Source organism: Centroberyx gerrardi, chromosome 23 (assembly GCF_048128805.1).
Source record: "Centroberyx gerrardi isolate f3 chromosome 23, fCenGer3.hap1.cur.20231027, whole genome shotgun sequence".
Lineage (NCBI taxonomy): Eukaryota > Metazoa > Chordata > Actinopteri > Beryciformes > Berycidae > Centroberyx > Centroberyx gerrardi.
In genome coordinates, this window is record NC_136019.1 from 10,497,313 (window position 1) to 10,624,501 (window position 127,189).

The 127,189-nt window shown below is 42.8% G+C and overlaps 2 protein-coding genes across 4 annotated transcripts; both read left to right on the plus strand.

Moving 5' to 3' along the window:
• The first annotated feature begins 53,224 nt into the window (after positions 1-53,224).
• On the plus strand, positions 53,225-91,785 carry nwd2 (NACHT and WD repeat domain containing 2). Of its 3 annotated transcripts, XM_071919833.2 has the most exons (10): positions 53,225-53,300; positions 53,482-53,618; position 54,412; positions 54,534-54,705; positions 62,145-62,233; positions 71,536-71,652; positions 80,654-80,857; positions 82,425-82,575; positions 84,688-85,277; positions 87,889-91,785. In XM_071919833.2, the coding sequence occupies exons 4-10, from the start codon at positions 54,555-54,557 to the stop codon at positions 91,783-91,785; spliced, it is 5,199 nt and encodes a 1,732-aa protein (XP_071775934.1). In that variant the 5' UTR covers positions 53,225-53,300; positions 53,482-53,618; position 54,412; positions 54,534-54,554. The 3 variants fall into 3 exon arrangements, with proteins under 3 accessions (XP_071775934.1, XP_071775935.1, XP_071775936.2); XM_071919834.2 differs by lacking the exons at positions 53,482-53,618; position 54,412 and having other exon boundaries at positions 53,286-53,300; XM_071919835.2 differs by lacking the exons at positions 53,225-53,300; positions 53,482-53,618; position 54,412 and adding an exon at positions 53,898-53,933.
• A 7,715-nt stretch (positions 91,786-99,500) lies between these two features.
• Positions 99,501-120,355, plus strand: LOC139927633 (uncharacterized). Its single transcript, XM_071919832.2, has 3 exons — positions 99,501-99,745; positions 111,950-112,002; positions 117,657-120,355. The coding sequence occupies exons 2-3, from the start codon at positions 111,971-111,973 to the stop codon at positions 118,465-118,467; spliced, it is 843 nt and encodes a 280-aa protein (XP_071775933.2). The 5' UTR covers positions 99,501-99,745; positions 111,950-111,970; the 3' UTR covers positions 118,468-120,355.
• Positions 120,356-127,189: the final 6,834 nt, after the last annotated feature.

The following is a 127,189-nucleotide window of genomic DNA, read 5'->3' on the forward strand; positions in this document are numbered from 1 at the left end:
ATGCTGTTTTATTAGTCCACATGGATGCATCTCAATGAGATTTCACTCACTGTAGGAGAAACATATTTATTTCATATGTTTGATGGGTTTTCTGTGCAACACAAATGAAAGCAGTGCAACACAAATGAAAATCATTATACGCCTATAACACCTCAACATCAAAGGGCCCTGAGGCAAAGAATGACTTAAAATGGTTGCAACATGCTCACACAGACACAAACAAACACACACACACACTCCACAGTGTCTTCCTATCTTCAGCCTCTCCCTGAACACTAGGGTAGTAGGCACGCATTAAAGTCAAATATTAAAACCACTGGTAGAGGCAGCACGAGAGAGACAGAGCAAGAGAGAGACCTCAAGCTTTCCCCATTTACGCAAGCAAATAAATCTCTGTATTGTTACTATTAATCCCGTGTCAAACAGCAAAGCTCCAGCGTCATCCGGAGAGGCAAATAGGCGCTTTCCATCGCAGCTTTGCATCTCAATGCTGACGATCCCCACTCACAGCCCCTCAGATTAGCGCCTCATTTAGGATTTTTTAATGACATCCTAAGGCGCTGCCATACTTCTTTTTATGACGACTAGGCACACAATATTTTGTTTCTTGCCACCTTGAGTGGGTCCACATGAAAAACACTAACACCTTAAATGTCATTTCCCATGGCACTGTAAATATAAAGTAAACATATATACCAGGAACAATGGAGTGGGGAATATGTATTAATGTACATCAGCTTTGTACATAGTAAACATTACATTAGCATATCAAGGTTGTACAGTGTTTGCTTGGGAGGCATCCTGGTGGCTCAGTTGGTCAAGGCACATACCATGTACCCATAATGTCCTGGGTTGGCCTTGGACACATGCCATCCCTCCTATCTATCCTGTCTCTCTCCACTGTAAACTGTCAAATAAAGCAAAAAAAGTAAAAAAAAATAAATAAAAAACCACTGATGTTCAGTGTGAATCCAGGCGGATCAGCTAAAGAGAAATTAAAGCAAGCAAAAGCTCATTTTGGAACCATTAAAGCACAGTCTTCTTTGATCAGACAGTGGAAAGGAGTGTCTGTCAGGCGCTCTTTTGCTAGTGATTCATTCATTTTTTAATCTCTCCTCCTCCAGGACTCGTGTGGACTGTTATTGCTTTTATAGGAATAATGGAAAAAAATCAGCATTATCAGCATTAAGTTATTGTTTCCCATTCTTGGGCTAATTTAGCCTATAGCCACGAGCGTGAATAGCCCAGCATGCTAATTAATGTTGTGGGTGAAAAGGCCCAGTTGGAACCCTGAAAAAAACAAGCTTGCAGACATTTGTGGAGCTTATTCTCTGACTTAATTCCTCCAATTCAACAAATTACTCGTCCAGTGGCTTTTCATATTAGCAGATTAGCAAACTGTCAATGAGGCATTGCACTATTAGCCACGACGATGAGCCGCGTGTTGCGTGATTGGAGAACATTAAGTTGGCTGGAAAGCAGTTCCAAACAAGTAATTAACACAACTATTGGACAGCAATACATTCCTGAATTAGCTGAATTGAAATAGAGTTCGCTAGACTTAACACTCTGTTAAAGTGAAATATTGCAGCCTGACAAAATTACTATCTTGACCTTCACTCTAGCATTGCCACATAATAATCCTGGTTCCTAAATGGCCAATTCACTCCTCCTGCCTCCACTTTAAAGGATCACACATTACCCAACTTGATGCTACATACAGTGCTATCAGTTGATGAGGTGGGCTATCTAACACAGTATGAGCACATGGAAAAACAGACACATTCAAAACACCATTATGATTATGCAAATAGCTCTTTATTATACCATTCAAAATGCTTAAGCAATGATGCACCATTACCTTACCCTACTGGGTTGTGAATGACATTTCACATGACCATCATTTGGGGAAAATAATGTGAGTTTAACTGAACCCAGGGGCCTCGTCAAATTATATTTGTAATGACAGCTGGGCCTAGAGGCTCACAGTGGAAGTATTTCCCCTGAGGATGCTAGCAAACAGGAATGCTAACAAGCCAGCCCAGCATTAAGTGATGGATTTTCCCCAAAACGTATTGCTGTTTCACTGTTTCACGGATTTTGGATTCTCACTCAATATAATTCATTTTAATGAGAAATATCTGATGGATGAATACTGTCACGGGCGTGATGGAGTAAAGAAATACCATAATTTGACCATTATTCATCAATATTATTTTTAGCGAATGTCATTGAGCCATTTTTTGGCCTTGAGTTGTCATGTCAGGAATGCACGGCCAGTTCAGCAGCCCGCGTCTCTAACATGCAAGCCTGCGGTTTAGGGGCAGAGGGACATTGCTCGAATTCACAAACAGACATAATTAGTGAGCTCTGCAGTGCTTTGTTCTCTCTCTGAACTGTGTTTTCTCCAGCACAAACAAAGACCGTCTAATCATAGTCTCCTGTTGCCACGATGAGCAAATTGCAGCCAGAGGAAATGCCTTTAAGCAATTAACAAGTATAAACAGGTCAGATTGGCACATGTCAGAGGTAGCACCCTGTAGTGTTGAGGCTGCCATGTTTTTGTCTGGGGACTGAAATTAACCATCTCTGGTTCAGTGAGGGTGCATAGAAACAGTTGTGCACTATCAGAACAGTGCTTGTGTATGCATGTGAGTGTATGTGTGTATATATGTGCATGTGTACATGTGCATGTATGTGTGTGAGACTTTGAGGATGCTGGTACATACATAGGTGACTGATTCTACTCTTACCAAATGATTGAGAGCAAAAAATTAAAGCATAGTGAAAAGGATAGAAAAAAAAAAGGACAGTGGGTATTGCCAGTCTTCCATTGACAAAATGGTTACAAATGTTTACAAAATGGTTACACAATGGTTTATAATATGGATTCTCTATGATTTAGAGGTATGGGATAATGAACTTCTGTTAATTAACTTCTTTCCCAAAATAGACATGGAGCAATTTGCAACTCTTCATGCATACTCATACGGCATTTGAGAGTTTTACCTCATCTGTCATCTACTGTGCTTTTGATGATTCAGCCTTTGGTAAGTGCATCGCATTTTGAAAAGACTCCAACAGAGTGTTTAAGACCAATGGCACAACACTCAGATATAGACTGCTAAAAAAAAATGAAGGGGAAGGGATATGGATTTGGGCAATGAAAAGAGACACGCACTTGGCATTCCTACCAGTCGTAGCATTCATTATAAACATGATGAGCCTTCACAGAAATCTACTGTACCAAAGGGAATAATTAGGCTTCCACATGGGTGTGAAATCATAATTATTTCACAACAAAGATGCAACGTGGTATTTTCTCATGAATATATTGCTGTGAAAATGGTTGCGATGACACACTCCAATGCTAGGAAAATGTGGCAAATGTTATAAATCATAGTCTTCTGAGCTTTCATTTGGAGTGAGTTTGGAGTTGTCAGGATCAGTTTGCCATAGAAAATGAGAGAGCTCCTCTGATAGACTGCATCACTGCACTGTCATCAAAAAGCAGCAGTGAAGCTAAATAATGAAATAGGCTGAAGCAGCGTAGATAAAAACACAGCGGTCATTATCACAATTAATTTGACAATGGTGCATTAAGAAAAAATCTGACACGGCTAACCTTTACCACTAGTCATGAGATGGGGTCTAAATGAAATGTGTGTTGGAATAACTAACCATGCTGACACACTGGCTGCCTCACTCTGTCAAGACTCCAGGTTCTCTCATTTCCTCTATTTTGTTTCCCCCTCACACTGCACCTTTTCATCACTCTTCCATCACCGCACATGCGATATTTGAGCAACGGGATTCCTATTAAAACTCTGTCTCACTTTCCATCCCGACAGAATGAATCTGTCAAGATGGCTGCCGTAGTATCCCCCCGGGAGCCATTAGGGGCTCCTGTTCAAAGTGGAAGTGATTAAAGGATGCTTTGTTGGACACATAAAAGGAAAAGAGAGAGAGAGAGAGACAGAGAGAGAGAGAGAGAGAGAGAGAGAGAAAGAGATCTTCTCCTTATGTCCTTCCCATCAACAACATGCTGTCTTCTGAGCCCCCTGTCTCCCTCATTTGGCAGTAGGCTGTTTAGATTCTCTTTTGAAGCTCCACTGTCAGCTAACTGCTGATTGATTCATTACAGTCATCAGTGATGCATCAGATGGATGTTAAAACATCAGGATCAGAATGGTTGTTCCTGTCTACCGTGGTACACTATGATGCTTTATGAGTTTCCCTGTCTGTCTCTCTTTCTCTGTGGTAGGTTATCTGAAGAGCCAGTAATATGTGCATGAATATATGTATGTATGTATTTCTGTCTGTCTGTCTGTCTGTCTATCTATCTATCTATCTATCTATCTATCTATCAGCAAAGACTCAAACTGACATAGTTTTTCCATTTTAATACAGCAAAGAACAATTCTCTATGTGTCATTGAATGAAGAAAGGCATCATTATGCCAATCAAAGTTGCTGTCAGTCAACTGATGGAGCTAGCATGACAAGGGGGTCGGGGTTTATGGGTTTATTGGAAACGAAGACAGGAGCAGAACTGAGACAGTGGGGAAATTCGATTGCATGCCAGTTGGTGTGACATATTGCGCAAAATGAAAGCTGTACACTTTGAGAAGAATGCTCAGTAAGCAGAGATGGAGTGTATAGAGTTCTGCTGGGCTAATTTAGAGCCCAGTAGGGTCCCGCACCCACACACACACTCCATATCCCCCGGTTGATAATCTCACTGCCCTGAGTTCAAGGGGAAACCATGCAATCTTCCGTGTGTGTGTGTGTGTGTGTGTGTGGGTGGGTGTGTACTAGTGCATGTGTGAATATCTGTTTCGGTTTAATGTGTGTGTGTGCGTGCGTGTGTATGCGCGAGTGTACGTAAGTGTCACTGTGCGTGAGTGTGTGCGTGCTCGCGCTCTGTATGTGGCGGAAAGTCACAATGCGTATTTCAGCAAGGGTGTGTGCTGATATATTGGCTTTGCCAAAGAATCCCCAGCGATCAAGTTCAATTCAGCAACTCTGCCCTAATAAGCTCTGCACATCAAGGCTTTTCTCCCTCTCTCCCTCTCTCTCTCTCTCTCTCTCTCTCTCTCTCCGCCTCACTCCCTCACTCTTATCCCTCCTCCTGCTTCCCTTTGACTGCCACCCATTAGTCGACCCAGACCACACAATAGGACTCAATCACATCCGGCAATTCAAATTAGCCCTATTTTCTCTGTCTCTCGCACCTCAAAACACCTCTCAACAGAATGGCCCCCCCGCCTCCGCTGCACCCAGATTATTTGGCTCTCATTTATCTGTGTGTGCATGTGTGTGTGTGTACGTGTGTGTGCATGTCATTATTTCTGAATGCTACTCTGAGCATACGGAAGGGAACAAAGAGACCGGAGCCCAGCAATGACAGGGCCACGCTCATTAAGCTCTCTAAAGATATTATAACAAAATTCCAGCACTATACTGTGTAGGGCAATTCGTTTTTTTTGCATATTCACTGGAGATATTCGCTCTGTGCGTTTGGTGATGGTGGTGGTATGCATATACATGAAGACAGAGAGAATTAGACAGCTTGTCAATTAGAAAATCCCTCGCCACCTCTTTCATTGCTCATTCCTTTTGAGTTACTGGCAAAGGAAGCTGGGAACACAAGCACAGGCATGCACACACACACACACACACACACACACACACACACACACACAGGCCTAATTAAGAGATAAATGCGATGTATGTGCGTTTGTGTGTGCATCTGTGCGTGTGCGTACGTCAGGGCATGCTTACGTGTGTGTCATGCCAGTATGTGGCATTAAGTGTCATGCGGGCTACTTTGGTTTGTGTCCCAGCATGCATTTGGGCTGCCTGATGTGGTTTCTCTGGCAGCAGCGTTATGAGATAAACACATTAGTCGTAACAAGCTGCCCGCAAAGACACAGGAGAGAAAAACTGCTTCAATAATAAAGCAAGTCACACTCAAGCTCTTGTCTATGTATTACTGTTCACGCAAGTGTGCCCGCAATGCACACACACACACACACACACACACACACACACACACACACAGTCTACACCTCGGAGCAATGCACTGTATACAAACCTTTACATTTTATCTCTTTCTCTCACTTACACATACACACAGAAGCCCACACACACACACACACACACACTCACAAGGCCTTCCTTAAGAGAAAGCTTGGCAGACAACCGAAAGCCTTGGACCTCAGTGTGACTGATTGGGAGTGTATACGACTCTGAAGGCAGTGACGCCTCCAACCCAGGGACAAATAAATCACTGCGGTGAAGAGAAAGAGAAACAGGGGAATAAGATAAAGGAGTCTTACTGTGAGGAACAACGCGGCGCCGTGTGCCAAGGAAATCAATTAGACTATTGTGCTGTACACATTAAAGACTGGCTCCGCTATCCTTTCAAATAAAAAAAATGCCGTATAATGAGCTTCTGTGTGTCCCCGTGCAGAGTTTATATGCGTGTTATGTATGTATGTCTGCGTTTGTGTGTGTGTGTGCATGGGCAGCACGTGTCTCCTCCCCTCTGCGCTTCTTACCAATGACGCAATGAAATCCAAGTTAACCCTCAACTCAATTTTTATCTGACATTCCTCCATGCAGGACGTAAATATCGATTCAGGAAATGTGACATTTTGGAGACGGGAGAGCGTAAGCACTTGTGTAGCTTTAAAGTAGTTCAGAGTTTACCGAGATCCGGCAGTACTGAGATTCGGCCCTCGATACAGCAGGCTAAAGCGGTTCTCTCTGTCCGTCTCCCCACGCTCCCTCTCACTTTCTCTCTCTTTCTGTTTTCACCTGTATCTCACTCCCACTCGCCTTTTCTTTCTTTCTACTTTTCCATCTCATTTGGTCAAGTCAATCAACGGCGCTGCAATAATTTGTCTCCATTTCCCACTGCCTATTCACATGTCAAAGTAGCAGGCTCTAGTCTGAAACACACTGTCTAAAATAATCCCACCCACCGCCAACTTCGGTAAGTGACTGCTGCTTGGCTAATTAGGTTTTGTGCAAATGCTACTGTAAGGCAACACAGAGCGAGTGTTTGGCTGTACAATAATTCGCTTGTTTTTCAGGAGTTAACATGATTCCCCGTCTCATGGCGTAGTCTGTGGTTTTGCTGTGATGCCACTGGCTTGTGAATTTCCCTGACGTGTTGTTTACGATCTCCGTTACGGCTAACGAGCCTACTGATGGCTAATTACATTTTTGTTTATTTTCGGAAAGACGCAGCGTTGTCTTTCAGCAACTAAACGTCTTTCCCCCCTTTCTCATACGCGCGCATCCTATTGTTGTACCCTCTCCCGTCTCCTTTCGCTTTATTTTGTGACGTCTGCGTTGATTAAGTGGCGTGGTGAGCAGCTGGGGAGCAGCGGCGTTCGGGAGCGATAAAATCCCTTCAGGTGGAACTCTGTCAACACCTGCCATCTCCAGTCTGCGCTCAGCAGGCCCAAGCAGGCACCAGGCCGGGCGGAGAGAGGAAACAGCAAGCACAGCAATGCAGCGCAACAGCACTTCCACCGTCTGGTGCACCCCGGACAGCTGAGTGCCAAGGACAGGTCAAGTGTGTGTGGGCGTTTGTGTGTGAGGGGCGGATGTGCCTCTGCAAAGGAGAGAGTGAGGAAAAAGAGGAAGCGAGGCAGGGCATGCGCACGTTGATGAAGTAGAAACTTCTCTCTGTCTCTCTGAAGAGCAGATCATGTCCACATCTCTCTTGCTCTCTCTATCGGGCCCGTACTCCAGTCTGAATCAGGCGCTTTGATTTCTGGCCCCTGGATGACGCTGTTAACTCCACTTCCATTCCTCAGCATCCCCATTCACAGCTCCCTTCCTCCAGTGTTGTGTTTGGAGAGCAAGTCATTTCCTGTCTTCTCGCTGGGACTCCTTTGTGGTGAAGCCGCCTGCTTTCCCCCCCTTCAATAAATGATGGTCCCTTTCTCTCCGACAGACACTAACAGCTGCATATATATGGATCCAAATGAGGCTAGGCGAGCTTTTTATGGCTCTTTATGATATATTAATATTTATGTCCCTGCCAACCAAGATAACGATAGCGCTTGAATTTAGCACTCGCAATTAACAAGTTCCAGCTGCTGCTCTTGGGGTTCGTGTGGATGTGTTGTGCATTTGTGTGTGTGTGTGTATGAGTGTCTGTGTGGGTGTGTGTGCGCATAAGTGGACAAATGTGTGTGCATGAGTGAGGGAGTTAAATGTTCCATTTAAATGTTATGTCACGAACTAAAGGGCAGATTGAATCAATCTTGTTGAAGCACAATTAGAATTTTCCTACTGACCTCTGCTGTAAACATGATGCTATTTCTCACACACAATAGAGACAACGACCTCACCGAATAGCAAAGATAATGACTCCTTAATATGGCTTAATAATCACCCTCTTAATATTGTGTTATCAGGAAGCAGCAGACTGATGATTGCATTGAGTTAAATGCATATTTAATAATCATTCGTCTTGTGAATTTAATGCATTCACCTTTTTCCATATCCCCTCCCATTTCCACATTCCCTTCTTCCAATAGTAGAATTATGCACAGCAAATTGAGGCTGAAATGCAAAAATAGAAATGGGAAATCAAATAAATGTGCTATTTGTAACCTGCCAAAAGCCAAGAGCATGCACTCTTTGATGTCATGGGGCTTCCCTCCCAGCTTGTGTGTGTGTGTGTGTGTGTGTGTGTGTGTGTGTGTGTGTGTGTGTGTGTGTGTGTGTGTGTGTGTGTGTGGGGTCTGCGTCATAAGCTTGGTGACATCTAAGGAGCTGAATGGTCTTAGTCATCCCTGCCAGACATGGGGGGACAACAAGGACGATGCATGACAGCACCCATGACTCACTCCCACGCATCCACTCAGCGACGACTTGGAACATACAAAGACATGAGCGATGACATTGGTGGTGGCAGCTCAGTGGGGCAGACAAATATGTGTCATTTACCTGTTTGTGTGGGAATGATGGCTTCAATACATCCAAGACAAACAGTCGATGTCTGGACTATGATATTTCTGAAATAGCTATTTTTCTCTGCTTTTATGTGAATACCATTGTTATCCATTTTTTTGTATTTTTACTCCTTCCTTTGTGAGTAAGCATCGGAAATGTGAAATCACGTGTTGCTTTACAGGCCCCTCAAAGTCGCCCACAGACAAAACAGATAGATCGATAGTGACGGGTCAGACAGACAAAAGGGCACGCAGGTAGACACGCCCCTTGGGACAGACAATCAAAGCACAGATGAATGGACACACTGCTATGACTCATCGTAACATTAAAATAATCAATTCCAGCCGCTCTCAAACACACTAAGAGACAAAAACAAAAAGCCAACACAGATACCCAAAACTATAGAATGTTTAAAAATCAATTTCCGTCTGGCATTTCTTCATTTCTCACAGCCAGTAATGAAGCCATCTCTGGTTGCACACAGACAAATTCAGGAAGGGGTCGACGGACGGTGGCATGCCTTGTTAGTCTTACCCAACTTTGCCACCTCCGAATGCTCGCTGAATCCCTGCCTGGCTGACTTTTAGGGCACTAATAAGGTATCCAATGTTCTCTGGAGCCCGAGCTTGACGTGTCTTTGTGATTTCTGGGCTATTCTTATAAATACCTAAGCATAATAAGAGCCCGGGCTGCAGGCGAGTGAAGACATCCAGTCAGCCGGTGGAAGAGATGGATGTAGCTGGCTGAGCCCAGCTGCTCATTAGCGAACAGGTCCAGTCATCCCTCCTGACAAGTCAGTGATGCCTAACCTCACCCCAGCATACCATGATTCCATTTCTCAACCAGTCAGGCACAGCAGAGAGCCATGGGAGCCACTGGAAGCCATAAATATTTCACAAAAACATCCCTATTCCCATTGGGTTTTTATTGCCCCTTGTTTTAGTTGTGCCCCGGTACTTTCATATTCACTCTTTTGGAAATCAGCGACCTAACTGTCAGCTAAGCGCCTCTTGCAAGAATGGGTAGTTCCTTGAAGTTCCATCAGAGCCGTGTGAAACGGAAATGGGTTTGGAGATCGATGCGGGTCACCACAATGATTTGAAGTTTATGCAAAAGACCAACAGAATCGGGAGGGAGAGACATATAGAGAAATATAGAGAGAATAATTCAGAAAATGCCTGTCTCCTCCGTGTCAACAACCGCATGTTGATGTTCCCATCCTCCCACTGCATCACACCTGCGTTCGCTCCCTCTCCCACTTTCTCTCCAGCCGTCACCTCGGATCACTTTGACACACACCGGATGTGGTTGTGTGTGTGAGAGGGCCACCACAACACGAGCAGAAAATTGAATGGCTTGGTATTCAAGTAAACAGTCCTCGCCGTCAACCGACTCCGAGAGGTGACGAATAGATTGTGCGAGATAATGGCGTGACTTTTAAAAACATCTGAATTGGAGGCCAAGCAGGGAGTGAGTTCAGAAGTTAATATAAGGTCAGAATAGCAAATGTTTTGATGTGGTGGTTTATGTGTGTTTATTTTCTGTGGAATACAGAGAGAAGGGCAAACCACCAAACCTTGGAAAGAAGGCTGTGTCTACCACAGCCATCGCACCTTTGAAACTCTCTCTCCAAGCTCAGGAACTGAATTCCTTTGAATGGTCCTTAATTTAAAACTGAATTCCTTTGAATGGTCTCCTAAAACTCTTTAGACGTTGTTGATTTCTAGCAAAAAAACTGCAAGCAGAAACTCAGCATAACTCAACTATCAACTTTAAAAGTTGATTATAAACATATAAGCTCAGCCCTCACCTAAAACTCAATGGAAACCTCAGGTCTAACCTCGGTTTTCAACATTGCAGTGATTTTTGATTTTGATGTTTGGTTAAAAGGGGAGGGGCCTCTTTTGTTTTATGGTATTTTTGATGGTATACAGTGGAGAGTGGCAGAAAAAGAGGCAGACAGGGGGAGGCAATGCTTAACCAAAATCCAGCTATGGTTCCAAACCCACTATGTTTTATGTGCTTGGTGTACATTGTAGCCTGCTGATGTATTAGTAGTACTCAAGCCTATGTTTACTTTTAATATCCAGTGTAGCTTCATTGTCTATTATATTATTCTATTTACAGTTTTGGTTCATTTGTTATGTTTGTTTGGTTTTTTTTTGTGTGTGTGTGCTTTGGACTGTGTCTTTGAATACTCTCGAAAGTGCAAAGCAAAAAACTGCTATAATTAATTCACAATTTCTCTGCATAACTTGTAAGTTTACAAAACTGAATGCCAAAGCTGAGGCTGTAGTGGTTTGTAAGAATTGCTCAGCACTGATGTGAAATTTATTCGACAACACAATATGTGGCAGGAGAAAAGTTGAAGAGAAGAGCCGGGATTTCATTTGGGTGACCATGTTGCAGATATCTGTGACTATCTCTCCCTAAGGAGTGCAAGTCCCCTTCCCTGACATGTTTTTGGGAGAAGTGCTGATGCCTTGGTGGCAGGAGAAGACTTATCGATGGGTGCATTTCCCCTGCTCAGTCAGGATAGGCCTCAACAGACAACTCATTATTTGTTTTTCATTCAGTGGCCAGAGATAAAATGGCTGCCGGTCTGACACTGATGTATGAGCATCCCATAGAGGGCAAATCCACTCTGCTGATCCTCTGAATTTAAACCCAAGCTAATAGGCAAAATCTAATCGAAAATGATTAAAGACAAAATGAATAAAACCAGGGGGAAAAACATACGCCGAACGCTGCATAAGCGCTATCTCAAGGGAGAGATGCCGGGAAAGGATGGGTGATGAGGAGAAGGCAGCATATTTCATTCTCATTTGCTAATTGAGGAGATAATGTAAATCATTCTCAGAGTCAGTGGGATAAACACCCCTTTAAAAATCAATGGGAGTTACATTGCTTCATTTTCTTTGGTTTGAGATGAGTCCTGTAGGAGTGAATCAGCATCTTTGGGAGCTGGATCTCATCTTGGGGCTAGCCTTGCCTCTAGCCTTGTAAGATTGAACACTTGAAGCGTACTAAAGGTTAATGACAATTCCTCAAGGAAGCGGAAGGACTTGGGAACCTGTAGAGCTTCGGTTGATAACCGTATCCCGGCAGTAGCAGACACTAACAGCGTTGTATGACTCACCGTGCCAATTTGTTCATTACAAAAATGGTGAAAAACGTCCAGCCCTCTCAGAGGCATGTCAGCTTTTCTTGAGAATGAAGTAGAATACTAAGCCGAGGACAAAAGAGAGAGATTCAGTGCTCAAGTAGCCTTTTTAAATACCTGGTCCTTATTTAAAAATCTTGCCGAAATCCTCGAAGCGCCAAATTATGGTACAGTCCTTAGAAAATACTGTCTTTGTATCTTTCACTCTTAGTCGCAAGACAATCAATAGAAAATTCCAATTTAATACTCTAGTCAAAAGGTACTTGGTGTGATTGTGCTGGAAAGGGGGAGGGGGGGAAAACTTAATGAGGGAATGGGAGGAAGGCTTCTGAGATCATTTAATCATCGTTCCTTATACATCCGCTTATCATGCCACAGCAAAACTAGTCTTAATGGCTTGGCCGTGCTAGGCAGGATATTATTTCATACATGGGGGAATTAAATGAATGCATGGTAGAGTTCAGTCTCTGGGAGAAAAATAATAGGAATCCGCTCAGCTTAAAATATTGGATTTGCTAATGAAGGGAAGCGGTTAATCTAGTGCTCGACTCTGAGAATTCTGAAAAAAAAAAATACTGAGAAATGACAGATAAAAGGAAGGGGAAGAAAGAGAGAGAGGGGAAAAGAGGTAATAAAACAGAAAGGGAAATACTATGTTTGTGATAAACACTATGATTACCTCCACGTTACAACCGACGTCCATCAGGAGTGGCACAACCATGAAATGCCATGAGTACACACACAACTAGCTTCAATTGTCTGGCTCTCCCAGTGAAGTCTGACTGGCTTAGATGAAGGTCACCCATTGTTTCTGTAGCGCTGTCATTATCTGACATGGAGGGAGAGATAAGAGGTCGCTGACAATAAATGTTCTGCCATGATTGGAAATCATCTTGACAAGAGCCTCTCCAACAGTCCAGAAAAGTCTGTCAGCGAAACAGGATTGAGTATGACATGTTTTTGTCCACGCCAGCCTAATACAATATGGACACGCCGCGGTTTCAAATAAATCTGCGAGGGGTGCGGTCGATGAGGAATGATTTATGCAAGCGCATTAACCGCTAATGCTTCTCACTGGGCATAACACTTGCGTAACCTTTACCTCACTGTGAAGAAAGGGAAAGGGGCGATGTCTGGCTTTTTCACTTCTTACTGTAAGTGTCTTTTGTTTTTTTTTAAGGCAGTCGCCTGGGAGAAACTGTGGCAAATTTCTGGGAACTGACAGAATTGCTGCTGCCTCCTACATTCCGGTCTGGTCCAACAAATGAATTCAAAAGTTGTTACATAAACCAGTGTGAGGTTTGAAAATCTTACGGTTTCAGATAGATCGACTGTTTGTGATTCATGGAAGTGGCTATATGGAAGAAGCCGGGGGAGGGTCATGCCCCTCCCACAGTGCAGTGCGCCCCATGCATTGTCTCCATTTGTCTTGTTAGGTGTGTTTGTATTGTAAATCCAATCTGATGTTTTGTTTTAAAATGAGAGAATTTGGTTACATCGGAACGAGGCCATTATTATTTTCAAGGACTCGCACATTGTAACGAATATGGCATAACAAAGCGGATGAAATAGTGGCAAATTCATTGTCACTCATTTACACTAATACACTCAGGCTTCATACAACTACCATATCATCAGTCATATACCATCCTGTTAATGAGCTTTTGCCAGCAGGCGCTATTGATAGGATACAATGATTCACATGTCATCGGGTTTAGACATTATTTGGTGTGAAATGAGTAAGTGTGTTCCCCGAATATAACCAATCATAATGGTAAAGCACAGTAGGACATCACTTCCACTCTTTGAGTAGCATAGCATGGGAAATGGATTACCGTTTAGATCCATAGATCAGGGAAATGTATGGCTACCATACCTTTACCAACAAAAGCCATTATTTTGTAGTCTGCTTTTATTGACTTGTGTGATAACCCGAGGTTGGAGGCTAAATTGGTGCCGTGCGGTTCATGTCCATCCATTCCATGACAATAAAACAAACCGGTTTGTTCTTATCATAGGAAAATCTGTATGATCTTGCAGTGTAACATGGTGAAAAGGCTTTGGAAACAGTGCTGAGATAGAAAGACATGGTTCTAAGAAAAGCTGAATAAAGCATCAGATGTAACACCAGACTTTGTCAGACTTTGCAGAGCTTGCCGGTAGTTTCTAACTAAAGTGTTTGCAAGAGTTCTTTATCCATCTTATATGAAGTGAAGGTCAACTCTCATCACATTAATTTAACTTTATCTGGAATTTTTTGGTCTGTAAGCCAACTGCAGGAGGGTCATTCATCTGGTTTTTTTTTCCCATCCAAAAGGGAGGATCACAATCAATATATTTAATCTCAGTGTGGCATGGGGAAACGCTGGCAGGGGAAAACACACACAAGGAGCCAGGGGATTGGGGATAACAAAAAAACCCTTGCTGGTGTGCTTTTATTGACAAAACACAAACAAAGGAGAATAAGCAGGTTTGTGGAGCATGAGGAAGGGGCAGGGTGCAGTGGAGGTCCAATGCGTCGGAGAGAGGGTGAGTGTAAGGGCCAAAATCGTTCCTCCGGGGAACGATTCTGCGGAGAAACAAAGGAGGCGTGTGAGCTGGAGCTGTGCTGGCTTCACAGTTGTTCACCTTTGTCCGTCCTCATCGCTCCTTTTGTAGGCTGCCAGGATGAGTGCTGATGGGCAGCAGCTGCGCTCAATGACGCACAGGTGTGGGTCATTAGAGGTGATTATCAAATCCAAGAATTCCTAGTCGACGCTTGTGTCCTTGTGTCTCGGAGAGAACACACTTCTCAACAACGCGAGGACAGAGCATCTTTACAATTTGGGATAAGCTGTGTGCTTGAGGTCAAGCGATCAATTAAGGCACACAGGTTTTTGTTTTCTCAGGTGATTCAACTGGCTCTGTACTACAGATTATAGTGCTGTTTGGGTATGATGCATCGCTCTCGCAATTAATCTTGGGGCTTCCCATTCGTCAGCCAAGTCACCATCCCATGCATCCTCAGTTGGCAAGTAAGCTTTGAGGATGAAATGCGAATAAGGTGTATAGATGATTTGGTCTCTTTTTATGTGAGTATAATACAAGTATGATAATAATATAATTAAAGTAAGAGCAAAATTACACATAGGTCCTGCCTTCATTGTCTTAATCGTATTACATTAGCATTTTTTGTGTGCATGTAAACATGGCCAATGAATCTCGGGGCTTCTGATTGGTTCTCATCAGCCAAGTCACCATCAGTTGGATCCCCGGTTGACAAGTAAACTTCTGGGATATTTATCCGTCCTCTGTCCTCGGTGTTCCTTTGTTTTGGATCTGTACTTCGGTCATTAGGTATTTCGTCAAAGGAGGACACAAGAAGACGCAAGAACGCATAATGAGAGAGACAGTAGGTGTCTCTGCCCCTCTTTCCCTGGTAGTCTAGTGTGGCTGTCGCTGGCCTTGGTGCTGAGACCTCACCAGTGGAAGTGGCAGCCTCTGCTGATCCTCTGCCGGTGCTCAGGAGCGGCGTAGATCCTGTGACCCGATGGCCTGGGGGGGCCCTATCCCCGCCATCACACTCAGACATCAAGTACACTATGTGCACCCCAAGATAAACAACCGCCAATCCCAAAGTAGTATGCTGCCAAACTGTGTGCAAGCCTGAGCAGCACTATGCATGTGATGCAAGTCTAAGTAGGACAGCAGTACGTTCAAGTGGAAGAAAGATTTAATTTCCAGGATGACCAGGCCCATTCTCCTTGGCTTAACAAGGTAATTATCAGCCACTCATAGAGACATCTCTCCCCTGCATCCTGCTCCTGATTCTACCTCAACTTGCACTCTCTCTCACACACACACTGACACATACACAGACACATACACAAACCTATCGACATACACCCCATTAGACAGACAGACAGTGACATGACACGCAACATTTCAGATGTCGTTGTGTACATGAGCAGTGCATAATGTGTGCATGCATTTAAATGTGTGCAAATGTTTTGTTTTAAACATGAGCGCGCATGCTGTTTCATATATTATTTTAAATCCAATTAAAATGTGTGATCCAATAGAAGTCTCCCCAACACACACACACACACATGCGCACACAGACATAACACACTCACACACTTAATGAGGCACTGTGCAACCGCGCCAGAGTTTGTCGCTGCTCTTCTCTGAGCATTAATGTATTTCTCTCTCTCCCTCGCTGTGCGTCAAAGGATTACAGTCTCATTTGGAGTTAGCATTTTCCCTGTGTGCCTGTGTCAGGGGAGCGGGTGCCTAAGCCACACTGCAAAAAAATGTAAATCTTAACAAGTTCTTTATTCTCATTTCGGTCTCAAATGTTTATTTTTCTTATAATACGTGAAGAACTGTGCGACTGGAGTGAGATAATTCCACTTGTTTCAAATTGCAGTTTCAGTTTTTTCAAGCCAAAATAAGGTAAATCACTCCACTAGTATCAAGAAATACTTGAGAAAATTCTTGAGACAATTTAATGTGAATTGGAAGCAATGGAATTAACTCACCGCACTGGTAGATTTTTCCAACTGGTCTAAAAAATATATAATTTTAAGACTTAACACAGTGCAGTGCAGTGCAGTTAGCCACAGCAGTCCTTTGTGCAGCCTACACGCACACACACACACACACACACACACACACAATAGAAAAACTCCTTTCTTCCCTGTCAACTTGAATGCATTAATCTCTCTCCTGCTCTCCACTTCCCTCTCTTTCTCCCCTCTGCCTCTCTTTCTCTCTCTCACACACTTACAGTTATTATAGACTCTTTGATGTCTGACTGTTTGTGCTGCTTTTCAGAAGAAATGGAGCATTTGGTCTAAAAGTGCTGGAAAATGGGGAGAATGAAATACTCCCATCAGGCCACCCTTAAATGTATGTTATTTTAGCAAAACACACACACACGCATACCAGCCCTCCTCTAAACAAGTTGTTTTACTCTGTGAAAGCAAAGCGCTGCACTGATGGAAGCAATGAGCCGAGAGGGGAGAAAGAGAGAGAGTGAGAGAGAGAGAGAGAGAGCCTGAAAGGTGTGAAAGATGAAAGGCGAGGCAGGAGGGTGGGGAGAGACGACAGAGAGAGGGGGTGATGCATTAACAACGATCGAGAGAGAGCGTCCGCTGCATTTTTAGGCTGCCGCTTGTTCTAATTCCCTTTGCTTTCTCCCCTCAGTACTTATGCATCTCTCCCTCTTTCTCCCTATCTCATTCTTTAATTCTCCCTCCACCCCCCACCCCCACCCCTCTCCCCCCTCCCTCCCCTGGCCATGTTGCTGCCTAGTCATTGGGATCCATTCATTTGGCCTGACAGCTTTGGCAGATACAGCACTTAGTCCTTATTGAGGAGGTAATTCATCTTTAATTCACTCCAACCACTGCCGCAAGTTGGTCACCCCCCCGGCGCCCTGCACAATAGCATCACACAGAAACCACCAGTGGACTTTTATCACAGAAATGGTCAGAATTTCATGTGACATCGAAGACAGTTACAGGAAACTGATGTAGAATGTTATCTCCAAATATTCAGTCAGTTGAAATCAGATAAAGACCATTGGCACTACATTTTATAACCCCAGTGAGTTGCTATCTTGACAGATTTCATTTCCCCTCCCTACTGTTCATATTGCATAACTTGTCTACTCAGGTGCTTTTTGCACAGAGTTGAGTCAGAGAGAGGAATTAGAAAAAGCCAATCATCAAGGCTGTTGTTTGTATTGGTGGCAGTGTAGAGGGGGTTACATACTATTCTCTATATACGGTATGATGCTTGCTGTGTTGTGGCATTACTTTTGGGACAGAGGAAGAGAGGGTCTTGGGAGGGGCTCAGTGTAGGTGAAAAAACATGTTTTACACACAATGAAAACAGCTTGTTCACCTCAAGGGGAGAAAGAGATGCTAACTTAATACAATTAGGAATTAAGAAAGGGTTAGATAGGTTTGATAATGTGTTGCATAGACACCAAAAAATGACACAAAATTGCATTGAAAGTGGAAAAATATAGGCTATGTCCTTTAACATATGTCATCGTCAATCAAAAAGGTACAATAAGGAGAAACTCCTTACTGTAACATGGCATCTTTAGAGCAGTGATCTAATGTGTGATATATTCACAGGCTGCTATAGGGTTTAGATTTAGTAAGATTCAGCTTTTCCCTTGCCATGCAATTTATATAATGTAACTCATTATTTTAATAGCAAAATTATTGTAACAGCAAAGACTAGACAGAGCCTACGGATAAACTTTTTCAGCGTAATCAATTTTAAAATTATGTAGTAGGCAACTTTTCCTCCAGTATCCTGCCAGGATGTTGTACTTAAAGTACCTCCACACTTCAGTGAGTAGACATCAGGCCAATGAAACCCAGGAAGGAACCGGGTAAAAAGCTGTCCATGATTTGCAACATCAGAAACCCTAAAATGAAGCAATGGCTAACAAATTGCATCTGGGGTTTGAAGTTATGAGTAATGTAATTAGAATATATGATATATATGATTTACTTATGAATTGCAAATATTTTTTGCTCTCAGTAAATGAAATTATGAATGTATTAGCAGTATTAGCAGGCAGCAGATACTGTTGAATTCAGCATGCTAATTCTGTGACTATAGTTTTCGAACAGAGCCAATAAATGTTGCAAAGACAACACATTATGAATGCAAACACCATTGCTAACAATAAACAATCTATGCTAATGCGCTCAATCCATGGACACCTACTGAGTGTTTTATGCATTGTGCAAACAATGCAGGAACCCACGCTGGTTTATTCACACACACACACACACACACACACACACACACACAAAATCACCATGGAGAGACAGAATTGGCTGAACTGAATCCCCAGGCCGCTTCACCGGAATGGAACCAGACAGAGTCCTCGCCTCACAAACACACATCCAGACTCATACACACACACACACACACACACACACACACACTCCCATTAGCCCCACAGAAAAGAAAGGGATTCCCCAGACACACAGAAAATTGCATGTGCACACACACACACACACACTTACATTCAGTGCATAAAAATAGACATTTACATGTATAATCACACATAACATACAAACACACAACAGACACAACAGACACATAAATACACACGCACGCACGCACACACACGCACACGCACACACACGCACACGCACACACACACACACAAACCAAACAAAACAAACAACCGAGAAGATTCCTTAACAGAAGTGGACAGGAGGGTAGAAATCTGCCTTGCTAAAGGGCCTAATGACCTCATCTCTGGTCAGCAGCCGACATGACTGATAACATCCAAGAACACACACACACATACACACACACACACACACAATGTCCGAGGCCGAGGCCTGTCCTTTCATGCCCTCTCCAACACTGTTCTCAGTAAGTTGTGAGGGTTTAATTTTACACCACGCTACATTGCTCCCTGATTGAAAGTGAGCAGCATACCTTCGCTTAACAAAGTGAGAAGTGCATGCACTCACCACACACACACACACACACATACACACAGGGAGGGGTTTCCTCAGTTTTTTTTTTAGACTGCTACAGCTCTTCTCTGGTGTAGCTGTGCTCTCAACTGTCTCAGTAGTCTGGGATTGGTACCGTAGGGCTCCGCTTTCTTCAAATAACCCCAACACATATTGTAACATTAAAAAGCACAACAACTACTCTCTGTCTCTGCTTCTCTCTCTCATTTCCCCACTCTCACACACACACACACACACACACACACCACAGCATAGCACTAAACAAAACCACCTCAACCTAACAAGAGGAAGAGAAACAGAGAAAGCAAGACAGACAGACAGAGAGAGAGAGAGAGAGAGAGAGAGAGAGAGAGAGAGAGAGATTGGGATGTGACAGAGACATCAAAAGATAGATTGAGATTTCCAATGAGAGAGAAGAAAAACCAAGTGCTAGATTGTATTACAGAAAGCAGGTTCCTCTGTTATTTTGCCATGCAGCGCTCTCTAAAGCTCTATAGCAAGTTGTGAATTCATCTCTGTCTCCACAAATAATGTATTCACGGCCACAAATAATGTATTTTACTCCACACGCCATTACTTTGTTGAACTCCTAACCTCATTCTGGCCTCTCTCCGTCTCTCTCTCCTCCAAGCGGTGTCTGATTTTCACCAGTTCTCTTCCACTCTCTTCTTCTCCAGAGTTACATATAAAGTATATGCATACATACTGGAGGTTTTGTCGTACTTCTTCTGCCCAGTATTGTATGAAAATGTTTGTCTATTCTCTCTCCATTCCTCTTCCTTCATTCACCCAGTTCCCCTCTCTTCTTGTCTTTTCCCTCTTTTCCTTGTTCTCTGCCTCCCGCTCACCCCTTACTCTCCCTGCCATCTCTCCCTTTCTCTTTCACTCTGTTGCATTCATCAGTCGTCTGTCTTTCCATTTATCATCCTATCATCATTCGGGCCTCTCTCTGTCTGTCTCTCTCTCTCCTCCGAGCGGTGTCTAATTTTTTTTTTTTTAACCAGTTCTCCTCCACTCTCTAGATTCGCGTCTCTCTTTTTGCATTGGCAGGCTTGTGCGCTGTGCTGTGCTATGTGTGTGTGTGCGTTTGTGAGCATTTGTTTTGCGTGACATAAACCCTTGTGACAGGTCTGAGCATAGCCAACCGATGATGATACCAGCCCGCCCACCACCACACACACCCCCCTTCCCACAGCCGCCCGCCTCCCCCCCCCCCCCCTCCCTGTCTCTCTCATCTAAGCCTGGGGTTCTCTCTCTCCTTTCTCCTCTCCATTTTCTCCTCTAGTCTGCTGGGGGTGTCCATCCTTCTTCTCTGCTTGTATCAAGGTCTTTCCCGTTTCTCCCCCTCTGTCAGATCAGAACAGTCAGGCCGAGCTAGTTAGCTAGCAGATACAGTAGATACAGTAGACTGTTCTAGTGTGGGGGGGCTTGGGGGTGTGTGTTTCATATCTTGCAACAGCAGTAAATAGGCCAGATAAGCCAGATAGGCCTCCTGTCTCCCTGCCCCCAAGGCTGGTATTGCAAAAAAAGAGGCATCCTAATTGGGAGAGTTTTTAGACTGTGTAAAATGTGGGTGTGAACTTGAGAAAATACAGTTTGTGTCTGTGTGTGTGCATTTGTTCATCCGTGTGTGTGTGTGTCTGCAGAGCTACGCCTCTTTAAGTAGATTTTCAACTAATACTCTACGACTTACTCCTACCCACCCTTTGGCTGTTTTATTTTCTCTCCAATTTCCAATGTTTCAGCCTAACAGCATGCCATCCGGCCCCATGCTGCTGCCTGGATATTCCTCCCCGTTTCTTATTTCCCATTCCTGATTCATTAGCGGCCCTATAGCGTAAGCTCCACCGGCTCAGCTCTCCGGGATTGGCTGGAGGAGATATCCATTTCTAGAAGTAAATAAATCTGTTACTTCCCTGACAGCACAATTCATTAGCTCTCGCAGCAATCTGCCTGTTCACGCAGAGTGCTTTGACGCAGCGGCAAGTGTGTGTGCAGTGAAGGGGGGTGTTAAGAAAATGTGTCAGCCGGCTCTTTGGAGGTTTGGGTGAGATTAGAGGAGGGAATTGCATTCAGGGGACAGAGCAGCATGTGTAGGGGGGTTAACAGTGAGTAATTGCAGTATTGCCCATTCTGCTGAAATACTGTCACCTCACTACTGGCGTTGTTTGTTTATTAGTAATGAAAGTGAAGGCATTTTCCCCACTCAAACTGAATGACTGAAGTGTTGCTATAAGGATGGACGGTATGTAACAGCTAAACATGAAACTTGAATGTATTTACTTTGAAGTGTGCGTCCAATGATCGTCAACTTTGAAGTAAAACAGACCTGTATTCTGAGTTACAATGGGTTCTGAAAGATGAGAAAAGTTGAATTTACTATGTGAATTAACCTTCATGTTTATGGCAAAAAAAAAAAAATCTGACTATGCTATAAGATTGTTTGTTTGCAATTCTGTTGTCCCATAAAGTATTGAGTTTCACATTGCGTGTATCGTGTGGTTATGATGTTATGAGCAACACTTAAAGCAAAACGTTATACAACAGTGTGTTAATGTCACCGAAGCTAATTCCTCCAGTGATCAGCTCTAGTGATCAGTGAGTTGAAGCCACACAGCGGGAGCAACACTTCTACCCCGAGGCACTGATGAAATCCACTTTGTCTCTGTGTTTCCCTCAGAGAATCTAAGCGCCTTATCAATGCCAGCACCTTGCCAGAAATCTACCTGACGTGTTAATGTCCCGATATACAGCAGCAAACAGGTGCTATACTGTATGTCTACAATCTGAAGGGTAAATACAGTGTGTTTGGTGGGGCAGTTGTGAGGTGGCGAGGGAGGGAGTAATATATTTTTAATTCTAATATGATTATTTTTAAAATTTCGGACTGGCACCCACCTGCCATTTGAGAGACAATTTGACACCAATCCACCTGCCATTATGAAGGAAAATGAACAGGGTTTATTGGTTTATTAGGACCCCCTTTAGCTGCAGCTTATGCTCCAGCTAATCTTCCTGGGGTCCAGACCAAGGGAGGGGGGGGAGTCTTACCTAGATATGATCTCAATAAAATGTTAAATGTTTGCCTATAACATATAAGCTTTTTTTTCATGACATCTGAGAATCAGTCCCTCTTGTGGCTACAAGGATAAATTAGTTCATCCTGAACCACTTTTTGGGAACAGACTCTCACTCCATCTCAGTAAAACCTAATGTCACCCCTCCACACAGCCCAGGAGCCGATGTGCCTCACAGTTTCACAGATCCCTTTTTGACTGGTCACTGCATTGCAGTAGAATGGCAAACGTCATTCATAAAAGTTATGCCAACCGCCGTACAGGCATTACCAGTTCTGAAAGCACCAACAGCTACTGTAGCCAACAGCATCTTTTCTAACAAGGTTTGTAGGACACATGGTGAGTGACAGCTAGCTTGCAGACTGTTCTCAGAAATGAGTCCCGAGCTCTCACTGAATAGCCGACGGCAACAGAGAGAAATTATCCTGAGCAGATCATTCCTGAGATACCACTTTTCACTTTCCATAAAGGTTCACAACTTCAGTAGGGGCTCAGAGGTTTTTGTTGCCTCTTTGCAAACAACTTCACAAACAACTAATAGCTTTGCACAGTAACAATGCTATTTGTTTACCCGTGAGCTTGGTTATGTGCCCAGATTCTCTTTCACCATTTTTTTGTGGATAGCATTACAATTAAGGACAAAAGGATGCTCAAATACATTGAGCTTTGTTGCAGATTTTGTACAGTGCTGCATGGCATGATGTCTTCTGTTTTGACTGAGCTGTTGTTTCTGCTTGTAAATAATACCAATACTGTGCAGGTCAGCCAGTGAAGTATATATTAGGGGTCGACTGATATGGGTTATTTAAGGCCGAAATACTGATAGCAGGTCCGTACTTGTGTGAGCTTTAACTCCCTGTCAAACAAGTACTGTGCTCTGTCATATGCTATCCCGCTCAGTTATTCTGCTATGCTACCCTCTGCCCCCATTGCTGCCTTCATTTGCTGCTTAGGCAAATATAGAAAGAGACATGGCTTGTGTGACATGCAAAGCCATGCACCGAAAACCCCTGAGAAGGCGCATCCGCATTTCCCACACACTGTTACATAATAGATAGGCAATGGCAAGGGCGCAAGGCAGCACAAAAGATAGAGGGAGATCGTGTTGGGATATGTGGGTGTCTCTGTTTGTGTGTGTCTGTGTGTGTATGCATACATCAATGAGAGTATTATGTGCATGTGTACAGGATTTGTGCATGTGAGAGAGAGAGAGATTGTGTATGAAAATGTGCCTACATGCAAAGTTGGGTGGGGGGTGTGTGTGTTCAAATGCGTGTACGTCCATTTGTGTGCGTTTGTGTGTGTGTGTGTGTTGGGAGGGAGGGAGGGACAGAGAGAAAACTAATTAGCGCAGCACTTTAAGCATCACGGGCCACAGACTGCTGCGAGTGGGGACTGCCACAGACAATCCCAGTCAATTTTCCCACTCAGCGGAGAGAGCTGAGGCATGCTCTGACATTGTGTTTTATCTCAGCGGGCCTCTTCACTCATGTCAAGAGCTGGAGAGAGGGGGAAGAAGAAAGAGAGAGAGAGAGAGAGAGAGAGGGAGAGACAGGGCTGGGCTGTTGGTCAGAAAGCGAGAAAGATAAAGAATTAAGGAGAGAGAGAGCAGTTAGAGCAAAATAGAATAACAGTGCAAGAGGGAGACAAAACAGAAGCAAAAAACAGGAAGACAAAGAGAGCGAGCAGAGAGGGAGATAACGAAGACACAGACAGAGACAAAGAGCACAAGAACTGCAGCACTTGGGCAGCTGCGTTTGAATAGTTACATTTATATAGGATTTATCTTAGCTTTTAAGTAGGGAGTGAATGGGGAATGGCGTTTTAATTGGCTGTGTCTCAAAAATATTGGCTGTCCACTGATAATACATCATTACATCCAATCAATGAAATTTGCAGAAATGCCAATAGACTATAGATGGCTTATTCATAGAAGATAAATCGGTGATGTGCGACCTGCAAACAAATCATTCGTTTTGGACAAGTCTAGTGAATTGAGAATGATGATTTGCCCTTTGTGAGGATCATTCTTTATTTTGTAAATGCAGCAAGGCACAGTTGTGTGTCAAGATGGGGTTCCTGGATAAATCTGACTCACTGTCCTGGAGCTCCTGCACATTTGCAAAACAACATGTATTCAAAGTATCTAATGAATAAATACAGTATATCTCAAAGTTCTGTAGAGCTACCCAGCATGAACTGAGTATTGTTAGCTAGTTAGCTGTGCCCCGTAAGTGCCCATATGGCCCCTGTGTATGCATACTCTTAGCCAAGCTGAATAAATCATTGTATGAGACAGCCTTTGCACTTGGCCATTATTTTTTAAAGGCACTATTTTTATAGGTTCCCTACCATTAGCATTGGCACACAAAACCCATCTACTCGCTCGCACGCTGCAGCACGCATCAGACCAAACTGTTGCTCCACAGGAAAGCATCATGAGAAGATCTAATGTGAAATGTGATCAAATTGGACTAAAACACACAGTGGTACAGAGAAAGGATAAAAACATGTTTGTATCTACACTGAATGTACAAAATATTAGGGACATCTTCCTGATATTGAGCTGCAGCCCCTTTTGCACAATCCACATCTCAGTTGTCTCAAAGCTAAAAAATCCTTCTCTAACTCATCTGCTTCTCTTTATCTCCTCCTTTGTAATCAGTACAGATTTAGTAAGGGAAATCAATAAGGGATAATGGCTTTTACCTGGATTCACCTTATCGCTGTACTACATGAAAAAAGTAAGTGTCCCTAATACAGTATTTTGTACATTCAGTGTATGTTTTTTTGGTGAAGAACAGATTTTCTGTAGTTTATTAATTCAGCAGTGCAGTTGTTTCGTTTCATTTGAATGTTCATTGCGATGTTCTTTCCTACACTGAAATGACGCCGTTGAACATTAAACACTGAGCAGCGTCCTCCAAGGAGTGTGAAAGTGTTGCAATCCAAATAAAATCCATTCATTGTGTAATGATCTCTGTTTCATGGACTATCTCCCTGTATCCATGCTCCTTGTTCATTCTCTCATTTCCAGACGCTAATCGCCGGGTTCAGCCCTGTGAAATGATCGCTCAGTCATTCCCCGCCATTCTCCATGTGGGGTGAGCACAATAAACGAAAACAGAGAGAGAGAGAGAGAGAGAGAGAGAGAGAGAGAGAGAGAGAGACTTAAGCAAAAGCAACAGTGCTCTCTTTTTCTTTCCCCCACTTTCTTTCTCTCTCTCTCTTTCACACACACACGCAGAATCTGTGGGAATTCATTAGCCGGCTGCTGATTTATGGTGTGCTCTTGTCAGCGCATAATTAGCAGTTGAGGATTGTTTATGATGGCTTTGCAGGGGGAATGGAAAGTGTGTGGTGAGGACTGTGGTCCGAGGCCAACACCACAGGACAGAGCATGGGCAGAAGGAACGAAGGAAAGAAAGAAAGAAAGAAAGAAAGAAAGAAAGAAAGAAAGAAAGAAAGAAAGAAAGAAAGAACAGAGGACTGAAACATTCGGATAATTTACAAGTGGTAAAGCCAGCTTAACTAGTGGATAAAATTTGGTATGCATGATCAAAATTGAGATCCTGAAATGTATACCAACTTTCATAATTATAGCCCAAACCCAATTGACATTACAAACCATTATATTTGTTTGGTCCCTTATTTGTTGAAATGCATTTGAAAATGCCTTTGCAGATGCTGGGTCCTTACCTGTGCACAATATGAGTTTCATGATGATTATACAAACTGTTGGGGAGTCTTGTGACATTTATTTTATATTCCACACCCTTTCTCAAGTTCACTAATTAACGGTGACCATATGATATATCAGACTGGGGCAGTTTATTGATCAGGTAGTCAATGGTCAGCAATGGCCATTGGTCGGTCCAATACTGCTGCACCACGTTTGGTGCAGATAGGTCCAAAATGGAAACAGCCTCAGAGAAGAACGTGTTTTTCTCAATGTCAGACTTTCATTGGTCCAAATGACACATTCATTTAACAAGGTCAGCTGTATATGTGCAAGCTGCATAATTACAGGACCCACAGCACAGGAACTACAGCCTCTAAAACTTTTCACATTTGATTGTTAATTGTTGCGCCCCCATCAAGCCAACTAGGATAATGGATTCATATTTGTTCCCACCGAGCATTGTGTGTGCTTGTGTGGATACATACACACACCCAAATACACACACACACACACACACACACACTCCTGAGACACAGAGCCAACAGCCATCATTATCCCTCTCTGTCCCTTTAACTCATGCACACATCATAATAGACTTGGACATACACACACACATGTGCACATACACACACACACAGAGCACACACACAGAAAATCAAAGGCACGTTCATCTAAGAAGAGGGATGAATCAATGTCTCATCTGATCTTAGGTCAGCCAGCCTTCCTTCACCAAAGCATGGCTCTCAGTATATGTGTGTGTGTGTGTGTGTGTGTGTGTGTGTGTGTGTGTTTGTGTGTGTGTGTTTGTGTATGTGTGTGTCAGATCAATACCCAGTTACAGACAGCTCAGCCCCACCCCGCCTCAGGGTTTGGGCTCAAGGGAATATAAGCACATACACACACACACACACACACACACACACACACACAGACACACAGGTCTGACAATGCCAGAGCTCTTAACTACCTCATATGAGCCTATCTCTGCCTCTGGCACGGAGAGGGCGAATAAAACAGAGAAAAGGAAGCAGGAGGGGGGACGGCTCCCCATGAGAAGCTAGTTAAAGCATGTGACCAAACACACACAAAAGCAGGGAGAGAAAAAAAAGAGGGGGAGTAGAGAGAGAGAGAGAGAGAGAGAGAGAGATTAAAAATGACAGATAAAGCATGAGAGTGACAAGGACAAAGAGAGAGAGAAAGTGGAGAAAAAAAAGAAATATGCAGACTGGGAAAAAAAATAAAGACCCAGCGAAAAATGTGAATTGATGGCATTTGATTTTTTGCTGTCCTTTCTGCTACCTTAGCAGAAATGACAATGTGTCATCAAAGCCACACAAGCTCAACTGTGATTGCCAAATCCCCCGTTCACGTTGTGACAGCGTGGAGGTGCACCTCCTCGTGCTGCTCGGCTGTTTCCTCCGTTTCCTATCGGAGCTCCATCCTAGGAAGTCTCCCGCTTTCTGTACCATTTTTCCTCTCCGCTCTCCTCCCTTTGTACTTTTATGAGGCTCTTTTATTAGTAACTCTCTGAAAGTGGAGTCAGTGCGAGACGCGGATCAAGAGACAGGAGGAGAGCGAGAGGGAGAGAAGGAGAGAGGGAGATTCCTTTAGGCGCCCGCTGTGCGCCACACATTTTGCCAAGGTGTAAATTGAAATGCAAATGTGATGTGACTTTGATTAAAAACTTCCGTATTTCAATATCTCATGTAGCATCAAACCGTCCATCTTCAACCTTCCATTACTCAGCCTCGATGTTTTCCCACTGAGAGTTTGACAAATACATAGGCTGGTAGTTTTTTTTAAAGACTTTTGGTTTTAATATACTGCAAACACCAAAATACACTCAAGCATACTATCGTACGTAATTAGGCTGGAAAATGATGGATACTAATATCTAAGCATGCATCCTGCATAAAATACTGCCTTAACGATTGAAATCAGCCATTTCTGTTGAGGTTCCATTCATTTGAGAGGAAGCAAATGGGGTCTTAAATGATTATCGATCACGCTCCCTTTATTCTCTCTTTCTGGAATTTTCTCCGGCAGAAAAGATGAGAAGGCATCTCGGCAAATTCATCCATCAAGAAATACCTTTGATTTCACCCATGCACCGAACACCCCTGGCTAATGAAAACACAAACCACAGAAGGATGGAGAGAAATGGATTGGAAAGTCAGTTTCTTCAATGCTCTGCTCAGAATGTATTGATTGCCTTCCCTCTCTGTCTCTCTTTCTTGCTTTCTCTCTCTCCTCTACTGAATTTTGTGAAACCGGTATAATCACCGGCAATTTGCAGGGCGCCTCGCAGCTGGACTCATGCCCGCTGCTGACGGTGTGTGTGTGTGTGTGTGTAAGTGTTTGTGTGCATTTGTGTATGTTGACATGCGTTTGTGTGTGTGCATGCATGTGTGTTTACGTGTGCGTGTGTCTCTTGAAAAAGAGTGTATTTTTGGAAAATGGTGTGTTGGGTTTAGGCTGAGGTCCGTTGGAGGGACACAGAGTCTTTTTATAGATTCTTGATTACCTAGGGGGGTCCCTTGGCTTAAATTGAGCTGGGGGCCAGACGTCGACAGGGGGTTAAATGACGGGCGACCTGACAGGCACAAAGACACATGCATATGTTCACGTCACAATAGTAGTTTTCTGTTGAGGTCCTGTTTGGTACAGAGAATATTAACCATTCTAGATCCTGATGTTGTTAGTCTTGTTAGGCTTAATGTAGAGCTATCACACTTTCAGTTTGGAGATGCAAAAATTCAAAATAATGGGCCCCATGCAAGAGTCTTATGCAAAGATCTTAAAATGTACATTTATTTAAAAAAAAGATTGCATTATGTCAAGTTTGTTTGTCACTTTTGCAGGATGCTTTTCAACAAATCTTTTTACCAAGCTTATTAGCTCATTAACATTAAGATTAGCTTTGGAAACATGTTGCTAGAAGCCAAACATGTCAGAGAAATCAAAATAAATATTCATCAACAAGGCCCATTGTACTGCTTGAATAATGCGGGGGACAAAAAAATGCATAAATACTCAATACTGGGGAGGTGAAGGGAGTGAAGTCTGGCTAAACGCTGTTCACCTGCAGGCAAATAAGCGAACACCCAATGCAGCACCCTTAAAAAACGGCAACAGCACACTCCAGGGAGAAGGTGGGTGCTGCTGGTCGATTTCCCTGACCAAAGCTGTCAACGCCGAGACTTTCAAAGCGACTCTGTCCTACAGCAGCTGGAAAATCCGCTGACATTAGTTTGGGAGAGGAAAAGTCCTAACACAGCTCTGAGTAAACTTTATATCAGAATGAGAATATATCGCTGGCTAGAGTAAAAGCCATTTCCTGCCTTGCCGTTTCCATTTGACTTGAACAAATTGGGAATGAAATCAACAAGAAATAGCGTATTGTAGCATGTAATATCATGTAATTATGTAATGATCACTGCGAGGCCGTGGATTATCATGCAGTATTGTCACGGATGTTGTTAGGCCCATCGCCAAGCATGATTGCTTCCCATTAATTTTCAGCTTGGTTCATATAATGCAATAACCACAAATGGAGAGGACGGTTGTTTCCTGCTGAGCCTCTTTACATCACATCAGCTCTGTCCTTCTATTCTCATTTCTATTAAGACCTGTATCAAATCATGTTAGTAATGATAATAATAATAATGTGATGGTCAATTGATTTCAGTTTCATTGATACTTTACTGGTGTTATACCATTAAGCTATTCTGTTTAATTTTCCAAAAAGAACAAAAGAGAACCTTTCAGAGACAAAAAATATATGAAAAATAGGGGGTTGCAATGTGTCATGTTTGATATAATAACAGTTCACAACAGACCTTTGTCTCACATATAGGAATTCACACACACACACACACACACACAGACACAGACCGTAGTATGTTTGTTCACAATATGTGAGAATACACAGCTCTCTTCTCTGGAGACTCAACCCGGCTGGTGTAATGGAAGTCACCTTGAAAGCACACATACCTTATTTCTAGTTAGACCCTGAACCCTTTTTGAGCAAACGACACTGACAATATACACAAAAGTTAATACATACGAACACCCACATGCAGTACGCCCACATACAGTCTGTCTCTTTCTCTCTCACACATGCACACGCACACGTACAATGGAGTATATGAGTGCAATCTATTCTGTGGAAACATCAATAGTTCTGACAGCTGACTGGTGTGGTAATAATACAAGGACAGCTCCCTGCTATTTACAGTAGGCTATGACTATCATAAGGAAACTAGGAGTTATGGTGCAATAGCCCCATGCAGTCTCTTGTCAGCCCAATAGTGGTAAAGAAAATGTGTCTTTAATAACCCGCCCAGGTCAGTAGAGCTAACGCGGATTATGAAGTAAGTTTAAGACACCTTAAAATTTAAAAAGGAGATAAAAAATATATATATATATACAGTATGTCCAGAGTTGTGGGTCACAGTGAGTCTCATTCCAAAATGAGACATCTACTATTTGGCAGAAATGATGCCTACTATTACAATGTGATTGCTGCCATGAAACTGAATCACGTTATGTGTCATTGTAATAGCTATGAGTCATCTTAAGGCCTACGCTTAAGAAGTAGTTATTGTTGACTGGTGAATTTCAGGTAGCAATTTATTTTTCCAAAATAGATGTAGTGCTTTCAAATGTAACCTTTTGCCATTCATTTTCCACAACAATGGATATTACAGTACACGTCTATCCATTTGCCATTGTGTGTGTAGGTGTGTGTGTCCTTTCACCAAGGGTAAGTCACCAGCTACCTTGCTCTATCCCATGACAGTAGGAACTCTGAGTGTATGGGGAGGGTGGGAATGTGAAGGACCGAAATAGCAGCTATTGGAATGAATGTCCCATTCCTAACGCCCATCCACAGCGAGGGACCACACACACACACACACACACACACACACACACACACAAGCACCCCATCCAAACACACACATATGCTCACTCGCACACTCACGCCTCCTTTTCAACTCTTGCACACACTCCCCCGTCCCAAGACGCCATGCGGTCGCCCTCAACCCTGGCTTTTTCACACCTTCTGATGGATTTCCCCCGGAGATGACGAGGACATATGGGCACTCCTCTCCGAAAAGGCAAGCGAGGAAAAGATAATTGCTGGGATGTGTTGGTCATCTAGACAAACCGTAGAACACCCGGGTGAAGTGGAGGACACACTCCACCAAATGTCACCAAAGAGACCCTGCTCTAAAAGCCTCCTCTTGCTTCTGATGTGTATTCGTGTGTGTACGTGACTCGGTGTGTGTGTGTGTGTGCGTGTGTGCGTGTGTATGACTGTGTGGGCGTACGTCTGTGTCTGTCACTGTGGGTGAGCCATCCATCTGTCTGCCTGCCTTTCCCGCTGTCAGTGTGCCTGCATGACTGTCTACAATGCATGTGCATTTTTCATGCATAGCATTTCCAAGCTGCATAATGGAATGGCTGATTATCATATCCCCAAACCTACAGCCCCTGGGTTTGGGCAGACGCACACAAAGCACTCTACTTGGGCCCAACAGGACAGGACTCAACAGGACAGGACGCATGTAGGGTAGCTGGTCCCAGGGTTGGGGTTAATTTGCAATCATTTCACTCAGTTCAAATTGAAACTGCATTTTATAGAATTCTACTTCCTGTTTGATTGAACTGAAAGTGAGGTGACATCAGTCCTGCTTGATACTGAAGCATTGTTTGGATAAAGAGGAGGACAAGCGGCTCACAATCCAAATATTAAACGCATCCTATTGTTTTTGTTGTCACATGTGTGCCATGTGTTTTTCTGTTTGGTTAGTTTTTTGGGGAAGCTATAATGAAAGGTCAAAATTTCAAACTTTGAAAGGCCATAACTGCTACATCACTGGTCAAATTTGATGAAATTTGGATGCATCTTGTTACTGATTGGCCCAAGGGGTGCCTGAATCATTCGTGCGGGACGACATGTTTTTTCTTCTTTTTTTCTGACTGTACTGTCCATGATTGTTTTCCATGAGAGGTAATAACGAACTCTACACCTCTAATTCTACAGCTGCTAATTCTATAATTAAAAACACAATGTAACACTGCCCCACCAGGTGCAAATACACATGCACAAAGAATGAGCACAAGCATGTGCCTGCTCCTACATGCAGACACAGGTTCTCCAACTCTGCAGGTTTGAGCTTTGGATAATGGCCTTTACCAGATACCAGAACCCTGACTGCACACACACACATACACACAAGCACGCACTCACACACGTATACCACACACACACACGCACACATTGATTTATCGCAAAGCTATTTTTAGAGAGCCACAGATCTTCATTTAGGATCAGCCATGGGCTCAGATGGGTCCAACAGTTCTCAAGAAAGTGCCATTTTTTACAGAGATTAATTCTAGACACATACGAACAATTACTATACATCAATTTGGAAACACGAGAAGGATCATTTTCTCACTTTTACTTTTAGCTTACTTCCATGCCTGTAGTATGAGTGAAATGCCCCTTCTAAGTAGATTTATGTAGCGCTCAGTTCAAAAATAGACACAATCATTGCTCATACATCATGATACTAAATGCTTGAGTACAAATATGTCAAAAAACACACACACACACACACACACACACACACACACACACCTTGTAGACCGATGCGAACCACACTCTGTAACCAGCAGAATCTTCTGATAGTCCCATCAATCAGAACAGACAGACTGCTGCTAGTTGAGGCTGTACTTTCACCCTACTCTGTGTGTGTGTGTGCGTGTGTGTGTGCGTGTGTATGTAGCGATGTCTGTGAGAGTGACAGAGTTCTCAACACAGCACAACGTTTAACGGGAAAGTGGGGAGGTTTGATGACAGGTTGCAGCGGCCATGGTTTATTTGACAGGTTGTCCTCCACTCCCCCATCAAACGACTGAGTGGTGGGAACGATGTCTGACATCGGTGCAGAAACTGCTGTGAAGCAACACACCAGCATCGGTACCATTTGTGCCATTTCGAACCAGGAAGGTCAACTGTCCATTTAGCCGATGAATGTTCGCACAATTTAGTTTCTGAACTGTTGAGCGGGCCAAAAAGATCAGCCGTCCTATTAGTCTATTGTTGTCGGTTAGAAGTTATTGTGTGTACTGATGTGAACTAAGGCTATGCTCAGACAGCAGGCGAAGCCAATTTGCTTTTCAAATCTTCTTTAACGATTTTTAAAGCTGACTGTCCACAAAGTAATTTACAAGTGACCAGATCGAATTTGTGTGTTTCGACAGTAGGCTATAATCATTTGCTGTCATCACAACATTGGTTGCCAACACTTCTGGATGCCGGGAACAAGTTAGTAACCTGGAAATTTTGCTGTTAGTTATGCTGACTGTTTTTATGATCGGATTTTGTAGTTGCGGTTCAGAATACAAGCTATTGCTCTCCCACAGTAGCACAACGGATAGTAACATCGGATCGTATGTATTGGTTTTATTCATTAACTTACTTTCAGAGGGCCACAAACAAGGGAGAAGCTTAAGAGACACAAAGTGATTTGTATTAAGTTTGACAAATTCAGGTGGAGGGGAACAGTGTCACTACTGTGAGGCAGCCCAGAATTACCAGCAGCACCCATGGTTCCAGATACTAGTTCATATCCTGGTTAAGGTCACAGGGGAAATTAACTTAAACAGACTACAAAAACCAACAGTAAATGGGATGAAGTGTTTGCATGTCTCAATATCCCTGCTAACATTGGCAAATCTCAGCTATCCTTTATAGCGTTCCCTCCAAGCCAGTGGTGTCCAGTCCTGTTTGGAAGAGTCTGCAGGTTTTCATTCCAGCTAAACACTACAGCAGCTGATTTCACTGATTAGTTCACCTTAAACCAGAGGGGGGGGGGAAACTAATTACTGAAAGCAGCTGTAGTGTTTGGTTGGAATGAAAACCTGCAGACTCTTCCAAAGCACAGGACTGGACACCACTGGCTTAGAGGGAACATTGAAGCATATTTGCATTTCTGATTATCAGAATATGAGTTTATCCAGGCTATTGTAAACAGTATATGGTGTTTTCATGCAGAAACTCACAAATGGAATTGAGTATCCTACTATCAGAGTATTAATGAGTATTAATAAGCATATAAACAATACTTGTCTCTTCTGCTTTTTAACTACACAACAGTTGATAGTGAATTGTGCTATATATAGCTCTATGTTTGTCTCTCATGGTTATGCGTTCGACATTCCATGGATAATCTGATTCTAGACTCAGTTTTGTCTCTCAGAACTGCATTTTTACTGTATCACTTTCAACTGTTTTTGTCATTTTAGGGTTAGGATTGGGAAAATGCTACATATTAAATATGTATTCCATAGTTTCAGAGCACTTGTGCTGAGTAGGGTCAGGCAGAATGATGCTCATTCAATTGTTAAAATGCAGTGAAGTGTCTTATGATCAAATCTGACCATAGAAATGTCTGTAGAAATCTGCATTGATATTATTTATAAACTCTGGACTTGATGTTCCCAGGAACAGTGCAGATATAATCGTATAAAAAGCCCAAATTAATTTGCACACAGCATACCGCATTGCAAAATGTATAGCCTTGACCTATAACAATTAATTTATGATGTGTACAGTGCAAAGGAATGAAGCTGATTTGTTTGTTAACATTTATGTATCATTTGGCAATTTGTTTGATGTGAAGATCATTTGAGCTGAAGATGAATCCCGGTATATTTCATTTTTACAAACGAGTCCCTTGGCTCAAGCCTCCTACACTAAAATGCATGGTAAATGTAGGCTAGTCTGATGTGTTTGCATACACTATGTTGATGTGTGTGTTCCAGTGCTTTCTCATCCTAGGGGAGACAGGCCAGCTGCCTAGTAAAGATGTGTTAAGCAACTTGCTATCCAATTTGAATATTTAACCAGCTTTCATTAAAACACTGATTAATTTTAGCTCAAGACACTCCAAAAGTTACCGGAGCATAAGAGAGAAAAGGAGGAGGGAGGGTGGAAGAGGGAGAGAGAGGGAGAGCGGGAGATAGAGAGAGAGAGAGAGAGAGAGAGAGAGAGAGAGAGAGAGAGAGAGAGAGAGAGAGAGAGAGAGAGAGAGAGAGAGAGTGAGAGTGAGAGAAAGAGAGATATCTGAGAGCTGTGCAAATTGTTAAACTGTGTGTGTGTGTGTGTGTGTGTGTGTGTGTATGTGCATGCACGCCTGTGACTGTACATACATGCTTGTGGGTGCATATTTTTTAAAATGTGGAGGAAAACTACTTGTTGGCACCAATCTGACATGACAATGGCGCAGTAAGCAATCTGAGATGCCTGCTTTTCTCCTTAAATATGTGAAATTGTACATGGCCTATACTGTTGGTTGAGCTCTTCTAAAATCATCTGACTCTTTATTTTCTCTTCCTCCGCTCCATCTCTCTGTCAAACCCCCCCGTCAGCTCCTCTGGTGAAGCTATGGTCCCTCATAACAGAAGGGAGGATGGGCGACAACTAAAGGAGATAAGAGAACCCTAATGGAAGCCATCTTGGAAACCGCAGCCCCGCTAACCAAGAAGAAAAGCTTGATTGTGGGATGTCACTGTGACATCATCCACCCCAAGGTCCATTGGTGTTGTTGCGATGACAATAGAAGCACCCTTGCCAGCACCCATAGACACTATTTTTCATACAAATCTGTGGTAGCAAGGATACCAGTTTGTTTTGGCCTTTAGTTTGCTGTTATTTATTACTGCCAAAATGAAAAATGCTTTTTATAACCTTTGCTCTCTGAGGTTAGGTTGAATACACCTCACCTGGCATTACCCACACTCATAACTATAAGCTGCCCAGTGCAACCACAGTCTACCAGTGTTATCCACTGAGCAGCACCGTATTTTGCATTGCTCAAAGACGCCTTTATAATAGATCGTAAGGAAGGAAGACTGCTTATTCACTTCTCCCCCCACATATTTTTTCATACATATTCTGCGCTGGTAGAATGAGAAACATTCTCGACACAAGCTTCTCTGACCTTTAAGCTTCTGCTGCAGCCATTTAAAAGCAACGCAAGCTTTGAAATGCAAGCTGCGACCTACCCACACCCCACCTGCCAATCATATGGCGCATTACAACAGACAGATGTTCATTCAGCCAATCAGATGTCTACTGGCACGTACAGATGTTACCTATGCCCAGGAGATGCTTTGACTGGCAGGTCCAGATGTCGGTAAACATTCTAAAAGCCAATCCAGTGGGGACGCACACATGCTGCTGCTACTAGTAAAGTGTAAATACGCACATGGGGCTGGGGAGTAATCAGTTACATGTAGTGGAATCATAGTAATTTGAATACAAAACATTAATGCAAGTAATCTGTTACAGTTACTGAAAACATAGAGGAATCAGATCATTTGGAAGAAAGATAATTATTTGAAGGTGACAAAACGTTGTGGATGATCAGTTCACAGCATAATACCGATTTTGGAGGCCAATGTAACTACGAGCAATCAGACTGCAGCATTAAATTCAGTCCTCTAGATTACATTAGTGGTGACAGTTTAATTGTGTAATCAGTAATCATGAACAGCTTATATTTTAAAAGTAACCCACGTAACCCTTCACCCACACAAAGACACACACACACAAACAAACCCATGTACACGCCACAGACACCACACACACACACACACAGACACACTGCTTGCTCTTGGGAGAGATACCTGAGGCGCCAGGACTTTCTCCACAGAAGATACGTTGTCATGGCAACGGGCTGAAGCGGCAGCTAATGGCCTTCTTATCAATTCAATCCAAATGACTCTCAGGCAAAACAACGGCCGACTCCTCAACCTGCCGTACTAGAGGCAAACGTAGCAAAAGCCTCTGCCTTAGTCCTTGAGATTTACGCAAATACGGAATGAAGAATGCCCACACACACACACACACACATACCAAACGCAAAAACCAAATGAATGTATAGAATCCACATTTCCACACATTATTATTCATACTCACGTAAACCTGTTCATAGTATGATATGCCCTCTGCACGCAGACACACACACAAACGCACACACGCACAAACACACACACAAGTGTACATACACCTATACGTACATACTCCATCATATTGACAGGGTCATAAGGAGATTTCACTTTCATCTCCATCTCTACTGGACACACACACATCCCCACACACACATCCACACACACACACACATACACACACACACAAACAAAGCCATGTCCCTGTGGAATCCATCTTCATTTGCTCTCTTTGAGAGCGGCTCTAAGATACAACTCTGCTCTCCTCCATAACTCATGCTTATGACTCCAGATGCTTCTTGCTGTTCCTCTCCTCTGTTTCAGCAGCACAACAACAATCCCTGCAACCAGTGGCAAGGACAGGGTCTTTATTCTCAATTATTGCTTACAGATTGAAGAAAGGAATTGTTTTATGACAAAAATTTTGAAGAAAATCTACTTGCTTAAATGGCTTTTACAGATAGCAGCCAACACACTGCTAATTAGCTATATTATAATATATATACAGTATATATTTCTCTGTGGTAGGTGGGGAAAGTACCAATAAATAAAACCATGAATGTGTAAGATGTTTGTTTGATCAGAACAATTAAAGATGTGATGTGATGTAAACCTGGCAGTTAAATGACCCATTTCAAACACAGTGAGTGGCTAAGGCTGCGCTGCTGGAGGAGTCAAAAGCGGTGAGGACTGATAGCTGGTTTGATGACCCCCAGTGAAGCTTCAGCTGGTGTGTAAATAAGATATTTGTCTGTGTGCACATCTCAGTGTTTCCCACAGGCTGGCAGTTTACTTCAGCAGGGGGAGGTGGAGTGTGAAATGCTCTTTATCCCTCCGTTCAATCCATTCAAATAATGATGGGAGGTTTTTATTAGCTGTGTGTATGTACGTTGTATTTTGACTGCATCTTTATTGACATTTCAGCAAGCTGAGATACTGAGCTCATTTTAGTGAGCTCAATATCGTATCTTTGCACTAAATTATACTCCCATCTGAGTGTCACTGGGTGTTTGGAAGCAATAACATACAGCTAATTACAAATGGGTTATGTCCTCAACATATAATATCATGTCCATAATCTTTGTCTTTTGTAAACTGCGGCTTAGTGCATCACAGCACCCGAAATAAATCCAAAACAAAAATTTACTTGGGCGGCTGTTAATTTACCTGGGCTGTCTGCCCAAACATAATCAATATATGGGAAAACCTGCAACGGTTTGTGTGCGTGTGTATGCATGTGCCTGTGTATGTGTGCATGTTTGAGTGTGTTTGTTTGTTTGCTGTGCACACACGCAGGTGCTGTGCGTGATTAATACTTTGGCAGACAGCAGAGCACAGAAGCAAAATTAGATTAGAAAGAGAAATTAGTTGTGTACCTGGGCAATTTTTTTTCTGCAAGTGGTACCAGGGGCAGAAATAAACATACAATAAAACTGCAGTGACATAAGCACATTAGGCGAGTCTTGAATGTAGTAGGAATATGATGCAATATTTAACATACTGATTTAATATAAAAGGCAATGGGAGCAGAAATGTATTATATAATTCAGCATGCTGGGCTAGGCCAACAGTTCAGAAGGCCTATGATCTGCTGGGGGATTTGACAAACTAAGCTAAGCTAAGCTAGGGCTAGACTGGGCTAGACTAAGCTGGTTGGTGAGAGAGCCGGTAGAGAGTGATCTGTCAACGTGCCAAACCGGCGCTATCCTGAGGGAGCTCATTAGCTTAGCACTCTCTCTCGGTGGTCCTGCCTTGATTGAACGCGAGCACAAACAGAGAAACAAGCGCTTGTCATGCCGCCTCCCACAGATCATCCTTTTGCCCATTTTCCCTCTTTCTACCCTTTCTCTATCTCTCTCTCACTCTCTCTCTCTTTGTGCTCCCCCATCTCCCTCTTCCTCTGTCTGCATCAGATGAGCAGATTAAAGTGACGCTTCTTCAATTGAATAAGCACTCTAAAACAGTTCCAGTCACTCTCACGGATCTCACTTTTGAATTCATCGGATATATTTTTAAAGTGACTGTGCAAAGCGCCCTCCCTGGCTGCCTGTCCATGAGCCAAACAGCCCCTTTAAAAAAAACTCCCCAACCTGGCCCGGCACCAAAGAGATTCCCCCCTGGCTCATGCTACCTCGCCCAACTCGCTCACTTACTTTTCTTTCCACTCAAGTGGTAACTCGAACAGAAAAAAGTTTTGCCTGCCTTAACAGTTTTTTACTTTCTTCATCAAAGCTTTTGTGCACCATCTGCTCTTCCCTTACAATTAGCCCTCGCTGCCTGACAGCCAAGTGAAACGTTTACATCTCCATCGCGCAGCAGAGCTACACCCCCCTCCCTGCTGCAACAGACAGGTGAAGGATTCCCATCTATAAGCGTGCAGAGGGGAAACCTAACTTCCCACTGTAAATGATGCGAGTGTGTCTCGGCAGTGCTCTTTGACAGCAATGAATCAAGCCCACCTGTTGAGTCTGATATATGGACTTTAATTAGAGGTTTTTTAACTGAGATGTCAACTGTGTGACTCAGGTTATTAAGACGGGACCGCCTGCTCCGGCTTAATGATAAGTAATGAGTGTGCACAGGCAACCTCTGCGGAAACCAAGCCTTGCACTAAGGGATCTGGATCCAATCAACTTATCTGTTACAAGATGTGCTCTCTATAACACACAGGCATGGCTGTTTAGGAGGACACCTGCTTCAAAGCATTACTGGTTTTAATCCTTGGATCACGGTTCCTACTAGTCTTGAAAATATTGTGTAGGCTATATGTGTCCCAATTTTCAGGGACTGAAAATTTACTTTGCAACATTCCTACACTACCAGTCAAAAGTTTGGACGCGATGTGCTATGTTTTTCCATTATCTTAAAGCCATTTTGATCTAAAGGCTAATGCTTAAATGCTTGAAATTTGTTTTTTAGACAAATATACAGTAAATAGTGGAGTTAAATTTCTTTCCAAAGCCTTTGCCTTTCCATCAAGGCAAAGGGCGGCTACTTTAAAGAATCTAAAATATGAGATCGTTTTGATTTGTTTAACACTTTTTTGGTCACTGCATAATTCCTTTTGTGTTATTTCATAGTTTTGATGTCTTTACTGTTATTCTAAAATGTCAAAAATAGCAAAAATAAATAAAAATGCATCCAAACTTTTGGCTGGTAGTGTTTATATTCTATTCTATCCTATTCTATTGTGTGCTACATTATGTTTGTATTATTACACGTGCACATGCAGACACATACAGATAGGGCATATACAGTCACATGCACATGCATACAGTGATTATTGATCATTGAGAGGATACCATGGGAAAAGAAAAGACACAAGAGAGAAGTAAAAAACAAAATAGAAGTGTGTCAAAATATGAGTGTTATGAGCTCTGTGAATGTACACCTCCATTATTTAGCAGTTCTTGGAGTGCAGCGTAACCGATCAAAGCCCACACGCCCCCACTGTAGGGAATTTGTAGCGTTCCAGGAAGAAAAGTTGTCACTGCGTTCCCCTCATCAAAAAAATGCTTTTGATCATTTACAATCACAGGATCGCATGCATTATTCCGAGCCACACGCACATCATCCGCATTACAGCAGGCAACTAGATTATTAATCAAGGGATTCGCAATTTGTGAGTCACTTTTACATGCACCACGGGAAAAGGACTGAGCAATTTGTTCACGTGCACACAAATGCGCATTCACTCGCACGCGCACAAACGCACGTACATACGCATCTGCACACACACAAAGACAACACACACAAACACACACACACACGAATAAATACACTGTGCATTTGTTTACTGGAAAGAAACTGTTTTCTAAAGACCAAATCTGAATTATTTTTCTTTTGCTTTTGATCATCACAGTCAATTCGGGATGTTTATTCTTCAAAAAGAAATGTTTTTATTATGTAAGTTTAGTTACTGTAGTTCAAAGTTTGCACCGACTAACAGCGGTCAGTTTCAAACTTACGAATACATACATTATGTAACTGACTGTCATGCCTGAAAGCGCACTTACAGCCCTTCTCTCAGAAAGGTTTTATGTAGAACCTGAGAGAATGTGGTATGAATTACAGAATGGTATAGAGGGGGCTAAATATGAAGAACCGGGCGGCATCAGCGGGGGGCCGGGGATCAGAGCCCAATCCCCTCCGACATACTTCACACGCATTTCTGCCGCTCCTCAGAAGCCGCCTGATGTTACGTTACAGATGTTGAGAGGGAGAAGGAAAACGCGGATTTGCCGTGACTTTACGGGGGGGAAAAAAGAAAGAGGAGAGAACAGGCAGATGCTGGAGAAAGAAGGAGAAGAGTTTCTGTCAGTTTTGAGCCGAGGTACAGTGGAGGGACACGCACCCTAGAGGCCAGGATATCTTTGAAGTGCTGCTACATCAAAGCACACTCCCCTTTCATACTCTTTCTGAATCTCTCTCTCTCTCTGTTTCACTCACTCCCCCTCTTCCCTCCAGCCACTACTCCTTCTGTTTACTGCTCTCCTTCAGCGAATGAAGAGCTGCGAGGCTGACTGACGCACATATTGGAGGGTTCGTCTACCTGTGGGCTACCAGAAAGCGAAGACGACGGCTGGGCCCGGGGCTATAGGCTACTATCACATTGCACCCCAGGGCGCGTGCTGTATTGACGTGCAGTATAAGCCATGGCTGGTGTGGACGCATGTGGTGGGAATTAGGCATAAAGAGAATAAAATAAACAGGCATCTGTCCAAGGATGTGAAGGAATTTTATAGAAATCCCCTCTGGTTCTGCACTAGAAATGTGAGACGCAAGAATTATATAAACTAAAAGATAGCAAATGTCATTTTTGTTTCATATTCAGAAGGGGGATTTAGTGTAAAGCCCTACACTGGGCAGGAACTACAGTGGGATATGATATACACCGCAGTCTTCGATTCCTGTTATTACGACCTTTGACACTCGCTTGAATTTCATATAATTCAGAAGCTCCATACTTGTGGCTGAACCAGTGAATCCTCTTTGCTGGAAGAGAGACGTGAACAGGGATGTTTACAGACGCGTAGAGGGAGATATATGAGACGGAGCATGGAGAGCAACACACACACACACACACACACACACAAAACACAGACCACCTTTATCACCCCCATGTGATTGACCGTGAGTTGAATTCTTATTATCTGGTTGCCTCTTCCAGCCATCTCATAAACCAATTTGATCCCTCTGTACAGCACAGGTTCACACACCACTATCACCACATCTAACATGAAATATCTATCTATCTATCTATCTATCTATCTATCTAAATGACAATGCCAAGAGGACATTTGGCAAGTCAACAACAAAGAGCCATTATTATGGGGATTCAAACATTCAAAAAATATAAAATATAAATTCTGTTTGAGTTACGCTTCACTGTTCCTCCCAACAGGTTCCAAAACAGTCGGTTTATGTCATGTTTTACAAATAAAACTGTGACCCACATGATTTATCTCTCATTCCCGGGTGGAGAGTCAGATCCAAAATAAGACGTAGTACAGCTATAAATACAGCTTTTGTACTTTGACTAAAAGATGGGGAGACAAGAGAGAGAGAGAGATACCACTTTACTGCCGGGAGCTCCCAGATGGGAGACATGACGGGGGGGGGGGGGGGGGGGGGGGGGGGGGGGCGGGGGACGAGGAGGAGGGTTGCTCGAGCATGATAGACTCCACCGACTGCTACAGCTATCTGTACACACACGTATAAAAGCACACACACACACACACACGCACACAGGATGATTTGCGAGCGGCTGTCACACAGAGGATGTATGGAGGGAATATCCTCTCAAACGCATCAATGTCGAAGGCTTCTGTCGCCGCATCAGTCATGCTACTAAGACAAACATACGGAGAGGATATGAAGCCTGTCATTGCAGAAATATATCCCCAGATGTCTTTGATATATGTCACAATTTAAACAGTTTACCTTCATCAGCTCTGTGAGTAAAAGATTCAGTAACATTTTATTTCTCCCATGTCAGCTGCAGACTGATGTTTCTTTCTGTCCCATGATGGAAAATTTAATTGTAAATTATATTAAATCTGTTTAATGTCACGAGTGTGTGCTATATGCATTTAACATGAATGAACACGACCCAACCACCAAGCATGATTGACAGGTGTTTCTCTCACATTGCAGTTACACCAAGCACTTTTTTACACACACACACACACACACACAACGTAACCCGTTGGAAGTGCTCACACATTTGAACTAATTTCAAGTTGTCTGAACAGCAAGATGGAGGTTTGTTTCACACTTTTTTTTCACACTTCACAATTACTGTCTTCTTCTTCTTCTATCTTTGTAATGTTTGTGTTCCACTCCTTGAGCTTAAGCAAAAACTGGTTCCATGCTTCCAGTTGTTTGTTGATATTTTGTGTCGCTGTCAGATTTCAACGGGAGACTTTAGTGTCAATAGACCCCAATAAACCCAGAGTTTACAAGCTGTATTTTGCAATAATACGTTGACATGGATAATTATTACCAATTGGAAGTTCATATTTTCAATCAGAAGACATCATATTAACCCCGTGAGACGTGAACGCAGAGTTAGTAGCTCTCATTATTAGATTAATGAGACAATAAGTTGTGGTCATTCTGCTGTCGTGGTTCAGCTCTGCAAGATCTCCATTCAAAAGCCATCTATGTCTATGTTTGTTGGGATTCTGCTGTGCTCCTCGCTCGCTGATGGACATTCAAAGAGACATCATTCCATTCCAATTCTCAGGTTCGACAAGCTGTTTCTGTTCTGTTTGTTGTTGTCAGCGCGATAGCAGGAGCATCAGGGGATCGTAGCATCAATTTCCACGAGATGAAATTCTTTGAAATTGTGAAGCATGTGACAGTGTCCACATCTTTTCACTGAACATAATAGAACAGCACACAGTTAAAAGAGTTGAAAACCTTAAAGATATGAATCCGTTTTTATTATGGATGATCTGTATTCCTTTTTTTTGATTGAACTGTCTCTCTCCATCTGTCGCTTTCTGTGTATGTGTTTGTGTGTGTGTTTGCATGCACATACACACACACGGGTGATCTGGCCTCCATGTGCTGCTCCTAATTACATATGCTTTTAAGGGAACACCCTTGCATGCCTCTGCATGCATGCTAAGAACATTTTGTACATCGTACTATTTCCTAAAGCAAATGTATGGCTGTTCCCTTATTGGATATGACATGTTAAAGCATCCGTATTTCTGCAGCCATTTCATACATAAATAATGCAACCTTCAACAAAGGTATTTTCTCTCGGTTGTTGAGGATGATCACTTGGAATGTCGGCTGCTCAACAAGACAGCCATGACAGGAAACAGCAAATGTCATCTGTCTGTAGGCAAACCTGGGATTTGCATATATACATTTCTACACAGGGTTCCCACACTTATTTTGCAAAGCTTTCCCATAACTTCATACAAAGCAACATTTACAAATGCTAAGACATTGAAAATTAACTCACAGCAGCCGCTTTGCAGACCGACTGCATTTTAGCTTACTTTAGCATTTTAGTAATTTTTGTAGCATTTTTGCACATTACTCCTGTAAATTTTATTTTTTAAGTTTACAAAAATTATAAACTTGGCATCATTATTTAAAATTTCATGACTTCTCCAAATGTTTACAGTTCAGCACACAGAGAGAAAAAATATGGTTTGTCCTTCATATATTAAAGAACGTTCTGGGCAGTTACATGATTCTATTTAAGATAGAAGGAGTAAACCAAGGACTGAGGAAAGAGTTTTTCTTTCTCTGTTCTGGGAGAATACAGTCATTACTGTCATGCCTGCACATGGCAGCCTGACACTTTAAATTGTGAAGAGAAACAGCAACAACATTTTACATTATTTATGCTACATTACTTGGTGCTTGCCACATGCTCTCTTTTTGTGTTTGAGTCAGTTTGCCTTTTCCTTTCTGGTTTTGAACAACTGCTAGTATCACTCCAAGCCCCCCACCCCCCACCCCCCTCCCCTCCCCTCCCAATTCTTTCAGTCAGATCCCAGGAATACCAGGCCCGCCTGTCCACACTGGATAACATGCATCCTTGGTAAAGTGTGATTTAATGAGGAAGTGGAGTAAAGCTAGCCTTTCCTCTTCTCTTTCTCTCTCTCACTCTCTCTCTCTCTCTCTCTCTCATACACATACACATACACACACACACACACACACACACACAAACTGGCTTCATCCTGTTCGTTGGCATAGCGAGTTCTCTTTGCTAGTGCAGTGTGACCACACAGACAGCTAGAGGAACTACAGAGGACCAGGGCCAATTAGGACTGCTGTCATGGATCTCATGCAGTTAAAGCAGCTATGTAATGCAAGCAGGTGGACCGTTTCAGCTATGTCACATCACTATATAAACTCTTGGTGCAGAAATACAGCGCTAATGCCAAGTATTCGTTTTGGCATCTCCACAGTAGGGCCAAGTGGAGTTTTCCGTGCCAGAGCCATCTCAGCATGCGTGGAACACAAGATTGATAGCGTAATATATTTATTTGAAGCCATAGCCTGGCTGACAAATCATCTCAGTTTTCCAACAATATGCATAAATAATCACAGTAAATCCTGCACTGAGAATAATTTGCATAGTGACTAAGTTGTGGCCCTATAGTGGAAACAATGTTTGTCAAGGTAGATGTACCATAAGCCCCCTTCACATTGATGCAGATACTTCTACGGTCCAACAAGCTGCTGTATGAGACTATATGAGCTCACTTCAGTTCATTTTGGTGCAGCCTTGCTATTTTGATATATGGACTGTACATTGGACTTGCGTTTGGATTCAGCACCTATTCAGCACAGATATTACTGCAAGCTAGCTGTTTTTAACCAGGCTAACTGTGTCCATTTCTCTGACAAACCTGCAAGAATTTGTTTCTCTGCTGAACTGGTTTGTCTTTATATAAATGACAGAGGGAACGCTGTAGTGTAAGTAACACGTCAGTCGATACTTTGCGTTCTTTACAAATGCATTGTCCTCTTTTGCTCATCCTGTTCACTCATTTCATGTCCACATACACAGACAGAGTCATGCATGCACACTTCCACCCCCGCACATGCACACATACACACACACACACACACATACACACACACACACACACACGCACACACACACACACAAATACTACTGGCATTTACTGTACTTGAACATTAGAGTCAACTACAATCAGCCTTTTTTCAAAGCAAATTCCCTTGGTATGTGAGTGCAAAGTGCAGTGGTAATATTACATAACAATGAAAAAATTATTTCAAATCACTGTAATTGGAAACTTGCAGTACTGAGGTTGACTTCTAACATCAGCTCTGAGATATTATGAACATTACTCAGAACCATACCGGGGTAATTCAATAGGGAACCATAACTACAATAAAACCTTGTTATGCTCAGATATCTAACTGACCATTCAAATGAAAGAGCGTATTGTAATTCATACACATCCATGGCAATTCCCACAATTAATTACAATTATAATCTACATTCCCTTTTTGATCATGAATGTCATGAAAGCCTTTCTAATTGCAAATGATATTAGACATTTTTGAATGCACATGCATGCATGTTTGTCATAATGCGTACAAGCTTTTGTCTTATGTACTATGTGTAAGCTTCAGTTTAACATTAACAAACATCCAGACCTTTCCTCTGTGTTATTCCAGAGGGGTTCAGGCAAACAGTTACATTATTTCCGAAAACACATATACATCTTGAGTGCTACAAAACAGTGTCTAATATGGTAATGAGGGTAGATGTGTTTAGACAGAGGAGAAAGTCCATAAGAGGTGTAATAATGGCAGGTAATGACACAACCCCCCCTCCCCTTCCACCGGAGATCAATATAACACACACACAATGACACCCTCACCAGCCAACCAATCATGCTGTGTATATGCATATGTGTGTATGTGCATGTATGTGTGTTATGTATTTGTGTCTGTACATTTGTGCATGTCATTTGGGTGTGTGAGGGAAGGCATGTGTGCGTATTTGCATGCCTGTATGTGTGTGTATGTGTGTGCATGCGGACGTGTGTATACAGTGTGTTTTTGCTTATCTGTGTCTCTTTATGTCTTTATATTTGAGTGTGTGTGTGTGTGTGAGAGAGAGAGAGAGTGTGTATATTTGTGAATGTGTGTGTAGGTGTGTATGTGTGTGTGTACTGTATGTATCGCAATCATTACACCTTCTGCCTCACCTACTTGAAAAAAAAACAACAACATAGATTCAAATCAATTATGCACCAAAGGTCACAGCGGGAGCACAAACAAAACCACTAATTGGCGAGCGCTGAAAAGTGCCATGGTTGACGTGGCCGTAAATAGCCGTAAATAACTCAGCGTGCCTCACCTAGGCTTTTGTTCTGCACAAAGGTAATGCGATGATAGGTGAAATGCCTCTTGCACTCTCAGTGACCTAAGGTAACTGCAGTGACTTGGCTGATGAAAGACATACTCTAACAAGATGGAGTCAGATTTGTACAAAGTGTGTAAAAGTCTGTTTTGAAAAGTTGGATTCCAGCTTGCATTCTTTTATATTCTTCATTTACATTTTAAGTATTTGGTCTTCTCCAGACCAAATATCTTTTGCAGAGTGGCTTGAGCAGTAACAAACACAAACTGGGGTTAGGGTTAGGGTCAGGGTCAGGGTTAGTTAAAAAGTGGAGCAATAGAATATTGAATGTGCTACATGTGAAGTCTATTGTCCATGGCAAGGGTGGAAGTAACTAATTGCATTTACTCACATTACTGTAATTGAGTAGCTTTTTTGTGTACTTGTACTTTTTGGAGTATTATTTAAAGTCAGTCATTTTACTTTTACTTAACTACGTCTTTACTAAAGTATTGTGCTTAGCTACATTTTAAATCACATCCATTACAGAGTACAATTTTTTTAGTTTTTCCATAGACATCAGTAACTGGATCAATGTAAATTGGAGAGCAATCTGGCTTTACTTTGTTTGTGCACTTTATTTTGTAATTTCTAATTTTTCCAATTAAAAGAATCTAGTTTGAACTCTGTCCTCTCGCTGCATGGAAAATATCACATGTAACAATGTTCTCTTTTCTAAAAAGTAACTCAGTACCTTTTACTACTTTTTACTGTTACTTACTAAGTTGATTTTTACACCTGTAATTTTACTTCTACAATTTTAGCAAGGGTACAGTACTTGAGTAGGACACTCTAGTACTCTTTCCACCACTGGTCCATAGTATGTATATGTATTGTCTGCTGTATTGTCTCCTGTCCCTTGAATTATATGTGCTGTCCTCTCGTACTGTATGGGAGATCCTGTTATCCTTGTGGCACATGTGTCAGTGTGTATTTGTGAAACAAATGTCCCCAAAAGATATTTATTGTACTTGGCGATTGAAGTGATTGTGACTCAGAAATGGTGTCACTGACACCTGTTTTTAAAACCAGGTTTGTGTTTGCACTGATACCATGTTGGGGGTAAGAGGTTGCCTGTCACATCTTAATCCTGTGTTTTGGTAGTGAAAGAGTTGGGGAAACTGTTGTTGGCGCTCTGATTGGAATCCTGTCATGGCTAATAGCAGGATTATGTCTGAGTCTTCCTAATCCACCGCTGGCGGGTTTTTATTCAGTTACAGCCTATCTCCTGGGTTATGAGAGAAGTAGTGTTATCGGATGTGTGAGCGTAAAAAATCGCTGGTGGAGGAGGATGGATGCATTCATAGTTGGAAAAATACCTAATGTACAAATTAATGGAATCGTTTTTATGATTAGTCATCAATAGCACACAAGCTCCTGTTGTAGATTGATCACACAGATATCTCACTCATGCACACACCCAGTGAATTGCAAGGTCCCCAGGTTAATTTACTTAATTTACCTGTCACAAAGCAGAGCACCGGTCTTGAAAAGGAAGTCAGGAAATCATCAGAAAATTGCCTAATTAAGCCTAATTTTAAAAAAATTATGAAGAATGGATTCTTCCCTCCAAGCAAATAAAATGACTTGTTTTCTTATGCTTTGGCTATATGCCTTCATCAGGGAGTCATGATAGTGATACTTCAATAGGGCCTGTGATCACACCTGCAATCAGTTATGTTGTAGCCAACTCAATTTCATGACAACAGATAGGCTATGCTCTATGGAAATCAACACCGTACAACAACTGAATATACTGTACCTTTAACACACATGTACATAATTTGTGTGTCAACCTGTAACGATGTCCCTGGAGGACGTTTTGGACCTTTGACAGGGGTCAAAGGGGTCAAAGGTCACAGGAACATCTTTCACCGGACCTCCTTGGCACACAACCACATGTACAGTTTTCTATAAATGTATCACAGTCAAATGAATTGTTGTAATGGTCATTGTGTAGCTGCTCTTTCTCTCACAGATTTCATTTATTCCCACTTCTTCTGATTATGAAACATCACTTTCCAGTCTACCAGAAAGGAATTCACACATTCTGCGGCAAATCCACCAAATTGTCCATGATGAAAGCATAAATCTGATCATTGGGGCTACTTGTTTGTCACGGCTTTAAGCAGCCAAACATGTTCCTGCTGAGATGTGCCATGCTGGACTTGAAAGATGGGACTCAAAGGCACATGACCATCTCATCTAGTCAGAATACTGGAAAGAATCCAGCTCAGAGTGGGCATTTTAACTAAGGAATGCATTATGTATTACCAATGGATAGCACAAAGAAACAACCAAGCACGACTCCAGCTGTTTCGCAGAAACAACCATCCATCAGCAGCCATTTGTGAAGTAGGTGTGTGTGTGTGTGTGTGTGTGTGTGTGTGTGTGTGTGTGTGTGTGTGTGTGTGTGTATGTGCATGTATGGTCCCCTTTGGTAAATGTCTCCACAGTATGATATTCTATGTGCATTGTGATACTGGGTACTGGATGTGTCTTTGATGACAAAAGGCATGTTTGTCCAGTGATGAGGATATGGATTTTTGTCTGGGGCTACATGCACGTGCATGTGTGAGCGCATGTGTGCACGTTAGCATGCCTTTCTGTGTATATGTGTGCTCACATGCGCGTGCATGTACGTGTGTGTGTGTGTGTGTGAAAGCATGCCAAGTGAACAGCCAGTGTCTGTCCTTTGTGTCTGTGTGTCTCCCAGGTGGCAGATCACATCTCGTCACCACGGTGACTCACACTGGCTTAGAGTGGTACAGGGGTTGGGGGATGGGAACGTGCACATACACACGTGCACACACACATGCACACGTACAAATACAACCACCTACGTGCACACTTGCAAACACACATGCTCTTGTAAGTAAGAATTTTGAAATACAGTTTGTGTGACCATACACAGACAGAGACATGCACACGCGTACACACACACTCAACTACAGGCATGTAAACAAATACACATGCAGGCAAACACACATACACACACCTGCCACATCATGCCAACCAGTTGTGTTTTGTTTTGTAAAACTGTGGCGCATTAATCCAGTGCAGGTGCACACATGATTAATCAGACAGGGGATTATGAGAGGGAACGGAAGAATCAAGTAAAGAAAGGTCATACACTGTTGGGAACATGGCTTCTTCCTCCGGTGCCCCACTTGAGGTTTGGATGCTGCAGTGTGGGCTGGTGGTCCCGCGGTCTGCTTAAATGGGCCGGTCAGAGCCTGTGGAGCCGCAGAATCAGCTTCAAGACCTGCCAACACAACAGTAAGTCACATAGTGCCTGTTTGTTTAGCTGACTGAAGTAAAGTTAGTTGAAAAATTTGTTTGTGGCCATGATATTCATGTTAATGTATCTTCTGGACTTTAAATCATTCAGGACTAAAATGTAGACCCAGCTATATCTATAGTCACGATAGCACAAGTTTTGAATATTGTATATTGGTTGTAGCAGCCTGTGTGTTGGTTGAAATGTGAAATAACAGCAGCAAGATTTGTAGCCTCTTGCAACAGTCAATGGTTATAATGGTGTTTATTGAAGGGGTTGAGATAAACTGTCTCCATTAATATTTCCATATACCCATTCATTTATCTCCATTGGGCCTGGTTATGTGCTAGTGTGAGTCGTTTATGTGCTACCATGCTAATAACGTCCTTTAATTTAAAAGGAAATGCCTCAAATATGACGCCCCCCCCCCCCCCTGTTGAAACAGGGTCACTGTCCCTCCGCTTAACAATTACATACATAATTTATTAAAAATATCTTGTGATATTTTTTCTTGTGAAATTGTTGTCTGAGCTTTGGATACCAGCACTGACAATACAGTATGTGACACCTAAAGATGAGTTAAACATGTATAGTGAGGCTGTAAAAAAAATTGTGTAATGTTTGTAAGCATCTGAGGCCTATATTTTGAATGATGATGAAATAAAAAAAAAAGATTTAGAAAGCTTATCTTCATGTGTAAGAACTATACTGGATATTACTCAAAAATTGGCCCATGACAGGCTGGATTCTAAGCCTTTTTTTTTTTTAACGATCATAACTTAAAAACATTACAGAGGCTGAACTTAAGGCCCAGGCGACAAACTACACTCTTCATCAAATTCAGAGAAATGCTTGCTGCCCCCTAAACACTGAGAGTGAGGGGGGGAAATATATGGTTCAGCGTTTCCCTCACAAGAACAGCACAGTAATCAATTCCGTTTAGTACAAATCCAATGCACTTAAACTTCCAGCGCGAATAACCAGAGGCTGCAGAGCAGAGGTACATTTATCGATAAGGCAATTAATTCAAACCCCACCTCCTCCTGCTATGAAATGCTCGCATCCTCCTGCTCCCCCATCCGCAGTAAAGGACAGATAACTCTCACTACTCACTCAGTGACGACCAAATTGGACTCGTTACTCAAAAAGTAACGCATTACCTGTTACTTATTTAAAAGGTAATGGCACTACTTAGATTACAACTCCCTGGGAGAGGCAATTCGTCACACTACTGTTTAGCCTACAACACTTTTCCATTTAGCTAATGGGGAACCCGGGGAACTAGAGGAGGTGACGACAAAAGTAACGACTCATTACAAAAGGTAACGGTAACATCATTGCTGAAGTTTAAACAGTAATTCGTTACATTTCGTTACTGGTAATAGTAATAACGTTACGACACGACACTACACTGCTGACGGCGCGGTCCATTGCTATTTTGTTAGGGACTGGGGGAGCACCAGTCTGTCTGCCGGAGAGAGAGAGAGAGAGAGAGAGAGAGAGAGAGAGAGAGAGAGAGAGAGAGAGAGAGAGAGAGAGAGAGAGAGAGAGAGAGAGAGAGAGAGAGAGAGAGAGAGAGAGAGAGAGAGAGAGAGAGAGAGAGAGAGAGAGAGAGAGAGAGAGAGAGAGAGAGAGAGAGAGAGAGAGGGTAAGTTAGACAGACATAAAGAGAGATCAGCTCCCCAGCCTCCTGCGTCAAGGCAGCCAGTAAGAGTCGGAATACGCCTGGAAGTTAGATTTATTTGCCTTCAAAGTAAAAGCGCAAAATTTGTCACGTTTGGGGAAAGCATAGGTGAGTACTGGGCTGTTTTGTTATGCCGTGAAAATGGACAAAAGCGGCATTTTCTTTTCATTTTTATTACAGGTTACTCTTGAAAAACCTCCTTTATTTTCACCCAAATAACATTGCAACGCGAGAGCGCCAGTGAGTGTTTTATTTTGAAAATTCCGACCGGGACTCCTACTTTAATTGTGTCTGGCTTTACACTGTTTCCAGCTCAGAGCTCGGTCGGCTCGCAGAGACAGCAGGATGCCAAGGAGAGCTCTCCGTCAAACGGCGTCCGTTTTCCCGTCTCCAGGGGCCGTCTCCTGGCCACAGCAACTCTGATGGGCGTTTTTATCTTCTTTTTTTCGTCCTCGACGCTTGGATATTTTCGGAAGCCGCGAAATGAAGCGAATGAATGTGAGCAACAAGAAGTGTCCTGTTGTTTTGCCTGTCCTCAGCATCACTCCTCCACAGTAGTCAAGTCCTTTCTTTGGATGCGGTGCCTCAGTGATTTAGTTGTCTCTGTTTACAAAGGATTTATTTAGAGTTCAGTAGCGGACTACGCAAACTTTTCCCTCGCTTTGTCGTCTTTTTCGAGGTTTTCCGTCTTTGAAACAAAGATTTCAGGATAGACCAACTCCGGAAAACCAGCGACTTGACATCTTCTCCTGGCGGAATAACCGTCGTTAGCGGTTATTCGCCTTTACTCTTCCTCCTGCAAGCATCTTCTCTGGGGTGGGACTATGACTGATGCTTGCCTTGCCCGTCTGTTTGAGTTTTGTATCGTCTCGTTTTGTTTGTCTGTTGGTTTGTTTCACGGTGGCATGAAAATTCATGAATGCGTCCAAGGACATGTATTCAAATTACGCATGCATCATGACGGCAGTAGTCTGTGCGTAATATCCTATTATTATATCCCTACGACATGAATGCAATGACAAACAGTTTGATTCTCATTACTGTGTTTGTGGGTGTATTTTCCTCGGCAGATCCATCCTAACTTGATTGTTGTGTGTGTGTGTGTGTGTGTGTGTGTGTGTGTGTGTGTGTGTGTGTGTAACCAGTGCATGGGCGTTAATTGGGTATGGCAAGGTATGGTTACTTGCCATTTCTTAGCCTATAGGCTACTCTAAGTGAGTCTGAATCTGATCTTATAGTTTTTTTTTCATTTTAACTGAGGGCAAACAACAAGCAAAAAAAATCCAGAAATTTATTTGGAAGCCCTAACTTAAACACGTTATCAGTGGAGCATGCTCTCTCAAAGCTGCATGTGTGAGTCTGTGCGAGATAGTTTGGTGCTCTACAGTACATCTTATGATTCATCACACTGACCAAATCTTATCTTGTAAGTCATCAGCAATTGCTCCGCTTGTCCCCGGACATTAGTCGATATAAACGTGTTTGTAAGTTTCGGTAGGAAATAATATTTGATTCAGGTCCATACCTTTGCCAGTTTAGGGAATTGATGCCCGTGTGTGTGTGTGTGCGTGCGTGCGTGCGTGTGTGTGTGTTAGATGGAAGAGGGGAGTGTGCGCGCAAACATGCACGTCTGTTCATGCGCCTGTGTGTGCGCCCCTGGCCACGCTAACATACCCCATCTCTGTCTCCCTCTCTATGTGTGTGTGTGTGTTTGTGTGTGTGCGCGTGCAGCCACGCTGGAAGTCGCCCCCTATGTGGCCGTCGGGAGTGGGGAGCAGGCAGCCCTGCCCGCGGGAGTCGGCGCTGCGCAGGGCGGCCATCAGCGGCAACATCCTCGCCCTGCCGCCGCACCACGTCCCCACCGGCCGCAGCGTCCGGGTCTTCATCTGTGCCAACCCCGACGGTAAGAGTCACTGTGATACCCCCCGCCCCCGCTCCCCCACGCCTCCTCCTTCCCACACACACACAATTCCCAAGGCTGGACGGACCCTCAAATGACACAAAACATAACCTTATTTGTTATGACACCGCATATTTTTTTTAAGACTGGTTATGACAAGCTTGGAAAGGGATTACATTTTGTGTCCAGACTTCAGGATAGTTTTAGTCAAATCGTCTTAATGCCCTGGCAGTTAGTTTTGCATATTTTATTAAATAGCCTATAGGCCTAACTTTTTTCACAATAATGTAACTTTTTTCAATATATTTGCATGAGAGAAATGTAATTAAAGCAAGTTATCTGTTTAAAGATTTAAATCCATGTTCCGTTATTATTTCTTGAGAGAAGTAGGCTAGAAGAAGATGTTGACATTCATCATGTGAAATTTGTAGAAAATTAGGCTATCTGCCAATGCAGTAAAAATAATTTGACTCAAACATCCTGAAGTAAGGTTGATGAGTCTTGATACAAAATAAAATCCCTTGCCAAGCGTGCCATTTTTTGCAGTGTAGGCTACGTGTTCAGTATTATTTGTGAATTAATTAGGCCTATTTTGGAGGAAAAGTCAGGCCTGTTAGAATAGGGCATAGTATATTGGCTGGCTATTGAGCTGTGGCATTTAGAGATCTGTTTAACCTACTGGAACCTCTGAAAAATAGTTAAATTATGATTGGGCCACATGACAACTTGACAAAACAAATTTGTGTAGTATTTATTCAAAATAACCCAATGAAACAACATATTGCTTTCGACGCGCAGAGTGCATAGTGTGAGCCGAGTGCAAGACAGTCGGGTCGTGAGGGAGACACCCAGTTGCAGCTCCGTATTTGAATATACCCTCTGGGCAAGGGGGTAAAAATAGGCTCACTAAAACTGGAGTAAACAAGGCAAGGGAAGTAGAGTAGGGTATGAGAGAGAGAGAGAGAGAGAGAGAGAAGGAGGGCATGCAAGCATTACAATTGGAGGTTGCTCTTGCCGATACATCACTGTCATTTGTTTGCCCTCACTGAGAAAATTGCTATGGACAAAAAATGAACCTGACCTCAGATTTATCTGTGATTTTCGCACTGTCATGGCCCAAAGTAGATGGAGAGAGTAGATGAAGTGTCTGGTATTGTTTAGCCACCTGTAGCTGACTCAGTCATTCAGACCGTCCCGTCACAGCATGCCTTTAATGCTCCGATCTACACATGGATGGAAAAACGAAGAGGGGGGTTATTCCAAATAGATCTTTTCACACCGCCGGTACAAATGGAAAGACACACAGCTCGGTCTGAGCTGTGAAAAGAGCTAATTATGATGGCTGTTTCCAGTGGAGCGAGGTACTAGTATCCGATGCCACATCCTGGTAATGAAGCCCGAGAGAGAAAGAGCTGAACATTACTGTACCAACCGCGGAGTTGCACTCTCACTTGTTTAAAGCAGTAGCACAGTAACGCTACTGTTGCCCTTAAAATCAGACATGGATCAAATAGCATTTGCAAATAATTGTTAGCGTTTGTTTTACTCTTGGAATATCAAATGGGTTGACTGCATCAGTACGATATTGTACAGTAAATTGTCAGTAACAGAAACTTTCAGATGCTTTCCTGTGATTGTCTTAGTTTTCTTAACTTTCAGTGTAACCCCACCCTTCTGCGATTCCAAGTAGATTAAAATAAATACTAAGAATTATTCACAGATGTGACTCAGGTCTGCCCTCAGTCCTGCTGCAGTGCTTGTTTCTCCATGTTCACTAGAGGGGGCTATCCATGCACCTTATTGACAGCATCCAACTTGCAGCATAATATGGTCAAATCAGACAGGCAACCAAATTGATGACACACACCTTGAGACGGGTGGTTGGTCAAATGTCCAATAAAGATAACCTCCTTTGCTTCAGCATCACCCACTTTGGCATTTCCCCCTCCTCCATTTTGGTTTAAAAGAAACCATAGGCATCATTATGTTGTATACTCTCGGGGTGGAGGTTAAAGAAGTGGGTTTGTGACTGTAAAGTGGTCGGTTTGAATCTGAAAATCAACTACGGTCGAGGTGCCATTGAGCAAGGCACATAAACTCCAGCTTCTCCAGCTGAGCTCCCAAATCTGAATGTGGACGATATGAATGTAATAGTATGAATATGAAGGAGTAGCTGAAGATCATCTCATTTTAACTATTTCTGACACTGGATACTACAAAGTAGAGTGATCTCTTCAATGCTATCCACAGCGATAAACACATGATCATAACAATATAACTGTATTTTTTTATTGTGTCTGGCCGACTGGAGGCCCTCACTGCTTTGATCTACAGTGCCTACAGTTTTATGTGCTCTCTGGTTATAGTGTTGGCTGCGCCGAATATACTGACTCTAATGCCCTTAATCAAAAGCCACGGACGACTGCAATGCACTCCCACTGCTGTATTCAGCTCCACAGACCTCTGCTGTTTTTGTTTGTGTGGTCCGTAAAGGGCCATACCACTCAATTTCAATGATAATTCAAAGTAAATTTCCTTTCTGAGAACTCGATGCAGCAGAGTGGTTTGAGATGTCGGCACAACATGCAGGTGTTAGAGTAGAAAGTTCACTCCACAGTGCAGTGATATAGAGTATATTAAGGTCATTAAGGTATTCCACGATGTTGCCAAGATGTAAGCCAAACAACTAATTTGAGTGGATTTACATCCTCTTTCCATGATGTTAATGAATCACTTGAATTCTTGGCTCAGGTGGGTGACTGTGTGTGTGTGTGTGTGTGTGTAGGTGTGTAGGTGTGTGTGTGTGTGGCCACAGCCGATCAATTAAAAACCCTGCTATCTGCTGCTGTCAATTGCCAGACGGCAGCAACGAACCAGAGAAGAGCCAAATGCAATTTATCTGTGTGCGTGTGTGTGTGTGTGTGTTTGTGTGTACCTGTCTGTGTATTACACAGCCTGTCTAATCTGTCAATATGTGTGTGTTTGTGTGTGTATGTGTGTTCATGTAGATCCATATAACCGTATCAAGACGACTCCATTACCTTGCTGTAGCGTTGTTCACCTCAGGCTCTGGCATCGACGATGTGCTATAGACAGCTATTTGTATGCAAGCTATCACTTAAGCTCTTTAAAGTTGATAAGAGCATGAGGCCCTTGGGATGTGATGCATAAAATCATCAACCCCTCCAACGCACATCATCATCCAGACTATAGCATGTCACCACTGAGACCACTGATTACAATACATTTCACCCCACAATTATCCCCACCGCTGCTGTTTGTGCTATTTATCATTTTTCAGTACGTGTTGTAGGTTTTTAGTTCTCAGACTCCATCCAAATCGTTATCCCGGCTTTCCCAGACTCAATTGTCTCTTTCCTTTGAAAATCTCTCCCTCGCTCCCTCCGTAATCGCTCTCTATCTTTCCCACGTTTAAATTTGGGGTTCGTCGTCAATCATGTCGGACGCTTAAATGTTAAATCTATAAAGCCCAAAGAGAATTTTACGCCGGCCAGCCAGTTTCTGAATTTAATCTGGTGAGAGAGAATAAGGGAGAGAGAGAGAGGTGAGGGGGTGGGGGGGGGGGGGGGTGGCAGGGAGGAGAGAGAGAGGGATGGAGGGTGGGGTGACCGTGTCAACGGTGGCTCTTGTTTAATAGATTGGTTCTCGGGGGCCAGTGAGGGTTGGGTTTTGGCCGAGCCCGGCCCCGCTCTGCGGCGTGTGAAGTTTATGATGCGTGCTAGAGAGCTTATTTCTCTCCCCGTCCGCCGACCTCTGCCTCCTTAGCTCCCCCCCCCCCCCCCGGAGGGAGAGAGAGAGAGAGAGAGAGAGAGGAGGCTCGCTCTGACTAGTTTGGCAGCAGCTTCTAGTGACCTCTCTCCGAGTTCTCCAGAGTGCTATAGAGCAATTCTACACCCATAGGACGTCGCTCTGACAAATTCAGCAGTTGCCCTTGCACACTCCCCTCACTCACTGGGTGTTCAAGCGATTTGATGGAGCGCACTGTAAATGTACTTCAGAGGGGAATGATGGATATGATAGTAACCTGCCCTGTGGATACACCTGGGTGCAATTACATAGCGATTATCCACTAGTAACCAACATAATTTACCCCCCAAAAAGTAGTATTGTTTGCAAATGGTGTATAAATCAAAGGCATTTTGTTATATGTGCACAGCAAAGGCCCTGCTGATGAAAGGCTTTGAGGTCCGATGCTGATAATTGACGGTGAAAATGAACAATGTCTGCTATATCAACCAATAAAGATTTCATTCAATATCTGCTTGAAAGATAGATTCCTCCTGGGAACGTGTCCCTAATTGAGACAGAGGGCTACAGTTGTGGTCACTAAAATGTTCTGTTTAATAATGTCATACTTTATTGATCTCTGTAGGGAAATTCACTTCACTGCCCCAAATCATCATCATCGTCCTCTGTAGACCCCAATAGCAATACTTTGCTTTTGCTTTGTGTGAATGTGAATTTGTACTGGTTTATTATTACTGCTGAAATGAGTTCCAATACTCGTATATCTGTGAAAGCCCAATATCAGCTAATAGTACGTGACAGCCGCTAACAGAGACATTACCCACTGTCTTTCAGAATCTCTTTACGTCTCAGACTTTGTCATAAAAACTGTGTTGTATTGATCGAAAGACTAGCAGTGTTTGCGTGTGTAACCACCGTTACGCTTATTTCATCAAACATGAATTAGGTTATGGCCAGAGAAACAGAAGACTTCCCTTTTACAATTACATCCAGCACCACTATCACCATCTGTCACTGTACACTGTAGTTTTCTCTTGGTGTGTCACATTGAGTGTGCAATCTGTTGGTGGTGGCACTACAAGCTCCAGTTGCATTTTTGTTTTTCCTTCATTACGATTCAATGGTACTCCGATGGCCTGTATGTCTCACTGCACTCAGGAGCTGCAGGAACATCTGGCCTTTATATGGATGGATGAATTATATGGCCACAATTTGCCTATAGCATGTTACAGGCCTTTCGGTATCGATTTGCTCACTGACTGTATGAAAGTGTGTTATGCAGCATTGCGGTGCAGCCAGGCATATAGTTTCTGTTTGTTTGACTAAAATTTTGATTAATTTTGATCTATTATAGACTTCTAAGGTAATTTTTAAGGCACTTATACTTTATCGCGTCACATATAATGGAGATAGGCAGATGGATTCAAACCAACAACATGATTGGCACATGGAATGCACCTTTGCCCACTAATTCACCAAGATGCCCATCTGTTTGGTCTGTAGGTATTGTGTGACATCCAGAGTGTCCTATATAGCATTCTGTTGAGTCTTTGTGTTAGATGCAAAAGTACAAGAGCTGTCTTCTCCACATGTGACACTAATCCCTTGCTTAAGCACCTTTAGACACACACACACACACACACACACACATCGTGGCGTCCATGTCAACATGGATGACCACTGTGTCACAGCGTTGTTCTACTTGTTAAGACACTTGTCTTGTTGATCTCATTCTCTCTCTCACTCTCTCTCTTTACCTCGCTATCTCTCTCTTCTCAGTATCACTCTCTTTCTCTCTCTGCCTCTCTCTCTCTCTCTCTCTCCCAATCAGAGATCTTTAAGCGGTTGTGCATACTAAGTGCCTCTGGAGTGTCAGTTGGCGAAGCGTGATGAGGACAGGATGATTACTTTGTCGGAGCCTTGTTGATGAGACTCAGAAATCAGAGAGGGTAGTTGCAGAATGACCAATATCTAGTGGTATGAAAGCAAATGGACCAGGTTAAATAGTGTCAGTAGAACTTTTTTGCTTGTCTCCCATCCGTATTATAATGGTTTGCTTTTGGTTTGGCTTTTGGCTTGTTTCAGCTGTGGCGTGCTTCATGTAAATTTGCAACATGGACATTTCATTAGCATAGAATCGGATAGGCCAAGAAGGAAAAGATCCAGGAACAGAGGGCCTGTCTTTCTGCGTTCAATTGACTGCCCATGTTTTTCCCAAAGGATGAGGGAGAGTGAGAGAGAAAGGAAAAGGACGGGGTTGAGGGGGAGAAAGAGAGAGAGAGCAGACAAGACGCGTCTGAAAGAAAAGATTGATCGGTCGGTAATATTGAAAATAAACAGATAGGAAAAGGGGAGGGACAGAGAAAAAGCAAGAGAGAAAGTAACATCCAGCCTTTGTTCCTGTGCATGTGGGCGTGTATACGAACAAACACAGATTACACACACACACACACACACACTAGACGTCAAGCTGCCATACCTCATCATCATCCCATAAAAAAAAATGAGTGGCGACTTTGCCGTTATCAGCACAATACAAACAACAACACAGTTCTGTCTGTCAGGTCACATCGAGACGCAGTACAGCGAGGAAGAGATTTGGATTGGATTCATTAGCTACCTTTCAACATTTCCCAAACAGAAAACCAGGCTTGCCGTGTGTCATCTAAATGCCAACATGCAAGCTGCCATTTTGTGTAAATGGTCTGTGGTGTCACCAGTGTCACCATCAGAAATCCTGTACATTAATTGTACTTGTCTTGCTGTAATGTATCTCTGATGGGATGAGATGAAAGTGCCACTGATGCAGCAACTGCCATTTGTTTCATTTCCATACTATCATATCCGTTCGCTTTTGATTTGACATTTTGCTTGGGTAGCTGTGGGCGGATACATGTATGGTCATGGCCCAGAGCCTTACTAAAGATAGATGAGAGAAAGATACGTCAGACCAAATTTGTGGGCTCTTTTACTCATGCTGCGTATGACATGGTTAACGGCTGAGGGGCTGTTTATGTGCTGACCACCATGTGTGTGTGAGTGTGTGTGTGTGTGTGTGTGTGTACGTACGTGTGCAAGTCGGCTCCTTCGTCACATCGGCCTCTGTTGGGCATGTTCTGTTTTTAACTGTCCATCCACACCCTTCAGAAAGAGAGAGAGAGAGAAAGAGAGAGAGAAAGAGACTGGGCCTGTCCAAATAAATTACCGTAACCATTTGGAAGACAGTGAAAAAGAGAGAGGAGGAGAGGAGAGGAGAGGAGGGAAGAAAGTGGGACACAACAACGAGCCATGGGCATTCACTCTGTAACACTCTGACTGTCCAATATGATCACTGCCTGTGTAACGCTGCATAATCCTACATTTCTTCAAAAGTAGCCCATGTGTCAGCATGGGCTCTTGCAGATAAGCATATCTTTTATGGGTGTTAAATAAGGCTGCATATTGAAAAATAGGCTATATTGATACTGTACCAATTTTGTTATTGGCACAGGTGGCATCAAAAAGGCTCAAAATGTTGGATTCTTGAAATGAGGAAGCAAGCTTTATTTGTCTTTGTGGGAGTGTGCAGAGGAAATCAATTGAGTGTGGTTTAATTCTGTTTAGAAAAGCAGGCTGAAAGTCTTAAAGAGGTTTCGAAGTCATCGTCATGCTCTCTACTTTTGTTTTGTTTCCAGACACGGAGGCAGAGAGGAACGCGCTGAAGGAGCACGTCTACCCCAAACTACGAGACTTCTGCAGGGAGAACTATGGGATTGAGTTCCAGGTAACTTGCTTCATTCCATTTTTTTTTCTTTTATCTTTTTCATCTTCCCCCTGATTTTTTCTTTCTGTCTTACCTTCCTCCAACCCAAGAGACCTGTAACTTCCAGAGCAGTAGTTTTGCCAATATTGACTGTCAAGTGCCTCCAAATCTACATCATGGCTTACACAGCAGTGAATGCCTTGAAGGGCCCCCAGAGCGAGCTGCATGCAGAGGCCCCTATCCCTTTAAGCGGACAGAAGGCCAGTAGAGATAAGGCTTCCATCGGTGAGTGCTGGCACATATCTAGCTCTGGATAAGACAGCATGATGCTAGGGCTTTCCCTTTGTTGTTGTCAGAGAATTACCCCCGTCTCCCAGCGGTGTCCACTGATCGAGGATCATTTGCATTGCAAATCAGCATCAATGTAAACGGAAAGATTGCTATCAGAGGTTTGTTTGTTTAACAAATCCAGGAGAGCCCCGGAGTCAGTGGGAGATTTCCACCATAGATTGTTCTTGGAAGCATTTGAAGAGCTTTGTTTTTGATGAGGGACTTGTGACCCTTGAATTGTTCCCTAAGCTATAGTGAGCGGGGGTATTGGCAGCGGATGCTCATTTAATGCTCAGAATGTTTGGATCATGAACAGCTCCGAGCACAAACATTCCAAATGTATTATATCAACACTTAATACAATAGTCATTAGAATGATTGACTTCTGTGAAACGAGGATTATCCAGTGACTCAGCTCAGCTTCATTTGTAAATCTACATCAAATATGCCAAGAATCATGAATATAAGGTCTGGTGCTATCCCATTCCAGACCGGGTGGTGGACCAAACTTTCTTAAGTCATAAAGAAGAAAATTTAAGTTTAATAAAGAGACTGAGCAATCATTAGGATGGAACATTTGTCGTCCATTCTATAGTTCCAAAGTGTTCGCACATGCCCAGTTCACACTATGTAAAGTCACCAAAGATTTACTTATCTGCCTGATACCACTGATTTCTCAATGCGAGCCTTTTGCCCAAGCTGCTTATGAACATTTATAAGAATGTCTGCAGACCAAACTCAACTATTATGATGTTGAACAAGAAGAGTCGCCTCTCATTAGGGATGGGACAATCTGCTTATCTCATGATACGATTCGATATGCGATATGGGGTTCACGATTCAATACAACCACGATACGATGCAATAAATAAAAGTTACATGACAACAAAGTCTGACTGTGCAGAATTATGTTTATTTATGAGCCACAAATCTTTCCAGCTTCTTGCTAGAATATAAATGACAATTTTAAAATGTCATTACAAATTGTAAATAATATAATTTGGATGGAGAGCTTGTGAAATTGTGATGGGCAAGCCGTCTCATTTGTGATTACTACAGCAGAATGAAATGTAGCTAATATCACGATTAATTTTTCTGCCCCACGATACACATTGTCACATTTTTGTATTGCGATATTGTCAACTTGTATTGAGATATTGAATTTTGATATTTCGTCCCATCCCTACCTCTCATGTACACGTAGCACCTGGAGCCAGTTGGATATCTAGCTCTCTTTACATTTACATCGCATTTACATTTTATGATTGATAATGCATGTAACAGCACCATAAACTTACATTCCTAGATCGCCAGTATTACACTCAACCACTCATAAGAAGTGTGAAGGTCCAAGCCACAGTGACCGGACAACAGATGCACCAAATATTCTCTGCATCTCTATAATGCCCGTGTGTGATGGAGAAGTGCGAGGGAGAGCAAGAAAAGGCAGGCGGAAAAGGTTTGGCTTCGGTATCTGTGGCCACGTGTCTGTCTGGTGATTCAGCTTGCTGTGATGGTGCGTGTGCTGAAATGATTATGCACAAGGCCTGAGAGTTAATACTATGACTCACTTACTCTGCTCTCCCTCCTCCCCTGCCCCCCTGCCCACCCCCCCCTGCTCCTCACCCTCCCCCACCCCCACCCCATGTGAAAATTGGCACCTTAGCTAAAACCGAAGCTTACTGGAGCCTGATAATGTTTTGCACAAGTGCATGTGAGTTAACGCTTTGGCTGTGAATCGTTTTGTGCATGAAATGCTATGCGATCTTATAGGGCAAGTGGTCCATAGCAGATTCTGTATTGACTCATGTTTATTTTTTGTTTTAATTTCCTATTTCCGCCCCACATGCACACACACACACGCACGCTCTGTCTCTCACACACTGGCGCACACTGACACACATATGCCAAGCCGCCGAAACCCAATTCTCCCCAGTCCCTCATCACTTGACTCGATTTCCATCCAGAATGTTCCCTTAAGAGGATGGAGAGGGATCGCAGGAGATAGAGAGAGGGATAGAGGGAGGAAGAGGCCGCGGAAATCTTCCAGCCCAGGGGCCGAGGGCCGCGTCCTCATTCAGTCAATGCACAGCAGCAGCCAGGGGATCAGGCTTGGTGATCCCTCTCTCCGCTTCTCTCTCTCTCTCTCTCTCTCTCTCTCTCTCTTTCCTCTCTCTCTTCATCACTCATTTGTATGCTCACATTTTCACAAATATATACAAAACACAAACACATTAAGACTTAGCCCTGAGTGGATGGGAATGGGGGAGGAGAGAGTGCTAATGCCAGAGGAGCACAGAGGACAGGGTTTAGACAAGGTTTTAGACCGTGTTTAACCGCACTAGATTACTGTCGGTCTGCGTGAGCGTCGGTCTGCTCTGATAGAGCTTCAGTGGAAGCAAAATATACTGTCACGGACCATTTGGTGTTATCAGTTAGGCATTGATCAGTGGATTTCATGCTTGTGGTTGGGTCATCGCCCACTCAAATATATAGATCCACTGCTCAGTCCAATTTGTATTGTGGTGCGCATGCTAGAATGTCAATCCCTCATCCAATACCACTCCGAAATCCCAATTCCCAATATCTTAACCCATTTGGCATCCCTTAAACCCATACATTTTCTAAGTTATGCAAATTTGGCTCCTGCCCTACAAAAAACAGCTCATATTCAGCCTTCATATCTTATTTTTGTTAAACCAAGAGAAAAATTCTGCCAATGGGGTGAGATAACTCCAATTGTTTCTAATGCAGTTTCACTTGTTTCAGGAATTTTCTAGAAGTGAGTGTCAATATGTTGAAATAAGTCAGAATGAGCAGGATTAGTGCACTAATATCAAGAAAATGACACTTGCTTCTACAAAATCTTGAAACAAGTTGATTTGCATTGAAAAAAAAGTTATTATTTAAAATTATCAGACCCCATTGGCAGATTTCTTCACTTATTTTAAGAAAATTACAATTTTAGGACTCAATAATTGACTAAATGACCTGTTAAGGTGGAGATTTTTTGCAGTGTGTGAGAAAAAATATTTTGCAAGATTCTGTTACACGATGCTTACTTGCTCACACATGCAAGAGTTACATTGGATCTACTGGAAACAATTGTTTTGATAATGTGATAGGACCTTTCTATGGTTGCCAGACTCACTGGCCATCTTAGCAGGCATACACACACACACACACACACACACACACACACACACACACACACACACACAAACTCTCAGACAGTGCAATTACAACAAGAGTTTCCTGGCCACAGCTGTGAGATTCTGTTCAACGGCTGTCACTCAAACGTCTCCCACAACTCACAACACAGGCGGCAAGACGAGAGACGAGATGAGGGGTGAGACGACATTTCACAAAAAGAAAAAAAAAGAAACCTATTCATGCAGTCTATTATGTGGGCACTTTTAAAGAAGGGGAAATAAGCCTGTCACTGTAGCTTCGTCAAAAAAGCCAGCGCACTTGGAATACATCACCCACACAAGGAGAACACTTCACACAAATGTTTCATCGCTAAGAGTTCATAGTCATTTCTTTTTTCCTGCTGGGCCTCTCGCTGCTTTTTTGTGTGTTTGTTTTTTTGCATTTTTGATTGTATGCATTGTATCCGGCACATGTCAAAAATCTGTTTTTCCCTACTGCCACTATGCATCTGATCTTCACAGCTTTTTTGTTCAGTCAGTTCTGTTTACAAGTCTTTAAATAGCTTCACAAACAATGCAGAGATCAAACGGTCTGGAAGAGAGAGCTAAAAAGGGGTCGAAGAGGAGATGAGAAGATGTTGTTTCACCTCTTTCTCCACATTAGCATAGAACGATTTGAGGTTTGACTACAACTTTTGCCGTGCCTCCTCCGTACAGTGATGCTTCTGATGCGGAAAAAAACTGTTAGAAGAAACAATTGAAAGCATGAAGGATGGCGTTGAACCTTATTTATTCATCTCTCTCTCCTCCTTCTGTTTACCTGGCTGCCATTCTCTCTCGATGTTTTCTCTCATTCTTTTCTCTCTGTCTGTTTCTTTCTTTCCTTGGCAGCAGAACAGCATCTCCATTCACTTGCCTATTCTGATACACAGGGGCCAGACAGTTGTTTTCTCTACTCCGTCTCTCTGCAGAATGGAGCAGAGAAACATGTCAACATGCCAACTGGCTCAACAAGAATGCTGCAGACACTCGGCAGAGATAATCAAAATCAAACATGAAAATAAATCTTAGGCTTTTTCAGTTATAGGTGCACCTATATGGGAGAACTATTCCTTTCCTTGATGCTGAAGAGGAATAAGGAGGATGTATTTTCTCTCTTGTTAGTTTGTCTGTCTGTCAGCAGGATATCTCAAAAACCTATGAACGGATTTCCATGAAATCTGGTGGACAGATAGGCCTTGGGCTAAAGAACAATTGATTAGATTCTGGTGGTGATCCAGATTGGGATTTCTGCCATTAGACGATTATCGTTTTTTTATCGCCATAACTAGGAAACAAACAGATAAAGACTTGATTCCAGATCCTGAAGGGATGTTTGCAGGGTCAAGAAATCGATTTCTCTTAAAATCAATAAGGAATAGGAATGATCTCTTTCGGTGTAACAGCAAGTTGGAGAATTGTTCAGCATTGGCAGAGGTTTTCGCTCTGTAGTTACACAAAGTTTTCACCTTTACTTCTAGCCCTTCAGCGGGCTTGGTTCAACTTTTCAGACAGACCGCTAGGAACCACATCGCTGCACTGCTGTGCATGGTGAGCTAGCTGATTGGTAGCTGCAGTACCAATGTAGCGATATGTGTAACATATAACACCTGTACGTCGCTGAAGGGTGATGTTGTCCAAAACTTAAACAGCCAGCTTTTCTGCACAGACAATGTTTCAGCCAATGTTCCTCTGGTTGGAGAAGAGAGAGAATTCACTTGTAAAGTAGGTTGTCAGGTTTTTTCATGCTTGCTAAAAAAAAGCAGAAAGTCTGTTACCCCATAGACTTTGACAGTTGTTTCACTACTTCCTTATCACTGATACTGACAGCCAAATTAAACCAAAACACTAACTAAAGTTTTATTTCTGGTTATTTTCTCTTAGTTGAGTCCAAAAATATCATTATTGGTGATTGTAGCAATTTCCACATAGATAGGGCTTTAGAAGATTTAATCTGTCTTGGCACTTTGACTCCACCTGTGTATTGGTTCCAATGGGAAAGCATTAGCATGCTATCATAAGAAACAATTTGATCGAGATTGGCAAGTGGCTTGACTGGACAATTGAATACAAAAATAATTAACAAGATTAACCATGGCAACAGAAATTAATCAAAAGAATCTGCCATGGTGTAAACAATTTTTCACCTACATTACCATGGTTGAGGTTAGGATTTGTTTTCTGAGTCTCCTTGTGGATTTGCTATCAAGAACCTTCCGTAATGAAAATATACAGTATCTCCCTGAGCCTTTTAACTAAGAGCCTGCTCCCCCCTCAGCGACTGTCTCATTATGGTAGCCAGTAGCCCTGTCTTCTCATTACCTCGTGTCTTTGACTGGCTCTTAACCTTACCTTGCCATGGGTGAGCTGCAGTGTCTAAAAGTCTCTGCCATAATTGCCCCCAAAGTCTCAGCGCTTGGCAGATTTTCTCAAAGCTGTACATGTGCAATCTCAGCCCAGCATTCATAATTGACAACCTGAATCAGGTTTATTACATTTTCATGCGCTAGAAACTTGACCTGTAATGGTCGTAGCAGGTAATACGTGCCTTTGGCCAATATAGAAATAAGGGAAATAAAAAATAGAGATATAATATTGAAGTGTAAATCCCCACTTACCTCCCTCCATGTGACCTGTCTGCACTGCAGAGTTTTGTCAACTTGATTTTTGTGTTTATATTTCATATCACAGCAAAAATTCATATTTGGCCAAGGATTTGGAGCTAAAAGCTGTATTTTCCTTGAGCGGTGTGAAGGCTTTATTCATCAAACATTCTGAGTGATTCACTACATGCTCTTAATAAAATTGCCCGGCAGTAGAAAGCTTAAGATATATTTCTGTTGGTGCCATATCTATTTTTACTGTTGTTTTGCCTGAGAGTCATTCTGTTGGTGGGTTTTTTCTGCCTTTTTCCCGCCTGATTTCATGCCCTTTCTTCCTGGGCATCTTGGGCATAATCCCAAAGTCTAATAGTCTAACATTCAATAAATAAAAAGGCTTCTCCTGCACTTGACCTGCCATGGGCAAACGCCTTCCAAGGGCATTAGAAAGCTGCTTAGCAGAAGCTGCTTCAGCTCTTACGTAAGCAACAGCACCCCCACTTCCATAGTTTAGGGGAAATGAGAGAAAGAGTGGGAGAGAGGAGAGAGGTAAAGCAGTCAGACAGAGAGGAAGAGCAAAGAAGAAGAAGGGATGAGAAGAGAGTATAAACGAAAAAGAGAGAGAGAAAGAGGGTGAAAGGAAACAAGGATTCTGTGAAACAAGTCCAGCCAAATCCAGTCCCACAGGAGTCCTCTCTCCGTCTAGCTGTGCCTCCTTCATTAAAAAAAAACCCTCCTTCACTAATCCCTTATCCAAACACTTTTCCTCTGAACTCCTGGCAATAATATCTCTTCTGCTTCTCTCTCATCTTGTCTCTCCTACCTCGTCTGTCTCCGTCTATCTGCCCTTGCCCATTTTGGGTAAACAATTCTGCCTTCCTTCTCCTATGTATCTTGACTGTTTCTGTCTCTATCCTCCCCTTTTCTCCATTATCATCTCCCCATCCCTCATCCCTCCATCCCTCCAGGGAAGGACGGTTGGCAAGGGGGCAAATTAAATCAATATGCCCCCACACATACACATACAGTGAAAAGATATGACTAATGTCTTTAGCTTTTAATTACCATGCATCCTCCCAATCCCCAACCTGCAGGAACCCAGTGGAAACCTATTAGGAGGGGGGGGGGCGCTCATCTCACTTCATTCCCCCTCCCTCTAGTCCTTGTCAACACAGGGCCGATTTGAGCCTCCCACATATGGGCGTTGGAAGTTGATTAGTGACACTGATACGCAGTGACTGATGTGCCAAGCAATGAGTTTGCCACAATAAACCGACATGAGGGACGCTAATTAAGGTGCACATGACTGTGTGGGAGAGGTTTTCCAAGGTGAGAGCATTTGGTGGTGGAGGATAAGGAAAAAGGGATCTGAAACCTATACCACATCTGCTTAGTTGTACACTTTTTCTTCTACATCCACACCTATGTCATCTAGGTCTCTTATGGTGATAAGGCGGTATGGGAGAAACAGGCAGCTAGTTGACGGCTCCTTCCACAGCTATACAGCTGCCCACGGGTCGACAACAATCAAGCCAATGGTCTAGCAGCAACTCTCCTGCTGCTCCTACCAATCACGAGACAGACAAATAGCTCTCGGGCTGTCAGAGTGAAGTCCCGCCCTCTTGGTTTCACTGTGGTCCGGCTGTTCGGAGCTGCCAGTCTGTTCTCTGCTGCTTTGCGGATGTGTCAGTCATTGTGCGAGGCTAAACTCATTTGAGCTAGCTCTTCTGATGAGCAGCAGAGCATGAAGGAAGACAGCGGCCCTCACTGCTGAATCACTTTGGCTCCACCTCATCCCCCTGTTGTACCTTTTACTACTCACTCACAGCCAGCAGGGAGTCAGACAAGCAGAATAGATAGCAATTCCAGCTAACCACCAGGATTGAATCAGCCGCACCTAGCAGGGGGACTTGAGTCAAACAGAAGAGAATCAGCAATCATGCAAATCGTGCATTTTGCATGGATGGATATATAGGACTGCAACTTGACCATCCAAGCAGCAAAGGCCACAGGGTATAATGTGTCCTATAGTTACAGTTGCAAGCCACATTTGAAGCCGCAGGAGCAGCCGGCAGGAGGGCCAGTTGTCCTCTTAGAAGGGCCAGAGCGAGCAGCAGCGTGGCGTGGCCACACACATTTACCCAGGCCTTTCCTCTCCCTGCTCTCCTTCAGTGGGAGATTCCCCCTGCGGTGTGTTTACAGCTGGAATTATCTGAACCGCCAACACTTTTGACAAATGTGTTGAGGGAGACCCCCGCTGCTGTGTGTCTGTGTGTGTGTGTGTGTTTGTTCTGTCTCTTGTTCCCAGTGGTCCCTAACGCCTTGAACAGTGGTGATTTTCAGTCGCATGGAGCAGATGTGTGTGTGTGTGTGTGTGTGTGTGTGTGTGTGTAGGTGTGTGTAGGTGTGTGTGAGTGTTGAAGACGGTAATGGCATCAGTTCAGCTCAGATAATTTAATGTAGGCCTACTGACCCTCCTCTGTTTTTCAATTTATTGAAGTCCTTCCACTTTTGTTTAATTATACTCTGGTCTGTTTGTGAAACCTAAAAAGTTAATGGCTTTGAGCTCACTCCCTTAAATGATTCTCTCCTTTAGCACGTTTCACTGCATTTCATGAATGTGCATGCAGGAAAACTGACCACCAGTTGAAGTGGTTTATTCGGTTGTAATGAAGTGGTGACAATGCTTATGTTATGCAAGGAAAAGTACGGTAAAATGAGGCTGTTTTGCAGGAGCTTACAATATAGCAAGTGTGCCTCTGCAACTGTAAACTCACACTTTAAAACAGAACTGAATGACCCTGTTCTTAAAGTGAAGAGTTTTGTCATCTTCATGGTTAAAGGAAATTATTGGTTTGTCATGTGAGGTGATTACCTATAACTGGTCAGACGGCTTGTCCACACTGATGAGAAATGTGTACAGTACACACAAGCAGTCATGAACTGTTCCATTATGAGTTGAGAAAGGTGGTTTTACAACCTATTCTATTCTATTCTATTCTATTCTGTTCTATTACAAAATTGGCAGACAGCTACTTTTTCTACTTTAATTCACCTTTGGTACTTTGGTTATACATGCTCTATTAGTTTAATTTGTGTTGCGCTTTTCCAAACAATTAGAAAGCACTTCACTCATCTCTCCTCTGTGTGGTGTGTGTGTGTGTGTGTGTGTGTGTGTGTGTGTGTGTGTGTGTGTGTTCAGGTGGTGGACCTGTACTGGGGTATCGACCCGGAGGAGTGGGACAGTCCAGAGCTGCAGCGCCTCAGAATGAAGCTCCTGGAGGAATGTCTGAAGACCTCAGCTGGACCGTGTTTTGTTGTGAGTATTGCACACCGCTTAGGCTATGGTTACATGGTTGATAGTAAAGATTAGATATTATCATATTTCACGGCGCTATGTGTCCACACTTCACACTTGGCCTAAAAATACCTGCATCCACAGTGGCTGAATAAGTGAGTGGAAATCTGTTAAATCAGTGTCCACTTTAGTTTTTACCACTCTTCCTCTCTATCTATTCAGCTGTGATGTAAAATTACTGTAAGACTCGATTGTGCCCAGGCTATGTTGAAATTTTATAGCCACTTCCATGTGTTTTGAAGATCCAATAACAGTGTGAAACTACCTAATAACAGTGAAATTCGATTTTTCTTCCACACCTGTCCACCTGTTATTTAATCCGGGCATGATCACAGCCGAAAACTGAATGAAAACTGAAACAAGAGTAACCGTAGCCTTTGATTTAGCTTGTGTCATTGTGTGCCTGTGTGTACATGCTTGTTTGTGTGTGTGTGTGTGTGTGTGTGTGTGTGCAAGCATGCATGTGCGTGTGCTTGTCTATTCCTGTTTGACAGTGGTCCACCACACTACTTAGAATCCTCTTTATAAACCTTCAGCATTAACTGGAAGTGTCAGTGTGTGTGTGTGTGTGTGTGTGTGTGTGTGTGTGTGTGTGTGTGTGTGAGCTGAGCTTGGGCAAGCATATTGTAGACCACAGAAAAGCTATGAAAAGCTAAAACCACACTTGCATGAATGAGTTATGTGAAAAGCAAGGAGAGAGGTTGGCATTATGTGTAATTATAGTTAACTGACTGGTTCATTGACATGTGAGTGATCTGTTTTAGATAATTTTAGGCCACAGAGAAAGGAAAAAAGTCAGGGAGAGGAAGGGAGAGGAAGGGAGAGGAAAGGAAGAAGACAGGAGTGGAGAGAGAAAGACGAGGGAAAGAGAAATTGATGGTGAATTATTCAAATGGAACAGAGCCGTTTCTAGAGGTTGTAATTGAGGTGAGAGATCACAGGGAGAGGTAATGCATTATGGGTAGGAAAGGAGCCCTGGCCTCCAGGGAGCATAATCTCCCTCCCTAGATCAAGTTTTTTTTTTATTCGTCCCGCTCAGTCTTCCTTCACCCTGCATGCACTGCTTCCCCCTGCTTCTTTCATTCACAAGCACACTGATTGACACACACACACACACACACACACACACACACACATGCATACCCCACTGCAAAAAATCTCCATCTCAACAAATCATGTGATCTAGTATTGAGATGTCTACATTTTGCTGAGATAATTCCACTTCTTTCCAAGGCAAATTAACACATTTCAAGATTTTTTTTTTAATCATATGGCATTTTCTTATTACTACTAGAGTGATCACACTATTTATTTCAAACAAGTGTCATTTGACTCTAAAAAAAATTCTTCAAACAGGTGAAACTGCTTCAGAAACAAGGGAAATTATCTCACCCCCATTGGCAGATTATTTCAGTAGTTTAAAAAAAAATAGATCAGAACCAATAACAGATAAAAATCACATGTTAAGGAGAGTATTTTTGATAGTGTCCCCTCTACCTTTCTTCTAGTGCTGCGTGTCTCTGCAATGTTTCTTTTCTAGCATGCATAAATATTGCATTGATACAGGAGTATTTGTTAAATATATTCTCTGGTGGCTTTGGTTTTGACCCTTGCACTCCTTACTATTGGTTGCTGTTAATGCTCGCAATCCAGGAGTTTAAGATTTTTCTACTGAGGCACTCATTGTTAAGTTGCTGTGGTCAGGAGTGCCGACGTAATGTTTAAAATGTAAATCTAAATAAGCTAAATCAGGCCAGACTGGACTGAGCCGATCCGGTCTGAGCTTAACAGAAGTGACACGGTCTCCGGTTTTTGTGCTGCTGGTTTTGGCGGAGTGTTGTACATGCCGCACTGATTTCATTCATTCCCCATCGGCCCCGCCGCCCTCCGTCCCTGCTGCAATTTCACCATCTTAACCCCGACTGACCCCAACCAAGACCACACACCACACAGAGGGAAATTAGACACACAGAAACGCAGGTACACACACACACACACACACACACACAGCTCTTTGTTCTTTCTCTCTCTGATCCGTCTCTCTCACTTTTTTTCCCCATCAAAACACACTTTCACACACACAAACACACCCACACACCTACACAGGCGCATACAAACAGAGCATCTTGACCTGAGGCATTTTCTCCATCATGGATTGAGAAGCAGCAGGGCTTTTCTCTAACTCTGGGTGATATAGACGTTTTAGACTCCTGCACACACCCACACACTCCGAGACAAACACACACACACCCCACAGCACACATCCTCCCCATCTGGCCGGTTAAATCTTTAATGGCGTCTTCTAGCGGTCCGGTCTCAGCGGTGAATGTAGATTTGTGTGCTGAGGACCCCCAGAAGCTCCGCAGCATTAACCGTCTCGTCCCACTCAGACATGTCAAAGCCAGCTGCTGCTGTCCCCGCAGCCCGGCCCCGCGTCGCCACAGGCCGGCCCGGGCCCCGTTTCCCGGGACCGGGGGAGCTTCGAGCGGCGGCGGTGGCCTTTGATCAGGGACTTGGATCCTCGTTTCTGACAGTTCTGGGTTGTCTGGGCCATCTCCGGAGTACCGTTGTTTATTTTGACAGGGCGGTAGGCCTAGATATATATGAGGACAGGGAAACCGGCAGCGGCGTTCGGGGGCGCTGTTGTTTTTGCACACGGCAAACACATAGGTTGTAGAGCATGTGTGTGTTTGCGCGCGCGTGTGTGTGTGTGTGTGTGTATACCCGCTCTCAGCCTGTGTATTTGGTTCAGACACACTCCCCCCGCCTCTCCGGTGTTCTCATATTTCTCTGCTATTTGATGCACACCCATACATTGTTTAATAACATACTAGATCTCTCTTTCTCTCTCTCTTTCTATATATATACTATTCTATATATATATATCTGTTTGTGTGTCTCTCTTCCTCCTTCTCTCACACACTCGTTGACATGCAAACCCCTCTTTCCCCACCCTCCATTACCATCACCATCACCCACTCAGGGACACCAAGGTGCCCACACGCACACACACACACACACACACACACAACCACATGGCAGTAGGAGGCGACTTCAAAGAGAAGCTGTCTGGGGGTCTGCAGCTCACAACAACTGTCGCAGAGCCCAGTGCTCAGAGGATGGGGGGTGGGGGGGGGTGGGGGGGGGGTGGGGGGGAGTGGTTGGGGGTGGAGGAATAGAGGATGAAGAGGATGAAGACAGAGGAAATCTCCGAAAAGCCTAAATTACACCTGCACGAATTAGTTATGTGAAAACCTCTGCGAGGAGAGAGGGGAGGCATTATCTTTCAGCATGGGTGACATGGGAGTGATCTGTTTTTGATTATCTCACGCCCCGGAGAATGGGGGAGAGAGAGAGAGGGAGAGGGAGAGATAAAGGGAGGAGGAAGGAGAGATGAAGGGGGGGATGGGAGCTCGAGAGGAGGTGGGGATAACAGAGGTTCCCTAGAAACACTATATGCTGTGGCTCTGCAGAGAGAGAGAAACAGGATTGAGAGGCGTAGAGAAGGTGTGTTTCCTGCTGCCACTGAGGATGTGTGTGACGACTAGAACCTCTCAGTAGTCCATTTGGCACACACACACACACACATACACACACAAACATCTCTCCTCACTCACCTCACCACAAATCACTCGATGCCGTGGAATCCCTCATTTCCAGGACTCCAATAGCATAATAATAACCTTCTCCAGCAGCCTAGTCATCATAGAGACGGTAACTAGTCAGTTCTATTGCTCTTTCATGTTTTGTGTTTTTTACTTTTATATAAACTCAATCTGACTCAATCTCAATCTGACTTCTAATATCAGCACTTAATATTCAGAAAACTTTATGGCATGGAAAATTGCCTTTGAACATGAAAACACAGCAGTTATGCATGAAAGGACGGTTTCCACATCTGATTTTTTTCTACCGTTCTTTCAATTTAGTGGGCATGTTTGACCTTATCGCTGATTTAGAGCCGTGCCAGTTTATAGCAGAGACAGTTAACTGTTATATAACCAGCTTTTCATTTGCGTTTGATATATACATTTTTCTTCATGAGTAGGAAGCAATCTCTCAGCAAGTGTCATTAAAAGGGCACGGCTGAATACAAGACAGGTGGCAGTGCAGGGTTGTTAAACACACACACACACACACGCTAAAACACACACACACACCCCACACCTGTGTGAAGGGGGCTTTTCTCTAACCTGTCGGTGCAATAAAGCTGGTTTCCATGGCGATAGCAGGGGTTGGCATGGTGATGGTGTCATTGACCCGGAGATTAAGCATGACAATGAGCCATGACTGTTTTTTTTTTTTTGGTTTTTTTCTCCTCTTTTTTTCTCCTTTCCCCTCCTCTCCTCTCCAACGGTCTCGAATTCCCTCATGTAAAACCACTAAGCTTGATGAATGCCTCAAGGACGCATATCGGTACACAGAACGCAGCCACACATCCAGTTTTGCTGCTTTTTTTTCTGTTTGCCTGGAAATGTAGCAGGTTCACTGGGTGTAAGAGGATAGTTCGGGATACTGTAGCACTGGTTTCTTTCTGCTTCTCCCCCATTCATTCAGCATGATGTAACTGCTAAAGTAATCGCCCGGACTGGCTGGTTTGCCTCATCTTCAGTGGAAGTTGGTATTTCAGACCAAAAAATCTGTTCTTAGAATCCAAGAAAGGAGGAAACCCGCCCATACAAAGAATCGTAAGACATTCTTCATCAGTGGCATCTTCTATGGCAAAAAGAGTGACTAATCAAAGAGTGACTAATCAAAATTCCTAGTATTTGCTGTTGACACTCACTGTGTACGCATATGCAAAGCTTGCTTTAATCCAAACATTACATTTAGGCTGGTCTGGGTTTGAACGCTGCTCTCAGACCAAGCATGCATGTCACTATTTCTTTGATCAGATCATCTGGTTCTTTTCAGACTCATTTCCCCCTTTGCAGTGCCAAAGCTTATGCAGCAAATATCTTAACAGTTGACTGTGTGTTTCATTGATTGATTGACTGAGAGAGTGATTGATTTGTTGATTCATAGCCGTGTACAATATCTCAGTCGCCTCTCCCGACTGCGCGGCCCGGCTCATCAGATAAAGTGCACTTAGCCGGAGTATAAAATCCCTTCCAAGGATGAAAAAAGCGAGGAGGGAGGGAGAGGAGTGTGGCAAAACCTGGAATTGCATTTTGGCCCCTATCAGCTTTGCTATTGTCACTTTAGCCTTCTGCTTCTTTGCACCTGCGGCTGGTAAGTGCAGTAAGAAGTACTGCAACCCCTTGGTCCCCACATACACATACATATACACACACATGGACTCACATACAGACACACAAATACACACATGCACACACAGAGTCAAGTTCTAGCTTGTCAGCTGTCATGGTGTAATCCACTTTAAATGGTTTCCGTCCTGTTTTCTGGCTAAGACAGGGGCGTAAAACCACGCTGCAAATATTTGGACATTTTTTTTACAGTTTTGCTTTGGTAGATGGAGTAGGTGACAGAAGTGACAGTAGGTTACACAGGAGGGTGGAGTGGTGTAACTGTGTGTGTTTATGTTTGTGTGTGTCTGTGCGTGTGTGTCTGTGTTTGCGTTTGTACCCCCGATTTTGTCTGCGCTTCCGTCTGTTCATTTTGATAAGAAATATTAGCCACTTTTATCCTGATCTCTATCGGCACACGCGTTCACGCACTCTCTCTCTCTCTCTCTCACACACACACACACACACACACACATACAAACACACACCCACATACTCAGCCAGTCACCCACTCCATCCGTCCTGCTATATCAGGCAAGCTGACAGAGACTTTGTCAGCAACTTGGAGAGTGACTGTTCTCTCCGCTCTCTCTCTCTCTCCCTGTCTCTCTCTCTCTCTGTCTCTCTCCCTGTCTCTCTCTCTGTGTCTCGCTATATGTCTCTCTCAGCTTAGTTCAGCGTTCTCTCCGATGCCTCTATCCTTGACTGACACATCACTGCAGCACCCTCAGTCACAGAAACTCATCTAAAGCGGGTGGACGGCAGGGTGGTTAGAGAATTTGTACCATCGCAAGTTCAATCCCCACAAGTTATAATGTTTCCCCAAACAGTCCTGTGTTGCTTTTTTGTGGTCCGGTGTAGCTCAACGGGTAGATCATTGCACTCAAAACTGCCAGGGTCAGGGGTTCAATTCCCCCCGGACCCACCATGCTGAAAAGCGCTGCACTCATGGTACTATAAGATGTTTTGGATAAAAGCCTCCTATACCGAAAGCTTGTTTGATTGGGTTCCTTGAGCTGAAACTGAATTGAAAAGCAATACTTGCTATCATACCAATTTTCAGTATCTAATGATTTTGAGAAATCCAAAGTAATCAAAAAAGCTTTAAAATCACGATTATTCCACTGAGATCTCAGGTTTTGAGTTAGTTTATGCGCATATCTGCTGTTGAAGTAATTGAATGTGATCTGTTTTCATATAGAAGAGCAAATGGCATGCACAATAATGCAGTTAAATGTCTTCTGAAGTAGGCTACCCTAAGCTACAATGTGCACCTCTGACTCTGACATTTTGGGTTTGAATCCGGCTCATGACCTTTTAGTCAATCACCAATAAGGACAGTGGGCACTCTGCCCTCCTTGTGTATTAGACTCTTTATTTTGGCAGGAAGAGAGCAAAGCTAGTTACAAACATAGAGGGATAACACTGTAGAGCCAAGAAGTGGGAATCCCCTGCTATCCTCTCCTCTGCCTTCCTCCTCTACTTGCAGCTTGTTCTGTTCATGTCTTTTAAAAATACTTGGCTCTTGCTCCGTACTTACTGTACCACTATATTCTTATTAGGCTACTTGCTTTATTGGATATGAATATTCCAGTCACAGGAGTGTTCATTTATTTAGTACCTGGCATCATTTTCTTATTAAGCTACTTGTTTTATTGCAGATATTTGAATATTCCAGGGTCACAGAAATGTTTTACCTTTTCCTCTGGGTTAGCAGTGTTGTCTCGGCCCTTCCACTCCTATTTATTGGCTGTGGCCTTGGTAGTGGTACAGAAATTTAAGCTACTGCTGCACTGGATAAGAGCGTCAGTTAAATGGCTATAATGTAAATGAAGAGTTTGGTTCCAAAATGAGATACTCAACCTTTGAAAACGGCACCTCCTCCTCCAAAATGATTGATATTGGAAATGATCCTCCTTAAGATGCTGGATGATGAACCTTCTGCCCTTTTTACAATGTGGATACAGAAGTCTATAAATGTAAATGAATCTACCACCGGGGTTTGTGGGTTTTGAGGCCATCCTGCAGACTATGCGCCACATTCTGTCAGCTGATTCTGCTTGTTCTTTGCATCTGTTCCTGCTGCGAATGCCAAGGGAACAAGGAGTCCAACATGGAATGGCTTTGAAGCGTCATTGCCGTGAGCGCACCAACGTGGTTTTCCTGCTCAACGGAGCTCACAGTCATTTGGCTTGTCCCTCACTCTCTCTCTCTCTGTCTTTGTCCCCGGGGGTCTAGCTGCATGTGAGTTACAACGCACGGCGCACAGATCAGCTGGTCATGTAGTTAAGCTTTCCAGTGATGTTTTACTCCCATTGTCCTCGCATGTGACTGATTGTGCACATCAAGGACCGTGCCAGTAATTGCCCCTGATGATTTCTGATGGTATTGAATTGGCTGTCACTCAAATGCATATGTGCAGAGTGGCCGGGAGGAAGAATGGGGACTCGTCGGAGCTTAGATACGCCATGTGGAGTGGGAGATAATGGCAGGATGAAAAGGCCACTATTTAATTTGATGAAGCCTAATTATCGGGCTGCTGTTCTCATTTCTGACTAAAAAAGATTGTGGGGAGAGATTGGCGGTAATTGGTGGATTGGTTTTGGTGGATATGATTATGATTACAGCGCTGATGATGATGATGGTGATGATATTGGTGGAGGTGATGGTGGTGAAGAGGACTATGATTATGATGATGATGATAATGTTAACTGTGGTACAGAAAACTCGCTTAACTCGAATTTCTCTTATGGACATTATTCTCACAGACCCACATTTATTTAATCTACTGCCATCCATTCTATACATTAAGCAAACCTGCCCACATTCTCAATTATCCTCTGTACTATTCATTACTGTGTTCATGTCTGTGTACTTGATCTAACAGTGTGCCATTCAATCATTTGCTGCAGCAGCAAAAGCTGCATTTCCTTACTAAAAAGAATGAGTTGAAAAGATAATCACTAGCTGCGTGAGTGAATGTGCGTGTGTGTGTGTGTGTGTGTGTGCGAGACAGAGGGATGTACGCTTGTCCTTGACTGGTTGTTCACCTCAATGCCTTTGAGCAATCACCACTCTAAGGAGAAAGGCCAGTGAGTAAGTCACACATCAGTCTTGTCTGTTTTAGATTTTTCAGAAAATACACAATTAGCAGCCAACTATTTAAGTGTTTTGTTAATGATAGTCAACCAGTACAGGTTAACAACACTTCACGGTCACAACAACTTCGGCTTTTCTCTTTCTTTCTCTCTCTCTCTCTCTCTCTCTCTCTCTCTCTATCTGTGTACACTACCACAGTGTTCCTTGCATCAATACAGTTTTAAAGACAATAATAATAGCCTTTCCCCTTCTTTTCTTTCTCCTCTACACTTCTTGCTCTTCCTTCTTCACTCCTATATCACTTGCTCATTCTCTCCAGTGTTTCTTGACATGAAAACAGATCTGAAGATGATAACTGTCTCTATCATTTTAACACTCATTGTTCCCTCCCTTACTTGTCTCCCCCTCAATTTAACACTTAGTCTGCTCTTCTCTCTCTTTCTCTCACTCTCTTTCTCTCTCTCTCTCTCTCTCTCTCTCTCTCTCTCTCTCTCTCTCTCTTTCATGTGGACCACAACACAAGTCCTTCATTGACATTTGAAAGATTATAATGCCACCCATTCTCCGTCTCTCTTTCTCCTCTTCCCTGCCCTCTACCTTTCCCTCCTTTCCCCCAGGGTCTGGTGGGGGAAAAGTACGGCAGCATCCGTGTGCCAGGGGAGGTGGAATCAGCAGAGTTTGAGATGATCCTGGATGCAGCTGTGGAGGCGGGGCTGGACACGCACCTCCTGGAAGAGTGGTACTGCAGGGACGAAAACTCTGTGCCGCCCGCATACTACCTCAAACCCAAAGCCCAAATGCTTAAGAACTACCAGAACTCTGTAAGTCCAACTAACTTGCTATCTAACCTATAGCTTCTACTTCACATCCAAAGCCTAGATGCTCAAGAACTATCATAAGTCTGTAAGTCTAACTAACTTACTACATAAGAAATATTACTGCTAGCTACCTTATAATCTGATAACAATTCAAAAATGAAATGCAGATAATGATAAAATACAAAATAGGTCCGCATAAACAATGTTAAACAAACTGAGAATTTGATTTTTGTCTCTAAAACACCCAATGAAACACCCAAAAGTGACAACTTTTGATACAGCGAAGCGCCACAAAGCGAAGTGATTGCGATTGGTCTGCATGCACCGTGAGTCCAGATGCTTATGAATTCCCACAACTCTGTAAGTCCATCTAACTTACTGGTCTACCTAACCAGTATCTATTACTTCAAACCCAAAGCCTGGATGCTCAAGAACAACAACAACTCTGTCAGTCCAACTAACTTAAGGAATATCGATGCTGTTGTGCTACATCATACCCAAAGCCCAAATTCTCAAGAACATTTTACAGAAGATCATCTTCAAAACATCCGATGTGTTTTCACCATAAAACCATAAAAGGCAGCAACAACATTATGAAATGAAGGAACAGCTTACACATGGATGCCGTAACTTCAATAACTAAGTGGAGGCTTTAACAATGTTGCTAATGGAGTCATGTCCTTGAGCTCTGTGGTTCATGAATTTAATTGTCCTTGAGGAATTCAATAAAAAAAATAAAAAAAACACATTTCATATGCACATATAGAAAAGCAAACAACAAAGCTTTGTTTGGAGTTTGTGGGCAAAGTTGTTTTGTCTGAGGCAGCTCTTGAACCCTTTCAAATTCCTGTCCTTGAGTTAACTTTCACAAGTAATGCTTTTACTAGACTTGTAAATGACCCTGTAAAAGTCATTTAACAACACTTCTGTCAGCACAGTTACTTTTAAAGGAAAATGTTAAGCTACTGAGTTCCACCTTCTTATGTCAGGAACTTTATGAAGCTAATAAGTATCCGCCTGAGTTTTCTTAAAAGCTGCATGGTAATCTTGCCTTGGGTCTCACTTCAGTCATAAATACATATATCATTAGCTGTCAATGAGGTATTCACAGTTAGCATTTTAGTTAGCACACACTTTGGATGCTAGAAAATCTACCTTGGTAAGTTTGATCATTAAAACTACCTACTTTAGTTAATTAGTGTCTCTTCATATTTTTCTTTATTTTACTCCATATAATCAATCAAGAATCAATCAATTCCACTCAACTATATTGCCTTATTTGACTACGGCAAATTTATGTATCATACCAACACATTAAAAAATTGTACTTCACCACAATATTATCAAAAGGCAGAATCACACACAGAATCATCAAACACTCTGAAGCCTTCCTCACATGGACCACAACAGTATTCCCTCCCTTACATCCAAACAGTAGTATTAGAAGTACTAAAGATAATGAGAATAACCACCTTCCTTCTGGATGCCACGAGTTGCACACGATGCAAAGAGTCCACAGTGTAAACCGCTGTGTAATCAAACTGTCTCTCCCTGCTCCTGTCCTGCTCAGATGGAGTCAAGCAGCGCAGCAAAGACCAAGAATGACAAGGCCTGGAGGAATGTGTCGGAGGAGATCAAGAGGATCTTCCGTACGGCGGTGCTGCAGCTCCAAGAGAAGGGGACCATGAAGGCCGCTCAGGCCAAGAAATTCCTTTGCTCTGGTTAGTTCGAGGTCTACACCATATTTTTTCATCTCACCTTTAAATCTTTTGGTGGCTTCTTTTAAATTATATGTGTGCTGCACAGTCTGTTGGGTAGCCCTGTTTGATTTCCTTCTGTGTAGGTTGTGTATTTGGTTCTTTTGTATAGGGAAAGGTACAAACGCAATAATAAACATATGTGACGCCATGAAGCAAGGCTCCTTTATCTTTACAGGAGACCCATTTTACGCCGGATAAAGTTTGTATAACAATGCACTTATTTGATTCAATAATTGATTATTCAAACGAAATAATTGATTGACCCTTATTAGGGAATATACCCTTTTAAAGCTCTGAATGCAAATATGCAAAGCATCAACAAAAAACTATCTACCACAATGTGCCTGCTTTTCCTTTTTGTCACATATCAGCTGCATTGTATCAACCATTCTCTCTTACAGTAATTTTTATTACTAGACCCTAGATGAAATAAATGAAAGGAAAATCCAGAGATCCATTTTTCCTAAAAAAAGAAAAGAAATCACACCCTTACGAATATGTCAAATATTTGCAGTATGTGATTTCATAGGGTATATCAGCTTAATACAATGGTTACATGCACAAAATCCAATTCTTTTTCCGATTGTTCAGAGATGTTTACATTTGAATTGTAAATGGATGGTTAACGGAATTGCAAGGGCATTAATAATGCACGTGAAGCTTCACCCATTGAAGACAGCTTTTCCCTTTCTATTCATTGCCTTTCATTCTGTTTTATGTATCTCATTATGTGAAATCTCTAGATAGTTACCAGGGTAGTAACTGAGAAGGTATGTTGTGTTGTTCACAACAGAACATGTAGCCAATTTGCTGGAGAATGCTTGCCCATGAATGTGAGGCTTAGAAATACCTCTGAAAACCATTTTTTTTTTCACCAAAGAAGTAATTCTGAGCGCTCCTACTGAGATTGGTAACATCAAAGAAGAGAAAAAGTAGATTATGTGGTGTAGTCACCATAGTGGACTACTACAGCAGGCATTGTTAGTTCTCCTTAGCTCTGCTGCTGGAACATTAAGTGGTGAAAAAATAACAGCAAGAGCAAGAGGTGCAACTCTCTCTCAACTGAATAATTCCTCCCGCTGTTTGTTTTCACCATGTTAGGCAGGTTCTGCCCTAAAGTGTTTTATGTGAGTTGTAATTTCAACAAGGCACTCCATTTGGGAATCACCCATTCATTACTGAACTGTTTGGACACTACTGATCTAATCTTTCAATAAGGAGACATCTCTTTCTCTTTTTTCTTCTTTTTATCAGGCTCTTGTGGTTTTGGGAGATGACCTAAGCAATGCGTTGTCAGGGTCGACAAGTGCTTATTTTATAGGCCAGGCCTTTGAGTCAAAAGGAGCTGATAGGAAAAACACAGCCTCTAGCCTTTTGCGTGTTGGACAGTAAGATTTACACAAAGCTACTTAAGTAATTACCATCCAAATGTAATTGTTTAATATGAAAGGGAAGCAACTCTTTTGTGTAAGGGGACTGCAGGTAGTATGTAATTTAATTGAGCACACTGGGCTTCAAACAGTGCTTGATTATATAGAGGAAGCTGCGTTCTCTCCTGCAGCTCCCAACTTTCCTCTCCTACTTTTCTCTCTCTCACCTAATTAGCAGTTCTACCATGTGAGCAATACTACACAGGAGATGCTGGCAGAATTTCAGTAGAGCCTACTCTTTGGGGGGCCTAAGATAAAGTTCAGCAATGTTGGCTTATGTGATTGTATCACCTTTGTTTCTTCTTAAATAAGGCTCAAGAGAAATCTATCTAATCGCAGGCTAAAAGCTTCCAAAATCTGTTCCGCTTTGCTGCTGCAAGACTCTAAATCCTACGTCTGTTTGATGGCTAGCTTTGGAAGGTGTACAACATCATCCAGCGCTAGCCCTCTCAAGCTGCTTAGAGAAACCATGGCATTAGGCCATTTTGGAATTTACCAAAAACCATGCAGTAATCTAAGCTTTCAAAAACTTTGCAAAGCATTTGAGGCTGATGTACATAGGTAGAGAAGTTCAGGAAGGGTTTAGGCTGGCTGACCGCTTAAAAGAAATGACCAAGTTGTGTTGTTTTATTTCTCATTTCAGCCTTGGAGGATGAATTAGACTTTGCCCTGGGCAAACAAACTCCTGCCTTTCTCAAGAAATGTGTTTGCTACATCCGCAAGATCTCTAACTTCGACCGCTTCGCCAAACTCCCTGAGATGACCCGCTACATGGACATTGTGGTTAGCGCCGATCGCGTCATGCGCAACCAGGAAGCCTATGAACGTCTGCTGAAGGTGCGGGATGAGTTCATCCCCACAGTTGTGGCCGCCTCCAACCTCCGCGTCTATTCTTCAGTCACTCACTGCGACATGAAGTTGGGCTACTCCCAAGAAGTGGAGAGCCACTATGTGGAGGGTCTGTGTAAACAGTTCTATGAGGACATGGTGGATATCATCCAAGCCACGGTCCAGCAGAACTTTGACACGGAGACGGACCCGCTGTACGATGAGATTCTGCAGCACCTGTCCCTGTGTAAGAACTATGCGGCATTCTATGAGTATAAGAGCGAGACGCTGGATTACGTGCAGGAGTACCTTCTGCCGTCCAAGGGGAGCAGGATGAGCCCCCTAGTGGTGTTTGGGGGACCCTGCACTGGAAAGACACTGCTGCTGTCTGAGGTCGCCAAACAGGTGAGATGTGGATGTTGGGATGGGATGGAACTTTGCTTTACAGTTTGGTGTGTGTGTGTGTGTGTGTGTGTGTGTGTGTGTGTGTGTGTGTGTGAGAGAGAGAGAGAAATGTGAGTATCTGAGAGATAATTATGGTATTATCTTTTTGCTTTAGGTGATCCCCTCCCCTTCCTCTCTCTCTCACTTTGCTCCTCACTCACTCCTGTAGTGTGTTCATGCTTGTGTGTGTCTGTCTGTCTGATCTGAGCATGTGTCCATCTTTGTACAGCAGAGTATGAGGGGGCGTGCAACTGTTCCATCTCTTCTCATCAACTGCTTGCATGACCATCTGTGTGTCTGCCAAGTTAGTCCATTGCCATGCACATGCCTCTAATCTCATGTGAACCCATGCATGTATGTGTGTGTGTGTGCGTGCATGTCCACATCTGCATATGACTTTATATGTACGCATTTGTTTATTTTGTGTTTGTGTTGCTGTATGAACATCTTCAGTGACTTTGTAAGTATAGATGCATTTGTTTCTTAATGTGTGTGTGTGTGTGTGTGTGTGTGTGTGTGGGTGGGTGGGTGGGTGTGTATTCGTATTCTCTGTTCATTCACTGGCCTTGTGTGTGCCATCTGGCTGCCCAGCTACATTAGGATCACATCGCAGCCAGGATCCCACAGCAGACGCCTACATTTCTACCCCTCCTGTCCACCTTCATATTAGATGTCACAGCATTGCATTCTTGCAAGAAAAAAGTGATATTCTATATAGGAAGTGGGCAGACACACACACACACACATTCAACTGGGCAGCCCAATCTCTCTCTGGGCTCAGCTGTGTTGGAATTGTCCACTCCATCATTTAGGGAGAGGCTGGAGGAGCAAGACTGGGTCGTAAAATATTTGCTTGGAATACCAGATAGGTCGGGTTTACCACATCAGGATAATTCAGATTGTGTCAGGTAACCTGTCGATGATGCACCCAGATGAATGTACCAAATTTACTTTAACATACTTTTGTGTGATTGTCTAAAGCTTCTGACACTCATTTTATTGTCCTGTGTAGTAAACTCCACCCATTTGGCAGGTTAAAACAAAATAATAATTTGCAAATGCTACTTGACCTAGGTCAAAGAAGGAGAACTGCAGAGAAAGGGATGACAACAATGTTAATAGATTCAAGCAAGACCAAAAGAGGAGGAGAAAAGAGGGAAGTGAAACTGTGAAAGTGAAAGTGTTGTGAGGCTACTGTGCTACTACTCTGTGCTCAAGTACTGAGGCCCTCACTTAGGGTCTGCACTGCACACAGCACACACCATACATCTGAAATGACCCAATTAGAATACCATGTGCAACAAGTGGTGTGTGCACTTAATAGCTCTGGGGGGGAAATACAGCCATGCATATGTAAATGTCAATACCCTGTGCACATAATAATGAGTTGTGGACAATTCCAGGCAAATTAGAGATAACGTCAAAATCACTAACAGTTTGCAGCATCAACCCCCCAAATTATTGCAATGCAAATAAGATCTTTTGCAAAGTGGTGGTAAGTCAAAAGACTTTGGGTGTGACAAGATTGGCTATTCAGAATGGCTGCTTTCATTGCTGCCAGACGCAGGCAATCAGACAAGTAAGGAAGAAAGCTTTTTTTGGGCATGTGTGTCTGATTTCTTAATTTCCCACCAGCCTGTAGTGGATTGGTCTTAAAGACACAGTGCAGAGTGTGCACTCAGGGTGCAGTTTTTTAATGTAGGCACAAGCATGTGCACAATTGTGAATTAAAACTAGGAAAATAAGGGCCAGGCTGAAAATAACTGGAATTATCCTTTAATACAGCAGATCAAATGTGAGACCACAATGGAAAATTAAAACACCTTGTATAAATACAGTATGTGTTGTGTTTGATAGGTGCTCTATACCAGTCCACTGAATCCATAGGGATACAGGTTCAAATGCTTTTCCTTGTTTTATATTGCCCTGTGGCTCTTGGGGCCTTTGGGAGCAGAGCTTTGTATTGCCCACAGTGCTCTGTCTGAAAACCTCAGTCTACCATGGCAGCACTATCACGATGAGCTCTGAGACCTGGGGCCATAAACAGAGTATACAATAAGTATGCATATGCCACTTTCTACACAAAATCGGAATTTATAAAAAACAAAGGTGTGTGCGTGTGAAAAAAATGTACATATTGTCACCCAAATCATACAGTATTGTTTAATAAGCATAACGCACATATTGGATGATAAATTAGACCTACAAGGAAGATAGAGAAAAATATTTATTTAAATACTCTGTGTATGTGTCTCTCTCTGTCTCTTTCTCTCCCAAACACACACACACACAACCACGCACACACACAGAGCTAAACAGGGAGTAGGACTCATCACAGTTGCCCTGAAAGCGTCAAATAACATCTTAATGCCTCCCGAAATCTCAGCTGGGACCTTTCATGAATTCATGAATGAAATTATAATATCAATGAAGCCTCAAAAAAATCGACTAGTGCTCATTCATAAAATCTTTTTTCATTATGAGAAAAATGAATTCATAATGTCATTGAGAATGTTGGAGGACGTTGAGAACACACTATTCTAACCTAATCTCTCTCCATTTTGTCTTTCAGGCCTACACATGGCTGCAGAAAGAGATGGGCCCTGAGACTGACCCAGTGGTCATTGTCCGCTTTATTGGCTCCACCCAGCTCTCCACGGACCTTCGCACCCTCCTCCAGAGCATCTGCGAACAGATTGCTATCAACTACCGCTGCCTGATCCACTTTCTGCCTAACAAGGTCCAGGAGATGAGGGAGCTCCTGGTCAACCTGCTAGGGGAGTCTTCATTCCACAGGCCCCTGGTAATCATCCTGGATGCCCTGGAGCAGCTCTCTGACGCTGATGAAGCTCGCAAACTGTGGTGGCTCCCCGCCGTCCTGCCTCGGACAGTCCGCATTGTAGTTTCAACCTTGCCTAATAAACATGGCATCCTGCAGAAGCTCCGACATCTCGTCCATGATGAGGGACATTATGTGGAATTAATCCAGAGGGACCGCAAGGTCTGCAGTCAAACATTAAAGCAGCAACTGCTGGGGGTAAAGAGAAAAGTCACCTCGGGCCAGCAGATCTATGTCAATGAGGCACTTGCCAAGTGTACGTTACCCATGTTTGTCAACCTCATCTACAGAGAGGTAGTTCATTGGAGGTCTCATAAAGATGTGGATGACAGGTCTCTGTGCTCCACAGTGCATGAAAGCATAGAACAGCTTTTCTACTCAGTGGAAAATAAGTTGGGCCAAAGGTTTGTCTTCAGAGCATTGGGCTATATCACCATGGCCAAGGCTGGGTTAACTGAGGTAGAGCTGGAGGATATTCTGTCCCTGGATAACATTGTTCTTGGTGATGTCATTGTGGCATCATACCTTAAGAACCCTCTGAGGATCTCTTATGACTTGGTTGCGAGGCTCAAAGAGGAGCTAGAGGGATATCTGGTGGAACGTCAGGTACGCAACGTCACCCTGATGGTCTGGGCCAACAGACACCTGCACCTCATTGCCCAGAAGTTGTATCTTAGCAACGAGGAGGACGTCCACCAGATGCACAGCCTCCTAGCTGAGTACTTTCTGGGGGCATGGTCAGGAGGCAGGAAGAAGATCTTTACTTACGATAACAACCATTTTACTTCCCTGAATATATCTCATCACAAAAACCCCCACCATCAGCAGTCCCATGAAAAAACGTCTTCTGACAAGTACTCCTATGACAGGCAGACCCCCGAGCAGCCTTGGGTTTTCCAGTGCAACCTCTTAGAGCCTGACATTTTCTTTGTCAACCATAGGAAGATGACAGAGCTGGTGTACCACCTTACCAGGAGTGGGCGCACTGACGACCTCATGTTTGGGGTCATCATGAATTTCAGCTGGCTCTACACAATGATCAAGATCGGTCAGTTTGAAAAGGCATTAACAGACATAGACCTAGCCTACAGCTACTCCCAAGAAAAAGAACTAAAGTTCCTGGCGACCACTCTTCGTAGCATCAAGGTAAAAGTGATGAAGAATCCAGCATCACTGTCTGCGGAGCTGCAGCAAAGGCTGCTGCCAGTTGTTACCTCCCTCCCTAAGCTCAGACACCTACTCCTGGAGTGTGACAAAGATGGCCCTAAGTACTGCTCCATCGTGCCTCTTCACTCCTCTATGGACGTCACCTACAGTCCAGAGAGGCTTCCTCTCTGCTCCAGCTACATGCAGATTGTGGAGATCTTGCCTACTCTAGCCCCAAACATTGTCCTTGTAGCCCTGGAAGATGGGTCTGTCAGCACCTGGGATGTAGAGAGCAGACAGCTCCTACGACAGATTGACACAGCCAGATCTGTTGTGCTGGGAATCAGGCTAACCACTGATGAGAAGTACCTGGTGGTGGCCACAACCAAAAACACACTGCTCATCTATGATAACCACAAATCCTGCCTTCTGTCTGAGGTTGAAATCAAGGGGTCTAAGCATGGTGGCGTCACTGGAGGGGTGGCCTTCATCAATGGTTTTACCTTGTCCAGTCATCATGCCTTGGCGTGGCTTGAGGCTAGTAAAGACGTCAATGTCATTGACCTACTCTACGGTTGGCCTCTCTACCAGTTCCATTGCTGGTATGAGGTCACTTGTGTCCAATGCTCCCCAGATGGAATGTATGCCTTCTGTGGTCAGTACCTCAACACTGCATCCATCTTTCATCTGGGAAATGGGGACAAGTTGGCCACTGTGACCTCTGAGTTTTCCGGGGGCTTCGTCAAGTCCATCCTTGTTCTGGACACCATTAACCAGATGGTGATGATTGATAATGAAGGGAGTTTGTCGGTGTGGAACACCAAAGAGATCACCAACCCAAGGTTGATGGAGGATTATGATTGTCGAGGGGATGAGAGTGAAGTGGTGGGCATTGAGTTATCTGAAGACCAGCGCTCTATTCTCATTTGTAAGGCCAGGAGTATTGAGGTCCTGGACACAAAAGTTTGGAAAATGGTAGAGAAGTTCAAAGCCAAACGTAGTGAACGCTTTGTGGCTGCTGTTCTCTCCAAGAATGGACAAAGCATTGTGGCCTCCATGGAGAATACCTCGTCCATCTTTGTCTGGAGGAGGGACAGCGGACAGTGCATGGCCAGCCTGATTGAGATCTCAGGGGCTATCGTCAAACTCATTAAGTCCACCCACCACAACCTGCTCCTCTCTGTTGCCAGCAGTGGAGTGCTGTCTGTCTGGGACATTGATATCATCACCGCCATGTCCAACATTGACAAAACAGGCAAGAAGATCCAGACCTTGCAGCTGTCTGGCAGAGAGGATTATGTGTTTACCATGGATGGTTCAGAGGCTATCCACAAGTGGAACTTCAGCACTGGCTTTATTGAGACAGTCTTCAAGCATGAGGGCATTGTGGAGAACTGTGTACTAACCTCCTCAGGGGATCTCATGGTGACTTCAGATGACAAGTGCAGTCAGTATATTTGGCAAACTAACACTGGGGAAAATATCTTCCGCATCAATGGACAGAAAATATCACAGCTCCTGATCACCCACAATGACCAGTTTGTGGTGTCCCTTTGTGAACAGAATGCCTCCAGAGTTTGGAGGCTTGCTACTGGGCACAAAGTGTGCAACATTTTAGTCACCCTTCAGAATGCACTGATCACCACTGCAAACACTTTCCTTGTGGGAACCACCAAGAACAAGCTCCTTGCTGTCAGCCTGTGGTCAGGCAGTGTGTCCAAGAAGTTTGTTTGTGATGATGGTATTACCATTGTCAACTTCAAGCTCATTCCTGACTGCCCTGACTGTGTCGTATTCATCACGTCCACAGAGACTGTCTTCATCTGGAGTGTGGCAGATGAGTCTGTCTGCAGGCGAGTCCAGTTGCCAACCAACTTCCTCAAAAACCTAGAAGACTTCCAGATCTCGCCCAATGGAAAACTAGGAATTGTCTCCAAGGGTGATGAGAACATTAATGTCCTGGACCTTCACAGTGGGAAACTGAGGCTTGTCCATGCTGCTGGTATAATTTGGCGGCAGAAATTGTCAAGAGATGGACGTTATCTGGTATATGTCTGTTTCCGGAACTGTGACGAAGATGATGATGCTGGTGTTGTGTCCAATCTGATTGTGATGCGCCTTGCCGATGGTAAGAGCATTGGCACATGCTCACTATACAAGACGCCCACTTACCTCTGCCTCTCCCAGCGAGCACTAAACATCATCATTGGCTTCGAGGATGGCAGCATCGGCACTTACACGGTGGTGGACCGTGTGGATGCTGCCCTCAAGATAAAGATCGCCACCTCGAACAGCCGACAGATTGTCAACAACGCTTCGCAGAAGGTGCGGCCCAAGTGTGGCAACCATTCCTTTAAGACCATCGCCGACTGCATATGGAGGGAGTCAACAGAGGTCTTCTCCAGGGACAGCCCCATCAATGTGTCTGACTCTGGTGAAGCTGAGACGACCACCCCTACAAAAAAGAGTGAACTGCTGCAGTAAGTGGGTGGAGATCAGAGAAGTGGGTTGAGTTAGTCGGGATGGTGGGGATAGGTAAGGAGGTTTAAAATCTCTGGGGTTGCAGTTGATTCTTGTTTACAGCCACCTGATTCAGCTGCAGATGTCAGCCCTCTGGGTAGTTAATGGGCCGACCGTTATAACGCTGCACTCAAGTTATGTATTACTTACTTCCAACCTATGATACAGTTTCCGTTTGTTTTACACATAAAGACTGTTAGAAAAAGACTAGGTTTTTATTATTTGAAAAGAAGAAAAAGATACATTCTATGAGGTATTAGTTTGCCATTATGTGTCCTTTTGCATTTGAAGAACAAAGTTATTATTCAAATGTCTTGGTCAAACATTTTCAAAGCCATTCCAATGATCTTAGCCACTTTTCATTGTACACTATCTTTATTTACGTTGTGCACATTAAGCCATAATGTTGTTCTTAAAAAAGGGTGTATTTATGTTTGTATTAACATCAATCGGTACTGTACAAAAAGGAAGAACTATGAATATGTGTACATATCTCTTTTTGGCTGCTGCAATTTGTGCAACTCCTTAAAATGTTCCGTTGTGCTTAATGCAATCAAAGTGAGTGCCTGGAATTTAAAATGTTCTTATATGTGCAGATTACAAGATTTATGAAGATGCAGGGAATTTGTAAACACAGTATAAGCATAATTACATTATACTTGCATTCATGTAAAATCTAAATGATCAATGTACTGAAGACCAGTCAACAACATGAGAGATCAATGGCATTGCTCTTTGTAACTATAGGTTTAGAAATGTATCCTTGAACAGTTTGCATAAATTTGATGTGAATTTACCTGCAGTTCCCAACCCATCAATTTCTGTTCTGTCAGGATTTGAGGGAAACACCACTATTGAGCATACAGTGTAGCATAGTACCATACACATTCACGCCTTAACCAATGTACTTGCTTTAGGTTCAGTGGAGCTGACAAATGTTCGGATAGAAAAGGACAGAGTGATTAGCCCACAGTTTCATTGAAACAACTTGGCCGTGTGAATAGATATAGAGATTTATACTGTAAGTGGAAGCACTTTATGAGTGATTTGTGAGAAATGTTGTGATTAGATTTATTCATATAAAGCATATAGAATTAATTGTTTTAAGTGATCTACATTTGTCTTAAAACAGGTGTTGGTTTTGCCCAATAGATACACACGGGCCATCCAGGTACTTGCAGGCTACAGCTGACTCACAGACAGTCTCTCTTTATGCCTGCTATCATTACAAAGTTAAGTCTCCTTACCATTTTGCAGCTGACAGCTGAGGCAGATAATTATATAAAGGCTGACATGGTTAAGAGCATGACAGGTTAAAAATAACAAGATGTTAAAATCTGGTTTGCTGACAATCTAAAAATAGATGATTTGTATGGAAATTTATGAGATTGTACCTTGCTGGTACCTTGATAGCGTGTTCTATTTTTCTTTTTTCTTTTTTTCCGTTAAGCCCTGTTTTTCCATGTGTATCTGTTATTAACCAAAACTCACAGTTGTATTCTGGGATTTTGAGTTCTGATAAGACAATTCATCTGTCAGGGATGATAGAAACAAAACCACACACTTTTACATATACTTTTTAAGGGCTATTCCGTCTAATTGTATTTTTACTTGTTTTCAGCTGTTAAGATAATGGCCCTTGGATAATTTCAGACTAGGTAGCAGTATCAAGCTTTAAAATATTTAAATTCCCTACAGCTCAAGAGTTTCTAAATGAAGAAATATCATACCATGTATTTGCCAAAGTCCCAATCTTAGTTTGGTGTTTCATTTTGTTGACTGTCTCATTTGTTTTTGAGGCTTGTACTGTAATTATATTGTTACCAAATTGTTTCAGTGTTCAACTGTGATTATGTTAAAACATGATAGAGAAAATGTACTATCTTTGCTAAAAAGTTTAAATGAGTCCACTTAATATATTGGAATGCCAGTTTAAGAGTATATTTGAATGTGTCCATATGGAAGCCAGTAAATGGTATTATTGTATGTTATGTAACTTGAATGACTTTTAATAACTTACATGTTTGCAACTCATAGTTGACATACTGGTAATGAATGTTTCTATGGTATTCTTTGTATTGTCAGGACTGACTTACCTGTTTAGAGATTTATATTTTCATAAATGTTGTACTTACATTTTGTTACAGAGTTGTTTAACTGGAATTCTAACAGAAAAGAAACTTATGTCTGAAGCAATATGAACTAGTGTGTATGCATTGTTTGTATGAAACATTTTAATGTAATAAAATGGTTCACTTTTTGCCTCCACTCTGCCTCGTGCCTCATTGTAATCAGAGGTTCCTACAAGACATTGCGATCACGTTTCTGCTTTTAGACATGAAAGTACTTTATTATTGCCTTTGGCTTCAAACGAGACACTGACTGATGTGAACATATGTTCTGTTCAAACCGGTTACAATTAGCCCCGTCTTGACGCACCCAGTAGCTAGATGTTTAGTAGCTTGATGGTTTGGCTGAGAATGGCCAATACAGCTAACTCATGGGTTTGTTTCCCAGAGTGAGAAAGCACTGATGGATAATGCTGACAGCCTCAAATGATCCGCTGATTCACACACACACACACACACACACGCACGCAAGCAAAAACAGAGCTGTAAAATGATTTGATGGGCTAGTAATTGCTCTTCCTGCCCCTGATGCCGAATGCCAGACAAGCGTGGTGAATATTTCTCCAACACTGGCTGACATTGTCATTATAATTTGGCAATGCATGTGCAGTGCACCTGGATTCTCAAACAGTGCCCTACACCCCCTCACACACATACATACACACTCACACATACACATACACAGACACACACACACATGCAAACACACACATGCAAAGTAAACACATCTGGGATGGAGCTGTGATTGGCCAATAAAGCCTGTTGCTTTGGACTACCGTTTTAATTTCCCGGTGGTGTCTGTGTGTGTGTGTGTGTGTGTGTGTGTGTGTGTACGTGCACGAGTGTGTGTCCTGTCTCCACGGCAACAGCAGCTCCACAGCGGTGACGGGCATGGCCACGCCCCTCATTGTAATGATGGTGAGCTCATGTCTGTTGGCTATTGGGGCTGCTTCCAATCCTTATGACAACAAGGGCTTGACTATCGCTAGCACATTCCACCTGCGGCACCACACAGGCATATAATTACACCGCTTGTTTGTTGAACAGGAGGACTCCACAGGCCACAGAGTGTGTGTGTGCACGTGTGCGTGCCTGTGTGTGTGTGTGTGTGTGTGATGTGTCCTACAGTAGGTACAGTATGACATTGCCTCTTATTTACTCAGCCTAAAATATCCACTCCATTGTCGATGGCATTTACTCTATAAGCCGGGGCCCTCCTTTTGTCATCTTTGCCTTTTTTCCATTCCTTCATTTTTACAACCTGTACTTTCAGCGGTGGGGAAGCCTGTGAGTCATATTTCTCTCTCTCTCTCTCTCTCTCTCTCTCTCTCTCTCTCTCTCTCTCTCTCTCTCTCTCTCTCTCTCTTTAGCAGGCCAAATTAAACTAGCCAAGACTAAACGCATTAACCTCACTGTAAGCTGACATTTTAATGAAAGTAAAGCCCAATACCAAACTCACCAACTGTGAAAAACCCCTCCCTGTTACATACAGATACATGCAGCAGGTCATACACGGTTTGAGTAGCCTTTGTTTGAGCAACTAAAAGCCTTTGACCAAATGTGGGATGTTTGCAAAGGGAAATCACACCAATTTTAGACTGCTCAAAGACAAAGCTGACATTTTTATGAGGTGATCTATTCAAAGCAGGGCGCCAGACCATTCTACGTCTGTGAGGTGAGACAAGTTGCCGGTTATAACAAATGCAAATCTAATAATCACAACAAGGACTCACTGAAGCACAACAACTGAAGAACACCGCCATTTTGAATCATCGACAGTTCATTTCATCCCTTTTATCTTGTATTCTCTCCCCACATTTTGCCTCAACACAGGCCCGGTTAGGAAAGATAACTACCAACAAGCCCTGACCTAATTCCTCTAAAGCATGCTGGGAGGAAAGACACTGATATGTGAAGCCTGCCGGTGCCTTCCTTCCCTGAGTCTGTTGCTCTATTTTGATTTCAGGTGAGCAGTAGGAAATGGGAGATGTCAGAAGCGCTGTTTGCCTGTGATAGGTTAAAGAGATTAGAGCAGCCACTGTGCGCTGCTGCGCTGGCGCATCTGGGGCTTTGGATCTGAGCACAGAAACAGAGGATGGAAGTGAAACGCAGGGAGGGAGATGCACACTGGCCAATGCACAGGGCGAAAGAGGATGGAAAAGTACTGGAAGGACATTATTCAGTATCTAAATTATCCAGGTATTGTCCTTTGGTCACCCAAAGGATCCCAAAGGAACCAATCCTGTGTATTGGTAAATGCTGTCCTTTAGGATGTATCATAATTCTTTATAATTTTGTGCTATTATAAGAGTGAGTGTCAAGTTTTTTCAAATGGTGGACATCTCATTTTGAAGCGACAGTTCAATATCAGAAAAATTTCCAGGCAAATACACCAGTCATGATTCATTCTATAACAAAGTCCATTTTCATTTATCCCACTAACAAGCTAGTGCTGAAGATGAAAAACAAGTGTATTCAACATTGTTTGAACATCAGATCAATGATATTCCTTTTTATTGGTATGAAAAACAATCAACATTACAAAGACAATGGTTAACATTAAATTTGGCAAATTCAGTTTGAACATCAAGTTTGAACATTAAGATTTCATCAGGCAGAGGCAGAGTTCACATCCACCCAACAGAACAATTCAAATAATTTCTAGCTGTTTTAGGTGGAGGAGCGGTGGTATCTAGGTCAAAACCAAGAGGAAAAAGTGTCTGAAAATCTCTGAATAATCTTTGTTTGCCCTCATAAATCTTATTTTTGGAGTACAAGAGGGGGATGAACTGCATCAGGACAGTTCAGATAGTGTCAGTTAAGTTTTCAATCACACTTTCAAATACTTTAACGTGATTGGGTAAACTTGCTGTCATATTGTACAACAATGATGCAGCTTCTAGTTCCCTTTCTAGTTCTATATATGAAAATTAATTGACTTAATCTTTCATTATCTCTCTCTCTCTCTCTCTCTCTCTCTCTCTTTCTCTCTCTCTGTCACTCTCCTTCCTCCATGTCAGAACTTTCATTCTAATCCTTTTAAAGGAAAATGTAAAAAGGCGGAAGCAGCAGAGTGAAAAGGGAGATGGAAGGGTTTCTGTGCCACCGCTGGCCGTATATTTGAAGTCTTGTCAGGAAGGGGTCTATTTTGCATCCGATGTGTCACACTGTTGTCATGTTTTGTGTCGGTGCCAGGATGTTAGCCGCCATGCTGTCAACCGCAGCCGGAGTGGAAAAACATCTCCAGTTTCATGAGAAGAAAATCTGATATTCTGCTTCTTTTTTTTTTATGTTTGTTTTTTTTTCCAAAGGCCCATGTCTGAATACACTCGCACCTGCATACACAGACTTACATACTCATGAGAAAATATGCATACATAAGAACAAGCTCACAGGCACACATGCACACACACACTGACAAATATGCACATTTACATACACACTTATATGCATACGTACACACACACACCTCTTACTCATTCCTCCAACTTTTTACTCAAACCAGGCAGTTCCCAGAAAAGTTGCTCATCTTGTTTCTCAGTTAAAGGAGTATTCCACTCATTTTCTAAGAATTCATTCATGTGATTCCTGCAGTCAAGAGCAACCCAGAAACTGACAAGAACAGGATTAGGCCAGAAACCAGACGAGTCAAATCAATTATGTCAAAGATATAAAAATCTGGAGCCGCTTGAATCAATGAGAGAATAATCTTGTGGACGCATGGCTCTTTATATTTCAACCCAAATGAGCTTCACTTCTCTTGTGATGCGCTGGATGTGAACCAGAAAATGTGTGTGTGTATCCCCAGAAAATCCCTGCGGGTGCTCTTTGCCAGTCACCTTTCCTATCTTTCTTACTGTAATTCATTCTCTGTGGAGCAGCTCCAGATTTTACGGCTTGATGACATCACAGGTTCAAGTCTGACTTCATTGTTTGGGAGCTGTTCATGTTTGTCCAATACTGCTTGGACAAGCGGCCTTCACAAAGAATACTTAACCTGAGCTGTGTTCCTCTTTCACCCATACTGAATTTACTTTAAGATGCAAGGTGATATCTGTTTTTCACCCCCTCCAAGAATAAACCTGCTTATCTCTGCGTCTGTAAACATGAAAACCGGTTTAGAGGTGCGTGTGCCAGGCTATGCTTGTGTCATCATTAAGGAAGTAATTTGTTTATCTGAGCCTAGATGAGTATCATCATACAAAATAGTCCCCTCCCTACACTGCAAAAAACCATTATGTAACAAGTAATTTCATCTGGTATTGAGTATTAAAGTGTGCAAAAATGTATCCGTGGGGTGAGATGATGTTCCAATACAATTCGTTGATACTAGTCATGTTATCTGCTTTTTTTCTGCCTTGTTTCAAGAATTAGACACTTGTTTGTAGATAATTCCTGAAATAAGTGAAACTGCATTAAAAAACAAGTGGAATCTTTTCACTGTATTGGCTAAATTTTCCCCTAGTTTTAATAAGATTTCAAACAATGAATATGAGACTAAATGTCCCTCAAGTTGGCATTTTTTGCAGTGTGTCTTCTGCCTATGTAAATGATCAGAGATCAGAGTTGGAGTTACACTCAGTAACTTGCAACACCTTTTCACTATTCTTCCTTTTCTATTGGCTGAAGCCGGGTTTTGAATAAAGTGCATGTGAGCGGATAGCAAGTGTTACGGGCTAATTTAAGAGTCATATGATCAACTATTGATAACTGTGGAGGCAGAGGCAGAGGCAGGCAGGTTGAGCTGCGTCAAGCCAGCCAGAGACAGGCAGGACCAAACAGGAAGTTACTGCAGGTATTTGACGAGCTCTATATAGATGGAATCCATGCAAGTATTGTATTATGGCATCTTGCATATAGGCTCATATGCATGTAGTGGTAGAAAGCCACCAGTATAACCAAAAATCTATTAAATTATGTTTCCCCCCCCCCCCTTAAAAGACATCCTCACATAACTTATACCAGTTATACTTCTTAGTATCATGTACAGGCTACTGTGAATTTACCTCATTAAGATTTAATAAAAATCTAAAATCTATTCTGCAAATAAAAAGGTGAGTGAGTTTAGATGGGCTTACCTTCCTCTACATCCCTGTCTATGGATGAATATGAATGGTAGTAATGAATATATGCTATGAAAAGGACATTTTGGGAAAAATCAACAACAACAACAACAACAACAACAACAACAACAATAATTGTACTTACAATTGTTAAACAATTGGTACTTTGTATTATTCAAAAGATACAGTATCTTTTACAGAAAAATTACAATTTCCTCAGAGGAATATTATAGCAATATTACCATAGGAAACAGAAGATGAAAAAAAGACCATAAAGCACGATAAGGTCACTATAAACTGACAAATGAGAAGCTCAGTCTCACCCATAAATCCCTATGGGAATATTATAGTGTCTTTTCTTATAGGCAATAAAAGTTTTATTTTGAAAGCCGTGACCGGAAATCCCATCGTTTAACTAGTGCTAGCTTGACACTGGTCCCAGTAGTTTCCCAGGCTAACTAACCATCACCAGACTGCTGTTCAAACAGGAGACATGGGACTCAGGAGTCACGGGGGGGGAAACCTCTTCTCAGCGACACACCACAACAACACAAACCAGGGAAAGGAAGTAATTTCTAGTGCAAGATGATGAGTGAAGCCTCTTTTTTTAAATCCATCTTTCTTTCTACTAAGTTAACGGACCGGGAGTGAAATAGTTTAAATGACAACTGAAGTTATCCGTGCATTTTTGATACCTAGGGCAAAGTGCCACACCTTCGCTTAGCGCAACAGGTAGGTTGAAACAACATTTGGTCACTCTGCCTGTCTTTGTGCTTCGCTTTGTTATTACACTACTGTTTTATTCATGGATAATGACTGTGAAAAGTGTTGTTGTTACATTATTACAGCCTTGTTAATGTAGCTTCGACGGATATTCACAGTTGCAGTAGAAAGTTTAGCTGTAACGTCAGCCATATGGTGAGTAACTCACGAATAAAAAAGTAATCCTATGATACATTTTTAGAAGATACTATACAAATATCACAGAAAAGCCATAAACTAAAACCTAAGTACTCATTTCAATGCTATATGAATATTTTGGGGATATTTAAGTGATACTATAGGAAATAAAAATACCATAAAGTACGGTAAGGTGACTATAAACTTACTATTTAGGTGGAATATTTTACCTTACTATAGGAATATTATAGCAATTTTTCATTAGGGTATTGACAAAACGGGTGTGTGTGCCTGTACACCTGTTCTACGTGATGGAATAGGCTGGTTAGAGTTATATAGCATAGGTTACTGTGTGTGTGTGTGTGTGTGTGTGTGTGTGTGTGTGTGTGTGTGTGTGTGTGTGTGCGTGCGCGCGCGCAAAAACAAAACTGAAAACATCAGGTTTAAGTTTCATTAACTTTCAGGTTGATATTGGGAGATACAATACAGTTAGTGTGGCATATGGCAGCCAAGCTCAAAGTGTCCATCACACCCTCAACAGACTGCAGACAGGCAGGTGATGCTAATCAGTGAACAGTTGGCTGTTATTGGTGATGTCTGTTCTTTGCTGGGATGGGGTGGGGGGATGGTGGTGGTGGGGGGTGGGGGTCTTGAATCAGATACACTGAACTTGCGTGCATGGCCTTGCAGCTTTGTTTGTAATTCCAACATGTACTTCACTGAACTCTGAGTCAATCACACGCTTAAAATGCCATGCAGACTTTCTGTTTAATCATAATAGGCCATTTCAGTGACTTACTGCATTTAGATTATTTACCTCACTGCTTAGGTAACAGGTGAGACCCAAGTCGTACAGCGCTCTGGAGGCATGAGGTCACTGGCTTTGTGTTGGTGGCTGTCATGTATCAATGAGTCACTCTTCAGCTCCTCTTGATGGTTTTCTAGTAGTTTCTGTTAAACCCCTGATAGCTGGGATTTACCACTTCAGGACACTTCAGATACACAAGAGCTATTTTCTGTGCTGCTAAACTTTCTGCCTCTTGTTGTCTTGTCTTTTGTGACAGGCTCCACCCATGTGGCACCTAATTCGACTAAAACAAACCATTAAAAGTGTATGCAAATACTATTTGCCTAAGGGATAGTAGTTGGCTTTGCTCTTAGTCCGAAGCTTCCGTATACTGTGGAAGAGGACAAACACAATGACGTTGCATTTTGTTGTTTACTATATAGTCTGGTTTGGAGATTATAGATTGTACAGGTAGAATTACTCACTTATGCAGAATTTAAAGAATGTGCTGTATAGGGGGATTTAGTAGATGGTTAACCCACCTAAACTCAGGTTACCCACCTTTTTATTCGCAGAATACTTTGCCCATCTTTTCTAGACTGACATAAATCTTCATAATGTGAATTCATATAAGAACTACCAAACTTAACTGAGTTATATAAGGAAAAAGAAGCATAAATCAATGCTTTTCTGCAAATATAATTGATTTTTTTCACAATGCTGGTTGTTTGCATTATGGTAATCACCAGCTAGAAGTCATAGTTTACCCAACTTTCTATTTACCACTGTATCACTGGCTGTATATCATTTGACCCTTTCCATTCCATTCCAAGGCAGACTTGTTTACTCACTAAAGTCCCCAGTTCTGAGCTCCTGGGTCAGGATGCAGGGCTGGAAAACAGCAGCAGGTTTGTTTGCAGTGAGAGAGAGAGAGAGAGAGAGAGAGAGAGAGAGAGAGAGAGAGAGAGAGAGAGGGTGGGGAGGTGGGGGGGGGTGGGTGCTATTGATAAGTGTGTGTGTTGGGTAATAGAGAGGAGACAGTGCTTGTTTTCATGGGACCGCTGCCCAAGGCCATGAGAAAACGATGTTTGGACAATACACACACATTACACACAGAAACACAAACACACACACTTAGCTTCATGACATCATCCATAATCAGAAAAGGTATTTTGACACTTGAGACACAAGTCTGATTGATATTACTTGCCCAGTGGATGCTTGTCCTCCCCTACATTCACTCTGCAGTTGTCAAATCTCAAAGCAGAAGTATGAAGCCACGATGACGATGTGCTTTGCGAGCGATTTCTCAGATAGCCTGCTGCGGATCGTCCCTTGACGAGGACGGATTTTGTACCTACTGTATAAATTGGTCGCTATGACAACTCACCATGGATACAGCCAGCCCGGCAACCCACCTGATCATACTGTACCTGGCTTATTCAAATGAACCAACTGACACTGCACCATCAAGGTCAGCTCACTGAGCACTTGTGTCAAAAATATACTCAAAACAAAAGTTATATTCTTCTTATTGTTCTTATTTTGGAAGAAAGACTGAAGTGATTTTATATAGCAGAGATATGAGCAACTAGAGGACGATTTGTGATCAGCTAGGAGCTACAGCGCTGTACAGTGTTCGCTGTAATTGAAAAGGTTTGGGTTATCAAAGCCTAGATACACTTACAGCGTCAGTCACAAATGAACAGTTTCAGGTCTTTTATGGAAAGCGTTTCAGTTATCAGGTCTGGCAGGTTATCTGATCTATATGCAGGTTATTAAGAGCAGCAGGACAAAGCAGTGGGTTAGACAGAGTAATTTTTTTGTCACTTCGCTGATATTGAAACAGTGTATTGACATTTCAGCTGGATTTTAAAAGCCCCAAAGCTGATAAGAGGCCTAAATTGAACACCTTATCGAATGCTGCCGTTCTCTTTCATCAGAGGAATGCAGAGGGTCATTACCAGGAACTGAGGACTTCATTGAAATCCTCTCAATGATGGCTTTGTTTCCACTTATACTTAAGAAACCTTTTTTTTTTCTGTTCACGAACATGTGCGAGATAACAACCGACTGCAACACCGTGTAATGGGAAAGGTTATAGATGAGGTTTAATTTGGCATTCAGAGAAAAAAATGTCAAACAACTAAGGCTAGATGGTGAGTTTAAAAGAAAATGAAGAACTGCACACAGATTATTCCTCTTGCAGCTGAAATTGCCCCCCAAAATACTCTACTACTATATTAATACTACATACTATACTATACTATAATACCATACTATACTGAAACCTTGGTAGATCTTGTTGTGTCTAGAAAGTTTGTTCTACCAGCCACTATAGACGGTAACAAACCATTTCTTACAGGTTGTTTTCTATAATAGCTGGTGAACAAAGAATATAGTTTTCTACCCCTAGTGGCTGTAATCTGTTGTGAGTGAAGATGAGTACTTTGACAAACAGGTGCACAATGCCAGTGAAATCAACTGATGTGTAGAAAGAAAGGATAGGGAACAAGCACTCGCATAATATTTAAGCATACGTTCTGAAATGACACCTCTCCAAAAAATGCCTTTTCCTGAAAACGCGTTGCATGTGGGTCACGAAGTCTAACATCTGTCCCCAAGTTTACCTTTACACATTCCAGACACACACACACACACAGTAGCAGCACTGGGAATTCCCGCCATATTTCTAGTCGCATTGTTCTTCTTCGCCAAGCCATAATTTGAAGGGCTGACATGCAAGATGTGACGGAATACATAGTAGATAGATAGATAGATAAAGGACAAGAGACAGAGAGAGAGAGAGAGAGAGACAGAAGAGTGTGAGGGATGTCAGACCAGTTAGCCCGCTTTTCCATCACCACACCCACATGAACCTGATCTCCCTTCTCACTGTACACACACACACACACACACACCGATAGGCCAACAGCAGGTGTCAAAATTGAAATTACGACGCTATAATGTAACGCACCTTACATAAGCCGACCTTTTCTAGCAGCAGACCCAGCTAACGATACGATACTGCAAAAAACTCGACTCCTTTGTTCTGCAGTTCAGCAGAGGTTCTGGAAACTTGTAGGAAAAGCAGGAGAATTCATATCTACGCCCTCGGAGCATCATTTTCTCCGAATGCGAGCTCGGTTCTTGTGTTCAATTACTGTCGGTAGATAGGAGAAAAGGGATTTTCAGTGACCTATCGGCAAGGCTCTCTGACATTATTCAAGCCCCGGTTCTGTTTATGTGTCTTACCTCATCTACCTGTATTTGGCTTTATTGAGTTGGTATGCGCAGTGTTTACACCAGCAACTCAAACCGCCAGTTGCACAGATATGCTGGTGGATAGATTTCAGTTTTCCAAGAACACAACAAAAACAACTGATATCAGATATGCTAGACAGGGAAGAGTAGCTCAAGGACTTTACAGTGTGTAGTTTGTTTTTGGGCTGGTGTGGGAGGCAGGAGATCAAAACAAGATAGTGACTATCGCAGTTTTTAATATTTATGAATTGACATACAATATGTTGTCACATTAAGCTTGTAGCTTTCCCCAAGACTTGGCAATTTTCATTTTCATAAGAGTCTATACAGCCTGATGGTTGGTTACGTGCTTTCTAAGGTTTCATTGCCTGGAAATATTTTTATGGAAAGAAGAAGAGTGTACGCATTTGAGAAGAGCATTTGAAGAGTTCTAATCCAAAATGCTATATATCCATTTTGGAAGTTCATCATGCAATATCTCTAAAATATATAGAGGATCCAGTCTGTAAAAGTGTTCTATCTTGTCAGCTAAAGACTTGAGGTACCTACTATCCTTTAAAAAGTGCCCTCATACGTTTTCATCTTGTGCTGTCACTCATTTTGAAAGAGTAGGAGTCACTTTTTCAGTTAGTGGATCACTCATTTTGGAATCTAACTCCTCATTTAGTGTTAGCTACCCAATAACCCCCTTTTTCAAACAATACTCAAAACAACTAAAATCCATTTTAAGTGGACACTTTGAGGAAGGCTTATCTTAAGCTTTATCACTCTGGATTAAATTTTCCACCCACAGCAATCGTTCACAATCGCCCTGACTGCCGATGCCTTGGGTATCCCCTGGATTTCAGGCCGCTTCACATTTAGGGGACAATCTACAGCAATCTCACTTTTATTGCACCTGTTTCTCTAAGATGAAATGTTTCAATTTCCTTTCCTGAAGAAAACTCTGAAAGAGAAAGAGAGAAAAAAAAAACAGGAGCCTGGCCAAGGTGCCTGCGCTGAAATATCTCTCTCCTTCAGTAATCGTCCTACGATCTTCCCTATCATAAAAAACAGGAGCAATATATAATATATTGAATGGCACGGGGGGGCAGATAAAGCGCTATTATTGCCAGAGAACAACGGCCAATATATGAATGAATGATAGTCATTTGACACACAGATTGAATCCTTTATCTCATTATGACTTTGGGAATTCTCCAGGGGAACGACGTGATTGGTCATTTGGATGTTCTGATGTGAATCTTAGTCAGCTATTATTGGTTACTGTTCGGCCTGTGGGAGGCTTTAGAGGCTGAGATAACTCTTTATTGACAGGCTTGCATGACTATCAGTTTGTGATGAATCTTCTACATCTTTTGTTCCTCTGATCTTTACTTTCTGTTACACTCTGCCTTCCTTTGTAGATCCAAGTCAGTGTTTTGGTTATATCTCTCTGACATAATGGGGGAGGTGCATTGCATTCATATAAAAATGGCTGGTTTTGATGTTGCCTGATTAAGGCCGTTACACATTGCAGTGTGTTTCCTTGCTAGTATAAAAATGCTGCTTTCAGTGCAAAGCCTGGTATAACTACGTACAGGGTGAAGCTAACAGGCTAGCGATGCTACTAGTCTATTTTAATGCCTGGCTGTTAGCATTAGCATGCAGTCATCTGGCAGTGGAGAGAGACAAGTGTGTTAAAGTTGACACAGTAAGCTTACAAAACAAGAAAAATCATGGTTAGATGTGCTTTACCTATGATCATGGGTCTCAAGCTCGCGGCCCGCGGGCCAATTGCGGCCCGCGAGACGATATTTTGTGGCCCCCACCTTAATATGAAAGTTTAATGTTAGTGCGGCCCGCGAGTTTTATATGGATGGCACTTTACAGTATTGTGTGCGGAGCTGAACGAACCTACCAATCACGGTGGGGTATATGGCTCTCGGGGGTGGGACATCGACCGGGCTTGATGCAAGCAGAGAAACATTTCTCAATGAGTGAAAGTTACAGCCGCGTTGCCATGGAGAGTTTTCTTCCGTGCCTGGCTGGCTGCCTCGTTTCTATTGGGCACACGCGGACATTCGTCCCAGCGCGCTGCGTTCACAACACTTCCAAAAAAAAGTTTTTAAAGTTGCTGCCCAGCGGGACATTATACGTATATATGTCTCTCTCTGACAAAATACATCAAAGTGATGCGTACGCGGCGGGATAAAAGAAAAGTAAGGAACTCAATGTAGCCTAATGTAGTCTGCAGTCACATAGCGACACCTGTCCGTCGGCGATAACAGTCCCCGGTAACCCGGACCAATTATAGGGTCGCACCGTTATTTGTGGGTCATTATTTTTTATTTGCATCGCGCTATTTGCATTGCCTCACACGATGAACACTACATATATTTCTATATGATGTCATTTGTTTTTTTTGTTTCTATGACTACTGCCAGGTCTCTAGCAGCAAGGAGTAGGCAAGAGAAGCCATGTTCAGAAGAACAGTTCATGTTCTTCAATGTTCCATTCATGTTCAGGACAATTCATATTCAGAAGAACCCATTGAGGTTAAAGAACTGTTAATAAAGACGTTTAAATCTTATTTTGTGTTAAAAAATAAAAATAAAGACATTTGAGAAGATTGGAATTTTTTTAACAAAGCTTTTCTTGTGGAATACCTGATGCGGCCCAGCCTCACCCAGACTCTGCCTCCAGCGGCCCCCAGGTAAATTGAGTTTGAGACCCCTGCCTATGATGAATCTTAAAACACATGTTTGTGGTGGGAATCCACATGTGTGCACCCACTAGCATGCTACTTCCTGGTTTTCCCACTTCTCTATGTGTATCTATAGCTATTTACTCTTCAAACACAGAGTGGCAATGATGACAGCTGCCACTAGACACACTGGAGCCAACACAGTATTAGCCGGCCTTGCCAGGCATGTTTGTCTTGTAATTTTCCTGCAGCAGCAGAGCTCTTGGGAGTGGTCTTTGACTTGTAATGCTAATGCTGTTTGATTATCAGGACTGTCCTGTAGCGAGCTTGTTACTCACTGCACCCCTCTTGCTTAGTGGAGCGTCTTTAGCTGCCGGCCTGCCCTAGCTGTCATCACTCCCCTACAGTACCAGTTCCCTTCTGACTGTGAGTCGTTTCTGCTGACCAACAGCAGAATGGTTAGCCCGAGGCAGGTAACACTGCAATCACATTGTCAGCACTCAGTCAACCCAGAGCCAGCTTTTGCCTTGCAAATTTGCAACCCAACTCCATTCCGATGCAAACCAGCTTTTTCCGACCCAGTCAGCCAGCCATTAGTAGGCCTGTCTGGTCGTATGTGTTGTATCACTGGATGTTAGAGATAGGCAAAAACACGACGAAATGAATATACACCTTTTTACACATTAAATTGTGGTGGCAAGAAATTAATTACATTTAAAACATTTCTATTTTATATACAGAAAAATATCTTTGAAACATTGACATTTAATTGTTTTACATAAAGTAAAGAGCCTGAGGTATATCTGCTAAGTTAAAACCCAGAGAGCAAAGTAAATATGTATGAGATCAGGTATCCAAGAGCCTAGTACACATGCAGTGATGCAGTGTGAATAAAAAGGTGTGTAAACTTTGAACTGAAACCAGAAACAGTATTTTCAGAACAGTATTCATGTAATTCTGTCAGCAAGACCCTACTTTAATTATGCAACATCATCAACTTCATATGCAGCATGTAACTTACCTCAGTCTGGTACTGCTTAATGCATACTGTGAATTCATATCATGAAGTCTTATGTTAGCTGAATAAGGAAGGTTAACTATTTCACAAGTAAACGGTGGATGAACTGTTTAAGTGGGTTTACCCTTCACTACATCGACGCAAACAAATTAATTGTGTAATTGCTGTGCTCAGTCTCATGGTACAGAACCTTGTTTTCGCAGCTTCAAGCCTGGTTTCATCCCCATGATTTGGCACATGGGAGGGAAAGTCATGAGATTGACTTCAGGGGTTGACTATCCTTGAATAGGACATCCTGCGCCATCTACCCTTTGTGTCTCATTGGTTCATGCTTATTTTCATCGCCTTGTACTGGCCCTAGTGGAAGCTATATAATCTACTGGTTTGATCAATAGACTCTTTTTTGATAGTCATCAGTCACATATCAAAATAGCTATTGAAGTGGGGAACAACGTTTTGCAAATTTGTTATTTTTACAGTATACTCATGAAATTTGTATTTCAGATCAAAGATTGAATATGAGACAAAAATACAGAATGTCTCTTATCTCTGGGTATTTTTGCATGTTAAACCATGTTAGCACTATGCCATTCATTGTGTTCTCCTCAGTTTCAAGTGACCATAAAGTATTGTAACAAATGACTAGTAATGATTAGTAATTGCTCAGGTGTTCCATGTTGCACTAATTGTGCATACGTGAGAGCTGTGAATGTCTCGACTTGTTTCTGAGTTAGAAGGCATAAACCAAGATGAAGACAAGAGACAAGACATTTTGAAAACGAGATCAAAGAAAAGCCTGGTTAGTACCACTGCAGAGCAGTTGGGCATTGCAAAATCAACAATATTGAATGTCTTGCAAAAGGAAAGAAACTACTGGAGGTGTACGGAGCTGGCAACGACCCAGACAACTTATGACAGAAAAATCATTAGAACTGAGAAGACAATTACAGCCGAAGAGATCACAGACAATCTCCAGAGTGCAAGGGTTAAAGTATCACAATTCACCATCGGCAAAAAGATTTTGACAGAAATACAAAAGCTACACTGCAAGATGCAAACTTCTAATCATTACCAAGAACAGAAACACCAGACTGGAATTTGCAAAGGAGAGTTCTGGGATAAATTCTTATGGACAGACAAGTCAAAGATAAACCTTTATCAAAGTGATGGAAAGTAAGCATAAGCATACCGCCTCATCAGTGGAGCATGGAGGAGGCTGTGTCATGGCTCAGGCATGCACGCTGTTGTCACTGATGATACTGCTACTGCAGCAGCAAAATGAACGCTGAAGTGTACAGACTGTTCTCATCTGCCTGCATCCAAAACATGCCTCCAAGCTCACCGGGCAGAAATTGCAGAAACAATGCAGCAAGAAAGATCCACAACATACTGCACACTTAAGCAAGGAGCTCATCTGGAAGAAAAGGTAGATACTTTTTTAAACTGTCCAAGTCAGTGTAATGGCTTAAATCCTAATCGGAAAATTCCACAAACAAGCAACAACTGAACAAGGCTGTAGTTGAGGCGTGGCGGAGCATCTCAAAGGAAGATGTGAAGAGGTTGTTGATATCGATGGGTCCCAGACTTGAAGAAGTTATTGCATATTAGAGGTACCAATTACAAACCTTAAAGTTAATTTGTCCCAATACTTATGCTCATCTGACATTGAGGGGGACTGAACACAACAAATGGCCTTGTTCCAACATGGTTTAAGTCTCTGCTTTTGTCTCATATTCATCTTTTGACCTGAAATACAAATCATTCATGAGTATGAAGCAAAAATATCCAGTTTTACTACACTGTCACAATACTTACACTATGCTTTTTTCTATAGTAAGACTAGTGAAAGCATGGTGCAGGAATGAACTACACTTTGAAGATCACTGCAATGAATTAATAATAACAAATAATGTGATACTTTTTTGATTCCTGTAAAGAAATTATTTTCTCCCCCCCTCCTGCAAGTTCAGGGACTCTTCAGCAGGGTGGGTGCTTGAAAACAGGCTCCTCCATTTAAAGCACAGTCTCTCTAACCACTAGGCCACCCGAACACCCAGTTGAACTTCTGTATTTCCACTTGGCGTGACATACCACTCTTGGTCTTTTTTTCGATAAGTAGCTGTGAATGTGTTGCAAGGCCCGAGTGAAAATGTACGTGTAAAATGATCAATCAGATGAATGTGCAGCTGCGATTGTTTCAGCCGGTCAAGCACAGCTCAGATCACAAGGGTTCATTATATGAGAGAGAGATAGAGAAACAAAGAGAGTAGAGGCCACTCAAAGACCCTAGAAAGGAGGGTGCTTGACTGTTCTCTTGACTACTTTGAGATTTGTTCTGTGTCCATTCTGTCCCAGTTGACTTTGTCTGCGTCTGTATTTTCAATGACAACACCCACCTCCGGCTCAGTTGCTTTTTATGCTGTAGCACACAGCAACAGACCTGTAGGGGGATAATTAAATGTCCCGGGATGACGAAAGCATGCAAAATCACAATAAATGTTGCTTTTGTACAAATAGTACTGCCTTTCATGCTAAAAAAAAAAAAGTAACCCGTGACAGTTTGGTTCGCGGGGTTTGATTGATAGCGTCGTTAGGCGGCTTGCAGCGGGTACAAGCGTTCAAACCTTATTATATAACTCAGCAGATCCTTTTTCAATTCTGTTTGCCTTTGAATTTGCTGCACCACAAACAGAGCTATGTTTAGAGCGCCGGTCCCACATGCTTTCTTTAAACTATTCCCCAATCAAAACCCACCTGGACCACTTAGCCTGTTCCCCCCCGGGGAGCACAAAGATGTACAAAGTCGCCCCGTCTAGCTATAGCCCCTTACATCATAGTTGCCTGGTCTTACCGCGTCATGAATATTTACAGGGAATTTTACCCAGGGAACAATGAATGCAAATGAGTGAGACAAATTAATGGAGTTTCGGCGTATTCCTTTTGTATAATCTTCACTGGTCTTAACAGAATCCAGCATTTCTACTCTTGCTTTTATTTACTCTCAAAAAAGGATTATCCGCACACTGGATTAGAGCTCCTTTCTTAATACTTAATACTTTCTTAATATTCAATGCAATGTTTTTAACCATAAGGTCTTTATTAGGCAAAAACGTGTTGTATAGGATATATAGGTATATATGATATAGGTTGGATGTGCACACCTAACTATTTTATTTACTTTCCTCAAAATGTACAATTTAAGGACATTTAGAAAAATATGGACATTTTGAACATTTTGAACCGTTATGTATACTGTGTTTTACTACTTGTATACCATATGCATGGCGGTATTGAACACACCACTATCAACTCAGTCAGCATGTACTGTGATACTCTATAATCAATCAGTCAATATGTCTCCAATGTCACCAAAACAAATTCCTGTACATTTATTGTCCTTGGCGAAGCAATTCTCACTCTATTCTCTCCAAGCATTTAACTAAAGGTAAAAGTAACTGCTGGTGCCTGCAGGGTCAGAGAGTTAAGGTTAAGATTGGAAACTGTTTCGTCTCGTGGGCACACATCCTTCCTTTTGCTCCACAAAGAGATACTATGTCCTCTACCTCTCCGTCTCTCTCTGTCTCTCTCTTTCTCCCTCGCTTGCGGACAAACCCATTCAAGACTCGGTGATTAATTATTTACCCAGGCAATGAAATGCCAAAGCCTAGAGAAACACACCACCAGGAGAGAAAAGGTCACTCCCATCCTGCACACGTACATAGACACACACACACGCACACACACACACGGACGCAGACGCACACAACAGTGATGGATGGCAATAACATCTTTATCGGTGCTTCAGGCAGACATAGTTTTCATCCTCATGTCCAAACAGCATAGAGACCAAGGGCAAAGCAAAACTTGACTGATGAGGTGAAATCTTCAAGAGAGCCCCAGAAAACCCTCATTTAAAAACCACTCACATGTCAGAGGTGGTGCACTATTCAATCAATAGCAGTCTCAGACTCTGTCAAAAGTGTGTGTGTGTGTGTGTGTTGTGGCGTTTATTGTAGAGACCGGTGGTTGAGGAGCAAACCGTAAAAGCTCTTTGGCTGTAACCTTTCCTTGATGAGTGAGAACAGGCATCAATGGAAAAATGTCACCAATAGAAAGTGGCGTCCAGAATTTGATGGCACTTGGCATGTTTTAAGAAGTTTGGTCACTGTGGACCTGGGTGGGGTGGGGGTGGGGGTGGGTGGTGGGTGGGGTGCTGTGTCACTTCAGCTGAGGGTGTTTGTGTGATGAAAGTTTAATTGAATTGTTAATGTCCCTCCACAGCTCCACTACACAGCTGGCCAAATGGGGTGCCGATGCTGCAGGATGATAAAAAGGTGAGAAGTGTGTGTCTGTCTGTGTGTGTGTGAAGTGTGTGTGTGTGTGTGTGTCAGTGTGGGTTTATAGAGAAAAAATCTACCTCACCCCTTAGCTCTTTTTCATTTATTTTGGCTTATTTTCCTGGCGCTCCTCTCTTCTCTCTTACATGATCATACACAGGAATATTATTGTCTCTGATCTTTGCACTCCTCACTATTGGTTGCTTGTAATTTTGATGATCTGTGAATTTAAGCTTGCTCTACCGTTGCATTCAATGCAAGTCGCTCTGGATAAGAGTGTAAGTTAATGCCTAAACATATGAGCATGTGTGTACGTGCATTGGAGAGTGTGATTAGGCTCTGAGCATTATTGTGTGAATTTTAAATACATCAGAAAATCTGTACAATCAAAATCTGTACAATCGCGTTAAACTGCCGAACATTGAGTCAAACACGAATTCCGGTCCAGCTCCTCGATAAGAACCACTTGGATTCCCTGCGCCTCCTTATCTGTCCACAGCAAACCAGACGGCAGGTTCACCTGAATGCCGATTCAAACGTCTCCTCGGCCACAGAATGATTTCTTGTCTTGTTTCATGCCGATAGTGAGCGGTCCATTTATAATACGTCTGGACTCAGCGCGACCTCACATTGGCTCTCTGTACAAACTGCGAGTCAATATGCCAATAGCCATCACCCTTGGTTACTGTATTTCTTTGCGGGACTGTCCATTTGTTAAACGCCTACAAGGCATCGTTGTTAGGGCTTAGCGCCGCCGCTGCCTTCTGAGGTGCAGAAGGAAGGAGACAGAGAGAGAGAGCGGGCGAGGGAAACGAGATTTTGATTGCGGCTTAATGAAAGGGCATACTTTGATTCGCATACCAGAGTCATAATCCCCCCTCGACACGCTCGCGCACTCACACACTTTTCTTTCCCATGTCAGAGACACACATGTGAATGCTTACACACACACACACACACACACTCACACACACTCACAAACAGACATTCGGTCTCATTCACACACGCACAAACACAGTCTAACTTAAACTTTTATACATTCCTCTCTCCCTTTCTCTTTCAGCCTCACACACACACATACACACACACCTCCCTAATTGTCTGGAGTGTCACATTTCTGGGCTTAGCGGTGTTTGGGGATTGGCCGGGTGGGCCGGTGGGTTACTGGGTCAACTCCCTCTACAACTGGCCCCAGTGTCCCAAGCCTGATACTCAGACATTCCACGCTGCCGTGTAGAAAACCTGAAGCGGAAGGTGTGACCGGCCGTTCACAGGCTTATCACAGGCCAGCGATCACACGCTACTCTTGGCAAATACTCTGTGGTATTTTATCTGAATGAAAGTGAGATGTGTTATTCTAATTATGCTCTGAAACTGAGAAACAAGCCTAGTCAAATATTAGGTACTCCAATAATGGGTAGCACTTTATTTGGATAGTCCAATGCTGATACTTAACTATCAGGTGAGAAAAAGTAGATGTTCTACAAAGTGTCACTTGTCTATTTGCTGCTTCTCGACAGACTGTGTAACCCTAACCGAGATCTTAACCTAACCCTAACCCCACTTTTAGACCCTAACCCTAACCCTGAGATTAACCCCGACCCAAAGATTGAATACTTTTCACACTATTGTATCACCTGAAACTCTTCGGACATTTTAGTCATTATAGTCACTTGATAGGAAGTTAAGTATCAGCGCTGGACTATTCAAATAAAGTGTGACCCACTAATCTGATGATATCTTTGGTCTGAGTATACCAGAACTACAAGTGTTTGTAATCTCTAAGTTTTATCATATTTTGCCAAACTACAATATCCTCTGGTCTAAATCAACATTTGACATTGACTACTAAACAATGTTTTTTTTCAGAGAGATGCATAATTAAAAATATTTTCAAGTAATAACTCAGAGTTGTTCATTATTCATAAGAATAGCATTATGTGCTATTCTTCAATTGAATGATATTTCCTTTCAACTGTAGAAGTTATACTTTTGAATTCAAGAGCACAAATTACAGCTTTAAACATTTGGTTTAGTTTTGTCCTCCACATTGTGAAATGCTTTGCACCACAAAGGTGGAAACTCCCCTTCACTTAGCAGGACGATGTGGCTGGCATAAAGAAAAAACAAAAACATTAGGATGTTTATCACAAGTCTAATGGTATTGGTGGCATAAAATCCATAGGCATTGCTACACACATTATGTATTAGAATGGATGTAATCAGCCTAGGTCTCTGTAGCAGAAGGAGGTCTTAGTATTGTGGACACATTCTGCATTCTGACACTGATTATGGTTTGTTTTAGCAACTATTATATGCTAGAGCAGTGGTTCTCAACGTGGGGTCCGGGATCCACCAGGGGTCCTTGAGGGGGTTCCAGGGGGTCCCCAGCAAATCGATGAATTGTTAAACTTCACCATTATTTCATTTACAAGACATTAACACAATTAGAGAATGCAGAAGAATGACTATTTTGATCATAGCTTCATTGGTATCTCTCTACCTACAATACAGATAGTCATGGAATTCTGGAAAAAATCATATCTAGAAATAAAAATATTCTCAGATTTGAGTCAAAATCTCATCAAATGGGGGGTCCTAATGTGGACCTAATGTGGGCTAAATTAGGGGTCCTTGATATGAAAAAGGTTGAGAATCACTGTGCTAGAGGAGTGGCTGGGTTTACCACAAACGCCAGACAGAGGAAGCTGTCAAAGAAAAGTATTTGAAAGTCAACTGGGCATACTTTTAATAATGTAATACTTTATTGATCCGTGCAGGAAAGTTATCTTTTTGCTTTCCCCCTGTGTGGCCGGAGGGCAAGGTCAGCTCCGCAGCAGCAACACCGGAGCTGGTAGGGGATTCGGTGTTTTGCTCAAGGACACTTAAGCAGGGCAGATGCTCGGCGACACAGGGGCTTGAACCCAGCCAACGCTGTCTGACTTCACCTAATGCGGTGTGGACTCCATCTGTCTGGTGCTCCTCGCAGGCTACAAGAAATGTTTTTTGACCCAGGACACACACATAAACACGCACAAACACAAACACAAACACATCACACTCCTCCCCTATACCCAGACAGAAAATGGTTATTTTTTTATGAAATATACCAAAATGGCAGGCATTTGTGTCTGTCTGAAACAGTGTCTCTGTCCATTTACCCAGAAAACAGAGAACCACAGCAACAAGTGGTCCATTTGATTCGGTCTGCTGTCTGGAAACAGCTCGGAGACGGATGGGGCGGCCTCCTATTGTTGAGGGAAAACGCGGTTTCATTTTCTCATGAAGCTTTTGTCCGGCTTTATGAACAAGCACCCGCGAAATGATTGGTCTTCATTTTTGTAAAACAGCTTGTGTCTTGCTTTGTGAAAGCGCGCCTCAAAATTTCACCTTGGCGGCCAGGACACAGCGGCGGTGCTGGCTAGGAGCGAGAGAGAGAGAGAGAGAAATGGAAAACATTCATTTTCCCAGCTTTCTACTGTGAAGGGAGAGAGAGGGAAGGATGCGGGGTGAGAGAGGTGTTTAAATCAGAGAGGATGTGTGTGTGTGTGTGTGTGTGTGTGGGCGGGTTTATGTGTGTGTGGAAAAGGGGAGAAAGAGCTATCGTTGCATCAGTCGATATATCAAAACATCGCCTATTGTCCTCTTAATACTCAGGACTCGTGTGTTCATGTTAAATAGGCACGCATGCATATAGGACATGTGTATTTGTGTGTGTATTAAAGAGAGGGGGAGGGGGAGAGAGAAGAGGAAGATGAGGAGAGATGCTCAGCTGAAGAGAGGAGTGGAAAGGACGACTCGAGAAAGCGGGAGGGGGAGGAGGGCTGAGAGAAGGAAACGCTCGAGGGAAGGCGCTCAAATCAAGGAGAAGTGAAGTGCAAAGGATAGTAGATTAGTGAGCGGCAACTACATTAGAAGGATGCTGAAGGAGAGACAGAGGCGGGAGGAGAGGAGAGGAGAGGAGAGGGGAAAGGGTCGGCGTGGAGGGAGAGGCGCCCAGAGAGGTGCGAGATTGAGGAGGCCCTGCTGGGGTTGTGAGTCCAGGAGGGGGGCCTTCGGGTGGAGGAGGGAAAAAAATGGAAGGAAGAAAAGAACGGTGTGAAGAACATAAGGCTCTCGCAGCGGGAAGTGTCTGACAGCCTGTTACACTGTCCACAAAATAAAGGCAAAATAATGCCCCCCTACCAACACTCCTCTAATACCTACCTAGGTGTGTGCGCATGTGTGTGTGTGTGTGTGAGAGAGAGAGAGAGAGAGAAAGAGAGAGAGAGAGTGCGTGCTCTTGTACTTATACCCTTGTAAGAAAATCAGCCAGAATTAGGACATTTTGCCAGTCTTCCCTCTACAAGGGGCTATTTCAGGCTTACAGCTTAAAGGGGCATTTATTAATCTTTGGCTTTTATCGACGTCTATCTGTGACCAAGGAATTACAACAACATGATCTCAGACAGACAAATACAAAGACTGATAGTGTATAATATATGCTATGTATTTATTATTTTAACATGAACAAAATTGCATCTTGCAGCTTTAAGGTCAGGAGAAGAGCACATGTACATGGAGATCCTCAAAAGTGTAGTAATATAAACGTGTGTGTGTGTGTGTGTGTGTGTGTGCGTGCGCGTGCGTGCATGTGTCGTGTATCTGTCTGTCTCTGTCAGTTCCTGTTTCATCCTCTTCTCCTACCTTCTCCTCTGTGGAAGCGAGGAACACAAACAAAACACAGCATCTGAGAATAAAAGTCAGTATTTTACAGTTGGTACCAGAGAGAAGAGTGCAGTCACAGGCCTTTATGGCTGCTGTCTGTGTCTGTCTACACCTCCTTTTCCTCTTCTTTCCACTCCTTCCAACAAGACGCCGCATAATATATCTGACAGCCGCATGAGCAATGCAAACATCGCCGCAGCCGAGGCAAGAGGCAATGCGTGTAAACTCGAAGCGCGTGCATTCCTCAGATGCAACAATGGCGTCAAGCGAGGCACATTGACTGCGCAGTGAAGTATCCGTGTTGTTGTCAGCGTATGCGAGGGTGTTTCATCGATTCACACAGTGTCACGGGAACATCTGACTCCTGGAGCCCATTCAGAGAGACGTAAATAGTCCTCTCTCTGTCTGCCGCCGCACCGGTCCAGGAAATAAAATGGTGAAAGTCAAGTTAAATTAGAAAGACACATTGCAAATTCAGCTTCCTTGCTTTTGGACTTCACTGCAAAAAACGTCCATCTTAACAAGTCATTTAGTCTCATATTCATGCTTTAAATCTTAGAAAAATTAAAATAACAGATCACTGCACTACTGTCAAGAAAATGACACTTGATTCTACAACAATCTTGAAACAAGTTGATTTGCATTGGAAACAAGTGAAATTATCAAACCCCATTGGCAGATTTTTTCACTTGTTTTAGGAAAATTACGATTTTAGGACTCAATAATAGACTAAATGACTTGTTAAGATGGAGATTTTTTGCAGTGTTGATCTGCTTGATCTGTTGATCTGTGTTTGCTTCTCAAATATGTCTCTCCTAATCTGTAGTAAATTTGATTAAAAGTCATATTCATGGTGAATTAAGTGGATGAGTTGAGGGAGTTGGGAGTTGTTCTGTTTTTTGTTAAATGTTCTTTCTATCTGTTTTTGTCACCCTCTCTCATAGCTACATCTATGACCCCTCTGTTGCGGTGGACGGGAGGAAGAGCGACTCTGCGGGCAGCTCCCTGTACCACCCCCACCACCTGTCAGCCGACGCCCCCAGCGGCGACCTGCTCAACAGCCACAACAAGCAAAAGCAGGGCTTCCACAACCTGGGCTACAGCAAGTCCAGCGACGGCACGCTCAAACTAGAGGTGGACAACAACCACGTCAACAGGCTGCACTCCGCCCACGCCGGCCCCCAGAGGGAGCTCCCTCGGCAGGGGAGCGTGCCGCCCGCACAGGGGAGCCTCTACATCATCCAGCCGGAGGCTCCGGGGCCGAGATGGGTGATGCAGGACAAAGAGCCGAGCCAGGTGCCGGTTTACCCCAGCATACAGGAGTACGACAGCCCCTCCCCCTACGACCAGCCGGGTAGAAAGAGAAGCTACGGCGACCGGGGGCACGGGGTGACGAGGAACGGGTGGGACCCCTCCGTCAGCGACGGGTGCGGGACGGGGAGCGAAAGCCTGTCGGCGGACGAGATCGACGAGGGCGTGGGCGGGACGCCGGAGTACCCGTGCGACACGGGGGACGAAGGGAGCATCCTGTCGGGGGACATCCACACCAGCACCACCAGCGTGTCGTCGGCCGACACCAGGGACGACCACAGGCCGCCAAAGACTCCGGACCTCTCCACCATAGAGAGCGGGATCTCGGTGACAAAGAGCGAGGATGAGGAGGAGGAGGAGGAGGTGCAAAGCGTCACGGACTCGATGGTGGCGGAGGCTCTGGCCGCGCTGGAGGCAGCCACCGCCGGGGAGGACTGTGAGTGACAGCCTCCCTCTGTCCGAGCTCAAACTACCACACAAGGCTGGAGCCCACTGTGCTTTCTCTCACTGATCCTTTTAGAAACTCCCAACAGCGACTAGTTCAAAACCAGAGTGAAACTTTGCCACAATGCTGAATCAAAGATCTAATCTTTGTATTGTACCTGAGAACATGAAGCGGGGAGCGAATGCAGATAAATGAAGGAAAACTGTTTACAAAAAGTACAGATTTATTTTGGCACTCAAGTCACGGATATTTTTTTATTTTGTGGTCACATAGAAAATAACAATGCCTGCCTTGCGATGGAAAGGACTACATTTCCCATGCAGCAACGCTTGCATAACACCACAAATGAAGAGACATCAGTTTGTAGACTGTGAATATTGCCTGCAGCCATATAAGCCTTTTTAGAAAGTCCATTTGAATCTAGTGTGTTTTAATACACTCCTCGGTCCTGATAACATCTACTTACACACTGCTTTGCCATATCAGTACTGCCCTTGCACAGATATAAGTAATACACAACATAGGAAGAGTTTTATTCTAAAACACAGTGTGTATCCATTCAAGTTCATCAGTTAATATCTATGCAACGTACAGGATTCAGTGTGTAAACATGTTATCATTTTGTCCACCAAGGACTTCAAAATCCCTTAAAAAAGTACCATACTTTGTTGAAATGTTGTATCGTCATTTTGTGAGAAGAGTTTTTTTTCATTTTATCATTTTGAAACAAAACGTCTCACGTGCTAAACATCACCACATGCTCTTCTATGTGTGCAGAGTCAATATTTCCATAGTGGAATATACAGCGGCTCGCCATAGCTTTTTATCTCTTCAGGGAGCTCGTCCTCGTTTTCACTGAGCGAGCGGAACAGGAAAGGTCATCACATGATTTTTTTTTTTTTTTTTTTGTACGCTGCCCATGTTGTCGTCTCTCTATTTTTGTGTTCTGTTGTTATTTATGATACCTTCACTCACGTCGCTCTCGGGTTCAGCAATTATCGTGCGGAGAAACAGTGAACATTAGTAGTAAAGAGCATGAGGAGGCGGGCCTTATTTATAGAATATCCAACATTGATTTCACCATGTTTGCTTCCTCATTTCAAAGAATATGAGAAAACAGAATGAAAATTATAACATCAATCTACTTGGAAGCTTCAGAAGTTCGTTTATGTGCTATTCATATATCATTGGATACGTATAAATTCATTTTGATGCAAAAATGATGCAATTTTTAACATATTTTCCCATGTGCAGAAGTACTTGGTGAGAACCTTTTATGAATAAGGCCCTTTGTCATGCGGTAGCACATCAGGAGCATATCAGGGGTTTGTAGCAAGGAGGAAGCCGTCTATGCACATTAGAAATCCCGACCAGGTGCTGGATACACAAGACCAAGGGATAAAATGGAGAAGAGGCAGCCGTTACACTGCATTGACGCTGCCTTAGCCGTCTGTTCAGCAACTTTTCGACCGCAGCTGGTCTCAGAGCGTGACCGAGCCCAGCTAAGGTCAAAACATTGGTGAATAAACCACTAAGGGGCCATCAATCCACTGTGCTGGTACGTTGTTTTCTATTTTATAGGTCAGGGTTTGTGTCTGTTGTCTGGCCTGTGACATTAGTTCAATTCGGAGCTTGTTTCTGTGCTTGATAATGAACTAACTGAGGCTGGATGGCGCAGAAAGCATTAAAACCAACACATACAGTACAATGCCCTTTTAAAGAGCCTTAAACGCTCATTAAGCTGTTTTGTTTAACGGAAACTTTTTTTTTTTATTTTTTATTTTTTTACTGTGACTCCCTTTACAGTCATTGTTTGCCTGCCAAATCATTTCTACTCATTCTATTTGTATGTATTGTAAAATAAAGAAATGTACTTTAAAAATGTAAGCTGTCATGGTAGCAATGGTTTGTGTATTCCTTATGGTAATTCATTGATTATGAATTGACTGTGAGAAGATTTTAGAGGCAAAAAATAGTGGCTGTTTTATTCTTGGTTCTCTATATAAGCGTTAATACACACCCATATTTCTCCATCCTTTGAGAATGAAAGATGCATGCAACAAGTTGAGCTGAGCATATAAGGCACTATCTATCTATCTATCTATCTATCTATCTATCTATCTATCTATCTATCTATCTATCTTCTATCTACCTATCTAATCTATCTATCTTCTATCTACCTATCTATCTATCTATCTGTCTATCTATCTTCTATCTACCTATCTATCTATCTATCTATCTTCTATCTACCTATCTAATCTATCTATCTTCTATCTACCTATCTATCTATCTATCTATCTATCTATCTATCTTCTATCTACCTATCTAATCTATCTATCTTCTATCTACCTATCTATCTATCTATCTATCTATCTATCTATCTGTCTATCTATCTTATATCTACCTATCTCTCTAGGCCTATCTATCTATCAATCTATCTATCTATCTATCTAGGCCTACCTATCTATCTATCTATCTATCTAGTATTTTGACATTGTCTTCACTGTATAGAAAGTCTTTAACCCTGGCCAAACCTTTCATAATGCATGATACAGTGTCAGAGAGCAAATGGGCCTCAATGCGGAAAAATCAACTTCTCAGTTCCAGAAAATGAGACTTTCTACAGACACAGGGCTTCTGCAGGATGCCATGTGCATGTTTCCATGTGCTGCATCTCTCTCTCCCCCTCTCTCTCTCCCTCTTTCATAAAAGAGTGCGATCACCGTGGGACCGGGTGTTTAAACCTCGGCCGTCACAGCAGTTAGAGCCCCGGCAGGCGGCGGCCAGGGGCCCCGGGGCCGCGGCTAATGAACACCTCGGGGCATTGCTCGGGCCGGGAGGATACACACCAGAGCCTTGGAAACACGGCTCGCGCAACGCCGTGACTGAAGCCCCGGGATCGGCTGACTTTAGTTCTCTCACCACATGAGAGGCCATTAGTGTGTCTGTCCCAGTGTCTCGGCGCAGGAGGGGGAACGGAGCCTGACGGTCCCAAAATAGCCCGTGTTTGGACATTTATCTATTCATCTCGCCCGCCCCCTTCTATCTTCATCCCTCTTTCTCCACGCTCTCCGCTGTAATTGCTCACCATGGCTCTCTCTCAATTACAGTGTGCTCTTTTTAAGCCTCAAACTTTGTTCTCTCTTTAGTTTCACTTTGTTCTCCAGGCATGCCAGGGGTCATATGTCCTTCACAAGATCTCCACATCAGATGTATTGGTCTCTCTCTTGAAGGGTAGGCTATGTTTTTTTTTTTGTATTCATTTATTATTTACAGAGATTTCTGTGTTTCTTCCAGATCTGGGGCAAATGGCATTTTGTAAATAGCCTGTTTTTACGTGCTGTTTGTACCAGATGGGTGGAGTTTGCCGCATCAGGGCTTTTCAGCTAGTGTCAGGTAAGTTTTCGGTCATAGAAATATATAGAAACTTGACTTTCATACACTTGCCATTCTCTAAACTTTCTGGTTCTCATTGTATTGTGCTGCACACTCATCCAATACCTAAGTAGATTAAAACAAACTATAAAACAGTGTTCATAAGGTCTTGTACACTACCAGTCAAAAGTTTGGACACATTTTTCACATTTTAGAATAATAGTAAAGACATCAAAACTATGAAATAACACAGATGGAATTATGCAGTGACCAAAAAAGTGTTAAACAAATCAAAACTATCTTATATTTTAGATTCTTTAAAGCAGCCACCCTTTGCCTCGATGGAAAGGCAAAGGCCTTGGAAAGAAATTCATACATAGGATCAACTTCACTATTTATATTTGTCTAAGAAATACATTTCAAGCGTTTAAGCATAAGCCTTTAGATCAAAATGTCTTTAAGAGAATGAAAAACAGAGTACATTCAATCAGGTGTGTCCAAACCTTTGACTGGTAGTGTAGATTTGGCTCATGTGTGGTGATGTTACTGGAAAGTGAAGTGGAAAGCTCCAGAAAAGCTGTTATAAGATACACAGTCCTCTGCAGTCCGGCTTACAACTTACCAGGCCCTCTCATGTTTTGCATTATGTCTGATATCTGTTTCACGCTTTCATTTCAAGCTTATTGAAATGACATTTTCACTAAATCTCCTAACATGTAGCGCACAGTGTTGAGTTTCACACATCACAGCAATACCGAGCGTCACATGAGGAGCTGATACCGGAGACAGCTTCATGTCACGTATGATGTCACACAATGAGATAAGCAGCGAGCCTTAAGGCCACGCTGAGACCTATATAGGACTCTGGGTGTGCGTTTACATTCACATTTTAGTCTTTTAGCTGAAGCTCTGATCCATTCACAGTGAAGGGGTCCAGTGTCCTTCTCAGGGAAACTTTGACAAGACACATGGACGTATTGGCTGCTTATCTTGTGCTATCATTCAGTTTGCATTTTAGCTCTATTATCTATTATGGAGGCAAACGTCAAGTGGATAATTTGTGGATACAGTGGGCAGCTGTTTTGCCAGGAGCAGGCATGGTGAAATAACCATAATTTGAAGAACAAACAGGCTCTCAGTATTTTGTTCCTTTCCACTGACTTTTTCCAAAACCAACACTGAAACAGTGTGTAGCCCAGGGATTGAGTCTCAACATCTTACTGTTCTTAAAAGGAGTCAAACTAGCTGCCAGTGGGATGAGAGAATTTTGCTTCTTCCTAATGCAAATCAACTCACTTCAAGTCACATAATCTTTGATAGTAATCTGCCTCGTTTTAAGATGTTGTCACCCATTTCAACAAAATTCTTTAAAATAAGTGAAACTGCATTGACAGTAAATTAAATTGTCTCATCTTATTTATAGATTGATTTTCTTACGTTTTTTGTTTGTTTTTTTTAAAAAAAATTTGATTATAAGATTAAATAATTTGGTAAGACAAATGTTTTTTTGTCCCAATGAATTTGCAGCTGGTCGTACGAAGGAAATAAACCTGCAACAAGTGCAGTGTGTGATTGTCTTTTGAAATGAAAATGAACATTTACATACATGCATGGAGAACAATGACAGCAGACTCAGGATGTCCACTGCAGCGGCTGTTGAATAAAACCAACGTGACTCATCTTTTAATCAATGCACCATCTCACTTGATGAACAACAGAGCTGAGCTCAGCCTGCGTCACCAGATTACTTTGATCCTTTCAGTGAGTTTGAAGATGAAGATAGATAGACAGATAGATAGACAGATAGATAGATAGATAGATAGATAGATAGATAGATAGATAGATAGATAGATAGATAGATAGATAGATTTCAGTCAGACCTCCATGCATGGATTTGGGCTTGTACACACACATCCAATAGGCCAATAGAGGCCTTATTCCACCCATAGAAGAATAGTAATGAAAGCAAATGCATTTGATTTGAAGTTAAAAATGTGTTGAGATAAGCCTAAAACCCAACATACATAATTAATGAAAAAATATAGATTAGGTTACCTGTTAAAATGTAACATTTAAGCCCATGCTGCTCTGTCAAAACAGTACAGCGTCTTCAAAATAAAAGTTCCTATGAATAATTTAGCGTAAAAACATGAGCTAAAAATGTATGTCTATGTATGCTGTGTGCACCTGAGAACGTGCAGTATATGTTGATAACGTGTGTGTGTGTGTGTGTGTGTGTGAACAATAGACAGTGGGGTGCGATTCCACCACTAACATCCAAGTATAAAAGTTAAAACTGTAGAATATAGACAGTTAATGGAGTTTAAATCAGCATGTCCACCTTTCCCCTAGACTGTGCTCCATTATACAACTTACTGCTCAGTTTCCTTCAGAGCTGCACTTTACTACTGCTGTCATTTCAGTGACTCAGGTAATCCATTTCGCTGAATCACGTCTCAACCCGCCCCAAGATAACAGTACAAAAGTCAGTTTTGCAACAAGCTATTTTGTGCCTCAATCTCCTCCGCTGACTTTAATGAAAGTAGACGGAGTGCGTGGACAAATAAAAGGTTCTTGTGTGTCAGATTCCTCTATGTTGTTTTTATTAGGTCCATTAGGCAGTGACTGTAGATAGTCCCGGAGGTGTGTGTGCCTAGTTAACATGTTTGTTTTTCTCAAGGCTTTGTTGGAGTTAATGATGTCACCCTTAATTGTGGTGTGGTGTGGCTCACTTCCTTGTCTCAAAGGAACAAGTGTGTATTTAAAGAGAAAATCGCCCTCCCCAAAACAGGATCACTTATTCTAAAGATCTCGTGCTGTTGACTTTAGGGCTGTGTACACGTCCAAATCCCTCCCAAGCCAGAAACATGAGCGCCACGACTCGGCCCGACTCTCTGGAGCTGTAGGAACAGTACAAATAGGGATTTTTTTCCTTGGTTTATTTCCTGGTTCCAGTGTGTTGACACTACAAGGGCCGTAGGTCAGGGTCACAACCTGCTGCCTCTGAAGTGGATACAGGAACATTTCATCTAAACTGTGGCCTCCAGTGTGGTCTTCACTATTTGTTAAGGTAACACCTTATTTAGATGTGTCATTAAAAAGTCTAACTTTCAGGTGATACAATAGTGTGAAAAGTAGTCTATAGATTTTCAATGTGGGTTAGGTTAGTTAATTGTAGGATTAGGGTTAGGCTATAGATTTAAGGTTAGGGTTACATAGTCTGTAGAGTTGGGGTTAGGGTTTATAAATAGATAGAGATAGATAAATAAATAGGGTTTACAAATATCTACTTTTTGTCATCTGTTGAAAATCAACATTCAGTGTTGGACTATCCAAAAAAAAGTGCTATCTTAGTTCATTGAACCAACATATCCCACGTGTTTTTGACCTGAAAACCTATGACACTGCATGGCATTTTCTCCTTTTAGTGACTGAAAAACAGTCCAAAGTAGTTTCCTTTCCTCTGTGTTCACCCAGTTTCCCAGGATACTAATGTTTGACTACAGTTAAGTATTAGTTTTAAATTGTGCAGTTGCATCTGGAGTCAGACTGAAATCAAAGCAGGCGAGATACTATTCAACATGAAGTCATCAAAATCCAATTTTCTTCTTCAAGGTGTTCGGGATAGAAGCCGGTTTCTAGTCGCTGCCGCCTTCTATCTGTTCACACCGGAGAAGCGAAGAACATGGAAAGAGAAATCCAGCGGGCCGCTGTGTTTAAGTTCCAGCGAGGCGGGCAGGGAGCCAGTGCAGAAGGTCACTGCGTTTACGGCCCTGACGCAGTTCAAAGGTGTTAAACATTGACTAGACTTCCTCCCCGCGGTCCCAAATGTTTCCCCTAAAAATTTTTGCCCCAGGAGCCAAAGCTCCATCCTCTTTGGCTGATAGCCAGGCACAAAGATAAGATGTAGGGCACTTAGCCTGGCATCGGCATGGGAACCCTGTCGCCTGGGGGCCTGAATAATTCAGTGCCTGAGATAAATTTACTGCTTATGAAGTCATGCGAAAGAGGCAGAACAGAGAGAGGTATTATTATCTATACCATTTTTATGTGCATGCCTAATTTCCAGGCAGAATTTGTGAGAGGCGGAGGGACAGAACAAGATGGGTGTCACCAGTTTGTCCAAGGTAAGAGCCAAGGTAAACACACACACACACACACACACACACAGAATGAAAGTCAATATTTGCACCAGGTCCTTCTGTTGCTTACTCATGTCCTGCACTGTCAACCACATTTTCTTTCTAACAGGTTTTACACCCTGAAGCCATCTTGTGTGCTTGTGTATATGTGTGTGTGTGTGTGTATATATATATAAAAGGCAGGTTTAGTCTAAGCCTAGAGCCATGGGTGGGGTGACGCCTTGTGTGCCATCAGGGTTTCTTTTCCACTGCATGTAAATGTTCCCGTCCCTGTCAACACTTTGAAAGTCAATCCTCCCTCCAGCGCTGTCAAGTGACTCACAAGGTGACTGGTGACAGCGGCGCGTCACTCCGGAGCCTCGTCTCACCGCGTCCTCGCCGTCGTTCAGCGACTACATCATCCATTAATGTTAGAGTAATTCTGTGAAACGCCCTAATTAACGGACCCATAATCCACCCCTCTGGTCTTCTATCCCCTCGTTAAGCTCATGAACTTGTGTTTTCCTGTGTAAAAAGCGTGTGTGTGTGTTTGTGTGAGCGCACCTGATTACACTTGTAAGGTCGAGAGGAAGAGGAGAAAGTCAAGAACCGTTAGTCCTTGGTCCTGCGCGTCGGCACAAAACACCTCTCTATCTCCATCTCAGCTCCATTATCTGGAAATAATAAGAGAGAGAGAGAGCCGGAGGTCATCGGACTACCTACTCAAGATGAATAAGACAAATCATCTTTTCATTACGGTACGAAAAGAGAGAGGAGTGTGTGTGTGTGGAGGAAGGGGGAAGAGGATGTGGAGAGGGAAGAAGGAAATGAGAAAGAATAGAATATGAAGAGAGATGGATGGTTCGCTGAAATGAGGGCAGGGAGGCAGAGGTTGGCCTGCAGGTCAGCAGACGACGGCGCTCCACTGAAATACTTTAATCAAAGTCATGTTCCCATATCTCACACAAGGAGTTCATCGAAATACACTCCCTATGCTAAACAGTTCACGACCAAAGTCTATTTATCTGTGTCAAAATAAAACTGAATTGTGCTCGTACTATAAAACTGAAAAAGTATTTACAGTGTGTCATTTGTTAGTCAGCTTTATTTCCTTAAATTCATTTCATTATAAAGTACAATACACAGTATACAATTCTAAAAACACATGGCAAACACTCCCAAAACATGAACAATAAGACACGTCATTCTGTTTTTCTTTAAAAAA

Coding starts and splice junctions, on each gene's coding strand:
- nwd2 (XM_071919834.2), top strand. Junction 71,653..80,653: donor CAGCTGGACCGTGTTTTGTT/GTGAGTATTGCA, acceptor CCTTTCCCCCAG/GGTCTGGTGGGGGAAAAGTA. Junction 80,858..82,424: donor TTAAGAACTACCAGAACTCT/GTAAGTCCAACT, acceptor TGTCCTGCTCAG/ATGGAGTCAAGCAGCGCAGC.
- LOC139927633 (XM_071919832.2), top strand. CDS start 111,971: ATGGGGTGCCGATGCTGCAGGATGATAAAAAG. Junction 112,003..117,656: donor TGCTGCAGGATGATAAAAAG/GTGAGAAGTGTG, acceptor CCTCTCTCATAG/CTACATCTATGACCCCTCTG.